Below are 129,101 nucleotides of genomic sequence, written 5' to 3' on the forward strand. Positions count from 1 at the left end.
GACAGGCGGGAGGATCGCTTGAGCCCGGGAGATGGAGGCTGCAATGAGTAGTGATCGCACCACTGCACTCCAGCCTGGGTGGCATGACACTTGGTTCTTGCACAGAGTCGCAGTTCTCTGCTCAGTTTCTTTCTTTCATTCCTCATGTCACGGCAGTGAAATCTCTCCCCGAGGAAGCTGTCCGGCCAAATCCATGAGCACTTCTGTAGGTGACGGGCTGTAGTGGCTGAAAAACGCAGTAGGACAACCATTCTGAGACGATACCACTAAATAGGCCCTGAGTGTACCCCCTCTAATTTTCCACAGTGGGTTAGTTTCTACGCGAGTATTGTAGCTGGGTAGTTCAGAAACCTGAACAGTCGCCACCACCGTGACCTGATTCACTGGGAAGGGGCAGGAGGGTGACTAAGCCCACGTTTACAGACGCCCCCTGGGCCCAATGAATGGAGTTAGTCAAGAATCCGCTTTGAAGTGTTTTTGAATCACAAACTCAAAATAACTGTTTACTTGTCTTCTCCCCATTCCCCATGAGGTAACGATGCCTGAATGAGAGCATGAACCTTGCTGAGTTTATTTTTTAGACGGAGTCTTACTCTGTCGCCAGGACTAGGGTGCAGTGGCGCGATCTTGGCTCACTGCAACCTCCGCCTCCGGGGTTCCAAGCGATTCCCCTGCCTCAGACTCCCGAGTAGCTGGGACTACAGGTCCGTCCGCGCCACCACCCCCGGCTTTGGTATTTTTTTTACTAAGGACGGGGTTTCACCATGTTGGTCAGGATGGTCTCGATCTCCTGACCTCTTGATCCGCCCGCCTCGGCCTCCCAAAGTGCTGGGATTACAGGCGTGAGCCACTGCGCCCGGCCGCTGAGTTTTTGCTTTCTGCATCCATTCGTCCGTCCATCTGTCCATGCATCCATCCATCATGTTCAATTACAAAAGTAACGTGATTAGAACCAAAACAGGGTCTAGGCAGGATATTTCGCGAGCACAGAGCTGCAACTCCTAAAGCAGTGTCGGCCGCGGGCTGATGGGACCAATGGGAAAGTTTCTGCAAAAACTTCCTGACCACCTTATGCTTAAACTAGGTAATGACAATGATTCAATGTGAGCGTGTATTTTAGAAGAGAACTGAACTTTCCTGATTGCGGGAACCCAGATGGTGCAGTGCAAAAACTGGGGTCCAGAGAGTCAGTACAACGGATAAGGTAGGAGACCCCGAGCGAGGAGGCCTCCCTACCTAACCCAAAGAATTCCCAATTGGAAATTAGGATTTTAATTACGAACGCAGAATTCAGAGGAACTGATGCTGTGTAACCCGGCAGAACCCTGGGAAAGGAAGATTTAACTACCTTGCTAGTTAGAAAGTGTTAGTACTTCAGAATCCTTGTTGTACTAAAACGTACCACTGGCAGTGGTGGGATTCGAACCCACGCCCCCGAAGAGACTGGAGCCTAAATCCAGCGCCTTAGACCGCTCGGCCACACTACCACACACGTTACAAGGCTTTGCAATTACCTTTTTCATTCTCTCAGCGTTTTGCCCCGGCGTACAAGTGCAAAATTCTGAATTTTCTTCGCGGAAGCAGAGTTCCGGATAGCATTTTCATTCATCCTTAGGGATCTAAGCAAACCCAAGGAGAGGAGGAATTACTGAATTCTCACTCGCCCTGGGAAGTGGGCTAGCAGGTAATCGAAGATTATTAGCGTCAATGTCTTTGGAAGACCTTTATCTTTTCTTGAACCTAGGCAATAAAACACGGAAACTTTAAAAATCCTACTGGTGATTTGAAAGTTATTCGAGAAGACTGAAGAATAAGAACTCCTTGCTGTTGGATCGTGGTTCTGTGGGTACAAATATTGCTTAGAGTGCCATGGGGTCGAAGTTCAGGTCACTTATTAGGCGCCCTTTCGTTCACAGACCTGTAAGCCTGTCACCGCGTTCAAAGGAAACTCGATGGCCGCTCCCTCCTGCAGTTTGGGCAAGGAGAGGTTGGGTGTAATTGCCGGGTTTCTTGTTGAGGAAGAAGGCCGCTCTGCACGCTCGGGTAGACCGACGCCTACGCCCATGGTAGTAGCACGGCTCCCCAGAGGGAGGTCACATTCCAAGGGCATCCCCAGCGCAGAAAGTGTGGTCCCGGGCTTCCCTGGAGCCCTGGTGCTGCTCATTCTTTTTCTTTTCTTTTCTTTTCTTTTCTTTTTTTCTTTTCTTTTCTTTTCTTTCTTTCCTTTCTCTCTCTCTCTCTCTTTCTTTCTCTCCTTCCTTCCCTCTTTCCTCTCTCCCTCTCTCTCTCTCTCTGTCTCTCTCCCTCCCTTTCGGCAGTATGGCTATTTTCATGATGTTGATTCTTCCTATCCATGAACATGGACTGTTTTCCGTTTGTTTGTGTCCTTTCTGATTTCCTTGAACAGTGGTTTGTAGTTCTCTTCGAAGTGGTCCTTCACTTCCCTTGTTAACTGTATTGCTAGGTATTTTATTCCCTTTGAAGCAATTGTGAATGGGAGTTCATTCCTAATTTGGCTCTCTACTTGCCTGCTGTTGTTTTTTTGTTTGTTTTGTTTTTTGTTTTGTTTTGTTTTTTGACGGCGTCGCTGTCGCCCAGGCTGGATAGGCAACACCCATGGCAGTGGTGCCATCTCGACTCACTGCAACCTCCGCCTCCAGGGTTCAAGCGATTCTCCTGCCTCAGCCTCCTGAATAGCTGGGAATACAGGCGTCCGCCACCACGCCCGCCCGGCTAATTTTTTGTATTTTTAATAGATATGGGTTTTCACCATGTTGGCCAGGCTGGTCTCGAACTGCTGATCTCAGGTGATCCACCCGCCTCAGCCCCACAAAGTGCTGGGATTACAGGCGTGAGCCGCCCCACCCGGCAGCTTGTCAGCTTTCTTAAGCTTTTAGGGTGAGATGAGGCGGTTTTCTCGATACAGGATCATGTCATCTGCAAACAAGAAGAGTTTGACTTCCTCTCTTCCTATTTGAATGCCCTGTATTTCTTTCTCTCGCTTTATTGCCCTGGTCAGAACTTCCAATACTATGTTAATACGTGTGGTGAGAGACGGCATCCGTGTTTCGTGCCTGTTTTCAAGGGGAATGCTTCCAGCTTTTGCCCATTCAGTATGATGTTGGTTGTGGGTTTGTCACACATGGCTTTTATTATTTTGAGGTATGTTCCTTTAAAACTTAGATTATTGAGGGTTTTTAACATGAAGGGATGTTGAATTTTACAGAAAGCCTTTTCTGCATCTATTTCATGTGTCGTAACATTTCTTTCTAAAGGAGCAGAGGGAAAGCTAGAAAACAGTTTCAGAGGTGATACTTGGGGTCTCCCGCACCCAAAGTGGGAATCACTGACCTGCGAACAACCCCACTCGGCGCAAAGCCCTGGATTATGTATTATTTATATTCTTTGCTGCTGTTCCCACTTGGCTGTTTTCTTGGTCTGTGGATCCAGAAATTCTCCTGGGAGTCTAATTAAAGTTGCCTAATTTTAAGTGCTCTCTCTGTCCCCCATCTCAATTACTCAAAAAAACCACAACCCTTTCTCGCCTCTCCTGGCCCTAGGCCTCTGAGGTCTCTCCCCAAGCCCTGGTGGCCCAGCGGGTCAGGTTGAGGGCGAATAGAGAGGAAAAAAGCGTTCTTCCCTGGGCCTCCGCGGGGACGAAGGTCCTGCGAGTTCACGGTCACCGCTGCCAGGAGTTGGGGGAGGCGAGCAGAAAGGAAGTTCTTAAAAAGCAGCTTTAAAATAGGGCTCAGGGAGCACCGCATAAACGTAGAACCCAGGCAGGGAAGCGGGGGCGGCATAGGAAAGGGCAGGGACGTTCGGAGGTCTGAGGCAGGCTCTCCTCCCGCGCACCCCCCCGACTCTAGTCCGGGCTCCCCGAGGTGCCTCCCAAACTCACCCCGTGTTACATCCCCCTCTTCACGCTCGTCACCCTCTGGCGCCAGCACCCTCCTCACCAACCTCCAGCTCACCGGCAATCTAAGCTCACTGGGTACCCACCGTTGGCCCTGACCAGGTCTCTTTCTCCCTAGAAGGAGGAGGTCAGCACCCAAGGCCAGCAGGCAGCATCTCGTAGGTTTTGAATCCAGCAAGGATGGTCAAAGATATGGCCTCCTACGCATCACTTAAGACGGAGAGATTAAAATACCGTCGCCAGCCCCTTTGACTGAATGTATGACTACTAAGAAATTTCACGTTGTGTTTTCAAGCTTTGGAGGAAGCCTTAGGAAAAAAGGAGTGTGAGCTTACTGCCTCCATCAGTACACGCAAGTCTTTGCCAGGGTCAGAAGTGGAAAGACTAATGTTCTTCTTAAGCTGGAGAGAATCCTAGGAATCCTGTGCCACCATCTCAGTGTGCAGGCCGGGGAAGCATCAGCTTGAAAGAAAAAAAGAAAGATCCTGGGGCTCTTTACGACTTGAAAGAGCTGTGCAGGGTGAATGGGAGGGGAGAGAACAAATATTTAAAATATCTGTTGAGCTATTATGCCTAGTATTGAGCCAACAAGAGACTTAGGGCACATGAATGGGTCTCATATTGAAACTTTTGATGAGATCTCCAGATGAGATTTTACAGTCGCATTTATGTCTCTGTGTTTCAGTGCTAGTCTGATAAACATACCTGCTATGGTTTGAATATGGTTAATTTGTCCCCACTAGAACTCTTGTCGAAATTTGATTTCCAATGTGTCAGTGTTGGGAGATGGGGCCTAGTGGGAGGTGTTTGGATCACAGTAGTAAATTCCTTATGAATGTCTTGGTGTCCTTCTCTCTGTAGTGTGTGAGTTCTGGCTCTGGTGAGACTGGATTACTTCTTTTGGGAATGGATTAGTTCCCTGGGATAGTGGGTTGTTATACAGCCAAGAGGCCCCCACTTTTTTTTTTCTTTTTTTCTCTTTGTATGTGTCTGCTTCCCCTTTGACCTTCTCTGCCTTGTTTTGACCTAGTGTAGTGGCCCTCCCCAGAAGCCTGGCTGATGCTGGTAACATGCTTCTCCTACTTCCCAGGCTGCAGAACTGTGAGCTAAATAAACCTCTTTCTTTCTAAATTACTCAGCCTCAGGTATTCTATTACAGCAACACAAAACGAAGACAATACTCATTTGGCCAGGTGTGGTGGCTCACACCTGTAATCTCAGCATTTTGGGAGACTGAAGCAGGCAGACTGCTTGAGGTCAGGAGTTGGAGACCAGCCTGGACAACATGGCAAAACCCCGTCTCTACTAAAAATACAAAAATTAGCCGGGCATGGTGTCATGTGCCTGTAATCCCAGCTACTCAGGAGGCTGAGGCAGGAGAATCGCTTGAACCCAGGAGATGGAGGTTGCAGTGAGCTGAGATCGCACCACCGCACTCCAGCCTGGGCGACAGAGCAAGACTGTCTCAAAAAAAAAAAAAAAAAAAAGTTTTAAAAAGTAAATGCTCAAAGTAAAAAGAGAGAAGGGAAATTTCCTTGTGCTCAGCAGGGAGATTTAAGCCCCTTATTTCTAGTTTGTATTTGTCTTTACACTTTTCACTGAACTTCATTGGAGAGATGGGACCAGAGGGATTTCATGGAGTAATCCAGTGAAATCAATCACCTCTGCAAGCTTCAGGTGAAAAGAAATGCAATCTTTGAACTACGGTATGATCAACAGAAATGGAAAGGGGAAGGATATGAGGCATTTTTTATTCTTTGTTTCTGTTCATCCTTCTGGTATCATTGTCCTCCTTCACCTACTCAGTCCCCATAAATATTGTAATAGTCTTGGTGCTTTGGGTTTAAAAAGATCGTGTCTGATGTACAATTTAATTTCTTCTTTGATTTCCCTCTACTGCTTTTCCTAGTCCCTGACTTTAATTCCATAGTGTACCAAGTACTCAAAACACAGTCAGCTTCTCAGTGAACACACAGGAGTGTTTATAATGGGTTTAAACATTTGAGGCAAGCCGGTGGGGTGCATGTGCCAGGAAGCCTTTTGGGACTTGGAAATAGAATCTTGCCCACTTCACATCCACCACATAAATCTGTGCTTATCATTTGATCAGGTTTGGGGAGGAGCAGAAGACAAACAAGATTATTATCCTTGCTCATTGGGAACTTGAATTTGAATAAAAGAAAATATCTTCTCCACCTTTTACAATATATACAATACAAACCTAGAAGAATGAACAAACACACAGAGACACACACTACAGTTAGATGGCAATACAAGTGGTAACTGATAATCACTAGAGTGAGTGTAGCCTCAGTTTCCAGAAGGTAAGATGTCTGTGGAAATCTGAAGAAAACTTTGAGAAAGTACAAATCGAGGCAAGTACGTGTGTGTGTGTGTGTGGCTAAAGCTTTGCAAACTCACGTTCCTTGATGTCTGAGATAAACAATCTATGTATCTTGGAAACCAGTATGCCTGTCATAGGTGTTCGTGGATGTTGTTACAGTGAATAATTGGTTGAGTCCTGGTAATTGTGCCTACTTTTCTGGGATATAAATTCCTGACCTTTAAAAATATTCTATAGCCAATGAAGCTGAAAATTACAAAGTCTTCCCCAAAGGATGACATAATAGTTTCCTTTTCTGAACAGAAGCTCCTTGAAATAGTGCACTGTCATGTAAATAAGTATCACTCATTAGACTTCATTCTTCCTGCTTGGTTTACTAGAAATTCAGTCCTACCTAGACCCTAGACAATCTATCCTGGAAAATTAGTAGTAGAGTCCTTGACAAAAATATTTAAGCTGAATCTAATCATGAGGAAATAAGTAAATATTGAACTGAATCTTATATGAGGAAATAATCACATTCAGAATGTGAGACTTCCTGTAAGACAACTGCCATGAGAAAAGAAAGTCTAAGAGGAGAGGAATTTTCTAGACTAAAAGAGACCAAAGAGATGTTACAACTAAATGCAGTGAGATATATTGTTAGAATTTACATTACTTTAATAGGGAGTAGGTAAGTGGGGAAATCTGCTTACCCACTAATAGACTGTATGTCTATTACAGCTAATAGACTGTATGTCTATTACAGCTAATAGACTGTATGTCTATTACAGCTAATAGACTGTATGTCTATTAGCATATAAGGAATTATAAATTTTCTTGGCTGTGATATGGTACTAATATTCTGCTCTTGGATAGTACATGTAAACAGGGGGAAGGGGAGGTAAGAAGGATGCAAATGTTCCTAATAATGGGTGTTCTAGTTAAAGGGTATACAGGTTTTACCGTACCGTTTTTTTAACTTTTCCCTAGGGTATTACTATACAAACAGACAGTGGCCAGAACATATATAAAAATAGACCTCTGACCAGCACTAACCTACAACAGCCAGTGCAGGAAGTCAACCCACAGTGACCAGCACAGGAAGCCAGCCCATTATCTCTCTCTCTCTTTTATTTATTTATTTTTTTGAGACGGATTTTCACTCTTGTTGCCCAGGCTGGAGTGCAATGGCGCTATCTTGGCTCACCGCCTATCACTGGCTATCTCTGCCTCCTGGGTTCAAGCAATCCTCTTGCCTCAGCCTCCTGAGTAGCTGCGATTACAGGCATGCACCACCACGCTAGGCTAATTTTGTATTTTTAGTAGAGACGGGGTTTCACCATTTTGGTCACGCTGGTCTCGAACTCCTGACCCTCAGGTGATCCGCCTGCCTCAGCCTCCCAGAGTGCTGGGACTACAGGCGTGAACCACAGCGCCCGGCCAGTCCATTGCCTTTAAGCCAGACTTTTAGGAAGTCAGACCACTATCTCTAAGCAACCAGCCTAGGAAGCCAAACAATAACCTCTGTAAAAACCAGACCCAGTGGTTAGGAATTTATGAATAATTAACACCTTTCCTATTATTTGTTTCTGTTTCCAAGTTAGCATCAACCAGAGAAAGCCAAATATGCATCCCTAACCAATCACATAGGATGCCCCGCTTCTAGTTAGCCTGCCCACCGTGTCCCCATGCCACAGTCTCCAGTCAGGGCACACTTGAAGGCTTCCCTTTGTCCACTATAAAGTTTTCGCACTCCTCTGCTTGCCTTTGAGTCTCTGCCAAATCACAAGTGACGCCCTTTTGGGTCCCCACTTCCAAGATGGCAAAGAAAAGAAATAACAATGGTCATGCCAAAAAGGGCCACAGCCACGTGCAGCCTATTTGCTACGTGAACTATGCCCTATGCCTACCCAAAGGCAAGACTATTAAGAAGTTCATCATTCAAAACGTAGTAGAGACTGCACCTGTCAGGGACATTTCTGAAGCTAGTATCTTTGACGCCTATGGGCTTCCCAAGTTGTTCGTGAAATTCTGTTATGGTGGGAGTTGTGTCATTCACAGCAAGGTAGACAGGAATTAATCTTGTGAAGCTTGCAAGGACCGAACACCCCCACCCTGATTCAGACCTATGGGTGCTGCCACATGACCCCTACCAAAGCCCATATAAGAAGGTGAGTCCTTAAGGACTGAAGAAAAACTCTCTCTAGAGAAAAATAATATGGAAATTATATTTTTAAAAAATCACAAGTGAAGTCTGCTAACTCCTTTGCTATAGAAAGCTCTGAATAGCTTTTGCTTGTTCTCATTAACTTGTGTTCATTTATTTCCACATTAGGATTAAAGTTTTTCCAAATGAAAAGTTGAGGGGAAATGGAAGAAATACAGACAAACAACAAAAAAAGCAATTAAAAATATTGCTAAGATTGCAACTAGGGGTCAAGTTGCTCAGCAGGGGAAGTGCTCAGGATGGGCCAGAACACACTGGAGCACAACCAGGTTTGCTGATTCTAAGTCTAATAAAATAGTAGAAGGGGCTTTTGGAGTTTCGTAGCGTCAGACAGGCCAACTCGAGTGAATTGTGGAGTAAGGGGCTGGAAGAATGAGAATGTAACATAAGGTCCTGGGACAACCTTTGATGGTAGGAGGTGGGCTGAATGTGGATAGGGTCAATTGGTCAAAGGTTTATTTGTACTGATAGAGGAGTGAGAACCCTCTCCGCAAAGCCAGCCTCTGTCTCGCAGAAACCAGAAACATCAGATCCATGGTTGTTGCCCTGGCTTCTCTCCTTGGAATACTTCTTTGAATATTTTAAATTATTATTATTATTATTATTTTTAGACTGAGTCTGGCTCTGTCGCCCAGGCTGGAGTGCAGTGGCGCCATCTCGGCTCACTGCAACCTCCGCCTCCCGGGTTCAAGCAATTCTCCCGCCTCAACCTCCCGAGTAGCTGGGACTACAGACCCGTGCCACCATGCGCTATTTTTTTGTATTTTTAGTACAGATGGGGTTTCACCGTGTTAGCCAGGATGGTCTCAATCTCCTGACCTCGTGATCCGCCCGCCTCAGCCTCCCAAATTTAAATCATTCTTAAATGAATAACAGTCTGTGGTTAGAAGAGAAGAAATCAATTCATGTAGGGAATACAAGTGAGCTTGCCAAATTGTGACAGGGTGAGAATGAGGGGACAGGTTCTAAGAGAAGGTGAGGAGCCATCATGAATACCATCAGAGAAAGACAAGCAAAGAGAGGAGGAGAAACAGCAAAGAGGAAGAAGGCCGTTTGAGAGACAGTTTGCACTGCTTAGTAATTTTGCCTATGGCCAGTCCCTCTGAAAATAATAATAATGAAGATAATACTAACAATGATGATAATAATAAACACCTATTTCGAAAACAGGGACATTGAGACCTGGCAAAGTTAAATAACCGATTTAGGTTTTTTCTAACCACTGCACTGCATACTCTATGTCTATACATGCCAACAGTCACACATCAACTATGACCAAAAGTTTATTTTAATTTGACTTTTCTGCTCTAGAAAAAAGGTAGGCCTACTTGTGTTCCCCTGACGTTAAAAAAAAAAAAAAAAAAAAGGTAGGCAACCTGCCATTTCCTTAAGCTATGAGGTGTGTCTTTAGGCCCAAAGAGAACATGTTAGAGGTTTTCTCCAGTGAAGTGTCTTGTGTAGGCAAATAGAGTATAGAGACTCAATTTTTAATTCAATCAGTTAAAACAAAGCCTTGTAGTTCTCTTGGGAGCAGAAGACTGAGGGTTAAACACCCAGGAGCAGTAGAAGGAACAGCCCTTGTCAGGCTACAAAAGATATGTATTCATCTCACCTTAGGACAACATTGTGAGGCCTCTTCCTGACTCATCCCTAATCCAAGAAAATCTGCCACAAATGCCTTACTTTGCCTATCTAAATAGAGCACTTTTCTTCCTTGAAAATGTGTAAGGTCAACAGCATCATGTTTTACGTTTAAATAATGAAAAATAAAGGAGACAATGAATCATAATAACCTTACAGATTTCTTACAAATTTTGTGATCTTGGACTTGAAAGCACTAAAAAATAGTGAGTATAAGAGCAGAGCTGTGATCAGAAGGTCTAAATCTTACTAAGCAGAGTCGCGTCACTTCTTGGGGTTTCATGAATCAGTGCTTATTTTCCAATGTTCTCACCTACGGCTTATTTGCCTTAAGAAATGGGTACGAGATCTTTGTTAGTTAAATAATTGTTTAGTTTCTGTTCACCAGCTTATATAAACAAGGTTTCTAAAAATTAAAAACAATCTTTTCTAAAAAGTCGTATTATTTTCATACCAACTATGTGTAAATCTGTGTATGTCTTCAGGGAAGGATTAAACTCTTCTTCCTCAACACCCCTTTTCCCTGTTTGCTTCTACCTCTGGACCTTGGAAGAGTGAGGGATTAACTCCAGAAAGTGTTAACTTTCTTTCCTCTGACCACAGAAAACTCCTCCAAGTTTAGAGGTTTAGGGATCTGGATTGAGAAAGGAAAAAGCCATGGAAAATCTCTTCTCACCTCCGTCCCTGGATTTTACCACCATATTAAGCGGAAGGCGAGCACTACAATTTCGTTGTCCATCAGACGCCCTCCATAGACGCCTCATATTTCGGGAGGTGTGTGTGTCGGGGGTCGCCCTTGTACCCAAAGATCTGAAATTCTTACATCTTACCGTTTCCATGCACCACAGAGGCACAGTAAGCAAAGTCTCAGGAGAGTATCACGGTGAGGAACGGGAAGACAGCCTGGTAGTTGCTCTGCTCAAAGCAGAATCTTTTCGAGGGATTTACAGAGCACGAAAATGTTTTCATTTTGTAGGAGAATATCCTGGAATTTTACTCAAGCTAACATCCTATTCAGTAGCCGGAATGCTAGAAGCATAATATCAATCTATAAGATGAAAGGTAGAGAAATTGAAAGCAGGCAAGGGCTCCATAGCTCAGGGGTTAGAGCACTGGTCTTGTAAACCAGGGGTCGCGAGTTCAATTCTCGCTGGGGCCTGCGTGTTTTTTTCCCCCTACCCACAGGGATTTCCACATCAGAAGGTAAGCGGGGTCGGACAACGCGGCAGCAGCGTGGCTGTCGCTTGGCACATCTGCATGTCTTCGGCAGTCATTTAGGCTAGGGGGTTTCACGCCTGCTGCAGAAGCTGCCAGTCTCAATGACTCTTGGGGCGTGTGGTTTACCTCTGCTATGCAAATAAGTACGCATTCTTGCCGATAGAAGGCACCCAAGAACCTAGTTCATCAGAAAATGCCTAATGATTTGAATGAGCCTTAGGGCAAAACTTAAGAGTATTCGTATCGCAGCTCGTTGGTCTAGGAGTATGATTCTCGCTTAGAGTGCGAGAAGTCCCGGGTTCAAATCCCGGATGAGCCCTCCGTCTTTTCAACCCAACATGGTGTGTCTTATTTGAAAACTTCACGACTGCGCTTTCTGTCCCTGTATACCATTCTTCGAAAAATTGCAGCTACTAACTCCCCAGGGATGTGAAGAAGCAAAGCACAGAAAACCCCAGGTTATCCTTTTTATTCTCTCTGACAAACTGTAACACATCTTCCTCTCCCTGCCTATCTCTAGCAATCCTGTCAAGTCAAATAAAACAGTCTATGCAAAGTTGCTCGGAAATCTTAGCCCTTGGTAAACACAAGGAGCTGCTTTCTTTCCTGGGAATGAATTGGGAACTGACACATACTAACATTGTCACCATGTGTAACTGTATGATGTGTTATCTTTTAAAAAGGGGTTTATATGTTATTACATAATATTGCCTTTTCTTCTCCTTTTCTTTCTTTCCTTTTTCCCCACCCTTTCTGGTGTTTTTTTGTTTGTTTGTTTTGTACTGTGAGGTAGGCAATGAATTCTGTTAACTCCAGTGGAGCAATAGAGTGATGAGGGAAAGTGTATCTCCAAAGGCAAATTTTGAAATGTTAACTTTAAAAATAATGTTTTGTGGATCCTTAGCAACTTTCTTTAGTGTGTGAATAACTATTACAGAATAAAACGATTCCATTAGAAGTGAACTGTATCCCTTCCTGGCAACAGATGGACTAACTTACCCACATCGACACTCATCATCTCTGTCTTCTGTCTTGTTTCAAGGCCCATCTTTCACTTCTCATATTTGAGGGCAGCTCCTTCAGTTTCACATCAGATGAATTTCGCATTTCCTCTCCTTCGGGTAAGGACTTGGTTTCTGAAATCAACATTACCTCCGCACCTCCACCCCCAAGCCCCTAACAACACACACAGCAGCTATTTCCCCCAGTGTGCCAATCATTTCCATTAGCATACAAACACTAAACAGCTGCAGTATCACCAATCCTTTAAAAAAATTCCTTCTTAACCACTCTTCCCAATTCTCTTTCTTCTGCATAGATAGAAAAAACTTCTTAAAAGTTATGCATTGTGTATCTCAACTTCCTCTCCTCATGCTCTGTCCTCAACCAATTATGATCAGGCCTTTTTTCTCCACCACGCTACTTGAAATGGCTTTTGTCAAGGTTGCCAATGACTTTGATGCTTCCAGATCTAAAGGTCACTTTTCAGTCTTCGTCCTACTTCATTTCTCATCTCAGAAGGCTACTTTTCAGTCTCTTTTAATGGCTCCTCCTTTCCTGACCTCTCAATATTTGAGTGTTATCTTGCTCTCCCCTTGCCAATTTTTTTGTTTATCTCTCTATACTTATCAAGTCATGAGGCTTACCATAGCATCGTATACTGATGATTCCTATTCATAAGCCTTGATCTAGGTTTGTAGATATAGTCATCTGCTTGCCCCAGCATGTGAACAAGTTATAGGCATCTCAGAATTAACTTGTCTCAAATGATACCCTTGATTTCCTGCCGCTCCTCTTCCAATTGCTCTCCAACCACCACCCATACCTCAGGAAACAGATCCATCATGTATCCAGTTTCTCCAACATCACATCCAATCCACTGTTCTATCTTCGTCTATTTCCCAACACACTCATTATCACCCTGGTCTAAACTCTCCTTGATCTCTTACAAATCCCAATGATAGCCTTCTAACTCATCTTCCTACTTTTTCTCTACTCCCTATTCTAGAGAACAGCCAGAGTTATCCTATTACAATGTAAGCCAAACAATGCTCTCCTCCACTTAAAAGCACCCAATAACTTCTCACATTTAGAACAGAATCTGTGATCGCGCCCTTGTGTGTTCTGATGGTGTCTGTCCCTCTGATCGCAACTGCTTACCCCCTCCTCCTCCTTCTCACTCACTGTCTTCTAGCTATACTGGCCCTCCCACTGTTCCTCAAATCCATGTGCCTTGTTTCTTGTTCCGGACTTTTCATGTACTGTTTCCTTTGCCTAGAACATCTCACTTCCTCAAATATTTGTATCCCTCTCTCTCTCTCACTCCTTCTGTGCTCAAATGTTACCTCTTTAGAGACAACCTCCTTGACCACTCTTTCCAAAATAGCCTCCAATTGCCATTATACCCTACACTAATTTATGGCTGTTCACAGCATTTATCACTACTTAATATTATTATATGCAGTTCTTTCCTTCTTTTTTCTGTTTCCCCTACTAGGATATAAGCTCCAGGAAGGCAGGTCTTTTGTCGTGCTCGATTTTGTACCCTCAGCACTTAGCAATGTGTACTATTTGTAGTTGGCAATTAATAATGAATAGATGAATGGATGGACGAATATTACCACACTTCTGGGCACACCTGCTGGTCTCCAGAGGCCACAATTAAAGGGCAATTTATTTCCAGTTTCTGTAGAGTCAGATTGGAATCTTCCCAGGGATAATAGCCATGGCTATGGAATTATGTTGCAAATGGATACCTAAATTGATCTTTCTTGTTTCTGCAGAATATACGCTAAGCACCTTACACGTATTCACTAATTTTCATAATACAGGTATATATTATCTCCAATGTACAAATGAGGAAATAGAGGCACACAAAAGGTAAGCAGCTTGCCCAAGTCACACAATTAGTAATGTGAGAATTGCCACCCCTTGCATTCTAACAGCCCAGCCCACGGTCCCTTCACCTTCCCACATCACTGCACTACCTTCCTTATGCCGCATTTGTTTTCTACTCGATGATGTTTTACAATGTTTCAAGACCGTTTTTTTTGTAATTGTAGGATTTATTTTTCCAGTGTAGACCGTGAGTTTCTCTTGTGGGCAGGCATTATTTTATTCCTCTTTTTGTACTCCTCAACAACTAGAACAGTGCAAATTACGCTCGTCTACTTAAAGGCAAAGAGCTCAAAATACGCTCGTCCACTTAAAGGCAAAGCAAAGGCTACACATGAATTATATTAATGTCCTGGCACTTTCCCTCCTTTGGGAAACCATGGATTCAAAAGCATCTTTATGATCTTGAGAGGATTTTACTGTCTTTATGAAGTACTTCACATTATGAAAGACTCAGAAATACGAGACTTTCCAAAATAGCGGACAGCTCCATTCTTTACCAACTGGAGATACGAAATTGGGTGCTAGAGAAAGGTGAAGAGACTGTGTTAACGTGGTAGCACCAGTACAGTAATCGGAATACACGGATGGTTTCCCCAACAAAAGTAATGCACCTGGCAGCGGTGGGATTCGAACCCACGCCCCCGAAGAGACTGGAGCCTTAATCCAGCGCCTTAGACCGCTCGGCCACGCTACCTACTGGATAATCGTCGGAAACATAGTCTCTACCCTTTCCTCTTTTACCCTTCCCACCTGCCAACTTCATGATCCTGTATTTGTAGTTTTACCGGATTTTTTCTTTCTTTTCTTTCTGGTTTGTTTAGCTCTCCTTCATCTTTTAAGCCGCACTATTTGAAATTGGTGGAAAGAGTTATAATACATGTTGTGAAAGGCGTCCCGAGAGAGGGAGGGCAACCTTGTCAGGTCTAACGGTTTGGAGCGCCAGCCCCGTGCCAGGCAAGGCGGGTCACCGGGCAGCGTCGGGGCCCTCCTCTGCCTCGGGGTCTCTTCACGGAGGGCGTCCTGTGGCGACAGCTTTCGCCGGCCGCGGGCACGGCGGTCGGTACCTGTTAAGGACGAGATGCCTTCCGACCACCGGATAACTCGGGACGGTCCCTGATTTGCCTGCTCCCTGTCCTACAGCATCTTCGGCTCACTCGGAAGTGAAAACATGCAGCTTAATTATTCCCACTGACGCCTGAACATTTTTCCTAAAAGGGACCTGCAGTCACAAGGCGCCGCCTTTCGGAATTTAGGTGAGAAAACCTGCAGTGGTTTACTTTATCCACTAGGTGTCACCCATGCCCATAGTTATAAAAGAAGACAGTGACCAACTGTAGACGTGGCTGAAAGTTTTATTAAAGTTTAGTAACCCAAACGAACTTTATAGGTGGCTCGTTGGTCTAGGGGTATGATTCTCGCTTAGGGTGCGAGAGGTCCCGGGTTCAAATCCCGGACGAGCCCTGTTCTATTTTCTTTCTCTCCCAGTTAGCTGGCCCCCATAAAGTCACAGATTTTTCTGTCAGTGGACATCCCAATAAAACCACAGGTTTATTCACGTTAAACACCATCGCACAAAGTAAGCACCGTCTGAAGTTAGTATGTGAGTACCATGTAATGCTCCATTATTTCAAATATATGTATTTCATCTTTAGACAAAAATGCTCTTTGTCATGGTATTACATTATGAGGATAAATACCAGGTGCTACCACATATCATGTACATTTCTTTTACATAATCATTATTTTAAATCAACCAGCTTTTCACTTTTGCAGTTCTTTGTTATTATCCAGGAATTGTTCATTCAGGACAGTCATATTTTAATAGTTTCACATAACCCTCACTTTGTAAGCGCAGGGGCCAGCAGATGTGGCGGAGTTCTTGTCACAAATAAAGCCTAGACTCCGTCATTCAAGCCTCAGCTCACTGAACCCTTCTGTGTGTGCATAGGGATGGGGAACTCGTTGGTGTAGCCCCTTGGGAATGAACTTCTCAACAGGGATTTGCAATCGTATCTGCATATTAGAGTCACCTGTGAAGCTTTTTGACCATCCACTGCTGGGTCCAACCCCAGAACAATTACACTGCAATCTCTGAGGATGGGACCCTAGGAATGATTTTCTTTCTTTCTTTCCCTTTTCTTTTCTTCTCTTTTCTTTCTTTCTCTTTCTTTCTTTCTCTCTCTCTCTCTTTCTCTTTCTCTCTTTCTCTTTCTTTGATGGAGTTTCACTCTTGTTGCCCAGGCTGGAGTGCAGTGGTGCAATCTGGGCTCACTGCAACCTCCACCTCCTGGGTTCAAGAGATTCTCCTGCCTCAGCCTCCCAAGTAGTAGGGATTATAGGCCTGCACCACCACACCTGGCTAATATTTTGTATTTTTAGTAAAGACAGGGTTTCACCATTCTGGCCAGGCTGGTCTCGAACTCCTGACCTCAGGTGATCCACCTGCCTTGGTCTCCCAAAGTGCTGGGATTACAGTTGTGAGTCACCATGCCCAGCCTAGGAGTGGTTATTTTTCAGGAAAAAAAGCTCCCAAGATGTCACTGGAATTGCCCTGGGAGCTAATATGCTACTAAGTTCCTCTACAAGACACAGCTGGAGACCATGCAGGGCGGGGTAAGTCTGTAAGAACCCTGTGTCCTACTCTGCGTTCCTCAGAATCACCCCCTTCTAGCTGGTACTTGATCTTCCCTAGTTAAGTTTTCTTTTGGGTACAACCGTGTGCCACATTATTTTGCCTCTGCAATCCTCCTTACTTTCCCAAGCCACAGAAATGGACTGTGCTATGGGATGGTTGCCTACTGAGGTTTGTGCAAACATAACATGTGTTTCCCTCAAAGAGGGAAAAGACAGCCTAGTGGTTCACCCTGCTTATTTGAGAAGGGTATGTGGCTGCGTGTGTGCGGGGAGGGAGGCTTTCACTTTCTACGCAACGGCTAGATCCTCAGAACACCCTCTTCATCTCTATTACCCTGCTACCAGCGGGGTATTCAGTGTTTACATCCTATAGTTCAGCCACATGTGTCCTGACTCATCTGATGAACAAGAACTAGAAATCACAGGTATTTTTCACTTCATTCCTAGCTACACTGTTGAGTACTTAACTTCTGATACTTCTTCAGATATTTAGAAGAACTATGAAACAAATAATCTTGGAATTATCTTTTATTCCTCCCTCTTACAACTCATGTTCAATCCCTTAACAAATGATGTTGGCTCTATCATCAGAATATTTCCAGAATTCAAACATTTCTCACCACCTCCACCACCACTGCTGTAGTCGAAGCCACCACCATTTCTCATCTGCCCTATCGCAGCAGCCCTTTAGCAGGTCTCTCTGTTTTGTCCTTGTGCCCTTAAATCTATTTTCCACAAAGTAGAATGATCCTGTCAAATCCTAAGAGCTTGTCGTTTCTCTGCTTACAACCCTCTGTGCATCTCTGTCACGCTCAGGGTCAGGTTCCAGCCCCAGCTGAGGGCTGAGGGGAGTAGGTGGACATGGGGCAGGGAGCTGGAAGAACCCTCAAGAGACAGCAGGTAAATGAGACATGGCTTTATTCAGCAGCCCCTTCGCAGGGTCAGTGTTACATTTATACACTACACAAACGATAGTGACTGAGAGCCAGGTGGGGAGCTTCTTTATGTTGTGCCTACATGGCTATGATTATATGAGATATGGGACTGTGCACTTGCGCCCCAATCCCACTGAGTCATCTAGGCTGTTTACCTTGGCCTATGCCTGCTTGGCTGCACACAGCCATGTTCCTTACACTCCACCCCCTAGGCCAGGGAATCCTCTTGGTGGGGACCCGTGCACATATGGCAGCACCCTGGACCCATAGGCCACAGCAACGACACAGACAGCAACAACCTACCACTAATATTCCTGCTATGCTACCTATGATTATGAGAGCCCATTGTAGGCCAGATCCCAAAGACGCCCACCATCTCTGCAGGGGGTCATCAGTAAGGTGCTCAATCACCTTAATCTCCTATGACACCCCTTGTGAAGCTGCCATTATATTCCAGTGGTTGTCAGGCATAAATGTACAACACTGTGTCCCTACAAGGGCACAGGTGCCACCTTGGGCAGCTGCGACTATGTCTAAGGCCAGCTGGTTTTGCAGCACCACCTTCCTGATCTGATCAACTTCATCAGTTAACAAAAGGAGGGCAACTCGGGACCGAGCTGTGTGGTCTGCAAAGGCTGCAACCTGTTTTTCTATAGTAATGACGCCTGCTCCAGGGATAGTCATTGCCAAGGGATAGAACCACCAGAGGGCCTGCTGCACTGGGAAAAAGCAGGAACACAGTGGCTCCCAGTTATGCAGCGACTAGGCAATGTGGGAAGCCCAGTGGCAGGCACATAGGGCCAACCCCAGGTACAATGTCCAGTCCAGTTGGCTGGGAGATATGGCCATCCTGTGTCCCCACACACCCATAAACTCCCAGGGGGCACAAAGTCCATGGGGGCCTGGCCTTGGTAAGCCCGCTTGTTCCACTGCACCCTTGGTGTGGTGACACATGTTATGTTTGCACAAACCTCAGTAGGCAACCATCCCACAGTGACTTTACCCCAGTGCTGCTCTATACATTGTGATACCTGCAATGGGGGCACCACGTGTTCTCCCATTAGCCAGCTCCATCCATCATGGACACTACGAGTCAGCCAAGAGCCAGGTTTGCCATGGGTTTTGTGATGCCGCCTATCCAAAGCCCACCCTGTGGCATCCCACCCATTGTCCGTGGGACCCCAAGCTTCTAGCCATGTCCAGTTCTTAACAGAAGCAGGATACGCGTTCCAGGGCAAACTCTCCGCAGCTGCTGCTGGAAGGTGGAGCAGATCCAACAGTTGGAGACATTGGTCACCTCAGCGTAGGTGTGGGCCCAGTCCACAATGCTGTTGGAGCATGTCAACCTACAGCCACAACAACAAAGCAGGCACAGGTATTAACGGGTAAATCACATCCCTCAGGCAAAATACAGGCTAACTTTTCTTTTTTTTTCTTTTTTTTTTTGAGACAGAGTCTCACTCTGTTGCTGAGCCTGGAGTGCACTGGCACGAGCTTGGCTCACTGCAACCTCTGACTCCTGGGTTCAAGCAATTCTCCTTCCTCAGCCTCCCGAGTAGCTGGGATTACAGACATGTGCCACCACGCCTGGCTGATTTTTTGTATTTTTAGTAGAGACAGAGTGTCACCATGTTGGTCAAGCTGGTCTCGAACTCCTAACCTCAGGTGATCCACACGCCTCAGCCTCCCAAAGTGCTGGGATTACAGGCGTGAGCTACCGTGCCCAGCCAATATAGGCTAACTTTTCATCTCTGGATAACAATACAGCTGCCAAGGCTCCTGCCCTCGGTGATGATACCACACCTTCTCAGCTCCCCATGGTCCTTTTCGGTCTTGTACCCAAGCCAAAGTCACAGGGGAGCTCAAAATAGGCCACACAGACAGTACATATATAGGAGGGTCCCTTACCTGGCCATTCCCCTGCAAATGGTCAATCGTGGAGGCCACACATTAAATACCCAAGGAGCCACATGTAAGTCATACTGCAGATGCTCCCTCCAGGGGGCTACAATAGCTAACCATCTGCAATGGGGGGCTTGGAGGGTCCATGGCCAACATCAGGTTTTCTGTTCCCCTGCCTTCAGGGGCGTTGTGGCAGGCAACAATAGATTACCATTTGTCCCCATACCTAGTCAGAGGAGGTCTTCCTTGGTGTGTATCTGTAGCTGGATGGGGATGGTGGCCCACGGTAACAGTGTCTCCACCAGGGCTGGGCCACCTTTCCGTGGTTGCTCATTCAAAATTTTAACACAAAATTTTAAGTGATGGTAGGGCAGGTGCCCTCAGCCAGATGGCAAATGTGTTGCACTGGCCCCTCATCAATTACTTGTAAGTAATTGGTCCAACCTGGACATGGATGTCTGTGCTGCCCTAGTCCGGGGAGTTGTTACCCATGAATGCACCCACCCTGCTATTGGGTAAGTCGTTCCACACAGCAACTGCAGCCCATCCTGTCAAGCTCTTACAGGCCTGAAGAGCAGCATATACAGCAGCTAAATTCTTCTCTATCAGTGAATACCAGAGCTCAGCTCCCTTCCACAGCTGGGACCAAAAACCTGTTGGCGTTCTAAAGGGCTCCATGCGCTGCCATAGGCCCCAGCTGAAACCATTTGTGGTCACGTGTACACCAGGTTCAAATGGGTGCCCCTGATCAATTACTTGTAAGTAATTGGTCCAACCTGGAACTCCAGCCCCGCAAAGATGGGGGAGCAACATGCAACTGTAACCCGTTCTTCAGGAGTCTGTTATATTGCTCAATCATGCCAGGGGCTTGTGGGTTATAAGAAACATGAAACCCCCATTGTATGTCCATCTGCTGTGCCCACTGTTGTCCCTGCTGTCCAGTGAAATGTGTTCTATCACTTTTAACAGCCAGGGGACGGCCGTATAAAGGCACATAAGTGTTGCAGGGCTCGAATGGTGTGTTGCTGGTCAGCCGCCCTGCAAGGGTAGGCAAACAACAAGCCAGTGGCTGTGTCTATAGCCATATGTGTAGCCCTGTGATTTTGGCAGTGGCCCAGTGGAATCTGTTTCCCATCTGGTTAAGGGCATCTGGCTTACAGTCACTTGCTGTGTTATACTGGGCAGCTGCCTCCATTTGGGGTATGCCTGAGCACACGCTGGCACTTCCAGCAGGACTCTAAAATGTCCTGTGAAGGCAAAGACAGACTCCAGTGCCTACTGACCTGTTGCATCAGTTTACTCCCTGCATGTCCCAGTTTCCTATGTAGCCACAAAGCTACATCTTGTGTAGGTGCTGACTCTCACCATCAGACCCTGGCTAAGGCATCTGCCTCATCATTACCGGAGGTGGCCAAAGACACATGACCTGACACATGATAGACAGTTACATCTTTCTGATGACCTGTTTCCCAGAGGTCTTGCCATGTGGTTTGGCCCCAAATGGGCTGATGGCCTACAAGCCAATTCTGTAACTTCCAGGTAGTCAGCCTCAAAGTTAAACCTCGACAGACTGCTCAGCTATTGGTGCAAAGTACTATAGGTGACTCCTTCTTAGTTATCACCGTCCATACCACTCTAAGTTCAGCCCATTGGCTGCTTTGTCCGCACCCGTTATCAAACCATATGGTATCGGTGCTAGGCTGGACTGCTACAGCAGCCCAGGCAGCAGTAGCACCCTGGCTGGACCCATCTGCATACCATGCCCCATCAGGAATGGGAAGGCGCTCTTCTTTAAATGGTGATGGCTCAAGGCGTGGGGTGCCTCAGGTCCCATGGCCTTATCTTGTGTTAGGACTGCAGGCCCTAAGACCTCTTGTAACTCTGTTGCTAATAGACTTGTACTCAGCATACTCTGCTGTTCTAAGTAGGTACCCCACTTTGCTAATGTGGATGCCTGTGCTGCCCCAGTCTGGGGGATTGTTACCCATGAATGCACCCACCCTGCTATTGGGTAAGTCATCTGCACAGCGACTGCAACCCTTCCTGTCAAGCTCTCACAGGCCTGAACAGCAGCATATACAGCAGCTAAATGCTACTCTATCAGTGAATACCGGAGCTCAGCTCCCTTCCACAGCTGGGACCAAAAACCTATTGGTGTTCTAAAGTGCTCCGTGCGCTGCTGTAGGCCCCAGCTGAAACCATCTGTGGTTACAAGTACATCAACTTCAAATGGGTGCCTCTGATCAATTACTTGTAAGTCCGGTGCTTGCTGAATGGCCTGCTTGGCAGCCAGAAAGCCGGTTTCGGCCTCATCATCCCAATCCCAGGTAGTCCCCTTTTTTGTTAACTGGTACAACAGTTTTATCATTTGAGTCAAATGGGGCACGAATACCTGCCAATACCCCAAGAGGCCCACAACGGTCTGCAGTTGCCGCACCGTGGTGGGTCAGGGGCATGCCTGGATTTCGTCAATGATGGCCTCTGGTATGGCATTTGTCTTACCTGATCAAACAACTCCCAAGCATTTGGCAGACAATCCAGGCCCTTGGACCTTGGATGCGTTGACATACCAACCGCACGCTGCCAACTCTTGCCACAAGAGGGGCATTGCTGCTTCTTAATCTGCAAGAGAATCAGAGGTTAACATGATACCATCAATGTAATGAAACAGGCAAACCCCGTTTGGACATTTCCAGGCATCTAAGTCCATGGCAACAAGACCATGACGAATGGTGGGGCTATGCGCATAGCCCTGTGGCAGCACAGTAAACGTCCACTGCCACCCTTCCCATGTGAAGACAAACTATTTTTGGCTCTCTGGAGCAATGTCGATGGAGAAGAATGCATTAGCTAAGTCCACTACAAAGTGGTACTGTCCCAGTTCCGTTGTCAGGTGGTCCCTCAAATCCATGGTACAGCTGCATGCAGAGGGGGTGTCACCTTATTCAGCTCTTGGTAATCCACTCTCATCCTCCAAGTCCCATCAGGCTTTCTGACTGGACATCCCAGGGAACTGTAGGGGATATGGATGTCACGCACTATTTGCACCTCCTCTAACTTCTTAATTGTCTCAGTTATCTCTGTATGCCCCTCTGACAAACGGTATTGACGAATGGAGATAACCTGTCGGGGTTGTGGCAGAACTTGGGGCTGGTGATATGTATATGCCCACGCAGTACCAGCTTTACTACACGAACCTGGAGTCTGAATTCTCTGGCCGTGGTGTGTAAGTCCAGACCATGCAAAATGTCCACCCCCAGAATATATTCAGGTATAGGAGAAACATACATAGCGTACGGGCTGGAAGCCAAGCGGCCAATGCCAAGATGCAGAGACACAGGTTTCACTTTCACTGACTGGCCCGCATAACCATCAATGAATGCAGCTTTTCCCGGAAACTTATCTGGGTTCCCATAAACAAGACTGCAGTCTGCACCAGTATCTACCAGTGCTAGGACCTGCTGTACATTGGTGGGGGACTAGTGGATTCCCAGTTCCACATGAGGACTCAAGTCGTCCGACCCCGCCCCCCTCCACCAAGCTAAGCACCTCGGCCAGCTCCCTAATCAAACAGGAAGGGCCTGGTCTCTTCACCAGTCTGCAAATAGTCCTTGAGCTGCCGTGTCCCCGCGGGGCTGGGTTGAGCAACAGTATTTTGCCCCCTCGGGTATTTTCCGGAATTGCTGCTGGGGGGACAATTGCCTCCACAGAGCCAACAGCATTCCATTGGGTTTCCTCTCAGTTTCCTCCCGAGCAACCCCGGCTGCAAGTAAATCCATCCACACCTGCATGCGGGTCACCCGCTGGGGTCCCTTTTTATTTCGTGGGGTGGTTACCTGTGAAGGGGGCACCTTCCCCTTCATTATGGCGCGGATTCCCCAATCCCGCTGATGGCCTTCTGCCTCCTCAAGGGCTGCCATAGCAGTAGTCACTTCATGTATGTGGCACCCCACATATGGAGTAAGAACAGCAGCTAGAGAGCCAAAAGCACTCGGAGGCTGCCAGTCAGCACAAGATCCCTCATGTGGGAGATAAAATGTTCATCATCTGGCCTCTAGGGATTCAGATCCAACATAGCCTGCCGCATGCCCATCTCCAGGAGTACCTGTACCAAATCAGCTATGATTGCCATTGACTCATAATTTCTGGTATCTCTCCAGCATCCTTCCTAACAGTCCATATGGCTGCCATCAGCCACTCGATTAACGTGTGGTCACCTTGCCCTTGTGCCAACCATCGGCACAGCTGCAGCCACTGATGAAGGGAGGGGTGAGTTATGATAGAAGCCAGCTTCTCCATCTCGGAGGCAGAACAAGAAATGCTGTCAGCCCCCTCATCCCCAAAATGGGGTAGCCAGGCAGGGGGGGCTCCCCTGGGTGCTCCTTGCATTGCTTACCTAACTCCCAAAACTCAGTGGAAAAAGAAGCACTATAGGAGGTGTATTCCACCACTGTGGGGGGCCTCTGGGCTCTCCCCTAGGGTCCCATCAGCTGCTCATGTTCTACCTTCTGATGGATCACAGGACAAGCCCACAGCAGAGGAGCCTCCTCCTCAGGATCAGACCAAGCATGAGTGTCCGGCCTGGAGGATGGGCTCAAGGTCATGCCAACAGTTATTTCCAGCTCCTGCTCCAGGCTGTTTATCTGAGCCTGTAAGCACCCTGCTTGCACCTGGAGGTCCTTTACACCCAGGTTTTGCTCCAAGCTGTGCATTTGGGCCCCCAGCAACCCAACTTAGGCCTGAAGGTCCTTTAGCTGTGCCATGTCCCGCAGGGACTGAGCATATACTTCACGCAGTGCAGTCAGAAATGCCCATCCAACTCTGCTGGCGAAGGTGCACCCCTTCTTAGTGGTGTGAGCTTCCAGTTGCTTCAGTGCCTTCTTCACACTTGTGGGAGACCTGTCCACTGCCTCCCATGTTTCCACTGGGGCCCATCCAAGCAGCACCTCTGCCACCGGGTACCACAGCTCATGCTGCAGCCACATAGTCTGGTTCTCTCACTATGGAGTGTTCCTTACTCCACTCACCTTCCCCATTCTGCCTGGTGAACCTATGCATCCTTCCTTTCCTTAGACAAGCCTTCCCAGAAAACCCAGAATAAGTGAAGTAGTCTGTTTTGCTTGCATAAAACCCTGTAATTTCCCTTGCGGTCCTTATCACTAACATAATAAATTTATTATATTTCTTAGCTTTAAAAAATTGTCTGACTGTTTCTTGAGGGCAGAGACAACATCTGTCTGCTTTCCTGTAGAAATCTCTGTTCTAAGCACAGTGCCTGGAATACAATAAATGTTCAACAACTGTTTGCTCAATAAATATTGAGTAAATGTAATGATGTATTTTCATGGCCTAAAAGAGCTATAGTTTGCTCTCTATAATATCAGAGAGCTTTTCTTTATAAAGCTCATTCATCTTTTTGACAGTTACTTTAGTGGAACCAACAACAACAACAACAACAAACCTTAAGTTGGGCTGGGCCTGGTGGCTCACGCCTGTAATCCCAGCACTTTTGGGAGGCCGAGAGAGGCGGATCACTTGAGGTCAGGAGTTTGAGACTAGCCTGGCCAACATGGTGAAACCTTGTCTCTACTGCAAATACAAAAATTAGCCAGGCACGGTGGTGCATGCTTGAAATCCCAGCTACTTGGGAGGCTGAGGCAGGAAGATCGCTTAATCTGAGAAGACAGAGGTTGCAGTGAGCTGAGATCGCACCACTGCACTCCAGCCTGGGCAATAAAGCAAGACTCCATCTCAAAACAACAACAAACAACAGCAACAAACAAACAAAAACCTTGAGTTGGAAGAAAGCCCAAAGAGTTGAGGGAACTAAAAAAGAGGAGTGCATGACAGGAATATGAAGATGGAGAGAGTGGTTTGAGGAGAGGCCATCTGTGCAAGGCCTGGTAGGCAGAGGTGAGGACTGTGGTCATTATCTTAAGACAAATGAAAAGCCATTGACACATTTTAGATGAAGAAAGTGGATATCACAGGCACATAACTGGATTTGTGTTTTAAAAAGATCACTGTGGTGCAGTAGGGTTGACAAGGTGTGAAATGAAGGATTTGTGCAGTACCCTCATAAGCGCCTAGGCACTGTTCCAAACCCCCTCCTACCACCCACCTGTCCCCTTGTCCAGGTGGAGTAGACAGACTGGGGCCTGTACGTGTCCAGAACAAGCTGCTGGAAACGTGGCTGAGCCCCTGGGAGCCACGTTTCAACTTCCTAATACACAAGCATAGAGCCCTGCTCCAGAGAATGGTATAGTTTGAGGTGCTTTTTCACCTCTAAAACTGTGAGTTGTTTTCACTTCCTCCAACCTGCCAATTCTGCCAACTCCTGGCCACTTTCAAAGGAGGCCAGTGAGACCCATGGAATGAAGCTCAGGGTCACAGAGCTAGTCAGTGGCAGGGCCAGTGTCAAGCCAGGAATCCAGCTTTCATAACTCTCGGCTCACTGCTCATTCTGCTCTAGTTAGGTGGTTATGAAAAGGGAGTTTCTGTGTGGTTTTTTTTTTTTTTTTTCAAGACAGAGTCTTGCTCTGTTGCCCAGGCTGGTGTACAATAGTGCAATCTCGGCTCATTGCAACCTCCATCTCCCGGGTTCAAGTGATTCTCCTGCCTCGGCCTCCTGAGTAGCTGGGACTACAGGCGCGCGGTACCACATCTGGCTGATTTTTTGTATTTTTAGTAGAGGCAGGGTTTCGCCATGGGAGTTTCTGTTTTTACCACATCTGGGTTCTTTAAGGCCTTCGTGATTATTTGGGGCCAGGGGACAATTATGTTATTTCAAGCCTGGGAGTGCTATGAAAGATATGAATGTCCGGGAGGTGCCATAGGGGAAGGCTGGCTAATGGTCCTTCCTCAAGGAGAATTCAAAGGGAAGTTTTGAGGGCTGAGCCTGGGGACACACAGGAGAAGCCAGATAAGCTATGATCAAAGCATTCTCAGAAGTGGAAAACTGAAGGCACCGGCCTACCCAGAAGCTGTTAGAAAGACACACTTACGTAACTTTCCCTTAGCCAGGTCTTCCTTGGGCTATTGCCTGGTGGCAATCATTTCAGAGATACGAGGAAAGTTATAAAGCAAGAAATGACTTGTTTTTCCCCAAGGGAGAACAGGACCTCCCATGCGCATAGCACAGGGCTATACCTGCAGGGCTGAGACTGATGGCTTCGTCAGAACATGTCCTGCCCATGATCAGGAACAGCTTGTTCTGGACACGTACAGGCCCCAGTCTGTCTACTCCACCTGGACAAGGGGACAGGTGAGGTGGTAGGAGGGGGTTTGGAAGAGTGCCCAGGGGCTTATGAGGGTACCGCACAATCCTTCATTTCACACCTTGTCAAGAAAACATCTCTGCAATTGCCAAAAGTAGACAATGAACCCTCCAGAGCAGGGGTGTCTCGTGCCTTTTTTCCCCAGTAGTAAGTGTTCCCGATTTAGGAAGGTGTCCCTTCAACCGAATGCCAATTCCTAGGCAAGTTCACAGAACTGCTCCACCACACTCCTGAGTCAGCTCCCACTTCAGGGTCTGGTACCCAGGCTCCAGCTCCCTGGTTGCTACTGCTCCCCTGCACTCCAGGCTGGGAGGCAGAGACCACCTCCTATTCCCTCAGGGTGGGGGAAAATAAAACTTGTGGCCAGAGCATTGTCATCTTAAGAGAACAGCCATGGAGTTCATTTTAATTTAGCTCAGAACTTTAGTTTGTGAAAGCAGAGCGAGATCTTACAAATAGTCAAATTCTTCCTTTATTCTTTCTTATTACCCCCATTTTAGAGTGGAAGCAATGCAGACCCTGAGCAGTGACATGACTTCACAGCTACTTACTGGCAGAAGAGGGGAAAGATCTGACATCTTTCACCCATTCATCCACTCCACAAACATTTTTTGATCTCTTCAGAAATACCAGGCACTGTGCTAGAGAGAACAAGAACATTCCTCTTGCTCTCCAGAGGCTCACAGCATGCAAGGAGAAGGCCAGATAAATCGCCTGTAGCACCACTTAGGGAGTTATGTGCTGGAACCACACAGAAAAGCTTCTTGTAGACACTCAAGAAAGAGACGGGGGTGGTTAGTTTAAGAAAGGGTTCCTGGAGGGGTTGGTAAAATCCCATGGCCTTTGCATTGCTCTTAGAAATATTTCTTGACATGTGAACTTGCACTGGGTGACTAAGAGCGTGTGTGAACCAGCCTAGATTTCCTCATGAGCAAGGCCTACTTCCACTGTTAGAAAGAAACTCAGGATATCACCTGACTCTTTTCATCACCAGAGTAGGAGGTGAAAATGGTTCGGGGGGCTCCTTAGTGAAAATACACAGAAAAGGAAAGAAATCGGTACCCAGTTCAGAGGCACTTTCAACCTTTTTGTCTTAAGAGAGGTGCTCAAAGTGCTCAAAGGTAGCTTCTGGGTGATAGAGAAGTAGGAAAAGTCTAGAAAATCGTGGAGTTAGGGGAGCACCTTTTGCTTTAAATGACCTTCCTGCATCCAAGGTCTTCCCAGCTCCTTCACTGCCAGTCACACTCCTGGGCCATGCTGCCATTTTGTAGATTTCAAAATTATTCAAAGAGTAGGTTTTAAATGTTCTCGCTATTGAAAAAGGATCTGCACTATTAAAAAAGTAATGGATATGTTAATTTGCTTGATACAATCATCTCACAATGTACTATATATATCAAAACTTCACATTGAACCTCATAAATATATACAATTATTATTTGTCAGTTAAAAATAAAAATCTAAATTAAAAAAAAAGTCTGACTAGATAACCTGGTAGGTATCCACTCCATAATATAGTTGAATTAGTTCTTAATATTTTCTTAAAGTGTTTTATGGTTTTAGAAAAGTATATATGAATAATTCTGAGTTTCTGAATGATAGTGTGAACAGAATCTGAAGTGCTCACCTTGAACTGTTAAGCCAAGAAGAAATCACCTTCTAACTTCTTTAAGTCACTGGATTACTGATGATGTCTTTGTTTTTTGGTTTTGTTTTTGTTCTTGTTTTTTTGAGATGGAGCCCCATTCTGTTGCCCAGGCTAGAGTGCAGTGGCACGATCTCGGCTCACTGCAACCTCCGCCTCCTGGGTTCAAGTGATTCTCCTGCCTTGGCCTCCGGAGTAGCTGGGATTACAGGCACACACCACCATGCCTGGCTAATTTTTGTATTTTTAGTAGAGACAGGGTTTCACTGTGTTAGCCAGGCTGGTCTCCAACTCCTGACCTCAGGTGATCCGCCCACTTCCACCTCCCAAAGTGCTGGGATTACAGGCATAAGCCACTGCGCCTAGCCTGATGATGTCTTTGTTACAGCAGCTTATCCTTACCCTGTGCACTCTTCCCAAAAGCTTCCAGCTGTGCATCCTTTCCTTCTCACTGGCCCCACATGAATGGGATTACCTTGATTGACTCAGGGCCCAGCAGATTCACACCCAGATCCCCAGCAGGTTCCCTTGAAGCTCATGGTTATGTGGAGAACTGGTAGATTCTCAAACAATATTAGTGCTTGGTTAGAAAGGCAGAAAGAGAAAACCTATAATGGCTAGGACTACTCTGATCATCCTATTTAAATTTGCACAACACCAGCTGGGTGCAGTGGCTCACGCCTGAAATCCCAGCACTTTGGGAGGCCAAGATGGGTGACTTGCTTGAGTCCAAGAGTTCCAGACCAGCGTGGGCAACATAGCTAAACCCCATCTCTACAAAACTACAAAAATTAGCCAGGCATAGTTGTGCATACCTGTGATCCCGGCTAGTCGGGAGGCTGAAGCATGAGAATCGCTTGAGCCTGGGAGGCTGAGGTTGCAGTGAGCCGTGATTGTGCCACTGCACTCCAGCCTGGGCAACAAAGTGAGACTCTGTCTCAAAAAAAAAAAAAAAAAAAGTGCACAGCACTTATCCTCTAAAACACTAAAGTATTGATATGCTTATTTTTCATTGTCTATCTCCTTCCACCAGATGTAAATTCCATGAGAGTAGGAATTTAATTTTTAAAAAATACTTATTTGCAAATATACACAAAAGTAGAAAGAATAGAATAATAGATCCTATTACACCTCTCCTCCTAAAAGCAACAATTGTAAAAAATTTGCCAGAGATTTTTTTTCTCTCTTCCCATTTTCCTCCTCCCTTTTTCTTTCTTCCTTTCTTTTTTCTTTATTTCTTGGAAGAAAATACTTGACATCATGATATTTCACACTTAGAACTATTGAATATTATCTCCAAAAAATAAGGACATTTTCTACATAATTATAATTATTGTATCTTATAAAAGTAAAATTATGTTCTTAACATAATCTAATGCCCAGTCCATATGCACATTCAAGTAAGATTCAAAATTTGAATATTCTTTTAATCTGTAACAGTTTATCCCTCTTTGTTTTTGTGTGATAGACTTTGTGAAGAAACTGGTAGAATGTCACATAATCTGGATCCGTCTTATTGCTTCCTTGTAGTATTATATAATTTGCACCTCTTTTCCCTAAATTTCCTATAATCTGGAAGTTAAATCTAAGGCATAATAAACTAATCTGCTCAATTATTTGGCAATACTACTGGGTAAACAGTGCTGTGCACGTGCTACAGTACCTTATTAGGAGGCACATCATAACTCACCTTCTACTTCTGTTTGGGTGGTGGCAGCTAGATGTTCCATTGCAAAGTTCCCCATAGCCTCTCTTTTTTTTGTTTGTTTGGTTTTTTTGTTGTTGTTGTTTGTTTTTTGTTTTGTTTTGTTTTTTGAGACGGAGTCTCACTCTGTCACCCAGGCTGGAGTGCAGTGGTGCGATCTCGGCTCACTGCAAGCTCCGCCTCCCGGGTTCACGCCATTCTCCTGCCTCAGCCTCCCGAGCAGCTGGGACTACAGGCGCCCGCCACCACGCCCAGCTAATTTTTTGTATTTTTAGTAGAGATGAGGTTTCACCATGTTAACCAGCATGGTCTCGATCTGCTGACCTCATGATCCGCCCTCCTCGGCCTCCCAAAGTGCTGGGATTACAGGCGTGAGCCACTGTGCCCGGCCTTATATAGCCTCTCATTTAAAAATTTTACCACCCAGCAAATGCTTTTTGCCTGGCTTAATGATTTCATTAATGATTATAAAATGGCGATTTTCTAATTTTATTATTCTTTTCATATTTATTAGTTGTCATTGTTCTCTAAAGAAGAGCTTTTCCACAGCACATGGAAGCGATTTGGTCGCCCAGGAATATACTTCCTGAAGGAACGGCAGAATAAATGTACTAGTCATATTTTAATTACCAATTTTCATATTGAGGTACTGATTCAGAGTCAGTAGTGGGGAGAGGGACGTTTGTCTTTTCACTGGTATGTCCCAAGGGCCTAGAAGAGTGCCTGGCACAGGTAGCGTTTAATAAATATATGTTGAATTAAATAATATGTGAATGATAAAAGGCCCTTACAATAGGTGACAAAAATCCTTTATATAGTAGGTGTTTGAAAAAAGTCACGCCTTACTACAACAAAGGGTCAAGATTCTGGATCTGAACTCTGTATTCTAGGTGTTTTTACCAGAGAAGTGAATGAGAATGTTTGTCCCTTAGTTAATGCCATTGGCCACTACAGGTGCCACAGAATAAAGAAGGAATAAGAACAATATGCTGTCCAGATTCCACTGGAAATCTGGGGAGGAAAAGGGAACTTTATAATGGCATGAGTTGAAATTCTCCCCAAGGAAAATTAATTCTAAGTCAAAAGACTCAGAATTAGTTTTAATTTTTTTTTTTTTTTTGGTGGGGGATGGAATCTCACTCTGTCACCCAGGCTGGAGTGCAGTGGCACAATCTCTGCTCACTGCAGTCTCTACTTCCTGGGTTCAGGTGATCCTCCCACCTCAGCCTCCCAAGTAGCTGGGACTACAGGCGTGCACCACCACACCCCACTAATTTTTGTGTTTTTACAGAGAAGGGGTTTCACCATGTTGCCCAGGCTGGTCTCAAACTCCTGCCCTTAATTGATCTGCCGGCCTCTGCCTCCCAAAGTACTGGGATTACAGGCATTAGCTACTGCGCCCATTCTGAATTAGTTTTAATTTGATGCAGAAGCAATACTGTGGCATTTTGTTAGATTCTACACCCACGAGTGGGATTAAAAGGTCTCAGGTCAAACCCTTAATCTTACCAAACGTTTCCAGATTCCTTTCTAGTATTGCCACATCTATTTTTATGCCCAGCAATGTTTTTACCAGCAGTTGATATGATCTGTTTTTCTAATTCTTGATAATCATTTTTGATAATCTGATGGTTATAAACTATTTCTTTGTTATTTTAGCTTTCATTTATTTGATTACTAATGAAGTGGACCATTGCTCATTACCCATTTTGGCTTTACCTTCTGAAATTGGCTTTTCCTTGACTATTTTTTTTTTCCCCTGGGGTTTCCTGTCTTTTTAGGGCTGACATGAAGGAGTTTCTTATATGTAGATGCTAATCTACATATAAATCTAAAACCACAAAGGTGGTTTTAGGCATTACAAATATTTTCTTCCAGGCTGCCACACTAGTTAACATTTGGACTCAGTCTCAACTCCTTTTGCAGTGTAATACCCTAGGGATAGGTTTAGTTGCCTCCTTTGGGGAAAATCATTGTAACAGGGATTACTTCTCTGCCTGTACACTTAGTAAATTATCTGTACTTCAGCTACTTGGAAGTTCTGGCAGGAAATAATGAACATGTTACAGTACATAGATATAATTCTCTGTATACATTGGAAATGTTTCTGCAAGATGTACAAAATCAAATTTTGTTAATTGAAAATCGTGTCAAAAATTAAGCATGCACTTATATCTTTGTGGCATTGGGTAACACATATCCAAAACAGGATAGTTTGAATTCTGAAAGGACACCCAGAATGGACATTTCTGGAAGTAAATATATTCTCCTGGTTGCTCATTTTCACAATTTGAAATTTTGCTTTCGTTTTTGTATAGAAAGAAAACCATTCTTTGAAGGCTTCTCCAGGATTCTGTTTTTCCTAGATAATTTTTTACCCTGCGATTATTTTCTTCCTGCCAATTAGAAAGACACAGATATGCACAGAGGAGATTTTGTACCTGTCGCTCCAAAAGAGAAATGACTTCAGGGCATGAAGTAGTAAAACTAAGTCCATTTGCCCATTCCTATATCGACTAACTGGGAGATGATAGCAACAAAAATAATTCTCTGGTCTCAGTACTTTGAACCACTGTGTTTTTACTAAGCCCTTATCCACTAATCTCCCATGTGGGTTTCCCATGTATAACATGGTTCAGTTGTTCCCCTTATAACTTTTGCTATATATTAGAATCACGGGGGGATCCTTTAAGAATCCCCAACCCAGATCGCACACAATATCAATTAAAGCAGAATGTATCAAGGTGGAAGCCAATATTTTTTTAAATCTCCCGTTGATTCCAACGTTCAGCAGTTTGGGAACTGTCTCCATACTCCTCAGAAGCCCAGGGCTTTATCAAGATTAACGTTATTACAAGGGAATTGTTTTTGTCCTGTGCTGGACACCGGGTGGAAATGAAACTTGCTAAAACTGGAATTCGAGTGTTTGGCACTGAAAGGATGGGACTCTTGCTTTCCTTCTCACTTCCCATCTCCACCTTAACCTTTTCTGCAACTCATTTATTTGTCAATGAAATGAAAAATTTCATGTATTTGTCATAAGGACTGATTGAAAATTTAGAAAGGAGACAGTACTGTGGCTGGCACACATTGGCCTTCACTAAATGTTCTGAAAAGTCCTCACTTGTTTAATGAGGACACATTCAGGACCTGCCTTACCCGACTGTCCTGCTGAAGGTAACTTCTCTTCCTCCCCAGCGGTGCCCAAGCACACCCTGTGCAGGTCCCTCCCTTCTGCTCTTTCTACTTTGGCCCTCCCCACATTGAACAGGCTCTCTATCAGTTATTGTCAGGGAACAGCAAGACACAAGCGATTTTCTCAAATTCATGATCAAAAGGCTATGTTACCTGTGACAGCGACCAGAAAAATGACAGGTGAGAGGAGCTAGCACAGAGCCAAGCAGGATTGACAGAGGGAGGGACTTGGAAGGAATTGGGAAGAACAGATGAGTAGAAGGTACTAAAATCATGTGCAATTGGGTGGATTTAAGGTTGAGAAAATTACGGGAAAGAAGGTTATTCAGCAATATGAATAACCTTGACCACCTTCTATATGTCTAGCTCTGTGTTGAGCACTTTGAAGGATTTGAGAAATAGGAGATGTGGTATCTGCTGTCAAAGAACTTGTAGAAACAAAACAAACACAACAGGAATAATTTAGAGAACAGCTCAGTACCAAACTCTGAGAGCTGGCATGTTCAGAAAAGGCTTTCTTGGGGAACTGTGCCTCCAGCTGGATCTTGCAAGGTCAGTGTGATTTTAATTAGTGGAGAGAAGGAAATAAAATATTCCAAGGATAGGGGAGCAGCCAGGGGTTGGAGCAGGAGGAATCTGACTGTCCTTTGCTACTTTCTATCTTCCCTTACTCAACAGCAGTCAAAGCCAAAGATGCGAAGTCACTCTTACCTCTGATGATAATAATGGTGATAATTTTCTTGGTGCTTCTGTTCTGGGAAAATGAGGTGAATGATGAAGCAGTGATGTCAACCTTAGAACACTTGCATGTGGACTACCCTCGGAATGACGTTCCCGTTCCTACAAGGTACTGCAACCACATGATCATACAAAGAGTTATCAGGGAACCTGACCACACTTGTAAAAAGGAGCATGTCTTCATCCATGAGAGGCCTCGAAAAATCAATGGTATTTGCATTTCTCCCAAGAAGGTTGCTTGCCAAAACCTTTCGGCCATTTTCTGCTTTCAGAGTGAGACAAAGTTCAAAATGACAGTCTGTCAGCTCATTGAAGGCACAAGATACCCTGCCTGCAGGTACCACTATTCCCCCACAGAGGGGTTTGTTCTTGTCACTTGTGATGACTTGAGGCCAGATAGTTTCCTTGGCTATGTTAAATAACTCAAGATCAGCTCCCGAGTCTGAGATCTCTTCTCTCAATGGCATTGGAGCTGGCTGTGCCTGAGGCAGACCTGGACCGTGGACGTGGGGCAATGCCTTGAGCGGAAGGGGAAGCCACTGGTAATTAATTTATCCTTCCTGTATTGCTGGGTTGGGATTGTTTTATTCTGCTTCAATAAAATAATCTTTACTGAATTAAACCATACATTCTACATGTGTTTCCATTTTTTGTCCCTTATCTCTGGGTCCTTTGATGAGAAACAGGACTGAGATTAAGACAAAGTGAATGAGCCACTCACTTGAGGTGCAAAACTTAAGAGGGCACCAGAAGACCAAAAACCTAGTAACCTAGATGAATATATTTGATTTCAGTGTTTCCTTTTTCTTTTTTTGAGACGGAGTTTTGCTCTTGTTACCCAGGCTGGAGTGCAGTGGCGCGATCTCGGCTCACTGCAACCTCTGCTTCCCGGATTCAAGTGATTCTCCTGCCTCAGCCTCCCAAGTAGCTGGGATTACAGGCGTGTGCCACCGCGCCCGGCTGATTTTTGTATTTTTAGTAGAGATGAGGTTTCTCCATGTTGGTCAGGCTGGTCTCAAACTCCTGACCTCAGGTGATCCGCCCACCTCAGCCTCTCAAAGTGCTGGGATTACAGGCGTGAGCCACTGTACCTGGCCTTGATTTCAGTATTTTAAAACAATCAAAATTAATGCAAAAATCTTGGATGCTCGCCGGGCGCGGTGGCTCATGCCTGTAATCCCACCACTTTGGGAGGCCGAGGCGGGTGGATCACGAGGCCAGGAGATCGAGACCATCCTGGCTAACACGGTGAAACCCTGTCTCTACTAAAAATACAAAAAATTAGCCGGGCGTGGTGGCGGGCGCCTGTAGTCCCAGCTACTCGGGAGGCTGAGGCAAGAGAATGGCGTGAACCCGGGAGGCGGAGTTGCAGTGAGCCGAGATCGCGCCACTGCACTCCAGCCTGAGCGGCAGAGTGAGACTCCGTCTCAAAAAAAAAAAAAAAAAAAAGAAATCTTGGATGCTCAAAATATCTATCACAAAATTTTGAAGATCCAATCTGACAAGGCTAGGATCAGGGTAAGATGAGTTATGTGAGTAACATGTAGTACAGGGCCAGATCTTGGTATTTAAAATTTTAACATTTGTTCATCAGGGATTATTTTGCATTAAATTTATTTTCTGGCCAGGCGTGGTGGCTCATGCCTGTAATCCCAGCACTTTGGGAGGCTGAGGCAGGTGGATCACTTGAGGTCAGGAGTTTGAGATCAGCCTGGCCAACATGGTGAAACCTCCTCTCCACTAAAAATACAAAAGTTAGTTGGGTGTGGTGGTGCACGCCTGTAATCCCAGCTGCTTGGGAAGCTGACACAGGAGGAGCGCTTGAACCTGGGAGGTGGAGGTTGCAGTGAGCCGAGATCATGCCATTGCACTCCAGCCTGGGCAACAGAGCAAGACTCTGTCTCAAAAATAAATAAATAAATATTTTCTAAAATTGTTGCATTAAAATATTATTTATCTTGATTATTGAGTTTTGTGGCACTCTCTTAAATTTTGGTCTTAGAGTGAGTGTCTCATTAACCTCAGCCTAATCCTAGCTCTGCTTCTAGCAGTAGAAGCAACAGAGGTCACCTCTTAGGGTCTTTTTTAAAGATAGCATATACAACTCAAGCAGCATCTGTTCCTGTTCAGCAGCTCCCTTTGTGTCTTGAAATAAAGAAAAGAGCCTGACTGGCCTGAAACCATTTCCCTTAAAGACTTTAGAGAGACACAGATAAGGATTTCCCAGGGCGGGATTGAGCCTCTCAGAGCTCAGTGACCTCCTCTTTGTGTCTCCAGAAGGAACAGAGAGGACTTTGAGCCGGACTACTAACTCTTTTCTCTTTTTAGTTCTTACAATTGGACTTACTGCTTAGTTTCCCCACATTCAGCTATGGGCGTAGTATCCTTACAGCTAGAAGGAGAAGGAAGAGAAAGAGAGATTTCTAATTCTGGGGATTTCATGAAGTCCTCTTCTTCTCTATTCATTAGTTTCCTTGTCTGTAAAGTGAGGATCTTGAATTAGATAATCTTTCAAGTTCTTTCCAAGTCTATTAGTCTATAGTTCTATTTCTTAAGTAGTACAGAAAATGGCTATATTATAGCCATTGTTGGAAGGGAGAATTTGTATTGTGAGGTAGTAAGAAATAAGGGGCAATTGGCAAATAAAGGCCAGATTATGTTGTCACTAATTCTGAGCTATGGCATTTCAATCCTGTATGTGAGAGCTAGAGACTCATACAGTGACCTAGAGCAGGCATGGGTGGGTCACAGGCTTTGGAGAACACTCTCTGTCCTGATCTTTTCAGTTGAGAGACTTCAGCTGTTCATTGCTCATTTGGACTTGGTTCAAGGTCATGTCAAAGAAGAAGGTGCACTTATGCTAGTTGTTAGCTCTGTCTTTTGTAACCATCAAGTTCCATGCGATTGATCAGATTTAGGAGGGGGCGTTGGGGGATAATCGTAAGTGAAGGACAGTTTGCAACCTTGTGAGTAGGCAACGCTTACTCATCTCATGGCTTCTTCCATCTTAGGTGGCCATTTTTCAGCTGAGTTTCATTTTCTAGTTCTCTGTGGTAATTCTGTTGTCATTGTTGTCTCCATAGAATTTTGGGTGTCACCAAGTAAACAGAGCCCTCAGCATCTGAATAGAAGCTGAACAGGAACAGGTAGGTGGTCCCTAGCACATGATTTGTTGGGCCTTGGTAGCATCATTTTCTGGGCAAAACTTTGAAGTGGATGAAATGCATCCTTTAGGTTCCTACATCTATTTTCTGAATTCTGATTCCTTTTTCTATCCCTCTCCCTAGGTTTTGTTGCCTTTTCTTTCCTTTTCAGTGCTTTTTCTCCCCTTCCTCACCCAAGCTCCTCCTTTCTAATTAAAAATATCTTGCAGATAAAAGTATAACTGAGATGAACCAATAGGATCTATCCTCAGAGTAATTTCATTCAATAGGGATCAACACCAAATTCAAATGAATTGTGACATTTTAGACATTCGTAGTTTGGGTGTGTGTGTATCTATATCTATCTATCTGTATCTAAATATGTATATACATATATATTATACAGATATATAGGATCAGAGTCTCATTCTGTTGCCCAGGATGGAGTGCAGTGGTGTGATCATAGCTCACTGCAGTCTCAGACTTTTGGGCTCAAGAAATCCTCTCCTCTCAGCCTCCCGAGTGGCTGGGACTATAGGCATGTGACACTACAACTGGCTTTTTGTTGCTGTTGTTGTTGTAGAGATGGATTCTCACTATGTTGCCTAGGCTGGTCTTGAACTTCTGGCCACAAGTGATCCTCCCTCACTGGCCTCCCAAAGCAATGAGACCACAGGCATGAGTGACTGTGCCCAGCCAGGTATATTTTTTTAAAGGGCACCTCTTAGCAGTTTCAAATAAAACCTAGGCAGCTGTGAATGCTGCCCACTTGAAATATATGTCTCAGAAAGACTGGAAATTTCTGCCCTGCTCTTCTTCCTGTTTATCCTTCTCCTCCTGGTCTTTCTGTTTCCCTATTGTCACCTCACTACTGATGTCAATGGTATAGGATATAGAAGTTTAGGAAACAAAATAAATTCCCTATAAATCCCTCATCCTTTCTCCCTTCAAAATGCATCAGGTCTTTGGTCAAGGCATCCTTGGACACACACCTGGACACATATACTTAATTCTTAATAATCTATCAATAATCCATCAACCCAATTAAGGCTTATGTATTCTTGGTGCTAGGTTTTTCCTCTAGTTTCTCACACAGACATTTTAAATTCAAATATAATTTTTTTTTTTTTTTTTTTTTTTTTTTTTTGCATTGTATTTTATTTTATTTTTTTTTATTGATCATTCTTGGGTGTTTCTCGCAGAGGGGGATTTGGCAGGGTTACAGGACAATAGTGGAGGGAAGGTCGGCAGATAAGCAAGTGAACAAAGTTCTCTGGTTTTCCTAGGCAGAGGACCCTGCGGCCTTCCGCAGTGTTTGTGTCCCTGGGTACTTGAGATTAGGGAGTGGTGATGGCTCTTAACGAGCATGCTGCCTTCAAGCATCTGTTTAACAAAGCACATCTTGCACCGCCCTTAATCCATTCAACCCTGAGTGGGTACAGCACATGTTTCAGAGAGCACAGGGTTGGGGGTAGGGTCACAGATCAACAGGATCCCAAGGCAGAAGAATTTTTTCTTAGTACAGAACAAAATGAAAAGTCTCCCGTCTACCTCTTTCCACACAGACACGGCAACCATCCAATTTCTCAATCTTTTCCCCACCTTTCCCCCCTTTCCATTCCACAAAACCGCCATTGTCATCATGACCCGTTCTCAATGAGCTGTTGGGTACACCTCCAAGACGGGGTGGTGGCCGGGCAGAGGGGCTCCTCACTTCCCAGTAGGGGCGGCCGGGCAGAGGTGCCCCTCACCTCCCGGACGGGGCGGCTGGCCGGGCAGGGGGCTGACCACCCCCACCTCCCTCCTGGACGGGGCAGCTGGCCGGGCAGAGGGGCTCCTCACTTCCCAGTAGGGGCGGCCGGGCAGAGGCGCCCCTCACCTCCCGGATGGGGCGGCTGGCCAGGCGGGGGGCCGAACCCCCACCTCCCTCCCGGACAGGGCGGCAGGCTGGGCGGTGGGCTGACCCCCCCACCTCCCTCCCGGACGGGGTGGCTGGCCAGGCGGGGGGCTGACCCCCCACCTCCCTCCCGGACAGGGCGGCAAGCTGGGCGGTGGGCTGACCCCCCCACCTCCCTCCCGGACGGGGCGGCTGGCCGGGCTGAGGGGCTCCTCACTTCCCAGTAGGGGCGGCCGGGCAGAGGCGCCCCTCATCTCCCGGACGGGGCGGCTGGCCGGGCGGGGGGCTGACCCCCCCACCTCCCTCCCGGACGGGGCGGCTGGCCGGGCGGGGGGCTGACCCCCCCCCACCTCCCTCCCGGACAGGGCGGCTGGCCGGGCGGGGGGCTGACCCCCCCACCTCCCTCCCGGACGGAGCGGCTGGCCGGGCAGAGGGGCTCCTCACTTCCCAGTAGGGGCGGCCGGGCAGAGGCGCCCCTCACCTCCCGGACGGGGCGGCTGGCCAGGCGGGGGGCTAACCCCCCACCTCCCTCCCGGACGGGGCGGCTGGCCGGGCGGGGGGCTGACCCCCCCACCTCCCTCCCGGACGGGGCGGCTGGCCGGGCGGGGGGCTCCTCACTTCCCAGTAGGGGCGGCCGGGCAGAGGTGCCCCTCACCTCCCGGACGGGGCGGCTGGCCAGGTGGGGGGCTAACCCCCACCTCCCTCCTGGACAGGGCGGCAGGCTGGGCGGTGGGCTAACCCCCCCACCTCCCTCCTGGACGGGGCGGCTGGCCGGACGGGGGGCTGACCCCCCCACCTCCCTCCCGGACGGAGCGGCTGGCCGATCAGAGGGGCTCCTCACTTCCCAGTAGGGGCGGCCGGGCAGAGGCGCCCCTCACCTCTCGGACCGGGTGGCCGGCCAGGCGGGGGTCCGAACCCCCACCTCCCTCCTGGACAGGACGGCAGGCTGGGCCGTGGGCTAACCCCCCCACCTCCCTCCCGGACGGGGCGGCTGGCCGGACGGGGCGGCTTGCCGGGCGGGGGGCTGGCCCCCCCACCTCCCTCCCGGACGGGGCGGCTGGCCGGGCGGCGGGCTGGCCCCCCCACCTCCCTCCCGGACGGGGCGGCTGGCCGGGCGGGGGGCTGACCCCCCCACCTCCCTCCCGGACGAGGTGGCTGCCGGGCGGAGATGCTCCTCACTTCCCAGACGGGGTGGCTGCCGGGCGGAGGGGCTCCTCACTTCTCGGGCGGGGCGGCTGCCGGGCGGAGGGGCTCCTCACTTCTCAGACAGGGCGGTTGCCAGGCAGAGGGTCTCCTCACTTCTCAGACGGGGCGGCCGGGCAGAGACGCTCCTCACATCCTGGACAGGGCGGCAGGGCAGAGGTGCTCCCCACATCTCAGATGATGGGCGGCCGGGCAGAGCCGCTCCTCACTTCCCAGATGTGATGGCGGCCGGGAAGAGGCGCTCCTTGTTTCCTAGATGGGATGGCGGCCGGGCAGAGAGGCTCCTCACTTTCCAGACTGGGCAGCCAGGCAGAGGGGCTCCTCACTTTCCAGACTGGGCAGCCAGGCAGAGGGGCTCCTCACATCCCGGACGATGGGCGGCCAGGCGGAGACGCTCCTCACTTCCCAGACGGGGCGGCAGCCGGGCAGAGGCTGCAATCTCGGCACTTTGGGAGGCCAAGGCAGGCGGCTGGGAGGTGGTTGTAGCGGGCGGAGATCACGCCACTGCACTCCAGCCTGGGCACCATTGAGCACTGAGTTAACCAGACTCTGTCTGCAATCCCGGCACCTCGGGAGGCCGAGGCTGGCAGATCACTCGCGGTTAGGAGCTGGAGACCAGCCCGGCCAACGCAGCGAAACCCCGTCTCCACCAAAAAAATACGAAAACCAGTCAGGCGGGGCGGCGCGCGCCTGCAATCGCAGGCACTCGGCAGGCTGAGGCAGGAGAATCAGGCAGGGAGGTTGCAGTGAGCTGAGATGGCAGCAGTACTGTCCAACTTCGGCTGGGCATCAGAGGGAGACCGTGGAAAGAGGGGAGAGGGGAGAGGGGAGAGGGGAGAGGGGAGAGGGGAGAGGGGAGAGGGGAGAGGGGAGAGGGGAGAGGGGAGAGGGGAGAGGGGAGAGGGGAGAGGGAGAGGGAGAGGGAGAGGGAGAGGGAGAGGGAGAGGGAGAGGCTGTATTTTAAATCTCTCGTATTTTAGGCACTGTCACTCAGGGTGAAGTGCAGTGGCACGATCTCAGCTCACTGCAGCCTTGATCTCACTGGTTCAAGTGATCCTCCCACCACAGCCTCCCAAGTAGCTGGGACGACAGGTGTGTGCCACATGCCTGGCTAATTTTTGTTTTTTTTTTTAGACGGAGTCTCACTCTGTCTGTCACCCAGGCTGGAGTGCAGTGGCGCGATCTCGGCTCACTGCAACCTCTGCTTCCTGGGTTCAAGTGATTCTCCTGCCTCAGCCTCCTGAGTAGCTGGGACTACAGGCGCTTGCCACTATGCCCGGCTAATTTTTGTTGTTGTTGTTGTTGTTGTTTGTTTGTTTGTTTGAGACAAAGTCTTGCACTGTCGCCTGGGCTAGAGTGCAATGGCGAGATCTCGGCTCACTGCAACCTCCACCTCCCAGGTTCAAGTGATTCTCCCCTCAAATATAATTTTTTAAAAGTTCATACATAATAACATCAAATGAGTGGTATAAGAAGGGAATGATAAGAAGTTCAGAGAAGTTGGAAATGGATTTAGTAGACTTAAGCGGTGATGAAATGTGTAAAATAAAGAATGAGATCTGAACTGGGCTTTGAAGGATTTCAAGAGGCAGGAAAGAATAGCCATTCAAGAAAGAAGCTAAGTGGGAGAGATGGCATAGGGTATATTAAAAAAAAAAAAGAGTCACACTGATTGACTAGGGCAGGTTTGTGTAGCAAAATAATGGGAGATAAATCCCGATAGGCAGATTGAGATGAGAGCAAGTGGAGCATTGGCTCCTGGGCTCAGGGGATCAGACTTCCTACTGTGAGCAAAGAGGAATGTTTCAAAAATTCTGAGTGTCGTTGCAAGTTATGTTTTTAGAAAAGTAGTGTATAGAAGAAATTGGAGGGTCAAGAAGGGGTGATTAGGAGGGAATTAAGGGTAATAATGTAGGAGATCAATGTAGAAGGGATGGAGGCTTTAGATGTGGAACATAAAAAAGAGGAAAATAGAATCATTCTAAAGAGAGAGAAATAATTATTAACTTAAATAACCATTCTTTAGGGATTTTCCAGGATTGACCTCAAGTAAAGGATTTTATATACTAGTAAGGTCATGTTATGTTGTTAACAAATAGTGTTGAGAAATTAGTGTGTGTGCAGTAATTACACACACTAAATAAAACTCAGGCAGCTATGAATGCTGCCCACTTGAATTACATGTTTCAGAAAGACTGAGAATTTCTGCTCTGCTCTTCTTCCTGTTTCCTTAACATCTACTCTTTAGCACTATAGTAAACTCTTGATTATTTATACTAACTGGAGGAGTGAAGAATGCAAAATTGTGGATAATTCCATTAAAATTTATAACTGATCCTGGAGTGCAGATTCTTTATTAATCTACAGTTCATTATTTGATTCTGTATGAATAAAAGTATAAATAATCAGAAACTGTGTTTCAGGCTCAAGGAATTTTTAGCCTAACAAGAGGGAGAAAAGATTAACATGAATTGACTAACTGGAAAAATGAAAAAGATCATATAAAATGAAGTGCAACTTAATCTGTGCTGTAGGGTTTCAGAAAACAAAAAAGTCATGCTGGGTTTTGGTATAAATAGACAGAAAAGATTTCACAGAATAAGAAGCAATGGTACTGCCCAGGTCACTGGGATTCCGACTGCCAAATGGGCACTTTGTTCAGTTCTCCCTGAGCTTCCTTGGTTCCACATGGTCTCCTGCGTCAATCTCATACAACCCTATCTACCCCTCTGTTGCCCCTCCTTCCCTCAGTTAGACACAACAGCAGAAACTCCCAGGAAACAAACACGATTTCACTTTTAGCTCTGCAACAAAGTGGAATCTTCCTCTACAGGATCAACTTGCCGAAGGAACTGGTAAAAACAGAAATCTTATGAATGAGAACGGGTGGCAAAAGAAATGAGAGATGGGGAAATGGCAATGTGTGTTTTATTTTGTTTTCAAGTGGCTACCATGTGCCAGGTTCTATATGAGGCTATAGGAGATACAGTAATGGTGAGGGAATGTGTTGAGTGAGAATCGTGACCCACCATGGAGATTATACACCCCACCAATGAGATTATAGACCAAGGGAAAAGGATAAGAAACAAATACTTCGTTGTAGATCTTTAAACATATCACCTTATGTAATTCTCACAATTTTTTTCAGATGGGGAAACTGGGGTTAAATAAGGTTGAATAAATTATAAGCAGAAAAGCAGGAATTTGAGTATGAGTCTTCAGACTCCACAGCTGATTGTGTTTCTATTATATCATAGTTCCATTCACAGATATAAAAATTTTAACCTACATGTAGGGGTCCCTCCCAGGAATAACTGTCAGGAGGAAGAAAGAACTACCTCTTTAATCTTCTTATTTTATCTTTCATTTATTGTCTTTACTGCAGAAGAGATTACACTACATCTGAGATGGAGACCTTTCCTCTGCTGCTGCTCAGCCTGGGCCTGGTTCTTGTAGAAGCATCAGAAAGCACAATGAAGATAATTAAAGAAGAATTTACAGATGAAGAGATGCAATATGACATGGCAAAAAGTGGCCAAGAAAAACAGACCATTGAGATATTAATGAACCCGATCCTGTTAGTTAAAAATACCAGCCTCACCATGTCCAAGGATGATATGTCTTCCTCATTACTGACACTCAGAAGTTTACATTATAATGACCCCAAGGGAAACAGTTCGGGTAATGACAAAGAGTGTTGCAATGACATGACAGTCTGGAGAAAAGGTTCAGAAGCAAGTGGATCGTGCAAGTGGAGCAATAACTTCATCCACGGCTCCACGGAAGTGACGCGCAGGGTCCACAGGGCCCCCAGCTGCAAGTTTGTACAGAATCCTGGCATAAGCTGCTGTGAGAGCCCAGAATTGGAAAATACAGTGTGCCAGCTCACTACAGGCAAACAATTCCCCAGGTGCCAATACCATAGTGTTACCTCATTAGAGAAGATATTGACAGTGCTGACAGGTCATTCTCTGATGAGCTGGTTAGTTTGTGGCTCTAAGTTGTAAATCCCACAGAGCTTTAGGACTAGGGTCTTACTAAAGAAGGACCTCTTCTTGTTCATTCTTGTTTAAACCTTTCCTTAATATCTACTCTTTAGCACTACAGTGAACTCCTGATTATTTATTCTAACTGGAGGAGTGAAAAATCCAAAATTGTGGATAATTCAATTAAAATTTATGACTGATACTGGCGTGCAGATTCTTCTCTCTCTATCTCTCTCTCTGTGTGGGGGGAGGGTGGGGGGGGGGGGTGTAAAACAAACTGAATTTCATCCTAGCTCAGCTATAAAGCCAAGAAACAGAATCCACCTAACTAGGCAGAATTAAGGAAACAAGGACTAAAGCCAATGTGGACAATGAAAAGCTAATTGTACTGCCAATGATACTATTCAGACAAATAGTGAATGAGTGTGACATATATTATTATCACTACTCTCTTCAAAGGGTATGTGCTCACACTTGTGTGAATTGATGTATGCACATAACAAAGAGTCTGCCTGTCCTTCAGGAAATGCCAGAGGAAAAAGATTCTTTGGCTTAGCTGATGCTCTCAGTGTCAATAGCTCCAGCCCTATGCAATCTCCATTCTTCCACCCTCATCTCTATTTCACAGGTTGCTGTAAAGAGAAGAAAATTCTTATTGTAATCTTTACTCAAGCCAAGTCTTGATACCCTGGGGCTGTGGGAGAGGAATGGCAAGCCATGGAAGAATAGAGGAGCCAGAAAGATGGGAATAGAAAGTCTGTGCTAAGTACCAGGCAGGACTGGTCTTCAACCTTGATGTCTTATGATACCGTAGTTAATTTTGTTCACTACAAGCTATTTATTTGCAAGCGTTCGAGGTTCAACATTCTGCTTAAAGTATGGACAGTTATCTTCTTCATCGATGTGTGGCCATATGTTTCTATTCCTCTCCTTAAATCCTCCCTCCATCCTGAGACCACTCTTTCTTAATGTTCTAATTTTAAATAAATGCATGTAAATGTATGTAAATTATGTCATGGTAACATCTTTCTTGTACATAATTCTCTATATGTCATTTTCCCGAAGCTTTATCATATTTGGTGCAGAATTCTCAATATACTGGAACTGTAAAACATTTACAATCAACCAATTTGCAGCATTACAGCAACATTTTTGTACGTTTGAGCTGGCTTTCCCTTGTCAGTGTAGGCGTTGTTTAAATAATCAATGTGGGTTTGGCCAAACAGGTATGTAATTAGGACTCAGTTTGCACTTGGCAGCCAAAGGACAGAGCAATAAAGCAAAATGCTTGGGTCCCAAAGGTCTCTTCTCTGTAGGAGGAGGACTCAGGACCCAGAAAGGAAGATGTGCTTACCGAGTTCCATCCCAGGGATAGCTCCACATAGTGAGTCTGATGCTACCACACACTCATCAAAAAGAAGGGTGGACTCCATCCACAGCAGAGTAGTCTAAGCAGTCTCCTCTTGTTCAAATTTAGTTCACATTTGAATAACTTCTTTCCTACAGTAGATTTCCAGCTCTGGCTGAGAGTCATGTCAGCCTCAGAGCCTAACTATTTAAACTCTGGGAGAGTTTTCTTTAATGTGTAAGAAAAAGTAAATGCTGCCTACTTCAAATTGAGTGCTCATATCATCCCTCACCAGAAGAGAAAACAAAGACCCAGAATAGCTGGCTCTTTTTGGGCCAGGAGCATCCTTTAAAGAGGCTTAGTTAAGACCAAACCCTTCCACTTCTCTGAAGGAAGCGGAAGCTCTGGGTTCCAGATACAGTCCAACAAATGTTTCTTGCACATGTTAGAAAAATAACTGAGAAGTGGGCCGGACGCAGTGGCTCACACCTATCCCAACACGTTGGGAGGTCAAGTCAGGTGGATCATTTGAGGCCAGGAGTTTGAGGCCAGCCTGGTCAACATGGTGAAACCCAGTCTCTACTAAAATAAAATCACAAAACTTAGCCAGATGTGGTGGTGCACACCTGTAATCCCAGCTATTCAGGGTGCTGAGGTGGGAGGATCACCCGAACCTGGGAGGCGGAGGTTACAGTGAGCCAAGATCACACTACTGCACTCCACTCTGGGTGATAGTGTGAGACTCTGTCTCAAAAAAAAAAAAAGAAAAAAGAAAAAAAAGAAAGAAAAGAAAAATAACTGAGAAGTGAATGTGTGTTATATCCCTTAGCTGAAAGAAAACATTAGAGGGCATGAGATGGGATGATAAAGGAGATGGACCCAATTTAAAAAGGGCCAAAGAAGGGAGAGTCAGCTAGGAGAAGGAAGCTGAGGATGGACAGAGGATGGAAGGATACAGAGGTTTGTGAAAGACACCAACAGGGGTTGTTTAGCCTAAAAGGAGTACCCTTCTTGTCTCTAACATTCCCTCTGCTTTCCCAAAATAAAGTGTATTAAATATCTCTTAAGCAACAATTATGAAGAAACAAGTCCCTGGCCTCAAGTACCCAAGATGGTACTGAAGGAAGGAGTGCCTTTGCCACATCACCTATAAGCCTTCACATGTTCTGTGGGCGGGGCTCACCATGCCTTCCAAGAAAGTCATTTCCCCTCACTGAGATTCAATTTTCTTATCTACACAAGAGGAAACTGAATTAGGTCTGGGTTCTCAGGCTTAGATGTGCATGAGGATCACTGTGGCAAAGTTTTCAGGTTACCCACCCAAATCAACCCACCTTGCTCCCAAGGCAAAGGGATGCAGTGAGGCACAGGATGCCCAGCCAGACTCACTTTCCCAGTCTCTGTGAGCAGAAGTAATTCATGCTGCTTCCAAGTCCAGGTCTTACAACATTGGACTGGCCTCCTCTGTGATTTTTTTCTTCTCAACAGCTAGATCGCCAAAATGGACATGTGTGCCCCAACTTTAATCGTGCAGATAATGGCAATGTCCTAGAAATGGCCTGAACAGTAAAATGGAAGGAGGCCACATCCCTGAATAATTGTTAAGCACAGTTATTTTGCTAGCCTGGATTTCTCATTTTGGGACTGTTATATGAGATGAAAATGTTTATATATTTTTACCCACTATACTCTGATATTTCATTCCATGAGCTTAGCCTTACCCTAACAAATTCAACAGCTTTTGGAGCTATTATAAATACAAATCCCTGGGCCCCAATCCCAGAAATTTGGCTTCTATAGATCAAAGATAAGACTGTAGCATGTGGATCTTTTAAAAGTGCATTAGGTTTATTGATGTGCTGCAAAGTTTGAACTCTACTGGATTAGATGAACCAAAGTTTTCTTTTTAATCATAGGACATTCTAGTCCTGATGAAGGAAAAAAGGTTGCTGCCTATATATTCAGAGCTTTTGAAGACAACACTGAGGCAAAATAATTCAATCTAACTCAAAGAACTTCCACCTCCTACACAGTCTCCCAGAACTAGCAAGGCAGTCCTTTTATACTGAAAGTCCTTTACTGTAGGGTACATCTGTGAGCAAACACAAAGTCACTGTAAGAGGAACTCATGTTTCCAAAACAGTGACAAGTTAAAAGAGGTGTCACACACATGAAATGCGTCCGTTTCACTCCAGCAACCAGAGAACTGGCTGGTTTGGGATAACATGGCTGTTTTAAATCCTTAATCCTTCAGGTTTCAAAGCATGCTGAGCTTATTCGAAATCATATACAACAATCATTACGAAGATGTTTAATGGTAATAATCATAATAACAATGCAGCTTTTATGATATGCTAGACACTAGTTTATTTACTTTTTATTCTCAGAGGAATTCCCAGGAGGCAAATACTATTATTCTTCCCCCTTTAGTGATGAAGAAACAGAAGCACAAAGACTTTAGGTAATGTACAAGGTCACGTGTATAATAGATGCCCCCCCCAGGAGCAAACGAGGATAGTCTGATTCTGTAGGACACACTTTTCGCCACTCATCTTTATTTGAAGGAAAACAGCAAACCTGCTTATAACCACACAGAAAGATAAAGGTAGAATGCTCCTGAAAAAATTCTACCTCACAGGATTGTTTTGAGGATTAAATGGCAAACCATTATGATTAATTTCATTATGATTAAATAAGGACACTGTGCTAAGTAGATAATTGAAAAAAATTCAATGTATCCAAAGGATTGATATCTTTAATATATAAAGAGGTCATCAGTTTAATAAGAAAAAGATGTAAATGTAATATAAATTAAATCAAGGGGCTATCATAGTTTGCCTACCCAATCCACACAAATAAGATTAAAAATAGAATGTAGTGGGGGCATAGGTACAGGAAGGGGATGTTCTCATGCAGTCCTCCCAGGAAAGCAAACTGATGCATTTGCTGTCTTTGAGGAGAGCAATGTGAGCTAAGCCCCATTCTAGTTTCCAGGCCCTCTGCACATTTGGCTGCTTTGCCTCCTTGTTGACACTCCCCTCTCCTCTTAAACCTTCTTTAGGTAAGAGACTTGCGTCAGTCAACTCTGGCCGAGGTGGTCTCTGAGGGGGCGTCCTCACTGGAGGCTTGAACAGGCCCTGAGGTTTGTCTCACACAGGGTCACAAGGGCTGGCCAAGCTTCCGGGCTCTGCTGCTATGCATGTGTTCCCCTCGTCCTCCCTAGCTCAGGCTGTTCCAGGAACCCCATGTTCTCTGTGAGAATGTGGGCTGAGCTGTCTGACCGGTCATGTTAAATGTCCCTTCGGAGATCTCTGCTGGGTACAGGAAACAGATGCCTGTTAGAGAAGGAATATGAGGTGGGAGGCAGGTTGGGAAGATAAACCCTTGACCCTGCCCACACAAAGTGTGATCACTTCCCCCTTCTTTATACCTTTCACCTTCTTCTTTCTTTTCTTTTATTTTTTTGAGACAGGGTCTCACTTTGCCACCCAGGTTGGACTGCAGTGGCGTGAACACAGCTCATTGCAGGCTCGACCCCGTGCTCAGGTGATCCTCCCACCTCAGCCCTTCAAGTAGCTGGGACCACACGTGTGCACCACCACATCCAGCTAATGCTACCTTTCCCCTTTTTTCCCTTTACATCCCTTCCTCATCCAACTTCCATGCTCTCTTCTCTTGACTAGATTGTGCCCTCAATACACATCTCCCTTTTGCACACTGCCATGACTTTTGTATTCTATTTTCCTTTTAGGCTTTGCACTGTTCAATTTTATGTGTTCTTTTCTGTGTGTCTTGCATTCACACTCACTGTTTGGGTATACAGTGACAAGTTGGACAGATTTCTGGAGCCAGGCCAATTATAAGACTTTCATTTAAAGGCCGATATTCAATGTGTCTTGGTTTCAGCCCCTGTGGGAGCAGTCCACACATTAATGCAGGGCTTGTGGAACATGGGGGCCTACTTTGTTTTGCTGAGTGACGTCATCCACACAATCGCCCTCTCTGATTCCCCTTTCCCTCTGGTAGTTCTCTAGCCTGATCCCCTTCTGAATGGTGTCCCCACTGTGCCCCAGCTCTGGAAAGTCTCCTGCCGGGAGGAACTTTACTCACATGCAAACCATGTAAATTGTTTACCATTTACAATTCTACCAGCAATCTAGGAGAAATTCAGTTCCTCAACATTCTTACCAATACTTATTAAAGTTAGTCATTTTAATTTTAGCCATTCTGATAGGTGTCCATTGGTATCACATTGTGATTTTAGGTTGCATCTCCCTAAAAACTAATGATATTTGAGCATGTTTTTAAATGTGTTTGCCATTCAAACATCTTCTTTTTTGAAATGTCTGTTAAAATATTTTGCCTATTTTTAAATCGCATTATTTGTATTTTTATTGTTGAGTTTTCTGGATAATAGTCTTTCATCACAGATATACGCTTTGCAGCTAATACGGATGTGCAGTATTTACCAGTTTTCTCTTCAATACTGCTTTAATAGCATCCCAAAAGTTTTGCTATGCTGTTTTTGTTGTCATTCAGATCAAAATATTTTGTAACTTCCCTTTTGGTTTCTTGTTTGACCTATGTTTTGGCAGAAAATATGGTAAATCCTGGTGGATGTTCCATGTGCTCTTGAAAAGAATGTGTACTCTGCTATCATTGTGTGTTCTTTAAGTGTCCGGGGAGGTTGATTGATAATGTTGTTCAAGTCTTCAATACTCTTGCTGATTTTCTGCCTTCCTGATTTACCAGTTATGCATAACAGATATTGAAAACTCAGGCTACAATTATGCATTTGTCCATTTCCCCTTTCAGTTCTTTCCATGTTTGCTTCACGTAATTTGAAGCCATGTTTTCAGTGGCTTGAGCGTTTAGAATTGTTCTGTCCTGTTGATTAATGGATCCCATTATCATTTGAAAATGACTCTATTGAGCCTGGGTAATAGTCTTCCTTCTGAAATCTATATAGTCTAATATTGATATAGCTACTCCAGCTTTCTTTTGACCAGCATCAGCACGGTGTATATTTTCATATCCTTTTATTGTTAATTTCTTTGTGTCTTCAAATAATGTACATTTCTTGTAGATAGTGTATAGTTGAGTCTTCTTTTTTTAAATCCAGTCTATATCTGGCTTTTAATTGGTGTGTTTAGACCATTTACATTTAATGAGATGATTGATATGGTTAGTTTGAGTTTAATGTCTTGCTGTTTTTGTGTTTATTCCATCTATTCTTTGTTCTGCTTTTTGATGTATTTTTGGCCTTCATTTGGACATATCAAGTATTTTTTATGATTTCATTTTATTTCCTTGGTTGGCTTTTTAGCTATACCTCTTTGTTTTGTTACTTCAGGGTTGCATTAGGATTTATAGTACACCTCTGTAACTTACCACAGCCTACTTTCAACCGATATTATTATTTATTTTATTTATTTATTTTTTATGAGATGGAGTTTCGCTCTTGTTGCTCAGGCTGGAGTGCAATGGCGTGCTCTCAGCTCACTGCAACCTCCACCTCCTGGGTTCAAGCAATTCTCCTGTCTCAGGGTCCCAAGTAGCTGGGATTACAGGCACCAGCCATCATGCTCAGGCTAATTTTTGTATTTTTGGTAGAAATGGAGTTTCACCATATTGGCCAGGATGGTCTCAAACTCCTGACCTCAGGTGATCCACCCACCTCAGCCTCCCAAAGTGCTGGGATTACAGGTGTGAGCCACCGTGCCTGGCCAATAACTGCTATTTTTAGGTCAATTATATTTTAAATAAATTTAAATAATGAGAAAAATCATACATAGTTACCATTTATAACATTCTTTATTCCCTTGTATAGATGCAGATTTCCATTTTCTTCCTGCCTGTATAACTTTTTAACACATATCTTGCAGTGTGGATTTGCTGGTGATAAATTCTTTGTTTTGTGTTTATTTTGCCTGAGTTTTTGAAAGATATTTTTGCAAAGTGTAAAATCTGCAGGAATTTCATTTTTCATACTTTCAGAACTTTAATGATGCTTTTGCACTGTATTCTTTCTTATGTTATTTCAGATGAAAAATCTAATGTCAAGTTTATCTTTGTTTCTCTGATCATAACGTATCTTCTTCTTTGTTTTTTCTTTTTTTCTTTAGACAGAGTTTCACTTTTGTCGCCCAGGCTGGAGTGCAATGGTACGATCTCGGCTCACCACAACCTCTGCCTCCTGGATTCAAGCGATTCTCCTGCCTCAGCCTCCCAAGTAGCTGGGACTACAGGCGTGCACCACCACGCCCAGCTAATTTTTGTATTTTTAGTAGAGATGGGGTTTCACCATCTTGGCCAGGCTGGTCTCGAACTCCCGACCTCATGATCTACCCACCTCGGCCTCCCAAAGTGCTGGGATTACAGGCATGAGCCACCGTGCCCAGCCTTCTTTTTTTCTTGAGACAGAGTCTTGCTCTGTTGCCCAGGCTGGAGTGCAGTGGCACGATCTCGGCTCACTACAACCTCCGCCTCCTGGGCTCAAACCATTTGTCCACCTCAGCCTCCAGAGTAGCTGGGACTACAGGCATGCTCCACTATGCCCTGCTAATTTTTATATTTTTAGTATAGATGAGGTTTCACCATGTTGGCCAGGCTGGTCTCAAACTCCTGACCTCAAGTGGTCCACCTGCCTGGGCCTCCCAAAGTGCTGGGGTTACAGGTATGAACCACCATGCCTGGCGCTGACTATAACATGTCTTTTTTTGTAAGGTTGCTTCTAAGGTTTTCCCTATCATTGTTTTCTCCCCCTCTCACTTGGAGCATGATACACCTTGATGTTTTGTTCTTGGGGCTTGCTGAGATTTTTGTATCTGTGAATGTATACTTTTCATCAAGTTTTGAAAGCTTTTGGCCATTATATCTTCAAAAAAATTTAATTTCCCCAGTTCTCCCCTTTAGAGACTCCAGGGCTACTTGCATTTATTGTATACTATTTTTTTCTTATGCAATTTCTAATCTGCCATTAATTGCAACCAGTGTATATTTTTTTAAATTTCACACATTGTAGTTTTTATTTCTAAAAGTTTGATTTTTTTTTATAAGTCATCTAAAACTCAACCCTTTCTTTTGCCTATGTAGAATTCAGTTGTGGTAACTGTTTCTCTGTTAATTCTGAAATTTGTAATTGCTCTGGTTCGGTTTCCATTGACTGATTGTTCTCCTCATAAAGGTTTGTGTTTTCCTGTTCTTTTACATGCTTGGTAATCTTTGATTGGATTTCAGATGTTTTGAATTCTACATTATTGGCTTACCTTGTAGGAATATTTGTATATTCCTATAAATCTTCTTGAGTGTTGTTCAAGGATACGTTTAAGCTACTTGGAACCACTTTGATCCTTTTGGATCTTGACTTTATGATTTGTTAGACAGCTCTGAAGAAGCGCTTAGTCCGGAGTTAATTATCAACCACTACTACCCAGATTAAGGGTGGGTCTGCCTGTCCCAGCCCACTGACTCGAATGTTTATCTCCTTTGGCAACACCCTCACAGACACACCCAGGATCAATCATTTACATCCTTCAATCCAATCAAGTTGACACTGGGTATTGACCATTGCAGGAGCCCTGTGCAGATCTCTAAGGTTATGTCTCCATGCAGCTTTCTCATCTCACATGTTCTATCCTAAAGGCTCAAGCTTCTTTGACCTCTCAGTTTCATGTCCTGAACTCAGGTAGTCTGAAGACTCTAAGTTTACTCTTCCTTTACTTTTGCCTAAAATCTCTATAGACAGCAAGCTGAGTGACTGTAGGGCTCACCTTGTTTGGTTCCTCTCTCTCAATGATGAGTGTGTTTCGTGGCCTCAAGTTCAGTGTCTTGAAAATAAGTTTTAATGCTTTTTGTTAGTTTTTTTATGGTTTTGGATGGGGAAGTAAATCAGGTCCGTGTTATCCATCTTGGCTGGAAGATGTTCCCAGTCTTTTTTTTTCCTTTCTTTTTTAATTAATACATTATAATTGTATCTACTTATGAGATACACTGGATACTTCGATACATGCATACAATGTGTAATATCAAATTAGGGTAACTAGGATATCCACTACCTCAAACATTTATCATTTCTTTGTGTTGGGAACATTCCAAGTCTTTTCTTCTAGCTATTTTGAAATGTACAATAAATTATTGGTAACTATAGTCACCCTACTATGCTATTGAATGCTAGAAATTATTCCTTCTACTTAACTGTATTTTTTCTACCCATTAACTAGCCTTTCTTACCCCTCCTTTTCCACCCTTTCCCAGTCTCTGGTAACCATCATTCTACTTTCTACCTCCATGGGATCAACTTTTTGAGCTCCTGGATATGAATGAAATGTACAATATTTGTCTTTCTGTGACTGACTTATTTCACTTCACATAATGACCTCCAGTTCCATCCATGTTGCTGCAAATGACAGAAGTACATTGTTTTTTTATGGCTGAATAATATTCCATTGTTTATATATATTACATTGTCTTTATTTGTTAATCCATTGATGGGCACTTAGGTTAATTCTATAACTGGGCTATTGTAAATAGTGTTGCAATAAACATAAGCATGCAGATACCACTTTGATATATTGATTTCCTTTCTTTTGGGTATATACCCAGCAGTGGGATTGCTGGATCATTTGTTAGTTTTATTTTTAGTTTTTTAAGGCATCTCCATACTGTTCTCTATAGTGGCTATACTAATTTACATTCCCACCAGTAGTGTATGAACATTCCCTTTTCTCCACATCCTCACCAGAATCTGCTATATATTTTTCTTTTTGATAATAGCTATATTAACTGGGGAGAGGTAGTATCTCATTTGAGGACTAAGCTCTGATTTTTTTTTATCTTACCTAAATTCGTATCTAAGGGGTCTAGGGAGTCATGCCCTACAAACCATAAATTATCATCAGATGAGTTTTGTTTAACCCTATATATCGTGACTTACTTTCCAATCTGACTCATAACATTATGAGACAAGGAAGAAAACAAAAATATTTTACCCCAAAACGTGTGTTAGTCAAGGTTCCCTAGAGGGACATAACTAATAGGATTGATATATATATATATATAAAGGGGAGTTTATTAAGTATTAACTTACATGATCACAAGGTCCCACAATAGGTTGTCTGCAAGCTTGAGCAGCAAGGAGAACCAGTCTGAGTCTCAAAACTGAAGAACTTGGAGTCTGATGTTCAAGGGCAGGAAGCATCCAGCACAGGAGAAAGATGTAGGCTGGGAGCCTAGGCCAGTCTTGTCTTTTCATGTTTTTCTGCCTGCTTTATATTCACTGGCAACTGATTAGATGGTGCCCACCAGATTAAGGGTGGATCTGTCTTCCCCAGCCCACCGACTCAAATGTTGTTGTTGTTTTTTATACTTTAAGTTCTAGGGTACGTGTGCACAACATGCAGGTTTGTTACATATGACTCAAATGTTAATCTTCTTTGGCAACACCCTCACAGACACACCCAACATCAATACTTTGCATCCTTCAATCCAATCATGTTGACACTCAGTATTAACCATCAGAACATGTTTCTCTGCCATATCTTGAAATGGCCCTGCAAAGTGTCCTTTGTGGGGGAAAATCTGCATTTGTAAAGAATCTCTACTAACATAGCTAGATCTTTTTCTTCCAGGCCCTCTCAATCCTGAAGAGATTATCTAAAAGTGTAGCACCTTTTAAAGACCTGAATAGGAAACATTTATCATCTATTGTCTCTAAGGGCAGCCACTATAAGACATCAAAAGAACATCAAAAGATTGTGGTCTTCACAATCTTTTATCTTAACCTGAACATTTCCTTTCTATTGATCCCAGGTCTTAGACAAACTCAACCGATTGTCAACCAGAAAATGTTTAGATTTCTCTAAAGCCTGGAAGCCCCTGCTTTGAGTTGTCCTGCCTTTCTGAACCAAACCGATGCACTTCTTAAATGTATCTGATTGATGTCTCATGCCTCCCTAAAATATATAAAACCAAGCTGTACCCTGACCACCTTGGCCGCATGTTTTCAGGACCTCATGTGGGCTGTGTCATGGACCATGATTACTCATATTTGGCTCAGGATAAACCTCTTCAAGTATTTTACACAGTTTGACTCTTTTTGTTGACACATTATAGTTTTGGTTTACATTTCCTTGATGATTAGTGACTGAGCTTTTTTTACATACCTGTTGTCTATTTGTATGTCTTCTAAATAATTTCTATTCAGATCATTGCCCATTTTAAAATCAAATTTTTTTTTGCTATTGAGTTGTTTGAATTTCTTATGTATTCTGGTTACCCCTTGTTGGAGAGGTAGTTTGCAAATATTTTCTCCTATTTTGTAGGTGGTCTTCACTCTTAATGTTTCCTTTGCTATGCAGAAGCTTTTTAGCTTTAGGTAATCTCATTTGTCTATTTTTGCTTTTGTTGCCTGTGCTTTCGAGGTCTTACCCAAAATGTCTTTGCCCAGATCAATATTCTGAAGCATTTATCCAATGTTTTTTTCAGTAGTTTTATAGTTTCAGGCCTTATATTTAAGTTTTTAATTCATTTGATTTGGTTTTTGTATATGGTGAGAGATAAGGGTCTAGATCTACTCTTCTGCTTATGGATATCTAGTTTCCTCAGCACTATTTATTGAAGAGGATATTCTTTCCTTAGTGTATGTTTTTGCCACATTTGCCAAAAATGAATTGACTGTAAATATGTGGATTTATTTTGGGGTTTTCTATTCTGTTCCACTGGTTTATGTGTCTGCTTTTATGCCAGTATCATGCTATAATGGTTACTATAGTTTTGTAGTATATTTTGAAGTCAGGTAGTATGGTGCCCCCAGCTTTATTCTTTTTGCTCAGCAATGCTTTGACTATTCAGGGTCCTTTGTGGCTTCACACTTATCTTAAGATTATCTTTTCTATTTCTATGTAGAATGTCACTGGTATTTTGATAGGCATTGCATTGAATCTGTAGATCACTTTGGGTAGTATGGACGTGTTATTAATATTAATTCTTCCAAACCATGGAAATGGGATGTCTTTGCATTTTTTGGTGTCCTTTTCAACTTTTTAAATCCATGTTTTATAGTTTTCACTTTAGAGATCTTTTACTTCTTTGGTTAAACTTATTTCAATTATTTTATAATATTTTGCAGCTGTTGTGAATGTGATCGCTTTCTTTCTCAGGTTGTTTGTTGTTGATGTATAAAAGTGCTATTGATTTTTGTATGTTAATTTTGTGTCCTGCAAACTTACTGAATTCATTTATCAGTTTTAACAGTTTTTTGGTGGAATCTTTAGATTTTTCTAGGTATAAGATTATGTCACCTGCAAACTAGGATAACTTGACTTTTTCCTTTCCATTTTGGATGCCCTTTATTTGTTTATCTTTTTCTTGCCTAATTTGTCTGGCTAGGACTTCCAGTACTATGTTGAATAAAAGTGATGAAAGTGGGCATCCTTTCCTTGTTTCAGATATTAAAGGAAAGGCTTTCTGTTTTTTCCCATCAGTATGATATTAGCTGTGGGTTTGTCATATATAACCTTTATTGTTTTGAGGCATATTCCTTCTACACCCAGTTTGTGTACGTTTTCATCATGAAAAGATGTGAATTTTAACAAATGCTTTTTTTGGCATCTATTAACATGATCATAAGGTTTTTGTTCTTGATTATTGATTCACTTTCATGTCTGTACATTTGAGGAGATAGATACATCTTCCAGCTTTTCTAGTTGTTCTTTGGTGATGTTAGGGCTTCGCTTCTTAGTATCAAAACTTAAATATGGCTTGTTGTTGCTTCTGGTTCTGGGGGAGAATTATAGTGAGCACTAGAATTAAAACACTGCGCTAGAACTAACTTTTTTCCCTGGCATTGTTTTCTAGTTAGGGGAAGATTTATAGAGAACATTGGAACTTAAAAGCTGCTCTAGAACTAAATTGTTTCCCAGTCTGAGAAAGACATAAACAAGCACTGCAACTTAATCCTGATCTTTTAGTCGTTTCCAGGCCAGAGGAGGGCTGCATGTGAGCACCTGGGCTTTGTGAAAAACCTGGCTAGGAATTTGGGCCTTCCCACAGATTGTGCCCCCTGTGGCGCTATGATACCAGCCAGTCTCTGCAGTGTGGTACCCTCACTGTTTGGAGCACTGAGTAGACACCATGATTCATGTGCCAGTCACTGCAGTCAGCACCTCAATTCACCCCAGGTGGTCTGGTCCTCCTGGCACTCCCAATAGTTCCTATGGGAAGGGACCAGAATGGGGCTTCCCATGAAAACTCCCAGACTAGTGGTGGGGTCAGATGTTCACCTCCAATTCTCTCCTCTCACCTCAGCAACTATGGGTATAAGGAAATGTTCCCGGAAATAAGCCAGGTTCGGCTGCTTTTTCTTGTGGCCCAATAACAAGAAGCAGACAAACTAGAAAAGAAGGGAATTTATTGCTGTTACAGGATACAGGGAGAAGAATGGAGGTAATTCCATCAGACCAACTCAAAGAGTTACAATTTTCTTATATAGATTGGGGTTATGTGTCTACACGCAGTATAGCACTTGTCTAAGTCTATTGGTAATTAATTTTGTTTCAGCTAGAAGATCAGAGGCAAAAAAAAAAGAATGCTTGCTAAGTCCGATTAAGCTGTGAGGGCCCCAATATCTTCAAGGCCTCTCTACTGTTCTACTGTGGTACCAGAGTGATTATTTCTATCTCATTTCCTTCACAGCTTGGTCTGGAGAGCTGCCTTAGACTCTTCAATAAATCTATTCAAACAGCTGCCTCTGTTACCTTGACTCATCTCAGCATCCAAGACAGGTCCTGGCACTAGGAATGTAAGGCTGTCCCTATTATTGTGACTTGCTCCAGGTTAGAGAAAAGCTCATGCAAGGCTCCTACTGACCATATGTTTCATTTCCTTGATGTCTGGGCACCAATTTCTCTAGGTTTAACTATTTGCTCAATGTTAAGGCAGCTCTGTGGAAATTTGTCTGTGTAAGTGGAGTGCTATGCAGGCCTGTCTGTGTGATTGTCAGGGAGAATTGACCTGCCACAGAAATGCTCCGTGGAAGGGGAAGGGTTGGGGAAGGCTTGGCGGCTTGCAGAAGGGTTGGCACAGTCTAAAATGGCTATTTCTCTTACTGGTGGTGGCTTGTTTTGATTCTGTGGATCAAGGGGGTTTCTCCACTTCTCCCCCAGGTTTTGTTGTATTCAGGGATTCAGGGTGGTATTTTTGTCTTTGAGTAGTTTCTAGTTATGTTTTTTTGGGAGGGAATGATGCCAGAGAATCTTCTATTCTGCCATTTTGCTCTCTTTCTCTCTCTCTATCTTGTTTTTCAAAGCCACATCTAAAGTATTTTAGTTCTCTGAAAGTATAGGGAGCCTCAGGTGTTGCTTGAGGCTATACCAGACTGGGACCTATTAGTTTCTCTTCACAGACATAAGGACCCAGAGGAAGGAAGGAAGAGACTAGAGTGACTGGCTCATGATGAATACAATCTGAATAAAGACTGGCAGTGAACATAATACAAACCATATTATGCAGCCTTCTTAAAGTGACATTTTCTACCTTGTCATATGTTATAGATTGGCATTTAGTTTTTATTGCTGTAGAAGGCTGGAAAAGAAAGGGAGAACTTCTTTGTTTCTATAACACAAGAAGTTGTCATATCTTTGGGTCTTGATGGCCCAAGTGGAAGTTAATAGCATTAGTATTAAATTCTTAGATACCTAAAATGCAGAGGAAAATCTCTGCTCAATATTAAGGCCATTTATAACAGAAAGAGAAACTTTGATAATGCCAATCAACACTCACATATAAAGTACTGAACTTTTTGTGCTAGGATAACTTCAGATTCCTGGGTTTCTCTGATTCTGTAAGAAAGGTGGAAGACACCTAGAATAACAACTGAACTACATTTTGCTGCCACCTTCAATAGTTGGGGTTTTGGTACAGATATGTTGGATTTAGAGAAGAAATTAACATTTTATTTACACCTGAGTTTTAGAGGCTCATTCACACTGCACATGTTTAGAAAGTGTTTTTTAAGCTGTTTATGGTCTTTGAATTTTATATTTGGTGTATTTAGAGATTCTTATTTTGCTTTTTATTTATGGTGAAATTTTCTGTGCACTCATGTATATAGTATGCGATTCAGTTTATGTGTGTGTAATCAAGTCTTTCAGTAATTTTCTTTGTGACTGTGCTTTTGTCTTTTTTTAATAAGAACATCTTTTATTTACTCAAAAACTGTGAAAAATATTCTGCATATTTTAATTCAATATCCTTAATATTGTTTTTAAAATATTACTTTGATTTCTAGTTCATCATAAATTGTAGAGTGTGTGTGTATGTGTGTGCATGACATGAAAACTGGGATGTATGCTATTTTTTTCTTAATATAGAACCTACTGTTTCACCAGGTTTATTTCCTTTTCCAATGTCAAATCTAGGAGAGAGCCAATCCTCATATATTCCATATTTCAATTTTCTTGCTATTTCTGATCCCTGAGAAATACCAACTTAGGAAATCAAACAAAACCAGAGGCCACATCTCAGTCTATACCTTCTGGACTCACACTAGCATTACATGAAAAATAGTAAATATCTACCTAAGTCCTTTTAAAATTTTGCAGAATTGTACAATTAAAAAGCTAAATAAGATATGAGAAAAATAAATTTGCAAAAATCTGCAGTCAGTTCTGAAGAGATTTCTGTGAACCCAGACCTGGTTTGACTTCATTTTTGTAAAATCAGATATGAAAATTACTCTATTTATGCTCCGAAGGTTGATTTTCAATTATTTAGAAACACTTGTTTTCTGTATGTCTAGTCTGTGTGCTGCTTTAAGCTCTGACACTCAAGTTTTTACAGCGGCCCTAAGGGAGGAAACGTCTTGAATTGGGCCAAAGGTGTGATATACCAGTGAACTTGTTGATTCTCTTACTTACTCACAAGGATAACATTTTTCTTCCAGATTTTCCCATCCTGATGCCATTCTCAGTTCAATCATGGGTGTAAAGGTTTGAGACATAAATATTGCCTCAAAATGTTTGTGAAAATTTAATTGAAAGCTGGTTAAAACCTATATTTTTCTACTGGATTTAACTAAGAGATACCGTGGGATTTATTCACAAAGGTTAGTCTAATTCTGAGGATTGAAGATTTATAATCTGTCTTTTCTCAACCACTCAAACTAAGGCACAGATTTTCCTGATGCTGATGAAAAATGAGTTTACTGATATAAACATGTGGGAGTCTGGAAAATTATCACTTAATATTTAAGAACATGGCCAATCCAGATCTTAAAACTTGACTTCTTCAATGACATTTTGTTATTTTTTTGAATTTGTAAAGTTGACAATTTTAAAGATTAGAATAAAAAATTAACCAGAAATATATCATTCAGAAATAACAATTTATTATTATTACATTTTTTCTTTTCTTTCCCTTGTAATCTATATTTCTGTTAATTGGGAACATGCTGTAGATAGATGGAGTGTTTTGATTTTCCCCCAGCTAAACAGCAAAGCACGTTTGTTACTTTTGGATTTGGTCTCCATTCCTTTTTTGTGTAATAGGGAACAGCCCTTCTATCGACAATTGGAATTCTGTTGGGTTTTAATTGTGTAGTTTTGCCTTTACTTCTCAAAGAGGACATGTGTTTCAGGTAGCCAATCAGAGTGCCCCACATCCCTGGATTTATTCATGTGGCAGAAGCACAGCCAGTCAGAAAAGTTATTTTCCATGTTGAGTGAAGGTGGCAGAGAATGGCACTTCCTACCGTGATCCTAAATATAAGGCTACAAAGGGGGCAGTGATTGACTCTGTCATTACATGGAGAGGCCCCTACATGAGAATAAAGTTAGTGTACAAAGGAGATGAGAGTGGGAGAGAGTAAAAACAAGAGTCTAGTCAAGAATTTGATTTCTTTCTCCTGCTCTACCTCTTGGACTTCCAACTTCTGTGAGTCAACATAGTGCCTCTTGCATTTAAGGTAATTTGTTTGGAATTTTTCTCACTGTCAACCAGAGAGTCCTAGTACTATAATATTATATCACAAAATATTTCATATCTCTAAAGTTTTTAATTCTTTTTTTCTATTCTCCTTGTTTCTCAGATGATCTAAAATTTTATTGATTAATATATTTGTAAATTCTGAAAAATAGCCCATTCTAAGAATATACAATTCTATGAATATAAAATACTGTCTCAATAAATATTAGCTCTTATAATAATAATTATTGTTGCAATGTGTATTGTCATTTCTATAAACACATCAGACTCATTTTAACCTTTCCCTTTCCCACATTTTTGGATATTTATGTTTTAAAATTTCAATTTTTTTCCCTTTTAAGTAAAATTTGCTGTTTGTCTTTCAATATAAATTATTGCAACTTAGAATTCTAGCTATTGAAATGCTAGAGGAAAGTATCAGCTATTCTTTTTATTGTATTTCTCAAATTTTTCAAAAAAATTATAACAATTTCTTTCTGCAGAAACATCTCATCACACTCTCATCAGCATTGAGTTTGTAAGTTATTATAATTATTGCCAATTCAAAAGATTTAATTTAGTTTTTCCTTTTGTGATTGAGGCTATATAATTATTATAGGATCATGATTTATTGATGCTTTATTATATAAGGTGTTCAAACAAATCTTTTTAAGAATTAATTTAATTTAAATCAGTTTTAAATTTAAATTTTAATCTTAAACTTAAATTTTAAAATTTAAAATACCACTTAATAATCCTTCTGAAACATATTGGTTCACCTACAAGCCCATAACTCATTCCAATCTTTTCTTTTTACTATAAACTTCTTATGTGTGTGGTTAAATATAGAGTTCTGATCTGGGGCTCAGAACTTGCATTTTAGGAGGAGAGATTAGATAGACAACCCCTCCAAGGCCTTTCTAAATCTGCAATTCTAAGTTGCAATAAACCTTCCAAGCAAGTTTAAAAGCAGGGAAGAAAAGCAGGGACTTGAACAGGTATTTGTGCACCCACGTTCATAGCAACATGATTCACAATAGCCAAAAGGAGGAAGCAATTCATCCCATTCTTCTTCCAAGAACATTTGCTGAAAGGGCCAAACATTTTCCCTACTGTTTTAGGATGTTTTCTTTTTCACAAGTCATTTTAATGCATATTAAGAAATTCCTTGCTCAACTTTAGTGAGCTAAGAATCACCTTTAAATTTGTTTAAAATGCAAATTTCTGGATTCATCCACAGAAATTTCAATTAGTGAGAACTGAGGAAAAACCAAGAAGCCTACATTCCACAGGTAGGCCAGGCGTTTCTGCTGTGTGAGATTACCAGGCAAAAACTTCAGAAACACTGAGGGATCATGTTTCAACACTATTTATTCTGTGTTCTCCCTCCCTCCCTCCCTCACTGCTTCCCTGTCTCTCTCTCTCTGTGTCTCTCTGTCTCTCTCTCCTCTGTCTCTCTTTCTTCCATTTACTGTTAATCCCCATTTCTACCACCTGTCCCAGGCACCCTATAATCTACTTTGTGTTTGTCTCCGCAGTGAACATTTGAATAAGAAGAGGAATGAGTGTAGATTGCTTTATGAGATATCAAAATGTTTTATAAAATGATAATAAGTACAGGTACAGTGGAGTGCACCTGTAGGCCCAGCTACTTGATAGGCCGTGGGAGGATTCCTTGAACCCAGGAGTTCTGACTCAGCCGAGGCAACACTGTGAGACCATGACTCTTAAAAAAAAAAAAACAGTAAAATGATAATAAGTAAAACAGCATATTATTGGCATATCAAAACACAATAAACTGTTCAGAAACAGAATTATTAAATATAGAAAGTAGCTTTTAAAATTAGGGATGAGAGAGTAGATTTTTTCCCAAATAATTGATGATGAGATTATGTATAAACCATGTGAAAAAAGACCACACTAACTTCTTACTCTCTATTAAAATAAATTCCAGATGGTTGAAAGATTTCTAAAAATCTATAAAAGTAACAAAATAGAGTATTTAAAAAATTCACATACTTTGAGATAAGAAAGGATTTTGAGAAGAATGAAACCAAAAGTTGAATTCATAAATCAAGAATTAAGAAGGTTGCAGATTTAAAAAACAAAAGAGTATTCTGGACAGGCCCCGTGCATGTTCTCGGGGAGTAGAAAGGGCAGGGCCACAGCTGCCTGAATTCTGCTTTTCACACGTGTAGTGTCCATGTTCTCTCCAGATCAAGATGTTGCAGAGGCTCCGCGTTCTCGTGAGAATATGTTCTGAGCTCTCTGGCCTGTCACCATGGGATCACTCTTTTGAAGAGACTTCCTGGAGGACACTGATGACAGTGTGAAAGCAGGGATGGGAGGAAAAGCAGGGAGGGGAGGGACAGTGTGGCACATGGCCACCCCAGAGTGCCCATTCTCACATCACCGTTTTAGGCAACTTTTTCTTTTCTTTCCCATTCTCTGCACTCCTATGCTCAACTTTCTTGTCTCTACTTTCTGATGTGTCCCCCAACACCCACCTTTCTTTAATTCCATCATTCTCTAACCTTTCTACACACATATATACAAACTTAGTATCCAGCCTAGAACAGGAGGCTGTCCATCTCCATCACTGATAGATCAAGGTCTCCAGGTAGTGACTGTTAGAGAATCACTCAAGTTGCCACCAAGTAGGACTTCTTTTACAACGAGCCTGGTAAGGTAAGAAAACTCAGGAGATTGCTTCTGCAATTAAACAATTGGTTCTTCATGGAGCGTGGACCAATTTGTCAAAGCACTCTAGGGGCTCAAATTCAGTTTTAGCACTGGCCATTTCAGTAGTCATTGTGTTTGACAGCCTTGAGAGGGAGACACAGTCTAGCCTTAAGAAGGGAAACCAGACTGATAGAGGCCATAGAATAGCAGCTAAGAACAGATGTGTGGAAATTAGACAAAAATAGGCTTGAACCAGGAGTCTGCCAGATCTAATGTGAGATTTTAAGCAACTTCCCTTCACAGAGAGATGTTAATAACTTTACACTTCTTTTTGCAACTTTCATTGTTATAATAACAACAATACTAAAAATAATATATTTATTATAGGGTTGTTTGGGTGATGGTGATAATGTACTTAAAGTGCTTAGTCTAGTGCTTGGCACTTAACTCCTCATTATGCTAGGTATTACTGTGTATCATTGTTTTTACTTTAGGGTGACTTCAAGAATGTATTTATCCCAGCTGCTCAAACTTGAACCTTCCGTGACCCCTTCCCCAAGGGCATCTATGGTCAAATAAGGGCAAGAGGAGAAAGAAAGACATGGTTAAGGAATTTTTCTTATCAAAGTGGAATGTTCGAAAGGGGAGGGTGGCTCTTTTCAGAGCAAGTTCTCAACTCCTGGAAAGGGAAAAGATGCATTTATTTCAGATGAAAGGAGCATGTGAGCCTCCTTTCTGCCACCCTCCCTTTCTCCCCACTGCTGTCTTGATTTCCTTTCTCCTTCCCTCTCTCCTTAATCTCGCTCTTGCTCCATTTCTTCCTTGTTTCCTTTTCTTCCTCCTTACCTTTATTTCTCTCCCTTTCTCATTCTCCTTCCTTTCACCTTTTCTTCTCTTACCACAGCTCTAGACTGACTGTAGGCCTAGTAAGGTCATTTTTGTCAATAATTTAGAAGTATTCAGATCGATTATGAGTTGGCAGTTTAAAAATGGTCCAAAATCTTAGAGCCCAGAACAGCAACATGTGGCATAACTGTGCCCCACACAAGAAATTGAAGCAAGCACATTATCACAATAGAACATTTCCCCTTATCTCTTTTAGTGTCTGCAGGAAAAATGATGAGAACTCTGATCACCATACACCCACTGCCCCTGCTTCTATTGCTGCAGCAGCTGCTGCAGCCAGTGCAGTTTCAAGAGGTGGATACAGATTTTGATTTCCCAGAAGAAGATAAAAAAGAAGAATTTGAGGAGTATTCGGAACAATTTTTTAGTATAGGGCCCACCAGACCACCTACCAAAGAAAAAGTCAAAAGACGTGTCCTTATTGAACCTGGAATGCCACTAAATCATATAGAGTACTGTAATCATGAAATCATGGGAAAAAATGTTTACTACAAACACCGTTGTGTGGCAGAACATTACTTCCTTCTTATGCAATATGACGAGCTCCAAAAAATCTGTTACAACAGATTTGTGCCATGTAAGAATGGAATTAGGAAATGTAACAGGAGCAAAGGTCTTGTAGAAGGAGTGTATTGTAATTTAACAGAAGCATTTGAAATACCAGCGTGTAAATACGAATCACTTTATAGGAAGGGCTATGTCCTTATCACTTGTTCATGGCAAAATGAAATGCAAAAACTTATTCCTCATACTATAAATGATCTCGTGGAGCCACCTGAACACAGAAGTTTCCTCAGTGAGGATGGTGTCTTTGTCATACCGCCCTAGCAGAGCGTTCTCTGAGAGCTTAGGGTGGGAGGAATATTTCTCTCCATACTGATCCTTATAGATCAAAGTTGAGAATGGTAATTTTGCTTCCATTCACTTTAATCACCCACTTTCCTTTCTTCCTTTCCCAACACCTCACGAAAGCACCTTAGGCTAGGTTCACAGACGGTGCTCTGAGATGTGGTCTCATGCGGGTCCCATAAGTTAGCATGCCTTGAATGTGTTATGGATACAGATGCCTGCAGTGGAAGGATGACCAGCACCAAGAGGAAAAGGAAATGGTTGCTTGAAGTGTGCTCCAAAGACACATCCATGTGATTCTCTAGTTCAGCAGAAAGAATAAAAATTGCTTCAATCTAGTGCAGTGGCTCTGGTATGGTGACGTGGGGTTTCTCAGTTTGGAACTTTCTTCCTTGTGACACAATTTGGCACCAAAGGAACTCAAATCCCTTTCAGACATTTATGCAATACATCTACCCAGGGCTATGTGTGTGGCTATTTCACTTGTCTTATTCTTTCTTACAGGGCAATACACAGATCCAGATGTGGGCAGCTCAGGATAACACCTTTCTATATTTAGGAAAGCAAACTCCCCAAAGGACATTTCAGTCGTCCAATGTTATTTGTGTGAATTCCCACATCTTTACTTTAATTTAGCTTAGATGTTTGTGTTTACAAAATTACAAACAATTTCTCACTTTGGGGAATAGTCACAATTATCTACAATTATTTTCCTCACTTTCTAGTAGATGTGGCCGCCTCTGAGAATACATCACCTCAGAGAGAGGCTGGAGGATCAGTCTGATGAAAGAAACCTCTCTGTCCAGTTTAAGTAACAATTATCTCCTTTTCTTCAAACTTCTTTTTTTTTTTTGAGATGGAGTTTCACTCTTGTTGCCCAGGCTGGAGTGCAATGGTGCGATCTTGGCTCACTGCCACTCCGCCTCCCAGGTTCAAGCGATTCTCCTGCCTCAGCCTCCCTAGTAGCTGGGATTACAGGCATGTGCCACCACTCCTGGTTAACTTTGTATTTTTAGCAGACACGGGGTTTCTTCATGTTAGTCAGGCTGGTCTCGAACTCCCGACTTCAGGTGATACGCCCGCCTTGGCCTCCCAAAGTGCTGGGGTTACAGGCGTGAGCCACTGCGCCCGGCCTTCTTCAAACTTCTTAACATCTTGTTATTATTACTGCTTAAAACTTTCTGAAACTGGGGTAAAGAGTAGTGATGGGGGATGGTAGGGAGGCGTCCATTGCTCTTTGCATGCTTTACCCCAGTCCAGTCTGTTAGTCTCCTCCCATTCCTTACCCGTGTCTTTATACTCAGAGCTGAGCTCCTAATTTATCAATAGGTTGATGTAAGTAAGGGCCTAGAACCAAGGACTGCTAGACTCCATTTTAGTGTCTAAGGGAGGAACACAGGAAATCCAGCTTCTAGGCACTTGTGATAGTTGATTTTCTGTGTCAACTTGACTGGGTTAAGGGATGCTCAGATACCTGGTAAAACATTGTTTTCTAAGTGTAAGTGTGAGAGTGTTTCTGGAAAAGGTTAGCATTTAATCCATAGACTGAGTAAAGATCTCCCTCACCCATGCAGGTGGGCATCGTCCAATCTGTTAAGGGCCTAAATGGAACAAAAAGGCAGAGCAAGGGCAAATGGACTCTCTCTGCTTGAACTGAGACGTCCATCTTCTCCTGCCCTTGGACATCAGTGCTTCTGGTTCTTGGACCTTTATATTCAGACTAGAACTTATGACACTGGCTCTCCAGATTCTCGAACCTTTGGGTTTGGACTGGAACTCCATCACCAGCTTCCCCGCTTGCAGATGGCAAATTGTGGGGCTTCTCAGCCTCAATAATTGTGTGGGCCAATTCCACATGACAAATCTCTTTCCATGTATCAATATATGCTCTATTGGTTCTTTTTCTCTGGAGAACCGTGACTAATACAGCACCAGTCTTCATTTGGAGGCACATGGCTTTTCATTGAAATGTCTGAGTGAATAAGGTACCATCCAACTTTTAGAAATCTCCATGACACCTTCTAAAGCCCAACCTTTTGTACACGAGCTGAAGAAATTCCACACATGGGCTAGCCTGGCTATGTTCTACAGACCATCTCTCTGGGTCATGTTCCTCTCATTGATCTTGGAGGTTATACAACATAAAATATAAAATATATTTATAAGAATATGGCCAAGCGCAGTGGTTCACACCCATAATTCCAGCACTTTGGGAGGCTGAGGCAGGCGGATCACCTGAGCTCAGGAGTTCGAGACCAGCCTGGCCAAAATGGCGAAACCCTGTCTCTACTAAAAATACAAAAATTAGCCAGACGTCATGGCCCGTGCCTGTAATCCCAGCTACTCAGGAGGCTGAGACAGGAGAATCACTTGAACCCGGGAGGCGGAGGTTGCAGTGACCCGAGATTGCGCCACTGCACTCCAGTCTGGGTGACAGAGAGAGACTCCATCTCAAAAAAAAAAAAAGAAAAAAAGAAAGAGTACGGTATAGTACAATAACTAAGACATGAAAACAATCACAATGAACTTTTCTCTCTCCAGAATAGAAAATCCGATCCAAATGCCTTTTAGAATTAGAATCATAGAAATAGAATAAGGCTCATTTGCACAGATTTCCCCCGTAGTCTAATATTGCACAAGAAACCAAAATCCTGGCCCCTATCCACCAGATTCCCTATGATAAGTCCAAGCTGTAATTTCAGCTTCACTGATTATAATATTTCAAATAGTTATTGTCCAACATATATTAACACTCTATCCTCAATAATATCGAACTTCATTGTTAAAATGAACATCATATACAACTTTGACTCACATAACAATTTATTATTTATGCTAGCGTTCCTTGAGATGATACCCCATTAATCATTTCAATTGTAATAAAATATACATGACATAAACTGACCATTTGAATCATGTTAAGTGTGCAGCTCAATAGCATTAGGTATATTCACATTGTTGTGCAGCCATCACCGTGATCCATCTCCAGAACTTTTTTCATCTTGCAAAACTAAAACTCTCTACTCACTTAAATAATAACTCCCCTTTCATCCTTTCCACTGGTTTCTGGCAACCACCATTCTCCTTTCTGTCTCTATGAATTTGACTGCTCCGGATACCTCATATAAGTAGACTCATACAGCATTTGTCCTTTTGTGACTTGCTTATTTCACTTGGCCTGATGTCTCCAAGTTTTACTCATGTGTCATAATTTTCTCCTTTTTGAAGGGTCAATAATATTCCATTGTATGTATATAACACATTTTGTTTATCCGTTCATCCATTGAGGAAGCTTTGGTTGTTTTCACCATTTGGCTACTGTAAATGATGTTGCTATGAACATTGACAAACAAATATTTGTTTGAGTCCTTGTTTCCCTTTTTTTTTTTTTTTTTTTTTTTTTTGGTGTATATATGCCTAAGTGGAATTGCTGGATCATATGGTAATTCTTTTTTCTTTTTTTTTTTTTTTTTAAGAAACTACTATACTGTTTTCCACAGTGGCTGAACCATTTTACATTCCAATCAGTAATGCACTAGGGTTCCAGTTTCTCAAAACCCTCATCAATATTTTTTTAATATATAATAGCAATTTCAATGGATATGAAGTGGCAATGCAACACTAATTTTAAATTATTCTTACTCAGTGAAAGAATGTAGGCAAAGCATTCCCAAGAGTAAGAAAAACTATAAACACAGCATTTTGTTTCCTAACCAGAATAAACCCAATTGGTATTCTCTTTGAAAATTTCTGATGTCTATGATGTTATTGAATAAGTAAATAGGAGAAAAGTCTAGTCCAATGAACAGACAGCACAGTTGCTCCCATCCCTTTGTGTTAGTGGAAGTTGCAAGACAAAGTAGTAAATGCCATTTTTGCTCATTTCTGCTTGCCGGCATAATTTCACAAAATCCCTCACTCTATGACAACCTGCAGCTCTTTGAGAAGAATGTTTGAAGATACCACAGAATAGAGTGCACGGTCCCCATGCTCCATATCTGTTTACCTGACTCACTATATTCCTAAAGATAAATTACACCAGTCCTTGCGTTTTCTTACTCATAAAATAAGGTCTGACCAGGTTAGTGATTATACTCCTGTAATCTATAACCAGATGTACTCTTACACCCAAATCTTGATGTGATTCTGCTTTAATGTAACTTCTGAGCAAATTTGATGTGATTTTGCATATACTGAATCTTTACCACCTGTAAATTGTCAACTAAAATACTGCATGGGAGCCATCTAATAGAACCCCTCTAAAGGACTGCTCCTGGGCTATAGGCCTCCCAGCCTGTAGACCTCAGTAAGACTTCTGAATAAAACTAATTTTAATTATTTAAAAGTTGGATCTTTTTTTTCTTTAGTTGACAGGATTCTCCAGGGGAACAGAATCAATAGGATAGGTATATGTAAGGGAATTTTTTAGGGAGAATTGGCTCACATGATTAAAAGCGAAGTCCCACAATAGACCGACAGGCCATATGCAAGCTAGAGAATGATAGAAGCTGGTAGCAAGCAAGGCTGTTACAGAAGCTGGTCTGAGGCTGAAGGCCTCAGAGCTGCCACAGGGTGGGAAGGTTGTGGGGAGCAAGCAGCCAATTGAATGGTGCCTGCCCACATTGAGGGCAGGTCTTCCTCTCTCAGTCTCACCTGCCAGTCTCCTCTGGAAACTGCCTCACCTGCCAATCTCCTCTGGAAACACCCCCACAGACACCCCCAGAAACAGTGCTTCACCAGCCATCTAGGCATCCTTCAACCCAATCAAGCTGACACCTAATTTAACCATTCACACCTTTCTATTCTAGCATGATATTCTTAGATGACATTAGGAAAAGAATAAAACCAAAGCTACTAACTATCCCTGTGCTGGTCCTTGAAAATTGATGATGCTAAATTGAACCCTATTCATTTGCCCTGTAATATTTTGGTACAAAGTTGAATTAATATTCCTGATAAATTCACAGCCAATAACTATTATTCATATATATATATATGTATATATGTAGCAGTCACAATACCTCACACAGTGTCTTCTCTATAATATAAAATTTTTGAAGTGTTTTTATATACCCTTTGACTGTTCATCATGACCTCTTGTGTCACAAGTAAGGGGATCATATTCTCTGTCCACTGTTTCCTATTTTTCCTGTCACACAACAAATAAGGATTAAAAAATGAAATCACATATTTTATCCAAATCTTTCTTCTCTTTCTCTAAGATGGATCTTTCTCACATGTCTCTGACATAAGATCATGACATCTGTGAACTGTCATATTTTTAGAAACACAAGGAAGCAATGGCTCATCCCTTCCTCATCACATTTGATGCATTCATTGCATAATTTGCATTGAATACAAGAAGAAATATTCCACCTAAGTTTCCATAGTTGAAAGATTACAAGAGCTAGTCATCAATATCAAGTTCTTCTCGAAAGATCAAAGGAGATACCTGGAGCCTTTGGAGCATGCTTCGAGTCCTATCAAACTGAAGGTAAATTAGTCTTTAACCAAGTGAGATTTTGAATTCAGGGGCATTTCCCATAAGATAGAATGATGACACTTACATGTTTTCCAGCTACTAGATTATAACTTCAAGTGAACAAGAACATTCACAGTGATGGGTATATATACAAACGTGCTGCCTTACTTAATTCAAAATAATCAAATATTTGACATTATTCCATTGTCAAAGATTTTCTTCCTTCTCTTTTTAAAATATGTTCATTCCAAGTGGGTACAAGCAACTCACCACTTCAATATACACTCTAGTGTAATAATGCCCTAGTATTTCCATAATGAAATGCATAGTATTTCAAGCATTCTCTCATTCTTTTCTATCCTCAATGCCTAATGCCTGCCACTTAATATTCAATAAGTATTTTTAAATGAACAAATACATTACATATAATACAGAATTTTCAATTATATAAACATTTTGATGAACTAATTTTTTACCCATATTCCACAGCATGCACTGTGTTCATTGTTCAGGTGAGAGATCAACAAAGGGAAGAGCAGCACTTTTTTGGATTTTCCATATTGGTCTAGGAACCTGTGCAGCAAACATCAAAATAGAGAGTGGGCTTCTAAGGAGGAGGGAACATTAAGAATATGAAAGGGAGGAATTCCAGGAGAAAATGAAAGTAAGAGAATGAGGGATTTTACCCTGCTTGAGAGGCAGGATGGAAGACGACCAAGGGTTGGACATGAAAAGACCTCTAAGGAGGTGTTTACGACAGGAAGAAGAGTAAGGTCAGTAAAGGCTCACTGCTAGTACCTGGGAACTAAGGCAATAGTGAGTGTTACCCAATGTCTGCGCTTTCATACCTCCTGCCCCTTTCTGTACGGAGAATGTGGAGGTCACAGGGGAGGGCAGAGGGAGAAAGAAAGTCCTAGGCCTGTGTTCCAACAGCACACATGCCCACTTGTTAATTTTTGGTGGGGCATTGAAGACTTAATAGTTGCCATAATCTACTCCAATTTAAGATATAGGTTGCATCTTTAGAAAAATGGACATTGAAAGCTTATTAGTGACTCATTTTTTGAAATTTTGACCCCAGCATTTGGAGAAGGTTCTAGTGAAAGAAGTTCAACAAGTAGGTGAAGATCTGAGACTACTCGTTCTGTAGCTTGTAGTAATTAAGATGTAGAAAAAATTAATGCAACAATGATTCCAAAATACAGTAGTTCAAACAAATAGGAGTTTATTTATCAGCAGGGTCCAGTGTCTCACACCTGTAATCCCAGCACTTTGGGAGGCCGAGGCAGGTGGATCACCTGAGGTCAGGAGTTCGAGACCAGCCTGGCCAACATGGTGAAATCCCATCTCTACTAAAAGTACAAAAAGTAGCTGGGCATGGTGGTATGTGCCTGTAGTCGGGAGGCTGAGGCAGGAGAATCACTTCAAACTGGGCGGCAGAGGTTGTAAGTGAGCCAAGATTGTGCCACTGCACTCCAGCCTGGGCAACTCCGTCTCAAAAAAAAAAAAAAAAAGAAGTTTATTTCTTCCTTACATAACAATCCAGGGAAAGGCAATCTATCATGGTGGGAAGCTGGCTTTTCTCCATGTGATCATTGAGGAACTGGGGGTTTATCAAGGTTGTGATTCTACCATTTCACAGTTCTGAGGTGTGTCTTGGTCTGGTTGGTTGAAGCCAGCTCACCACACATCTATCTGCCTTTCAGTGCACGGGAATAAGAAAAAGTAAAGTAGAGGGAAACCAGATTTCTCTAAAGAAGACATAGCTAAGAATTTGCTCACATTTTTTCAGCTCACATCAACCTGGCCAGAACATAGTGACATAGACATGTTTAAGGCAGGGAGTTTGGGAAATGCAGTCTGGTTCTAGAAGGAAAAATATGTATCCTGGGAAACAATTACCAGTCTGTCAAACATTTCATCTTACCTAATAAAATGATTTTTCTTTCTTTCTTTTTTTTTTTTACATGAAGTTTTGCTCTTGTTGCCCAGGCTGGACTGCAATGATGTAATCTTGGCTCATTTCAACCTCCACCTCCTGGGTTCAAGTGATTCTTCTGCCTCAGCCTTCCAAATAGTTGGGATTACGGGCATGCGCCATCATGCCCGGCTAACTTTTTGTATTTAGTGGAGACGGGGTTTCACCATGTTGGTCAGGCTGGTCTCAAACTCCTGACCTCAGGTGATCCACCCACCTCGGCCTCCCAAAGTGTTGGGATTACAGGCGTGAGCCACCGCACCTGGCCGAAATTTTTTTTCTTATTGTTGTTGTTATCCAGGTTTAAACATCTGCCTAGACCCACTCTAGACCTCTGTAGGAATAATGGGAATGCACTCACTGCTCTACTGCCTTCTAGTCTGCGCAGCTCTATGTAAGGCTGCTAGTAAGAGTCTTGGCTACTTTTGCAAGGTCTTATCTCAATCAACTGCAACAGAAGTACAAATCCATTGCCAACAGTTTCTGCCTAGAGTGACTGCTGAAACCTAACTGCAAAGACTTGGTTCACTGGTTCTCAACTCCGCCTAATTAACCAGAGTCTCCTGTAAAACTTTTAACAAAAACGCTAAAGCTCAGGCCCACTCCTGGAGATTTAATTCACTATGTGTGGGTAAGACCTAGCCATCTGTATTTTTTTTAATGTGTCATAGGCAATTAAAGCTTCAGCCAGAGCTTTGGATCATTGGTTAGTGTCATGCCAGAAGTCTAATACTAAAACAAACCATCAAGAAGATATAATATCCAACGTAAGAACTTTCCTTTACTAAAGATGTATGCATCAGGCTATCACAGATGAATGACAATAGCTATCAACATTCTACATCTAGCTAGCTCTCCTTGCTCTGGTTGAAATTAAGCAACCTATTACAAATAACCAACGAGGCTGGGCGCGGTGTCTCACACCTGTAATCCCAGCACTTTGGGAGTCCGTGGCTGGCAGCTCACCTGAGGTCAGGGGTTCGAGACCAGCCTGGCCAACATGGTGAATTCCTGTCTCTATTAAAAATATAAAAATTAGCTGGACGTGATGGCGGGCACCTGTAGTCCCAGCCACTCAGGAGCCTGAGACAGGAGAATCACTTGAACTCAGAGGTTCAATCACTGCAACTCAGAGGTTGCAGTGAGTCAAGATCATGCCACGGCACTCCAGCCCAGGCATTAAGAGTGAGACTCCATCTCATAACAAAATCAAAACAACAACAACAAAAATAACCGAGGAATGAGAGTCTTTACGGCAGTCTTGTTCTCCTTATAAATTCATAGACCTGCATTATGATTTGATATATGAAAGGTACATAGCAAAATGTCAGAATTTTCTTAACTGTGGGTGTGTTAATAAAAATCAAGTTTCTGAAAAGCAAAGCTAAAAACAGAAACTCAGTTGTGGTGCTCTTACCTTAATAATTCTAGCCAGCGTCTCCTGGGGATATTTTTGTCAAATCTCTAATGTGACTACAATAATCCTCATACAGAAAGATCTCAAAATTTTCCTTCTACTACAAATTGTGGAGGAAAAAAATTGCAATGTCTTTATTTTGTTGATAACTAATCTGACATTCTGTTGAGATACCACTGTTAAGAAGGCTGAAAAACATATGAACTACATATTCAGTACAGCTCCAACTGAAGATCATTCAATACATTAAACAGCCTCTTAGAAAACAGTTTCTCATTGAGATTAATTAATATGTCCAAACTCTCAAAAACTCCTCCCTCCCAAACCTCTCTTCTTATACGGAAAGGAAGTATATGGGGAGGGAAATATGTATGTTTCTACACTGTAGCAGTAGAGATTCATGGCCCTCTGGTGTTCTGCCCCCTCCTTCCCTTTGTTTGCAGAGCTGTAGCCTCTGTCTGCAATGTGACTGGTGTGGTTGATGTAGTATGTTATCTGGACTTTATCAGCTTGTTTGGGGCCCAGTAGCATTCCCTGGCTGACTCAGCCTTACCCTGGCTCCCCTTGACTGCAGATTCATAGGTGACATGACTGCATCTGGAAGTCCAGTTCAGCCTCCGCTGTGCAGGGTTATCTTGGAGAGGTTACCTGCCTCTCCACTCATCATCTAGGCTACATGGAGGCTGAATGCATTTCAAGAAGCCTGAGCATCCCCTCTGACTGTCTGTGATGTGCCTCATCTTTTATTCTGATGAGGGTGTAACCTAAGGACTCTTTCCTCAATGTCATCTCCAGTTTATGTAATGAAACTTTTCATTCTCCAAGACTAAGCCTCACCAGACGAAATTGAGAGATGTATGCCTAATGGTTTTGCTCTCATATTGTCCTTCTGTTCTCATTACTATCATCCCTCTGGTTTTGGCTGGAAATGGGGCAAAGCTTTCTTTTGCTTGTCCTTATCAAATTCTTTTACTTGCAAGTAACAGTAAGCCGCATGGCCTAGCTATCCTAAGCTTTTCTACAAACTTCATTGAGAAATTAGATTTTTTTTTTTCTGTTTCTTTAGAGTTGAGGGTCTCACCATGTTGCCCAAACTAGTCTCAAACTCCTGGGCTCAAGTGATCTGCTCTCCTTGTAATCCCTCTCAAAATGCTGGGATTACAGGTATGAACCACTGTGCCTGGCCCGATTTTTTCCTGACGGAAACTAATCTCAGGACTAGGGAAGGAAAAATGTGAGATGAGCCTGTAGTATCTTGTAATTCTGGAAAATACAGAAATATTCTAAAAAGGATAAGGACCTGAAGGAGCACTTAATGACCAAAGCTGGAACAATGTTAGCACCAAAATAAATTTTAAAATACCATCACATTGGAGATTAAGTGTAAATAAATACATTTAAAAAACACTGTCGAATGTAAACTCAGAATAGAATAAACATTCATGAAGTCTACACTGCTATGAGTTTTAACTCAGAATAAAATAAAGATCCAAGCTGGACATGACAGTGTGTCCCTGAAGTCCCTGCTACTCAGGAGGCTGAGGTAGGAGGATCCTTGAGCCCAGGAGCCTAGAAATCTAAAAAGTTGAACTTATGGAAGTACAGAGTAGACTTCAACAAACTAGGCATAGAAGGAACACACCTCAAAATAATAAAAGCCATAAATGATAGCCAACATCATACTGAACAGGGAAAAGCTGAAAGCATTTCACCTAAGAACTGGAACAAGACAAGGATATTCACTTTCACCATTTCTATTCAGCATAGTACTGGAAGTCTTAGCCAGAGTAAGCAGGCAAGAGAAAGATAAAGGAAATTCAACCTGGAAAAGAGGAGGTTGAACTATCTCTATTTCCAATAATATGATCTTATACCTTGATATGATCTTATACCTAGAAAACCCTAAAGACTCTTCCAAAAGACTCCTAGATCTGATGAATGAATTCAGTAACTTCTCAGGTAACAAAATCAATACACACAAATTAGTTGCACTGTTATACCAACAATGACCAAGATGAGAATCAAATCAAGAATTCAATCCGTTTTACAATAGCTACAAAAAATAAAATGCCTAGGGATATACTTAACCAAGGATGTACAAGGAGAACTACAAAACACTGCTGAAAGAAATTGTAGATGTCACAAACAAATGGAAATACATCCCATGCTCATGGATTGGATGAATCAATATTGTAAAATGACCATACTGCCCAAAGCAATCTATAGATTCAATGCAATTCCTATCAAAATATCAACCTCATTTTTCACAGAATTAGAAAAACAATCCTAAAACTCACATGGAACAAAAAAAGACCCTGAATAGCTAAAGCAATCCTAAGCAAAAAGAACAAATCTGGAGTAATCACACGACCTGACTTCAAATTACACTACAAAACAACATGGTACCGGTATAAAAGTAGATACGTAGACTAATGAAACACACTAGAGAACACAGAAATAAAGCCAAATACTTACAAACAACTGATCTTTGACAAAGCAAACCAAAACATAAATTAGGGAAAGGACACTCTATTCAATAAATGGTGCTGGGAAAATTGGATTGCTACATGTAAAAGAATGAAACTGGATCCTTTTCTCTCATCTTATACAAATATCAACTCAAGATGGATCGAAGACAAATCTAAGACCTGAAATCACAAAAATTCAAGGAGATAATCTAGGAAAAACTCTTCTAGACATTGCCTTAGGCAAAGAATTCATGACTAAGACCCCAAAAGCAAATGCAACCAAAATAAAAATAAATAACTGGGACCTAATTACAACTAAAAATCTTCTGCATAGCAAAAGAAATAATCATCAGAGTATAACAGACAGAGTAAACAAAAAAACCTACAGAATGGGAGAAAATATTTGCAAATAATACATCTAATAAAGGACTTATATCCAGAATCTACAAGGAACTCAAACAAATCAGCAAGAAAAAGTCTTAATAAAAAGCGGGCAAAGGACATGAATAGACATTCCTGAAAAGAAGATATACAAATGGACAACAAACATATTTAAAAATGCTCAATGCCACTAATCATTAGGGAAATGCAAGTTAACACAACAGTGAGATACTACCTTACCTCATCTAGACTGGCCATTATCAAAAAGTCAAAAAACAATAGATGTTGGCATGGATATGGGAAAAGGAATGCTCATACTCAGCTGGTGGGAATGTAAATTAGTACAACCTCTATGGAAAATAGTATGGAGGTTTCTCAAGAACTAAAGGTAGATCTACCATTTGATTCAGAAATCCCACTACTGGGTGACCCAAAGGAAAAGAAGTTACTATATCAAAAAAGCATCTGCGCATGTATGTTTATCACAGCACAATTCACAATTGCAAAGATATAGAATCAGCCTAAGTGCCCATCACCCGATGCGTGGATAAAGAAAATGTGGTATATATATATATCATAGGACACCACTCAGTCATAAAAAAAAACGAAATAATGTCTTCTGCAGCAACATGGAAGGAACTGGAGGCCATTATTTCAAGTGAAGTAACTCAAGAATCAAAAACCAGATACCGCCCGTTCTCACTTATGAATGGGAACTATGCTGTGGGTACACAAACGCATATAGAGTGGCTTAATGGACACTGCAGACTCAGAGGAGGGGAGAGCGGGGAGGGTGAGGGATGGAGAGTATGAGGGACGCAAAACTACCTGTTGGATACAACGTACACTACTTACGTGATGGTTGCACTAAAATTCTAGACTTCATCACTATACAGTTTGTTTCTGTAACCAAAACCACTTGTACCCCTAAAGCTATTAAAAAAAAAAGGAAAGAGTAGAAAATGGTCACCAGAGGCTGGGAAAGTGAGGAGATGTTGGTCACAGGGTACAAAATTTTAGTTAGACAGGAGCAATTAGTTCAAGAGATCTATTGTACAACATGGTGACTATAGTTTATAACAATGTGTCGGCCGGTGCGTTGGCTCATGCCTGTAATCCCAGCACTTTGGGAGGCTGAGGTGGGCAGATCACCTGAGGTCAGGAGTTCAAGACCAGCCTGGCCAACATGGCGAAACCCCATCTCTACTAAAAAATACAAAAATTAGCGGATGTGGTGGCGGGTGCCTGTAATCCCAGCTACTCGGGAGGCTGAAGCAGGGAGAATTGCTTGAACCCAGGAGGCAGAGGTTGCAGTGAGCCGAGATCATGCCACTGCACTCCAGCCTGGGTGACAGAGCGAGACTCTGCCTCAAAAATAATAATAATAATAATAACAATGTATTTTATTCTTGAAGATCACTAAAAGTGGATTTTGTATGTTCTTATCACAAAAACCATGTTAATTATCTCAATTTAGCCACTCCACAATACATACATATTTCAAAACATACTGTATGTGATAAACATGTATAATTTTTGTCAATTTAAAATAATTAATTTTTAAAAAAGAATTTGAGAATGGCTATATACATTTTAGATATAAGCAGACTTCAAAGCAAGGAAAGTTATCAGGAATGAAGAGGGTTGTTACATGTTAAAGACATCAGAATTCTCCAAGAAGTCATAATTGTAATTACAGAATATCAAAATGTGTAAGGTAAAAAATGATAGATCTGCAAGGAGAAATAGATGAATCCACTATTATAGTTAGAGACTTCAGCACTGCTCTATCATAAATGAACAGCAGGTAGAAAATCAGTAAGACATAGTTAAACTGAACAATACCATCTCTGTCACTACTTAAACACGTGTTCATTCATTTATTTAACAACTATGTATTTTGTATCTATGCATGCCAGTTGCTTTGCCAGCATTGGGCACACAAAGTAAAATGTGAGTACTTGGCTCAAGGTTAAGTTGTTCCTAAAACCAGAGTTCAAAAAGATTAAGGTATACATGGTTAACTGGTGAGGCAGTGTTTGGAAGGGTTCCAGTTACATGGGAAGAATTGATGAAGAGGAAGGACTCTGCATGATAGAAAAGATGAATAGTGGGGCAGAGAAGCAAGAATGGTGTTTCACATCCATCCACCTCCTTACCCCACACACCACATACACACTAACAACATGCACCTTGCCTTTTTGACCAGTGTTGAATACTATGGAGGGAGGAGCTTTAAGTAGAATGTGGTGGAGTTATTTTTATGAAAGATGCTGAGAGACAGAGAAACAAACAATACTATTTTGGTGCTCAGGGGATAAAAGGCAGTACTGAGTGATAAAGGCATAGTCTATCCACTTAACTCCCACCCCCAAAACCCACCCAATTCTAAGACTTCATCTAAACAGTTTCAGCACTGTTGGATGAAAGTACATCTTGGCACAGGTGCTATTGCTTTCATGGAGCCATGATGTCCATCAGGCTCCCACAGGTATCTTCGTTACTAAAAGGCACCATCAAGACTGAAGTAGAAGAGAAAGAGATCAAAGACACCATCTGATACACCTGACCTACTTGTCTGGGAACATTTTGAGGGCTCCCCTGGAGAATCCTAGATATGGCAGAGATGAGACAGGTGAGATTTTCAGGAGAACTGTAAGGGATGGAGTAGACATTACCCACTGTCTCTCAGTGTCTGCAACTCTTTTCTTCTTCTGTGGGTTGTAACAGAAACCTCCAATTTTACCTGAGCACATAGCGATCCAAAATAAAAAGAGAGTCTGGGACACATCCGTGAAGGGAAAGAGTTGAGTGAAAGCTCTGGGAAGTGTCCTTGAAGGGAAGGAGAATGCCATATTTGCTTTTTCTTTCCTTTTTTCCTTGGAATGGACATGTTGTCTGAAGCTAGAGTAGCCATCTTGGATCCTGATGGGGAAGCCACATGCTGAGTTTAGCAGAGCAGCAAGATAGAGCCTGAATGTCTGACACCACGGAACGCCATAACAGACCTAAATTGACTATCCCTGGACTTCAGAAAACAAAGTGTAAAGGCTGGCCATGGTGGCTCACTCATGTAATCCCAGCATTTGGGGCAGCTGAGGCAGAATTGCTTGAGGCCTGGAGTTTGAGACTAGCCTGGGCATGAGACCTCATCTCTACAAAAAATTTTTTAAATTAGCCAGGTGTGGTGGCACACACTTGTAGTCCCAGCTGTCCAGGAGGTTGAGGCAGGAGGATCCCTTATGCCCAGGAGTTCGAGGCTGAAGTGAGCTATGATCTCATACTACTGCACTTCAGCCTGGGTGACAGAGTGAGACTCCATCTCTAAAAAATAAAATAAAAAGAAATGAGAGAAATAAACACTTTTTTTGTTAAGCCACTGCTACCTGAAGTTTCTGTCACTGCCAAACCAATTCTAATTAATACACACAGGAATTAGAGAGATGGTAATAAACTCGTGAGATATACGTTGTTACTATTAAAGTGGTCCCATCAGTAACTCCAGACTGGTGAGGCCTGAAAAGATTTGGCTATCCAAGTTTAGGCCTGGTGTGAATTTCTAGCACTACATATAACGAGATAATCATAAAAACAGAGGTGTAACAGCTGAGGCTACATTAGAGAAATTGTGAACCTCTTCTTCTAACTATTGTCCAATCCACATTCTTTACCTCAAATGTTCTGGCATGGGAGGAGAACAACAACAAAAAAAATTAAATTTTATGGATTAAAGAAACAACTTTTTTTTTTTTTTTTTTTTTTGAGATGGAGCCTCACTGTGTCGTCCAGGCTGGAGTGCAGTGGCACGATCTCGGCTCACCGCAAACTCCGCCTCCCAGGTTCACGCCATTCTCCTGCCTCAGCCTCCCGAGTAGCAGGGACTACAAGCGCCCGTCACCACGCCCAGCTAATTTTTTGTAGTTTTAGTAGAGAACGGGGTTTCATCGTGATAACCAGGATGGTCTTGATCTCCTGACCCCGTGATCCGCCCACCTTGGCCTCCCGAAGTGCTGGGATTACAGGCGTGAGCCACCATGCCTGGCCTAAGGAAACAGCTCTTAAGTTGAGAATTACAGTTTGGGATGCCCTTATTTATGACTTATTTATGAGCCGGGAGGACTGCAGAAATAATTTATGCTTCATTAGCCACAGATTATTCTTCTTAGTCCTGAAACTCTTGCAAGCGTAAGTGAGGCCCTTTAATCAGCCCTCTGCCTCTCTAAGCCCCAAGCTAAGACCCAAACCGAGATTCCTAGTGCTTGGTGTCCTCAGTATCCATCATGATTTATGAACACAGGTCACAAGAAAGCTTTGTGAGATACACAAAATGCAGTCAGATATCTACTGAATTTGTGAATTGAACAATAAAATTTGCAAATTTATTTAAAAGCCTAAGGAAGAACTATGTGTCTTGTGTTTTTAAATTTTAACCAATGTGAATTCCAATTGCTAAAACCAAAATAAACTTCTGAATAGGCTTTCCAAAAAAACTGTTTTGAGTGCTCCAGAAAACTCACATCAGCCCTTCTGTTTTGCGTCTTCTGTTCTGCAATAGCCTGATAACATCAGCATGCCCTCAATCGCTGCTCAGTGCTTAGTTTAGAGAAAAATCCCCGTGATCCTAGGCCTGGAGCCTGCCCTGGGCCTTCTGTTTTAGGCTCAGGGCCAAGAAGCATACAATGATGGCTATGGACCTTACTGACGGACTCAAGGGAACCCCTTGGGCACAGCTTGGGCATGATCAAAGGACAGAGTTGATCAGTTAAAAAAATTATGTAAGAGATATGGAACATTCTGATATGTGCAGTCCATCACACATTGACCTCATTCTCCTCACAGTAAGAACACAAATTATGAAAGTAACATGTCCAGGCTTCAACAGCTTGTAAGTATAAAATAAGGCTACACCTTCATTTAAAAAACACTTAAAGACTTCAAATGTCCATATCCCCAGATAGGAATGTACTTTTCCTTTAACGTCCTTGGGTAACTTATGAATTTCCTGGGGATGCTGCCTCCATGCATCCTCACAGGTCCTTTGAGTTCTTCCTGCTGCGTTCCTTGTCCAGGGGTCATGTCCATAACTGTTCTGTCAGAGGATATCTTGAGCCTGTTCCCACAGGAGCTGCTGCTTCCGGCATCACCCATCGCCTCTGTTTCAGGTGATAGGTCCCTGTTGCTTCCCCTGGACTTTTATATCTCAAGAAAATTACAGCTAGAGAAGAGGAATAAGCTCTAGTGTTCTATATGATGGTAGGATGGCTATAGTTAATACACTATACAGTTTCAAATAGCTATTAAAAAGCCAAAAAATAACAGATACTGAGGAGGTTGCAGAGAAAAGGAGAACACTTATACACTGTTGATGGAAGTGTAAATTAGTTCAACCATTGTGAAAAGCAGCGTGGTGATTTCTCAAAGAGTTAAAAACAGAACTGCCATTCAACCCAGCAATCCCCTTAATGAGTGTTTACCCAGATGAATATAAATCATTCTACCATAAAAACACATGCAGCTAGGCACAGTGGTTCATGTCTGTAATCCCAGCACTTTGGAAGGTCAAGGCGGGCAGATCACTTGAGGTCTGGAGTTCAAGACTAGCCTTGCCAACATGGTCAAACCCCATCTCTACTAAAATTACGAAGATTAGCTGGGCATGGTGGCACTCACCTGTAGTCCCAGCTACTTGGAAGGATGAGGTGGGAGAATCACTTGAACCCGGGAGGCAGAGGTTGCAGCAAGCCGAGATCACACCACTGCATTCCAGCCCAGGCGACAGAGCAAAGATGCCGTCTAAAAAAAAAAAACAAAAAATATACGTGCACACGAAATGTTCATTGCAGCATTATTCACAATAGCAAAGACATGGAATCAGCCTAAATGCCCATCAATAACAGATTGGATAAAGAAAATGTGGTACATATACCCCATGGAATACTAAGCTGTCATAAAAAAGAATGAGATAGGCCCGGCACGGTGGCTCATGCCTGTAATCCCAGCACTTTGGGAGGCCGAGGCGGGCGGATCACGAGGTCAGGAGATCGAGACCATCCTGGCTAACCCCATCTCTACTAAAAATACAAAAAATTAGCCGGGCGTGGTGGCAGGCCCCTGTAGTCCCAGCTACTCAGGAGGCTGAGCCAGGAGAATGGCGTGAACCCAAGAGGCGGAGCTTGCAGTGAGCCGAGATAGCACTACTGCACTCCAGCCTGGGCGACAGAGCAAGACTCCGTCTCAAAAAAAAAAAAAAAAAAGAATGAGATCATGTCTTTTGTGGGTACATGGATGGAGCTGGAGGCCATTATCCTTAGCAAATTAACACAGCAACAGAAAGCCAAATACTGCATGTTCTCACTTATAAGTGGGAAGTAAGTGATGATAACTCATGGACACAAGGAAGGGAACAACAGACACTGGGGCCTACTTGAGGGTGGAGGGTAGGAGAAGGGAGAGGAGCAGAAAAAAAATAACTATTGGGTACTAGGCTTAGTAGCTGGATGACAAAATAATCTATACAACAACCCCCGATGACATAAGTTTACCTATATAACAAACCTGCGCATGTAACCTGAACCTAAAATAAGTTAAAAATAAATAAATAAATGAATAAATTCTAACAAGAATAGACAATGTCTTTCCCTTAATTATTCAGAACAGAGCTGGGATCAAATAGAAAAGTCTTTGAAATTAAATTTCAATAAAATTGGGATTTAAAAACATTCAAACTGTACTTAAATATGCTGAAGGTGACATCTTTTTATAAGCCTGTTTGTTTGCCTTTGGAAATATTTCCTAAGGATGGAGCCCTAGAAACAAACTTCACGGGTTACGTGAGTATTTGATTAGTGATAGTCACCAAAATGTACATGTATGTTCTGTGTACTTTTCTATAACTGCATTATACTTCAGTTTCAATATGTTTAAAATTGCTCTGGAATCAGCCGGGCATGGTGGCTTATGCCTCTAATCCCAGAACTTTGGGAGGCCAAGGCAGGCGGAACACAAGGTCAGGAGTTTGAGACCAATCTGACCAAGATGGTGAAACCCCGTCTCTACTAAAAATACAAAAATTAACCGGGCTTGATGGTGCACGCCTGTAATCCCAGCTACTCAGAAGGCTGAGTCAGGAGAATTGCTTGAACCCGGGAGGCGGAGGTTGCAGTGGGCCGAGATCGTGCCACTGCACTCCAGCCTGGGCGACAGAGCAAGATTCCATCAAAAAAAAAAAAAAATTGTTCTGGAATCAGCAAATCTGCATTTTAAAACTTGATGCACATTGACAACTTTTTTCCAAAAACCTGTATCAAAACACAGTCTACTAGAATCTCTAAATCCTTCTAACATTATCAGATATATCATATTCCATTCTAGTAGATATAAAATTATATTTGTCTGGTTATTAATGAGGTGAAACATCTCATATGTTTACTAGCAATTTATTTTCTTTTGTGATTTTCCTATTCACGTCTTTTGAATGTCTTTATATATTTATTGACTTCAGGAGCACTTATACAACAAAAATTAATTCTTCTAGTAGATGCTGCAAATATTTATCTTATTCAGATGCTTCTTTTACAAATTTGTGATATTTTTGTCACCTAGAAGTCTTAAAATTTATATAATAAATTATGAACAATGGTTTGCAATATCCCTTAACATTACATTTTCCAACCTTTTCTGCATCTACTTTTATAATGTTTTTTAAATTCTTTATGTTTGGAATATTTAATTCAGATGAGATATTTTTTAGTACGTGATGTGAGGTAAAACTCCAACATTACTGATTTTTAAAGTATAGCCCAATAGGTCACCATTAGTTTGAAATTCTACTATTGCAGCTTCTGGCATGGCGGAATAAGTTGTTTCATATCGACTTCTTGTTAAAATAATGAAGAGCTGAACACAAATATTTTTTAATCTTTCTTAAGGCATGAGAGAGTACCAAGGTGTTGATGAATTGTGTAACCACCATTCAGGAGTGGACAGGCTGAGCCCGGTATTTGGGGTCACTTTCCCCCACTTCAAGTCAATGTCAATTTCAAAAGTGGCAAATGAGAAGCTGACAAGAGCTTTAATAAGAACCATAGGGCTGAGGAAACAAAAATTAAAGTTTAAGACACAAGAATGAGGAGACATCTGATAGTGTCCTAGGCTTTTAATTAGAATGCTGAGAGCTATATCTTAGGAGTGAGAAGGAGCCAGAAAAAGACCTACCATCACCGAGAATAAATCCCAGCCCTGTCACATGTAGAATTCTGATGAATAAATTCAATTAGGATTGCTAATGGTCCAAGCTCTCCTTCCTGAAAAAAGCAAAAGAAAAATATCACAGAGAGGCCAGGAGCAGTGGCACACACCTGTAATCCCAGTACTTTGGGAGGCCAAGGCAGGTGGATCACCTGAGGTCAGTAATTCGAGATCAGCCTGGCCACATGGTGAAACCCCGTCTCTACAAAAAATACAAAAATTAGCTGGGCGTGGTAGCACGTGCCTGTAATCCCAGCTACTCAGGAAGAGAATCGCTTGAACCCGCGAGGTGAAGGTTGCAGTGAGCTGAGATCGCGCCACTGTACTCCAGCCTGGACAACAGTGGGTGGTAATGGTGATGGGGCGGGGGCGGGGGCGGGGGTAGAAACTTCATGGAGGAGAATAACATCTTTCAGGGCCTCAAATATCTTTACAATTTTATATATGCCACACTCAATATACAATGAAAAATAATCAAAGATACAAGAAGATAAGTCATGATGAAAGCCAAGAACAAGAGACAGTGAAAACAAATGATGTTCACGTAATCCAGAAAACAATTATTAGACAAGAATTTTTAAATGACTATGTTGAAATACATGAAAGACCAATGCGGTAGTCTAGTCCTGCTCCTACAAGATGACCTACAAAATGCCCACTCCTGTTATATGTGCCCACATCATCTCCTCCCCTTGAGTGCGGCAAGACTTGTGAATATGATGGGATAGTTACTTCGTGATTACATTATGGTTTATGGAACAGTTGAATTTAAGAAAGGGATATTATCCTTGGTGGGCCTGACCTAATTAGGTGGACTGGCTGCTGAAAATAAATAATTTGAAGTATGGGAGGGATTTGATGTGAGGAGATCCTCCATTGCTGGCTTTAAAGATGGAGGGGACAACATGGCAGGGAACAGCTGATGGCCTCAGGTTGCTGAGAGTGACCCCTGGCCAACAGCCAACTTAAAGACAAGGACCTCAGCCTTATAACCAAAAAGGCTGGATTGTACCAACAACCTGCATGAGCGTGGAAGCAAATTCTTCCCCACAGCCTCCAGATAAGAATGCAACTCAGCTGTTAGATACTGGGCAGACAACCCAGTTGAGCTGCACCCAAAATTCAGACCCACAGAACTGTGGGATAATAAATATGTGTTGTTTTAAGCCAATAAGTTTGTGGTAATTTGTTATGCAGTAACAAAATAGCTAATGTAACAAGATTGAGAACTTTGGCAGGCAATAAGAAACAATGCCAAAGAAACAGATGGAATGCCAGAACTAAAAACTACAACTGAAATAAAAAGCTCAATGCATGGGTTTAAAAACAGATAGACACAACCTTAAGAAAGAGAGAGAAATCTGGAAAATTGATTAGAATAAAACAACCAGTAATTAAAAAAGAAAAAAAGCATGAAAAATACTGAGAAAAAAACTGTAAGTGACATATGGGGCATATCCAACATACATGGACTTGAGGTCTTGGAGAAAAGAGAAGAGTGAATAGGAGAGAAGCAGTCTATGAAAAGTTAGCTGAAAAAAGGCTGAAGTATTTCTAAACTGTAGAAATATATTAAGCCATAGTTTCAAAAAAGGCTAAAAACCACACAGAAAGGAAACCACATTTAACAACATCATAGGAAAACTAATAAAAACCAAAGAGATAAATCTTTAAAACAGCCAGAGGGAAAACAGTATGGAGGGGAAGGTGTATTACTTTTCAAGGAACAGCATTTGCACAACTTCTTCAATAAGTGTAAGAAATAAGAAGAAATATGCAAATGTTGTAAAAGATATCAATTACTAAAATAGACACAGGCAGAAACAGAAAATCTGAATAGGTGTATATCTACTACATAAATTCATAATTTAAAACTTACCAACAAGAAAAAGTTAGATCTAGATAGCACTACTGGTGAATTTTTTCAAACATTTAAGAGATAAATAAAACCAACTCAACACAAAATCTTTCATAAAATAGAAATGGGAATACTTCCCAACTCATTTTACAAAGCCAGGAGGATATCCAGATACCAAAACCTGACAAACACGTTTTTAAAAAAGAAAATTATATGCAAGTAGCCCTCATGAACACAGATGCAAAACTCCTTAATAAAATATTGACAAATAAAATCTAGCAATATATTATTGGAATAATACAGCATAACCAAATATAGTTCACCCAGGGGGCCAGACAGGTGGCTCATGCCTATAATTCCAAAACTTTGGGGAGCCTATGTGGGAGGATCACTTGAGCTTGGGAGTTTGAGATCAGCCTATAGGCCACATAGCAAGGCTCCATCTCTACAGCAAATTAAAAAAAACAAATTAGCCAGGCCTAGTGGTGCACACCTATAGTCCTAGCTACTTGGGAGGCTGAGGTAGGAGGATCACTTGAGCCCAGGAGTTCGAGGTTACAGTCAGCTATGATCATGCCACTGCACTCCAGCCTAGGCAATAGAGTGAGACCCTGCCTTTTAAAAGAAAAAAGAGAATTTGTTCAAGAATGCAAGGTTGGTTTAACATATAAAAACCAATCAATATAGTTCACTTTACTAACAGAATAAAAGTGACAAGCCATATGACCTTTTCAAACGATACAGAAAAAGACCTTTGTTAAAGAAAGTAGAATAGTGATTGCCAGGGGCTGGGGAAAGGGGGAAATGGGGAGTTATTATTTAATGGGTATGGAGTTTTAGTTTTATAAGATGACAAGAGTTATGGAGATAGATGGTGGTGATAGTTACACATGATAAATGTATCTAATACTGGCTGGGTGTGGTGGCTCACACCTGTAATTCCAGCACTTTGAAAGGCCAAGGCAGGTGGCTCACCTGAGGTCAGGAGTTTGAGACCAGCCTGGCCAACATGGTGAAACCCCATCTCTACTAAAAATACAAAAAAAAATTAGCCAGTTGTGGTGGAGGGCTCCTGTAATCCCAGCTACGTGGGAGGCTGAGGCAGGAAAATTGCTTGAACCAGGGAGGTGGAGATTGCAGTGAGCCAAGATCGTGCTGTTGCACTCCAGCCTGGGCAACAAGAGCGAAACACAATCTCAAAAAAAAAAAATTGTTAAGATGGTAAATGTTATGTGTATATGACCACAATTTTTAAAAATTGAAAAAAGAACTCATTTGTCAAAATGAACACCCATTTATTCTACAAACGATTATCAAGCTGGGAATGACATCTGATAAAGGACATCTCAATCTGATAAAGGACATCTACAAAAAACCTACAACATCTGATAAAGGACATCTACAAAAAACCTACAACTAATGCTCTTTTAAGATTGAAATCAAGGTAAAGACATTCATTTTCATCACCTCTATTCAACATTGTATTATAGATCTAGCCAGTACATTATAGCATTAAAAAAACATATAATTTAGAAAATAATTATTTTACAGATGATGTAATTATTTATGTAGAAAATCCTCAGAAATCCATCCAAAGTGGAATATAAGTAATAAGCGAATTACCTTAATAGTCATGAAATGGCTGTTAGCTGTAACCAAGACAGCATGAGTCTTTGCGTCTAGCTACATAAAAATAATCTTTTGATCACCCTATCCCTTAGTTAGAAGGGAACTTTTTGTGCAAAAGTTCTTTTTAAGTGTTTTCTACATTTCATTGCCCCAAATTGGCTCATGAATTCTTATCCCTAAACCAATTACTGACTATTGTGAGGGATTGTCATGATTGGTTTAGATCAATAAGCAGAGAATGAAAACTGAGAAGTCAGTCAGCAGGTTTTCTACTTCTTTTTATTTTATATCTCTTCCTCATCAAGAATTCAAAGATCTTAGGGCTAAAAAGGAGTCAAAGAATCTCATTCTAGGAATAATTATCATCTATTGAATACTTTATAGCCATTGTTTAGTAGTGCTGAGGTCTGAATGTTGGTGTTGCCCCAAAATTTATATGTCGGAACCTAATACCCAATGTAATAGTATTAAGAGGTGGGGCCTTTAGGAGATAAGTAGTTCATGAGGGCTTTCCCTCATGAATGCATCAGTGCCCTTATAAAAGAATCTTGAAGGAAACTGTTTGCCCCTTCCCCATGTGAGGATACAGCTAGATGGCACCATCTTTGAGGCAGAGAGTGAGCATTCAACAGACACCAAATCTGCTGGCGCCTTGATATTGAACTTCCCAGCCTCCAGAAATGTGAGCAATGAATTTCTGTTGTTTATAAATTACACAGTCTATTTTGTTATAGCAGCCAGAATAGACTAAGACAGATAGTTTTCTTTCACTATATCATCTAATTTTTAAAGACATTATTACTCCCATTTTATAATAAACTACTGTCAGAGGAGTGAAGTAACTTACTAAAGGTTACACCATAATAATGGCAGAGTTGGAACGAAATATATATGTCTAATTCTACAGCACACTCTTTTCAGTCCATGATCCAAAATCCAAACCATAGAAATTGGTACCATTTAATCACTTCAGAATTCTCACTAACAAATTTTAGAGGCATTTTGAGAAATAATAAAATAAAAGTAATCCAGAAATTGACCATACTTACATATTTCCCTTACTTATTTTTTCTTTTTCACACATTATAGCTTCTTCTTAGTCCAAGCTCAGTCATCACCTCTCTTGCCCTCCCTATATCTCCGCACACTTAAGTTAGTTCTCTTTTCTTGATTTCAGATATTTTCCTTTTTTCCCTCAGATTTGTAGAAACCTGAATGATGAGGTAAAAATATTACTATCCTAAATAACTGACAATAGCTTTTCTTAGGAAGTAAAGTAACTCTTTTTGGGAAAATAACATCATACGCTGCTCACCTAGCAGGTAAGATGTTAAGGCCATACATGTCACAGGAAGTTACATAATAAATATGTGCCTTAAATATAGCAGAAATCAAGGAAAATAATTTGTTTTGTTCTAAGGAAGAGGGGACGAAACAGAGGGACTGTGTGTGTGGATATAAAAAAATCACAAGCCAGCAAGAAAGTGTAAGGTTGAGAACTGTACAAGATGAAGGGCCAGTGAACTGAAGATGGTGTGGCCAATTACATTTTAAGAAAAGAGATGTAATCTGGGTAAAATAAAAAGTTTTCTCAACCAAAAACATAAACCCTCATTTACTCTTTAACTTCCAAATCTACTCCTGAAGACTTTACCTGAGTTGGGGTGTGTATAGCAGAAGGGGACAGGTATAAATAAGAGTTAAGAAAGGAGCTGGGTTTCAGGAATGGGGTCAACATGGGACCTCACATGCAAAAAAAGTATCCAAAAAGCAGAGCGGATCATAAGGATAAAAGCCTCACCAGAAATCTGCAGAAATATTAAAGAAGGGAGTTGGAGTTCTTCCATGTTACAGTTCCAATCATGGCGCCATCTGGTGGCACATCTCACACACATTGTAGATACTGGAGGTTTTATCATGATCATCATTTAAGACAGGGTCTCGCTCTGCCATCCAGGCTGGAGTGCAGTGGCACAATCATAGTTCACTGCAGCCTCAACTTCCTGAGCTCAAGTGATCCTCCCGCGTCAGCCTCCCAAGTAGCTGGTACCACAGGCATGAACTACCACACCGACTCATTTCTTTCTTTCCCCTTCCTTCCTTCCTTCCTTCCTTCCTTCCTTCCTTTTCTTTCTTTCTCTTTCTTTCTTTTTCTTTCTTCCTTTCTTTCTTTCTCTTTCTCTCTTTCCCTCCCTCCTTTTCTTTCTTTTCTTTCTTCTTCCTTTCTTCCTTTCTCTCTCTCTTTCCCTCTACTTTCTCTTTCTTTCTTTCCTCTTTTTTTTTTTCTCGTAGAGACAGAATCTCCCTATATTGTCCAGGTTGGTCTCAAACTCCTGGGCTCAAGTGATCCGCTCGTTCTCACCTCCCAAAGTGCTGGGATTACAGGTGTGAGTCACTGCACTGGCCACTTTAAATATTTTTGAGAAATCGATTCATAAAAGAGAAAAGACTGGAGCTACCATAAATTCAGCACCTACCATGTGCTTAGAATTGTATGTGTGTATATAATTTTAACAACATTGAGCTATCTGTATTTTAAAGAGAAGTTTATTCGTCAAAGTCTACAAAATTGGTTTTATTTGTTTGCAAGATCCATTCTCCACACATACTCGACTGTCTCCATAATTCTGTGAAGACTGTAATTTAAAAACATAAAGTGAAAGAAACATCACAAAGCAGAGAATAGAGGATAAAGCCTTAATAACCTCTAGTTAGTATATTCCGAGTTATTTGGGGAACTATTGTTTTCAAAACAAGCAAACAAAAACTTGTAAAAGGAAAGCAAAAAAGAACAAACACTTGGAAAATAAATACATAAAACAGCAGGAGTGGAAGAATTAGTATTAGGTTCAAAAGATGAAGTCAAAGAAATGACTTCCAAAAGAGAAAAACAGAAGAAAAGATAATACAGTAGAGCAATCCAAGAGATTCAATATTTGACTAATAGAGTTCCAGGAAGAGAGGAGAGAGGGAAACAGAAATTGGAAATTTACTGAAGTAAATTTTCCATACCCGAAAAGTTGAGTTTCCAAATTAACCCCACCCCCATCCCCAGTGCAGGATACAATGACTCGTACCTAAGCATGTCACTGTGAAGATTGAGATGGGAGGCATAAAAAGATCCTGTAAGCTTTCTAGGAAAACGAAAGCATCAATTTCAAAGTTTCAAAATGGCATCAGGCTTCTCAACAATAGAACTGGATGATAGATGACTCTGAAGCAATGCATTTTCACAATTCTATGGAGGAATCGTAACTCTATAATTCCATACTCTGGCAAATTATTAATCAAATCAGAGAATAGAATAAATACATTTTCAGATATGGAAGAACACACAAAATGTACCTCCCAAGCACACTTTCTTATGAATGTACTTCGGGATATGCTCCAAAAAAAATCAGGAATAAACAGAGAAGAGTAGACCAAGGAAAAGGAAACATGAGATCTGGGTAACACTGATTACAGGATTATAGCTGCAGAGCAGATTTATTGACACAGAGGCTCAAGGACAAAAATCTCTAGGAGAAAGGCAAGTAGCTAATAGGAAACACAACTTGACTGAGAAGATGGATGAGTTTGAGGATATACAGCTTGCACAAAGTGTAAGAAAATTAAAAGGTAACAATAGGCCAGGCACGGTGGCTCATGCCTGTAATCCCAGCACTTTGGGATGCTGAGGTGGGCAAATCACGAGGTCAAGAGATTGAGCCCAAACTGGCCAACATGGTGACACCCCGTCTCTACTAAAAATACAAAAATTAGCTGGACATGGTGGCATGCGCCTGTAGTCCCAGCTACTTGTGGGGCCGAGCAGGAGAATTGCTTGAACCTGGGAAGCAGAGATTGCAGTGAGCCAAGATCGCGCCACTGCCCTCCAGCCTGGCAGCAGAGCAAGACTCTGTCTCAAAAAAAAAAAAAAAAAAAAGTTAGCAATAAACTCCAGGAAACACATAATGCTATTTTAGGCTGTATGGTGTTATTGGACTTCCAGAAGACATTGTTTGGATATTTCGAATAATATAGGCAGTTTTCTGCCTGCTTCCTCACAAGTGAGGAGACTTGTGGCCTGGTTCTTGGACTTCCCTAGCAGCATGGCCCCCAAATGCCCGTCTCCACTCCCACCTCAAAAGAAGAAATCAAGACTACCTCCTGCTCTGAGACTGGAGGAGACATCAGTCTCTGTAGGCTTGACGAAGAAGGGAGAAAAAGAACAGCAAGAAGCAATTGAACATATTGATGAAGTACAAAAAGAAATAGACTTAATGAACAAGCCAGTGAGGAGATTTTGAAAGCAGAACAGAAATAATACAAACTCCTGCAACCATTTTTTCGGAAGACATCAGAATTGATTGCCAAGATCCCAAATTTTGGGGCAACATTTGTCAACCATCTCCACGTGTCTGCACTGCTTGGGGAGGAGGAGGAAGAGGCACTGCATTATTTGATCAGAGTTGAAATGACAGAATTTGAAAATATTAAATCAGGTTATAGAATAGATTTTTATTTTGATGAAAATCCTTACTTTGAAAACAAAGTTCTCTCCAAAGAATTTCATCTGAATGAGAGTGGTGATCCATCTGCAAATTCCACTGAAATCAAATGGAAATTTAGAAAAAATTTGACAAAACATTAAAGTCAGATGCAGAGTAAAGCCAGCAGGAAGAGGCAGCATGAGGCACCAGAGAGCTTCTCTACCTGGTTTACCCACCATTCTGATGAAGGTGCTGATGAGTTAGGAGAGGTCATCAAAGGTGATATTTGGCCAAACCCATTATAGTACTACTTGGTTCCCAATACGGATGATGGAGGAGAAGAAGATGAGGAGGAGGAAGAATTAGAAAATATTGATGAAGAAGATGAGGGTGAAGGTGAAGAAGATGACAATGGTGATGAAGGGCAGGAAGGAGAGGAGGATGAAGAAGATGACTAATAGAACACTGATGGATTCCAACCTTCCTTTTAAAGAAATTTTCTCCAGTTCCTGGGAGCAAGTTGCAGTCTTTCCCCCACCCCACCCCACTTCTTGTGCTCAGTAACCCTGTTCTCGTGGTCCCTTTTCTCTACACCATGGTTTTCAACTTATTTGGGGGGAAATACCTTGAGCAGAATACAATGGGAAAAGAGCCTCTATCCTCTTTCTATTCTTAATTCATTTTTATCCCTTCCTGTCTGAGCAAAAACTGTATGGAATCAACACCACTGAGCTCTGTGGGGGAAAAAAAAAACCTGCTCCCTTTGCTCTGCTGGAAGCTGGAGGGTGTGAGGGCCCTGTGTGGCAGTGTGGAGAATTCTAGCTTCTTTTCTACTTTCTCTATATATTGAGCTCAGAGAGTACACTGTGCCTGTATGTGAATATAGACAGTTAGCATTTACCAACATGTATCTGTCTACTGTCTTTTGTTTAAAAAAAGGAAAAAAACAGTTCTAAAAAATGGGGTTTTAGAAGGTCAGCAAAGGATGGCTTTGACATGTTTGGCCGGGTTAAGTGGGCATTTCGGCAACATGGCTTCTCCTTGGGATGTTTGTGATGTTTGACAGATATCCTTGCAGTTTAAGATGACACTTTAAAAATAAATTGTCTCCTAATGATGACCTGAGTCCTGCCACTCAATGGGAGAATCAGCAGAACCTGTAGGATCTTATTTGGAATTGACATTCTCGATTGTAATTTTGTTCCTGTTTATTTTTAAATTTTCTTTTCATTTCACTGGAAAGAAAAGATGATGCTCAGTTTTAAATGTTAAAAGTGTACAAGTTGCTTTGTTACAATAAGACTAAATATGTACACAAAAAAATTAAAAACTAAAAATAAAATAATATAGGCTGGGCACAGTGGCTCACATCTGTAATCCCAGCACTTTGGGAGGCTGAGCGGGGAGGATCGCTTGAGCGCAGGAGTTTGACCAGTGTGGGCAACATGGCGAAACCATGTCTCTACAGAAAAATACAAAATATAGCCTGGAGTGGTGGCACATGACTATAGTCCCAGCTACTTGGGAGGATGAGGTGAGAGGATCACTTGAGCTGGGGAAGTAGAGGTTGCAGTGAGCTGAGATCTCACTACTGTACTCCAGCCTGGATGACAGAGTGAAACCCTGTCTCAAAAATAAATAAAGAAATAAAGAATATAAATATTTTGTATCAATTTTCAGCTTTTACAGTCAATGAACTTAAGTCTTAATTTTTGTTACAGAATTAAATATTAATATTAACAATCAAGACAATGTAAAAGTAAAGTACAGTTGACTGAAGCTGGGACACAGACGAAAAGAGAGTGAAGGAAAAGAAGGATGCTAATATTCTTATTTTACAAAATAGGAACTCAAAATACCCAGTGCCTATCTGAAAAAGATACTAAAATGATTAGCATAGTATTAAGTTAGGAAGGTAAACAAGAGAACTGAAATATAGCTATATTAGGAAGAGGGGAGGGAGGTGGAGTTGAGCTAAACCTTAATATGTTGTAAAGTCAACAGACCTTTGATGGATTAGTGAGTACAGGACACCTTTCCTAGTAGAGGACACCATTAGAGGGAATTTGTTTGAGGGAAAACAGCCTGTAAATTATTTATTTATTTATTTAAGATGGAGTCTTCCTCTGTCACCCAAGCTGGAGTGCAGTGGCACGATCTCAGCTCACTGCAACCTCTGCCTCCCAGGTTCAAGGAATTCTCCTGCCTCAGCTCCCGAGTAGCTGGGATTACAGGCGCCCACCACCACGCCCAGGTAATTTTTGTATTTTTAGTATAGACGGGGTGTCACCATGTTGGCCAGGCTGGTCTTGAACTCCTGACCTCGTGATACACCTGCCTCAGCCTCCCAAAGTGCTGGATTATAGGCATGAGCTACCATGCCCAGCTCAAATTACTTACGACTGGAAATCACCTTAATGTGACAAAAGAGGGAATACTTAAATAAATCACATTACATTAATAGAATGAAATATATCTAGTAAAAGTTTTTAATGACTACTCAACAATATGGAAAATTCTATTACATAATAGAATTTTCAAAAGATATAAGTCCTCTTTCCCTAACCTTCCCTTTCTAAACCATTTAGTCCTAAAGCCACCAGGTGGGGCAGAACAAGGTCATAGACATTGATGAGGAGGGGCCATCTGGCACAGGAATAAGAAGTCAGAACCCAAGAGAGATGAAGAGGTGTCCCTGGTGGGGGATGTCTGAGGGGGCTGAGAGGGGAACCCAGCCTGCAGAGTCACAGCCTGAGCAAGTGGAGGAGGTGTCTACTCAGAGGGGTTGCCTAGTGTGAGATATCCACTCACACATGGTGGACACCCATGTAGAGGGGCAGCCCTGGCACAGAGTGTCAGAGCCAGAGTGGGCAAAGGGCATCCATATGGGAGGGGGAATGGTGGCAGCAAGGTGAGATTGGTTACATGCGTGAAGATGCATGCAATAAGCAACTATATTAAAGAATATGGGAGAAGAAATTTATAAGTCAAAAAGTTACAAATAAGAAAATTAAGATATAAATATGGGAAGAGAAAACCTAATATGAGCTTGTGGGGTTGGATTTGAATTGAGGTATTGGTATAAATGTATGGTTTTCAATATAGTTACATAAAGAAAATACATGTGAGAACTTACATGTTACATAAAGAAAATACATGTGCTGCACTTAGGCCCTTGAATCGAGTTCTCCTGCAGGTTGCTGCAGATTTCGGTGTATCCTGGGGTGGGAGGCTCCAGCTCTGCCTGTGGCTGCTGTCCTTTCAGGGCTAACAGATACCTACTTACAGATAGTATTGTGAAATTAAAAGAATTTCAGCACAAGAAGGTGGCTGTTGCATGTAATCTTTCCTAAAGAAACCTATTTTAGGAATTTGGAAGAGAAACTGACAAGCTCATCTTGAAGGGGGAGTTGATAACCTTACTTTATTTTTGTGGGTCCCAGGACCATGCGGAGCTGGCTAAAAATGTCATTTACAGGTACCATGCAGGGAACAGAAATATCACTTTGGGGGAGTATAGGTTTGGACCACTTTTCATGAGTCTGTTATGGGTTGGATCTTGAGGGGCTCATGAAAGACCAGCATTTATGAGATTCCTTCTCAGATTTCACATCATTCAATATTTTGATGGATATGTTATTTATCAAAGGCAAATATAAAAGTGCTTTGGAAGTATTGATAGAGATGAAAAATCAAGGTGTGAAATTCACCAAAGATCCTATGTTCTTAGTTTTGCAGTTTGCAACAAACTGAATAGCCCTGAGTCTTTCAAAATCTGTTCTACATTAAGAGAAGAAGCCCCACTCAAAGGAGAGGTTCTCTCCAGCAGAGTATCCCGTTTCTTTGTGGCGTTAGCTCTGAATCAGAACCAAGTGGCAAAAGCTATGTCCATTTTTTTCTCAAACCATGAATCCAGAAAGCATAGCCTGCACTTACTTAACTATTATAATCCATATCCAGTCAAATATGTTGGAAACCCTGATAGAGACACTAAAAAAATGCTGCAGAAGGAAATTTATTAAAATTTGTGAAAAGACATGCATTCTCAGAGGAAGTGCTGGAAAAAGTGAAGGAAAAGTGAGGGATATGCCTGCCCCTGTGGCCAGATTTAATGAGATCTATGGAAAACTGCACATCAGTGGCCAGGTCACCGCTTGTACTTTGGGTACTCTGCTCTGCCACACCCCCAGGGACAGGAAATCCCATATGTTGCTATTAAACAAGAGGATGATGAGCCATTGGACCTTCCAGTCACTCAACCGGTCCTTTTTGGCTGAGTAATAATCCTCATTTCATCCACCTGTGGATCTGAAGGGCCTGCTTCTAGTGAGTTGTTTCCTTCCCTAAGAAGCAGGCATTGCACTTCAGTAGACGCTGTGCTGACACTTAGCCTCCTCTTGAAATTCCCAAGTTCACTGGATGGTGGCATGTTGATCTCTGAGAAGTTATGTTGCACTACTGTGAAGGTCTACGTGCAAGCATGGTTCCCTCAGAAAGGAGCTTCCCTCGTACACTGCTGAGGATACCTGAAGGAACATGGTCAGTCTCCAGTCCAGCTTCCAGCACCAGAATGGAACCCAGCTAGCACTACAGGAATGAATTTCACTACAAGTGTGGTCACTCTGATTTTCAAGGGAGTAGTTACTTGTAAATTACATCCTCGCTGAATTCAAGAGGTCTGAAACCCTATTTTATCATGTTAGAAAATAGCCCAGGATTTCCTCACTGCTCTGCCATCATATATTTCTATGACTTGAGCCCTCATTTTTCCATATGCAAAACAATAATGCCTATGCGTATTTGCATATAGGTTTGAAATCTTCATGCAAAGTTCAGTAGGATCAGATTTTCTCAAAAATAAGAGAAATAAAAAAGGTTTGTAAGCAAAACTTTAAAAAACGAAAGAAAGAAAAAAGAGAAAATACATGCAAATACATGTGAGTGTGAGTGTGATTGGCTATTTGCCATATTCCCAACTATGTCCACTGAGACAGCCTTAGAGCTCTCTCACCCCAACAGCAATGAGCACCTACCTAGCACCCAGATCCAGGTTTCAAAATACTGTTCGTCACTAAACACAACCAGGTCATCTTAGAAAAATGACTGGTTCCAGGGGAAGGAAAATATAAAATGAGCTTGGACCATCTTGTAGTTTCTAAAAGCAAGGAACTGCCTAAATAATGATGGGGAGGCTGGGCATGGTGGCTCACGCCTGTAATCTCAGAACTTTGGGAGGCCGAGGCAGGAGGACCCCTTGAGCCCAGGAGTTCAGAGACCAGCCTGTGCAACATAGTGGGACACTATCTTTACAAAAAATGAAAAAGAAAGAAAGAAAGGAAGGAAGGAAGAAAAGAAAGAAAGGAAGAAAGAAAGAAAAGAAAGAAAGAAAGAAAGAAAGAAAGAAAGAAAGAAAGAAAGAAAGAGAGAAAGAAAGAAAGAAAAACATTAGCTGGGCATGGTCATGCGCACCTGTAGTCTCAGCTACTCAGGAGGATGAGGTAGGAGCATTGCTTGAACCTAGGAGTTTGAAAGCAGTGAGCCATGATCACACCCCTGCACTCCAGCTTGGACAACAGAGCAAAGAAAAGAAGAAGAAGAGAGAAAGAAGAAGAAAAAGAGGAGGAAGAGGAAGAAGAAGAGGAGGAGGAGGAAGAAGAAGAAGAAGAGGAGGAGGAGGAGGAGGAGGAGAAAGAATAGGGATACATCAAAAACACACAGAAGCCCTATTAAAATAGCTTCCACTGGCTAATCTGGGACAAATTATAACTCATTGAATAAAACAAGAAACCATGAATCCATACTGATATAAATAAATGAATGCATTTAAAATACGATAAGGATTTAAATACCTACACAGTTTTCTTCTTCTTCTTCTTCTCCTTCTTCTTCTTCTTCTTCTCCTTCCTCTTCCTCTTCCTCTTCCCCTTCCACTTCGCCTTCTCCTCCATCCTCCCTCCTCCCTCCTCCTCCTTCTCCTTCTTCTTCTTTTTGAGATGGAGTCTTGCTCTGTCAACCAGATTGGAATGCAGTGAGGCAATCTCACCTTACAGCAACCTCAGCCTCCCAAGTTCAAGTGATTCTCCTGCCTTAGCACCTTGAGTAGCTGCAACTACAGGCAACTGCCATCACACCCAGCTAATATTTATAATTTTATTAGAGACAAGGTTTTGCCATGTTGGCCAGGCTGGTCTCGAACTCCTGATCTCAGGTGATCTTCACCCTCCACCAACCCCCCAGCCTCCCAAAGTGCTGGGATTACAGGCCTGAGCCAACCGGACCCAGCTGAAATACTTACATAGTTCAAAAATGCATCCACTACAAAATACTTAGTAGTTACAAAGAAAAAAATAATAACTTCAGTAGAGAAGGCTGGCAGATTTCATTTTAATCAGGTGAACAAAGTAAACATCATCAATAATGGCTTAAATTGAAATTGAATTGAAACTTAGAGGATGCAGTGGGAAGAACATGCACCATTTTTGTGACATCTCTGCCAAAGATGGAGAACCTAAATCTAATCAGGACAAACCCACATGGAGAAACATTCTACAAAATAACTGGACTGGAATCTTCAAAAGAGTCAAAGTCTAAGAAAGCCTGCGGAATTGTATTACAACCAATGAGAATAAAGAGACATGACTACTAAATGAAACACATGATTCTGATTGGATCTTTTTGCTCTAAAGAACATTATTGAGACAAATGGTAAAATTTGAGCAGAGTCTGAGTTAGATGGTAGCATAATGTGAATGTTAATGTTAATGTCCTGATTTTGATAGCTGTATATGAGAATATCCTTGTTACAAGAAAGGCACACCAAAGTATTCAGGAATGGAGGCGCATTCATTAACTTACTCTCAAATGGTTCCGGAAAAAAAAAAAAAAGAGTTATTTGTGTTGTACTTGCAATTTTTCTGTGAGATTGATGTTATTTCAAACATTTAAAATTACAGTTCAAAATTATAAGGCAACCTTGTAAATAATATTTGATTCCAATTTTTTTAACATATACATGTTCGTATGTATATTTGCACATAAAAAGCTAAAAGTATATGCACCTAAATATTAAGGGTGATTAATCTTAAATAGTGTGACTACATTTGACCATGATTTTCTCCTTTTTCGTCTGTATTTTCCTAATTTTTTACAATGAATGGTATTGCTATTTTTATTCATTAAATCACTAGGAAAAATATTAGAAAATACAAATAAATTTGAAAATAATGAATCAATTAAAATTGCCCTAAATCTCATCACTGAAAGTTAACCACTGATGACATTTTGATATCTATCCTTCCAGGATTTTTTATATGCATATATATATATATGCATGTATAAGAAAGTTAAATATATATTAGAAAAATATATATATATAAAATGTTATTTACAAAGGTAGGCATGTGTTTTCACAAAATGAAATAATAATAAACACACCATAAATTTTTTTCACTGAATTCATCTACATTCTTTCATGTCAATAAATTTAGGCCTTTATTATCCCTTTAGGGACTGAATACTATTTCATTGTTAAACTACTATTTATTTAAATAATCCCTGATGTTGGACACTTAGAATTTTTTACTTTTACCATTATAAATCAAGCTATGATGAACATTTTTATTCATACAACTTTATGCATTTGCCAAATTGATTCCTTAGGATAAATTATGAAAAGTAAAATCCTGGGGTCAAAGATTAAAAAAAGAATATTAGGCACTTTTGCTGCATATTATCAAATTGCCCTCTAGAAAGTGTGTGTATCGGCATATATTCTTACCTGCCTGGTACCCTAACCCATGACAATGTTAAATAGTATCTTTTTTCTATGTGAGGAACTTAAAATAATCAGAATAAACAGTAATCTTTAATATTTCTGGAGATAACTGGATAAGAAAATACATTTCATAAGCTTATAAATGTACTAAAAATGATAAACATTCTATGTTTTTTAACTAAGTTGGTAGGTCAATTATTAGCCTGGGAGTGGGGAAGGGGAGAGGAAGTAAAATAATTCTTTAGTTACTAGATAAAGAAAAAATGATATGAGTGGAGAGATGGAAAAAACACTACAATGAGCCATTCCAGACCAGAAAATCTTGCATTTCATAACTATATTATCTATTGCTGTGAAACAAATTACTCTAAAACTTAGCAGTTAAAGCAACAAATATGTACCATGTTGCAGTTTCTAAAGGTCAAGAATTTAGAAGAAGGTTAACTGATAGGTTCTGGTTCAGGGTCTCTCATAAGCTTGCAGTAAAAATGTCAGCTAGGGCTGCAGTCATCTGAACGTTTGACTGGGGTTGGAGGAGCTGCTTGCAAGATGGCTCACCCACACGGCCTTTGGGAGGAGGTCTTAATTCCTTCCTGGTGTTGGCAGGAGACCTCAATTCCCACATGGGTCTCTCCATTGTGCTGCTTGAGTGTTCGTATGATATGGCACCTAGCTTACCCCCAGAGCGAGTGATGCGAGCTCAAGAGCAAGGAGGAAGCCAAATCCTTTTTTGGACCTATTTCAGAAGAGGCATGCCATCACTTTGATCACATTCTGTTCGCTGGAAGTGAATCCATTTCTAGCAGGCAATATAGAAAGCCCCCCATCTCTAAAAATATTTTTGTTTTCTTGAGACTGAGTTTTGCTATTGTCACCTAGGCTGGAATGCAGTGGTGCGATCTCGGCTCACTGCAGCCTCCGCCTCCGGGGTTCAAGCAATTCTCCTGCCTTAGCCTCCCAAGTAGCTGGGATTACAGGCATGTGCCACCACGCCTGGTTAATTTTCTTGTATTTTTTGTAGAGACGAGGTTTCACCATGTTGGCCAGGCTGGTCTTGAACTCCTGACCTCAGGTGATCCTCCTGCCTTGGCCTTCCAAAGTGCTGGGATTACAGGCATGAGCCACCATGCCCAGCCTAAAACATTTTTTACATTTAAATTTAGAAAAATAAAGTTGGAAACCTAGTGTAATGGAAACATCACTGATTCAGGGGCCAGAATATTGGACCAGGGAAGATCAAGTCATGGCAGGGCACAGTGACACTGTAATCCCAGCATTTTGGGAGGCCAAGGGAGGCAGATCACCTGAGGTCAGGAGTTCGAGGACAGTTTGGCCAACATGGTGAAACCCTGTCTCAATTGAAAATGCAAAAATTGGCCTGACGTGGTGGCAGGTGCCTGTAATCCCAGCTACTCAGGAGGCTGAGGCATGAGAATCACTTGAACCTGGGAGGCAGAGGTTGCAATGAGCCGAGATCGCGCCACTGCACTCCAGCCTGGGCAACAAAGCGAGACTATCTCAAAAAAAAAAAAAAAAGGCATATTAGTCAATGTATGAGAATAGGCTATGCAAAAAATAAATAAATAAAAAAATAAATGAGTTCAACTAGATACATACACATTGAACACCTACAATGCACAAGGCATTGTGTTAGTTCTACTGGGTATAACCAGAGAGACTACTTACCTAAGATAAGCTAGTAAATGTTAGAACTACAATTTTAATGCAGTTCTGGAACTTTCAATCGAAGTTACTTACCTAAGATAAGCTAGTAAATGTTAGAAGTACAATTTCAATGAAAGTTCTGGAATTTTCAATTGAAGTTCCAGATTCCATGTGCTTAACCATTATGCTTCACTGACATTCTAGAGTCTACCCTGCCCACCTGCCTGAAGTGATCTCCAGCTTGGGCCCCTAAACTTCAGCTCTTGGAGGGCTTCAAGAAAAATGAATTCCATATTCCTTCCTTAGAATATGTTCTTGAGGGGACGGGCACGGTGGCTCACGCCTGTAATCCCAGCACTTTGGGAGGCCGAGGCAGGCGGATGGCAAGGTCAGGAGATCGAGACCATCCTGGTTAACACAGTGAAACCCCGTCTCTACTAAAAATACAAAAAATTAGCCGTGCGTCGTGGCGGGTGCCTGTAGTCCCAGCTGCTCGGGAGGCTGAGGCAGGAGAATGGTGTGCACCCGGGAGGCGGAGCTTGCAGTGAGCCGAGATCGTGCCACTGCACTCCAGCCTGGGCAACAGAGCAAGACTCCATCTCACAAAAAAAAAAAAAAAAAGAACATGTTCTTGAGTTAGTGATTTATGGAGGGAGTGCTCTTAGGAGAAACCTGTATGTAAGAAGCTAAAAAAAGAAGTGATTTTAGCTAAAGGCTAGTCTCAAACCTGACCCCACGGGGAGCTCTAAAACGTGACTGATGCCATAAGATTGAGGCAAGAGGTCTAAGTTCTTACACATCCATATCAGCCAGTCATTGGCTATGGGCTACCCCTGGGGAAGGACATAACCTCTTAGACATTGTCACAAGCGGCCCCCATAGGCTGGAGGCTATGCTCTGGAGAAGAGTGCACCTGTGAATTCTTGACAGAGAACACTTAGCAGCTGCGGGATGGCTGCACCTCCCTGGTAAGGGAGGTCTATATGTATCAACTGTTCTCAACCTTACAAATATATTATTTTAACCCCAGTCTTCTAATACAGTTGCTTGCTGTATGTTTGGTCCTTAGCAAGAGCAGCTTTCCAGAGCAGTGCCCAGGGCTGGCTCTAATCACATCACCTTCCTTCCTCCTATCACAATTATCCCCTCTGGATCTCATTTGTGGATATGTTGCAAAGCCTGTTTCTTTTGTTTTGTTTTGTTTTGTTTTAATGACTGTATACCCAGTAAGTAGGTAGCACAGTGCCAAACGCATGCAAAAGCATTCATAGAATAAGGCCTATTTTGCTTTTTTCTTTTCTTGTTGTCACCTTATAAATGTGCCGAAGATCCCATTTTTTGAAGTTAATAATTTTATATTCTTGTGTATAGGGATATGCAATAAGTTTATAAGGATATAATTCCAAACACTAACCTCATGCTAGTGCTGGAGAGCTGACATGTTCAAACACTGGGGCATCCCAGTACCTCCTGAAATCCTATTTCCATAGGTAATGGACTATTATGTCTCAACATGAGACTCACATTTCCCTCATTGCCTCTGTTGCTTAGCTTTAATATTACCATTTTCCTCTTCCCCTTACCTTTCCCCTAAATCCAAACTTCACTGGGTTTCTGAATCATAATTCTTATAAAGAATCAGCCCAGCTGCTCCTGGAAGTGACGTCTCTGGGATGTGAATCACTTTCTGAAAACAAACTGGAGCCCAGTGCAAAAATGTGAAGAGGAGAGAAAGGCAGGCCTCTGCATAGGATACAGGAAATGGAGGCAGGAACATCAACAAATTCCACGCTAAATCAAAGCATTGCTGAAAATGACAGCAACTCTGTGCCCTGGAGTTCCTTTTGACCCCACCAGCAATGAATCTCTGCTGGATAACGTAACTTCATTTCATGGGAAAGAGAGGCTTGAAAGAACCAACTGAGGCTACCCTGCTTGGTAGACTGAGCACTTGAGGGAGGCAAGGAGATGACTTCTTGTCGAGAGCCTAATAAGGACATAACACATGAGACATTACCTTGGATACAGCCACAACCAGAGCTGCCTCTACTGTGTGTGGCCCTGGCTAATTTTTTGGGGGGGTAAGGGTGAGGAAGAGGGCCCTAACTATATAAACAGTTTCATGTTTAAATATATTACAAAATTTATGAGCCCAAGTGAAGTATCATGATTTGTCAATGAAGTTTTAGAATAATGAGAAAAGAAGAGATACTATATATTTCTTTATTGTCCCATCAATGTATATGGAGATTCTTTGGGGTGTCCAGATATCATCTCTTCCTGTTAGATCTAGGAATCATTTCTTCACGCTCCTTACTGTCAAATGCACCATTCTTGAATATTTCACGTCTCCAACCACAAGAAAAAAGGGTATCACACCGCTACAGCTCTTCGAAACCTATTTAAATTGAAACAATTTGTATCTTCTTGCCTCTGTAGTTTCCTAATGCCATTTAATGTCAGTTATAATGTTACTCATGACAGGGAATTATCCAGTTTATGGTCTAAATACCAACTTCCAATGAATCTCTCAAAGGTTACTTTATTACTTTACATTGTTGGTGATGATCACAAATGCAAGTCTTATCCAGAATATGCAAGAAAATGAGAATGATAATTAATTTTCAGGCCATGTAGAATTTGCCATTTGGAGTTTTGTAGTATAAACATAAAACATATCTTCCAATCATATTTTCTCTTGAACTCTTTAAGCCGTAATTACTGCATTCCTAGAACGTGACCTCTTTTACAACTAACCACATTCCTACCTTCCACACATTGCTACTAGCAAGAGACCCATGGGCAGAGTGAAAAAAGCATCCTGTTCATGCAAGGAGTGATTATCCTTCATCTTGCACAGATTAAGACCAACCCAAGAGAGCATGTTATCACCCACCAGTTGGAGGCAAGAGAGAACATTGACAGGAAATGCCCCATTGGGGCTAGGAGCTGTGGCTCATGCCTGTAATCTCTGCTCACTGTAACCTCCCTCTCCCAGGTCCAAGCAAATCTCCTGCCTCAGCCTCCCAAGTAGCTGGGATTACATGTGCCTGCCACCACGCCCAGCTTTTTTTTTTTTTTTTTTTTTTTGTATTTTTAGTAGAGATGGGGTTTCACCATGTTAGCCAGCCTGGTCTCGAACTTCTGACCTCAGGTGATCCACCCGCCTCGGCCTCTCACAGTGTTGGGATTACAGGCATAAGCCACCACGCCTGACCAAGTCCCAGAACTCTTTTGCGGCACCTAGTTGACCCCACACATGGCAGTGGGGAGACAGTGCTCCAAAGGGGGGAAATGGGACCCGGGCCCACACCAGTCCTAGTCTAAGCTCAGAGCACCCTACCCACATGGCACTGCTGGCCTCAGCCAGTCCCAGATACTGTAGTGGGGTAACTTCTTGTATGGAAGGCACTCCAAAGTGTAGGGGACCCTTGAGGGCAGTGGCCCTGCTCGCTCAAGTCTAAGGACTCTACTGGCCCTAGAATATAAATTTTGTGGCCATCCAAGGAATGAAATTTTAAAAATCCTATAAGATCCCTCATGTCCACATACTGCCAACACACCTGAAACTCAAACCTGTGCTGATGGTATTGCACTTCGTGTCATAGTGCTACTTCCAGAAGGACTCCGTCAAAATACTATGTGCTCTCTGTGGGCAGTGATCCCTGCAGCATCACCACCAAATGCAGCTGCCATTCATTGAACCCTACCATGAGCTGTTGTATCTCATCTAATCCTCACTGCCACCCTATAAAGTAGGTATGATCATTTTCTCATTTTACTGATAAGAAACCTCAGATTCTGAGAGCTGAGGGCAATTCCCATAGTCACAGCTGCTTTTTTTTTGAATGGCAGAGCTGAGATATTCTCACGTTTATCCCAAGAATTGGTTCTTTTCTCCTACATCACACCACATCATATTAGTTAATAACCTGAGCAGTTCAACATCTTTATTAACAGTTTTGAAACATTAATTCACAGGAAAACTGGTAGGCTCCAAGATGCTGGACCCCACCTGATGTCTAGGCTCCAACTCAGACTAATTAAACCAATATTGCTAGAAGAGGGCCCTGTAATTTTTTTTTAATTAAAAAAATTTTAAACTCCCCAAGGTAATGTTTTGTTGTTGTTGTTTGTTTGTTTGCTTGTTTTGAGACAGAGTCTTGCTCTGTCGCCCAGGCTGGAGTGTAATGGCATGATCTTGGCTCACTGCAACCTCCACCTCCCAGGTTCAAGTGATTCTCCTTTCTCAGTTTCCCAAGTAGCTGGGACTATAGGCTTGCACCACCATGCCGGGCTAATTTTTGTATTTTTAGTAGAGGTGGGGTTTTGCCATGTTGGCCAGGCTCGTCTTGAACTCTTGACCTCAGGTGATCCACCTGCCTCAGCCTCCCAAAGTACTGGGATTACAGGCATGAGCCACCATGCCTGGACAGTAACGTTAATAAGCAGCAAAGCTCAGAACAACTTAAAAAAAATTTTTTTTTGAGACAGGGTCTCACTCTGTCACCTAGGCTGGAGTGCAGTGGTGCAATCATAGCTCACTACATCCTTAATCTCTGGGGCTCATGCAATCCTCACACCTTAGCCTAACCCAAATAGCTAGGATTACAGGCATGTGCCACCACGCCTGGCTAATTTTTCTACTTTTTGTAGAGATGAGGTCTCCCTGTGTTGCCCAGGCTGGTCTTGAACTCCTGGGCTCAAGTGTTCTTCCCACCTCAGCCTCCCAAAGTGTTAGGATTACAGGCATAAGCCACCACACCTGGCCAAAAACTTGTACAGAGTGTTTTGAAGACAATATTTGAGTGTCTTCCAAACAGTACAGGAGACATCCCTTGGCCAATAGGTAGACAGTCATTGATTAATAAATGTGTCAATGAAGAATATAGAAGAAACTTATAATACAGATCCTTCCACAAAGGTGCTAGTGGCCTAACTAGGATCATATCCAGTATACTCAAATTAATTAAGGCTAATTAAATAGTATATATAGACCCCACAATTTCTTACTTGAAACTTTTGGGGCCAATGCATTTTGGCCAACATTTTCAGATTTTAAAAAGCACTATTGTATGTTAATGTGTGTATGTTTATATCATATATGACTAACATGCTCTTAGAAGGACCTACTCATAACAAAACACAGTGATATTTCCACAGTGAAATATGTAATGGTCACATAGCATAAATAAACAAGATAAATAGCCTCACATTGTCAGTCTAGTCAGGTGTCATATCTAAATGAGTTTGGGGGCCACTTTGAAAAAAACTTTCCATTTTCAGAGCTTCAGAGATTTGGGTACTGTAGATAAGGGACTGGGATCTGTCATATGGGCTCAACATAGATCCTGGAAATGTAGAGAGGAAGCTACGTTGGAATTAGAAGACTCTGTGAAAGTCTTGTGAATGAGGCAGAATTTGAGCTACAGCGAGTTAATTTTCTGCCCCTGGGAGGTGAGGTCCCCACAATGCCTTGTCACCCTGTTATCAGCCATGGAAGCTATATTTTCCTGCTTGAGCCACTAGACGCCTGTAGAGTATTTTGTAAATTGCTTTCCTGAGATAGTCTACGTGGTCAGATTAGACAAAAAAACAAAAACAAAACAAAACAAAAAAAAAATGTCCACTGAGATTTGCCCAAAATGAAGACCCGGAGGAGATGAGTATGCTCATCAAACAGTGCCGGAACCCTTAGGGAGAGAAGCTGGATGGAAGCTGAAGAGGATGGAGCCACATCTGAATACCAGAGAATATAGGCTTTAATCCCTGGCTAATTCCATTCTCTTAATAATTCACTCCATACAATGGAGATCTTTCACATTTCATTCCTAAATCCTTGGTTTACCTACCAGACAGATTGCTAACATGGCCGATCTTCTCTGACACCTATTCTTCTTTCCCCTCTTCCCATCCCATTTCTCATTTTTTCCCCCTTGCCTTAGATAATCTTTTGCCTCTTTCCCCAGAGAGGGATTCGCCCTCAGGAAGCATAGGAATCTGCCTTGGCTGGGTCATCACCTTTCACCACTTCATTACCACCTCTAAAACATCAGGGCAGCCCACAGATGGAGACATACCTCCTGTCCACTATTATTAGAATTACCTGGGAGACAACACTGTTCCTAAGAGGTTATTGCTGGAAGTGAGTCAGAGGTATAAGGGATATATTGAATCAGGGACGTCTAGGAGGATACTAAAGTGGTTGCCTGTCTGTGAAAACAGGAAGGATAAAGTAAACTGGAGAATAAAGAAAGAAAGAACAGGAAAATGCAAGCCAGGTCAGAGTAAAGCAAACCGTTCTTCCCTTCAGTCTCCCATTTATGTATGTCCCTGACTTGGGTCTATAATAGTCTAGGAATGTGAAGCAGAGAAAAACTCTAGGGGAAGGAAATCTCAAAATTCAGTCACACGGTGAATCCTTACAGCTATGTTCTCAGATTCCTCTTCTCCCTATGCATGACTAACTACACTATTTCTCATTTGAATTTAGAGGAAATAGGCTGAGGGCAGCCACTGGCATCTTCTGTGTATCCAGCCACACAGCTTCTCTTCTCCTTGATTAAGTTTGATACCTTCTCTGCTGAAATTATTCTTTCACTAACTTTCTTGTTCTTTAGAGCAAGAAAGTGGAAACGATGCTAAATGAGAAAAAGACTGTCTCCCATCCTATTCATCCCACATCTACTGGGCACCTAATATGAGCACTATTCTGCTTCTGGACATAATTCAAAAAAGATTTCTCACTCTCTCTTTCTCTTTCTCTCTTTTCCTCTCTCTTTTTCTCATTCTCTTGACCCACCCCCCTCTAACTCCCTGTGCCAGACTCTGACTATAGGACGAACATCTGCTTGCATGACTGACTATAGGACCAACATAGCATAAGTGATCAGTATCAGCTGACTGAATCTCTAAAAGGATCCAGATAAAGAGAAGAGCGGGCCCAAAAAGAAAAAGAAGAGGAAAAGGAGAACAGAGAAAGTAAGCAGAAAAAGAAGCAAAGGACAAAAGCAAAGGTAAGAGATGAAAACAAGAAGCAAAGCAAGGAGGCTGATAGTAAAAGATGGGAAGAAAGAGAAAAGGGCAGCGAAGGGTCAAGAAAAAAGAGTTCTATTCTTGCTCCAGCCCATCTTCTATCTTGCGCTACAGCACCACACCACCTCCCCAGCAGACCCCCATGCCTAGGCCCTAAATTTTTCCAAGCTCGGAAAAGGAAGCCTGTTCCACATGGTCCTCCAGAAGCCGTTACAGATAGAATCGCTTTAACTTCATCCACAATAGAGAAGTGCAGTTGTGCAAAACCCAAGAGTCTTATGTGATTGTTGTAGAGGCTCACGGTGGGTAGCAGGGAAGAACATGGGTAAAGGATACACTAAACTCTTCCAGTCCACATCCAGAGACAAACTCAGAGCAGAGCAGGAAACAAATGGATGGCCAGGACTACAGTACGGACTACAGCAGCTCTTCACTTACTCCTTTCCAGGGTAAGGGAAAGGAGAGGCAGAGAGCTTAGAGAAACTAGGCATCATCACCTTATTCTACCATCTCTAATCCTAGGAACAAAATGCAAGTTGGGTGACCCATAGGGCAAGGAAGAATTACATCTGCATAATACCTAAGATCAGGAGAACTATATGAGAAAGAAGAAGTAAAAAAGGAAGAGGAACAGGAGAAGGTGAAGAGAAAAAAGATGATGAGTTGCTTCATTGTCCAGTTGGTAACTGACGCTTCATGTCATTACAGGTTATAATAATGTGCTTTTTTATAACAGAAGTTAGGTAATTGCAGTTAGGAGTGACCTGGTCTGGTTTGGACAGCTCGCACAATGTCAAATCAAAAGGTCGGGAGCTTTTGTGACATTTTCCCCCCTTGAGCTCACAGGCAATGACAGGACTGTTACAGACAGCTTTGACTGTGTTTAGATCCTCATGGATGAATGCATACTGGGCTATGCAACTCTGATTGGGCTCCTTCATCTTGTGTGCCATCATATCATTGCATTCTCTATCTGTCTGGTCAAGCCTAAGATAGTCTTTGTCGCTCTGAAAGAGAGCTGAGGCTCTGAGCATCTTGTTACCCCCAACCTCATCTTCACCGAGGATGGGATCTTCTGGCCAGCCAGGTTGCACCACTTCTTTGTTGGTAAGCACCAGCGTTTCTGTGGTTTGGGTGCCGTCTCCCTCCCCAGTGGCCTCAGCTTTGTCCTGTGAGTCACTGGACCAAAATTCATTGAGCGGTTGATCACTCTCCTCCGAGACTGCTGCAGCCATATGAAGTCCCAACCCCAGGCCCATCCCCAGGCCCAGCAGCAGCATCAGCAACATGAAAAAGATCTGCACCAGATTCAGTTTCATTTTGCCTGGAGAGGAAGCGGGAAATGGAAGAACGTGACTTTGAGATCAAAATTGGCTCTAGTAGAGACTGTATTCTCCCTAAGCCCTACAGCATTGTATTTGGGGTCTCCTCTCTCTTCTCCACATTACTCTACCCTCTTCAAGGCAGCGATTTCTCTTTCCATTCCCATTTCTCTTGTTCCTCCCCACCACATTCCCTGTTGCTGTGTAATAAAATGTGGAAGTTTCCTCATGTTTCTTCTCTTGAAGAGTAGGAAGATGACCAAGGGAAGCAGTTCTGAGGTAATTTACATATGGGAAATCAGTGAGGAAAGTTGACATCAATTGATTCTTTTTTTTTTTTTTTTCTTTTGAGACAGGATCTTGCTCTGTCACCCAGATTGGAGTACAGTGGCACCATCATAGCTCACTGAAGCCTCAATCTCCCAGGGTCAAGTGATCCTTCTGCTTCAGCCTCCCAAGTAGCTGGGATCACAGGCACACACTACCATGCCCAGCTCTTTTTTCTTTTTTTTTTTGAGACGAGTCTTGCTATGTTGCCCAGGCTGGTCTCAAACTCCTGCGGTCAATTAATCATCCCACTTTGGCCAAAGTGCTGGGATTACAAGTGTGAGCCACCATGCCCCTGACATCAATTGATTCTTAAACAGAAATTTGTTCCAAATAACCAGAGAATGATTGAGAAGACAAGCGTGTACAGTGTCACACTCTCCTTTAGGGAAATTCTTGTAGAAAGCCTTATTGTCAATATAGGACTAGATTTACCACAGAAGACCATCTCTTTATTTTTAACCCAAATTTGCTTTTGCTCATTCAAATATCTATTACTCTTCTTGCTACCCACCTTCCCCACAAAAGATAAAAAGGAATAGAAAAAGTACCACAGTCCATTCTTACTCCTAAGCTGAGGCTGGAGGGAAGATGTCCAACTTTACATCTCAGGCCCCTGCTAAAGCTACATCTTGTTAAGCCGGATTCCTTCTACTATTAAAGATCTCATAACATCTGAGTAGTCTTGCTGATTAGGTTTATACTCTCACGGAAGAAATGGAATAAGAATAAAACCAAAGAAAATCAAACAATTGACCTGCTGGGGGTTCCCCTACTCATAAAGATTCTAAGGAGGCCAGCCTTGGTGGCTTCTGCCTATAATCCCAGCACTTTGGGAGGCCAAGGCAGGTGAATCACCTGAGGTAGGAGTTCAAGACCAGCCTGGCCAACATGGTGAAACCCCATCTCTACTAAAAATACAAAAATTAGCCGGCATGGTGCCACGCACCAGTAGTCCCAGCCACTGGGGAGGCTGAGACACGAGAATTGCTTGAACCCGGGAGAAGGCCAAGATGGTGCCACTGCACTACAGCCTGTGTGACGGAGTGAGATTCTGTCTCAAAAAAAGAAGATCCTAAGGAGAGCTGAGCGTGCATGTTTGTCTTGCTAGGCCAGTCTCATCCCCTTAACAAGGAGACACATTCCCTGCCAGAAAAAAGAATTGCTATGAAGAACATTATTGAGGCAATTGATAAAATTATGATCTCTGTAGTAGATAAGAGTATTATGGCAGTCCCCCTTATCCACAGGGAATATGTTGCAAGACCCGAGTGAATGTCTAAAGCCCTATATGTACTGTTCTCTTCCTATACATACGTATCTACATAAGTTTAATTTATAAATTAGTAATTTATATTAACAACAACTAATAAAATAGAATAATTATAACAATATACTGTTCAAAATTTGCAGATAAAAGATTCTTTCTTACTGTAGATTTTACCAATTGCAGCATATTTTTCCCCCCTTTCCTTATTAAGTTGAGACACTTTCACCTTTTCACTCAAACAGAGCACTTTACGGGTTCTTTTTGACATGTCTGAATTGCCAGCATCATCATTCTTGCACTTTGGGGCTATTACTAGGTAAAATAAGGGTTATGTGAACACAAGTGCTGAGATACTGTGACGGTGCATCTGATAATGGCTACTAAGTAGCTAATGGGTGGGTGGTGTCTACAACATGGACACGCTGGACAAAGGGATGATTCACATCCCAGGCAGGATGGAGTGAGACGGTGAGAGATTTCATCACATTACTCAGAACAGCATGCAACATTAAATTATGAATTGTTTATTTCTAGAATTTGCCCTTTAATATTTTCAGACCGTCGTTGACCATGGGTAACTGAAACTTTGGGTAGGGAGAATCACTGTATATATGTGTTTGATATACTGAATGTAAAACTGTACCCTGATTATTTAAGAAAATATCCTTCTTCTTAGGAGATGCACACTGAAATATTAAGCAGGAAAAGAGCACAACATATGCAATATACTCTCAAATGCTTCGGAATATAGATATATGGATATGTATACATGTGTGTGTTTACAGAGAGAGAAAGAAAATGATAAAAAATAAATAGGGGAGCCTGGGAGCAGTGGCTCATGCCTGCAATTCCAGTGCTTTGGGAGACCGAGGCAGGCGGATCACTTGAGTCCCGGAGTTTGAGACCTGCCTGGGCAACATGGTGAAACCCCATCTCTACAAAAAATACGAAAAAATTAGCCTGGCATGGTGGCGTGTGTCTTCAGTCCCAGCGTACCAGGCAGGCTGAGGTGGGAGGATGGTTGGAGCCCAGGAAGTTGAGCCATGATCCAACTGCTACACCCCAGCCTGGGCAACCGGAGTGAGAATCTATCTCTAAATAAATAAATAAGGGAAGTTTAAAACAATAATGTACCTGGATAAAGAATATTCATGAGTTCCCTGAATTATTATCACATTTGTTTGTAAAGTTGAAAATTTATTAAAAAATTATTTATTTTAAAAAAGAGAGAGGACTTCCATGTTGTTCCTTGAGGCACCCAACACCTCTGTGACTTACCTACATACATAAGCAGCTGCAGAGATTCTTGTGTCCTCTTGTTCCCCAAGTTCTTTCCTCCCAGGGTTTCCTTCTTAGTGAGCAGTGCCCTGGCTGCCAGTCTGAAGAAAAATGGTTATCTTCTGGTGGTCCACGTGCTCTTAAACACATACTTACTTCCTAAACCCACTCCCCCTTTCACTTCCTCCACCTAGCACTGAACAAACACACTCAGCCAATTCTTTCTGTTCCCACAAACACTTTGAAGTGAGGCTATTTGGGCACTGAGACAGATCCAGACATCCAAGACAGGAAATATCTCCAGCCTGGGAAACTGCAGACAGTTTTGTTTCATGGATCAATTGTTCCGCTCCTGAGTTACACCCACTATCCTGTGGTTTATGCAGCCTGACCTTGTGCGTGAATCTCAAGTTTAGTCTTTTCTTATATTTGCCACATGTACTTCCTTTAATCCTCTCCTATAATTTCTGCAGTGTCAAGATCTTTGGCCTTTATTTGGCCATCTCTCCAACATGATTATTACTTTACAAGTGTATTATGACAAGATTTAGAGTATTTGAGACAATCATGAGTTTTCACATATCTTTACCTATAACTTTATTCAGTTTTCCACTCTCTACTCCCTCTTTCCATTCCCCTAGCCAATAACCACATTCCCATAAGAATATCTGGATTTTGCAAATCTGATCATTTAGCCCTAGATAGAAGACTATCCAAAGCAGCACTATCATTATCAGTCCCTACAGTCTGGGTGAATAAAACCAGGACGGTTACAATGTTGATCCTAAGGCTCACTTCTTTAGCTGAAATTGACATTCTGAGATAATATTTTTAAAATCACTCTGGAGACTGTTAAGGCACTATAAAAATCATCTGTAGACATAAACACGATCTTTTAAGAAGATGTTTTCCTAAACTGTGGTATAAAAAAATAAAATAAAAATAAAAGAAGACGTTTTCCTTAGTCCTTCAGGCAGAAGTTTTCAAATGGTGGTCTAGGAGCCACTTCTGTGATTTACAAAGTCTACTGGGCTGACTTTTTGCAGTGCTGGTGTTTATAATTTGCAATAAGAGCAATGACACCGACTGCCAGTATTGAGCACTTCCTTTTGCAAGGCACTGACTGCATTTCACCCTCACATTTGCTTGTGCTATCCCTCTTTGGTGTCTATTCTGCCCATTTATTCTAGTGAGGTCTATCTGCAATGTGAAGAGAAAATCAAGAATTATCTGCTGAGCCCAGTAGCAGTCTAAGGTCAGCAGGGGTAATGTATTCAACAACCATGCATCACCTGCTTCTTTATAACTAAAGAGTTTTGTTACTACTAGAGATCATTTGAAATTAACCTTTAATTAAATATAAAGAAAGAACCTAAGTCTGTGTAAGTATAACCTTTAGACTGGACAGGTTTTTAATTTTCATTTTTATTTCTTTTTCTAGGCTACAGTTTTCTCGTCCTCTAGATTTGAATCGTTCTTGGACATAAAATGGTTTATAATACTAAAAAATTTTTTTAAATAAAAAATGAATAAATGTGGATAATAGTAGCACTTACTTCACAGGGCTGTTGTAAATATTATATAAGACCCTGCATGTAAAAGGCTAAATGTATTAGTTGTTGTTGTTATTGCTCTTACATGGCAATTACCAACACATTCTCATTACCCACCTAATCAATATCATTTTCCTGTTTAGAAATAGCACATACTAAGGACCGTAGCTACCAACACTGCTCACTGTATCTTCTAGAAGAGTCAACCAGTATCCTGGAATCTCACAGAAGGAATTATGAGAAGGCTGATATAAGATGACCCTCATTTCACCAACAAAGAAGTGGCTCAAGTAAGTTAATGTCCCAAATGCTACAGATAACTAATAGCAGTTCTGATACTAAAACTCTTGGCTTGTAGTTAAGAAAAATTTATGATAAATAAATAGATGGTGGATAAATGATAGGTAGATAGATAGACAGACAGATAGATAGGTGTAAAGAGACAGAGGTAGAAAAGATTGATGTTAAAACTGAACCCTACAATTCTCCCAGCTTATTTCCTAGAAAGAGTTTTCAGGCTGTGGCACAGAGAGGGAGACCCAGGCAGAGTCCGCCAGTCTTCCTGAGCTGAGGAGATAAAACTGGGGGTCCAAAGAAGCCAAGGCAACTGGAGTTCACAGAGCACAGTACCAGAGAGGACAGAATTGCAGACAGAACTTCAGAGATCTGGAGTGACGAGATGTCACTGCACATCCATCAGAATGGCTAAAAGAATAAATAGCGCAAATACCAACTGCCGGCAAGGAGGCAGAGAAACTGGGTACACGCATACATTAATGGTGAAAATATAAATGTTATGGCCACTCTTTAAAACAGTTTGTCAGATTCCTTTTTTTACTGATACATAATAGTTGTACATATTTGTGGGGTTTTGATACATTCATACAATGTTCGATAATCAAATCAGAGTAATTGGGATATCCATTACCTCAAGCATTTATCATGTCTTTGTGTTGAGAACATTCCAAATCTTCTAATCATTTTGAAATATACAATAAATTATTGATAACTATGGTCATCCTGCTGTGCTATTGAACACTGTAACTTATTCCTTCTGTCTAACTGTGTATGCTTACCATACAACCCAGCAATTGCACTCCTTGGCATTTAACCCAGAGAAATGAAAACATATGTTCACATAAAAACCTGTACAGAAATAAAATAGCAGTTTTCTTCATAATATTCAAATCCTGGAAACCATCCAAATGTTCTTCAATGGGTGATGCATTAAGCAAACCATGGTACATGTACCATGGAATACGACTCAGCAGTAAAAAGGAATGAACTATTGATACACACAATAAATTAGATACATCTCAAGGGCATTATGCTAAATGAAAAAATGTATCATCAAGCAGCCCTGTACTGTATGATTCCATTTACATAACATGGAGAAGAGATTCATAGTTGCAGGGTCAAGGATCATGGGGATAGGGATATATGTGTGACTACAAAGAGGTATCACCAGGGAGATCCCTGTGGTGATGGAATAGTTCTGTATCTTGATTGCAGTGGTGGTTACAGGAATAAACACATAATAAAATGACCTGTAACTACACACACACACACACACACACACACACACACACCACACTAATGTTTATTTCCTGGTTTTGATATTGTACTCTTTAAGTGAGATATAACCACTGGGGAAAACTGTTGACAGGTACATGGGGACTCTCTGTACCATCTTTGCAACTTTCTGTGAATCTATAATTATTTCAAAATAAAAAGTTTTTCAAAATGTTAATGCTCATCATAGAAGTTTTATGTAATAGTATATAAGAAACACACAAATACACACACAAGACCCTCATCCTACTGTTATTTACACGTTGGTGTGTATCTTTGCAATCTTCCTCCACCCAACTCAACCCCATGTTGACGTTAAGTTTAACATGTCTATAGAAACTACAAGTTGGCCGGGCACGGTGGCTCAGGCCTGTAATCCCAACATTTTGGGAGGCCAAGGCAGGCAGATCACCTGAGGTCAGGAGTTCAAGACCTGCCTGGCCAACATGGTGAAACCCTGTCTCTACTAAAAATACAAAAATTAGCTGGCTTGGTGGAGGGCATCTGTAATCCCAGCTACTTGGAGGCTGAGACAGAAGAATCGCTTGAACCCGGGAGATGGAGGTTGCAGTGAGCCGAGACCGTACCATTGCACTCCAGCCTGGGCAAGAAAAGCAAAACTCCACTCCATCTCAAAAAAAAAAAAAGAAAAGAAAAGAAAAGAAAAAAACCTGCAAGTTGAAATGTCAAGTGGTACTTGGACATAGTGGATACAGCAATCCGGAGTTCTGAAGAGTCTAGTCTGGAAATAAAAATTTGAGACATAAAGAGACATAAAGGAATATGGTTATGTATCTAAAGACATGAGACTGGATGACAGTGTCCAGAGATTTTTTTTTAACTTTGTTTTGTTTGTTTTTAAGATGGGGGAAATAATAGCTTGTTTGTTGATAGTAAAGACACAGTAGAGAGGAAAAGCATAATGCAGGAGTGAAAGAAAATATTTGTTAGAGCAATAGTTTGAGTGGTAAGACTGAGAATAGATCACCTAGGTTTATGTGTGTAAATGTGTTATGTTATCTATGAATTACACTTCAGGATAGTAAAAGGGAAACAACATGTTTGCTATGGAAGGTTGGATCTGGTGACGTGGTTGAGAACCAGCGGTTTGAAAGAATCAGTAATGGTTAGTGTCTCGCTACACTGTGCACACATGAGTTTTTCCTTAATTCTGCAATTGCAGCTGCTCCAGTTGACTGGATATAAGAATCCAGCTCAGCTGTGGGATGGAGGCTTTCCAGGTATGAGGTCTCTCTTGGGATGCGAGACATGGGAACAGCAGAAGGGAAGGAATACTGAACAATGCTTTTCTTGTGGGTCCCAAAGAAGCCATTATCTTTTTTCCTGCGGATTTTGTCGTTCACATGCCCACCAGATAAACAAAGTCTGTGGTGGGAGAGGGGGCACTTTTTCAGAAACTGCCATGTTATTTGAGATGACCCAATATCTAAGCACGGTCTTCCATCAGGATCCCAGAGTGCTCAATTGTGTGCAGATCATAGCGTCAGTCTACCCACCAAACATGGAGGGACCTAGCCTATTAAACATCTTCCTAGAAAAGGCTTTCTTATGATATTATGTAGTATAATTCTTCTTACAGAAACATTTCTGAAGATTATGCTTTGCTTAAGGGTAGCCAGCAAAGGGGGTAAATAGAAATGAAAACCTAACCTATACTCTGTAAACAAACTGTACAAACTAGCGCTGAGTTGACTTCACCAGGAGGAAGAGCCTTTCTTCTCGTTCATGTAAAAGTGCTGTTTGGGCTTTCTGGGGACCTAAACAGATGGTGCTACATTTTAGTTCATTTTCACATAAGTAACCTCATGTGATCCTCACAACTTCCCCACCAAGTAAGAAGGTCTCAAATTACTTCTTTGGTTTTACAATAAAACTGAGGCCTCAAGCTGTTAAGTGACTCGCCTGAAGCCACATAGGTGGCGGGTGGCAGAACAGGAATGAGGCCCTGATCTGCTGACTTCCACCCATTATTTTTTCTTTTTTAGCATCTGCCTAGACCCTGATAATGTGTTCCAGGTGAAATCGTTTCCTCATGGACCTAGAGAACAATTGGTTACCAGTGATTCCAAAAACAATCTTGAATATATAAGATAGGTATTTTTAGTTATTATTAAGAATCACAATTCACATTTGTAAAATGAACTACACAAACCTGCTCACAGTCTATAGAACCCAACCCTTCTTAAGTCTGCCTGCTACTTTATTCTTATGATCCTTGTTCCCCCTCTCTAATCATTGTAGTTCTCTGATCTAGATTTCTACCTATTCAGGCCCTGCATAGCCATGGGTTCAGTCCATGGATTGATCTCTGGGGGAGTTACCACATTATGTCTTGTTCTTTCTAACTGAGTGATTTGGGCTGCTTCTGCAATCTTGGAAGAGTTTTGCTAATAACATATGAACCGTTAAACAAACCACAACCACTCTGGTGCAACAGAAACTTCCAGAACCAACAGTCTACAAAAGGAGCTCCCCAAAGTCACATCTAACCTATGAATCACTCTTGCCGAGAAGTTCTTTGTTTTTTCACAGCCTATACCTCTGTTAGAAAAGATGCCAGCTCTCTGATATTCTGGGTGTCATCCTCGATAAAAATCATGCTCAGGCCGGGTGCAGTGGCTCACTCAGCCTGTAATCCCAGCACTTTGGGAGGCTGAGGCAGGTGGATCACTTGAGCACAGGAGTTTGAGACCAGCCTAGGCAACATGGAAAGGCCCTGTTTCTACTAAAAATACAAAAACTAGCTGGGTGTGGTGGTGCGTGCCTGTAGTCCCAGCTACTTTGGAGGCTGAGGTGGGAAGATCACCTGAGCCCAGAGTGTTGAGGCTGCAGTGAGCCGATATCACGCCGCTGTACTCCGGCCTGGGCAACAGAATGTCTCAAAAAAAAAAAAAAAAAAAAAAAAAATTCAAACATTTTTATCAGTGTAAGTAATATTCACTGTCTTCTTTGAAATAGGCTTAATCATTATCTTTAGAGATATTTCATCTAAAAATTATTGGAGATGACTTTATTATGTGGTTGTATATGTTGAAGAAATAACCAAATTTCTTTGTAAGTTGCATTTATTTATTTATTTTTTTTTTTGAGACGTAGTCTCGCTGTCGCCCAGGCTGGAGTGCAGTGGCGCGATCTCGGCTCACTGCAGGCTCCGCCCCCTGGGTTCACGCCATTCTCCTGCCTCAGCCTCCCGAGTAACTGGGACTACAGGCACCCGCTACCATGCCCGGCTAATTTTTTTTGTATTTTTAGTAGAGACGGGGTTTCACCATGTTAGCCAGGATGGTCTTGATCTCCTGACCTCGTGATCCGCCCGCCTCGGCTTCCCAAAGTGCTGGGATTACAGGCGTGAGCCACCGCGCCCGGCCTGTAAGTTGCATTATTCTTATCATGGGCCTGCATAACCTTTCACATTTGAAAATTATTGGTAATAAACAAACCACAGTCATTTTAAAGCTCTGTCACCTACAGATAGTTTTTGCTCTACTCTAATGTTTGCCTAAAGGTTCTGCTATAAATTACAGGCCACAATTTGTGTCTTCAATAAAGAAGGACAGTCTCAAAGCCTCATGAAAAAGGATTGTACCAGATATTTCAAACTATTAATACTTCAGAGCATATACTTGGATATAGGCTTTTGACGTAACATCATTTAGACAATTTTTAGATCAGGCTGGGTGCAGTGGCTCACGCCTGTAATCCCAACACTCTGGGAGGCCAAGGCGGGTGGATCACCTGAGATCAGGAGTTTGAGATCAGCCTGGCCAACATGACAAAGCCCTGTCTATACTAAAAATACAAAAAAAATTAGCCAGGAGTGGTGGCGGGGGGCCTGTAATCCCAGCTACTTGGGAGGCTGAGGCAGGAGAATCACTTGAACCTGGGAGGTGGAGGTTGCAGAGAATAGAGATTGCACCACTGCACTCGAGCCTAGGTGACAAAGCCAGTCTCCATCTCAAAAAAAAAAAAATTTTTTTTTAGATCAAACCTGTAGACTGACTCCAGATTTCCAAAACTCATTTTAGTTTTTTTATTTAAAAAAAAACCTCTTCATGACAGCTAACTCAAGTTTCAACAGAATAAGAATTAATTATGTAAAACTGAATGAACTTATAAAGAAACGTTGTAGTTATTTGTTTGGAATATTGTTTTAAAGTTCTGCTTTAATGTTGATGTTGTTTTAATGTTCTATTCTGAACATATAAACAAGGTTTTTTTCCTTTCTTCTTAAAATCTCTCTAATTCATAAGTTAGTAGCTTTTGAAAATTAAAATATTTCTCAAAAATAAACATTTTTAAATGATATCTGATTCTTACTGACCCACATACTCCAACTAAGAATTCAGAAACTCTTACCTCCTTTCTTACTTTTTATAACAGTATAGTTATCTGAATAGGTTCAGCAAGAATCTTTTCTCTTTTTTGCCAGGATATAACAGAAAAACAGTTACACAACCAAGGTGTGGGCCAGAATGTCACTTTTGAGAATGGTGCTCATTTAAATCAGCTTTGATGAGCCAATGCCTACAAAATCCTCTCAGAAAAACCCACCTGGGATCTGGCTTACAGAGTCCCAGTCTTGCAGGTGGTGAGGAAGGTCACTTCCTAGTTCTTGGTTCCTTACCTTCTTGGCAGGTAAGAAACTTCAAGAAAATATGAGAACCTTGAGAAGAAAGAAATTCATCCAAATGTATAGGTACCGTGGGTAAAAATCTGGTGGAAAGAGATTCTTGAGCTTGGTTTTTCTAACCTCACAACAGTAAATAATAGAGGCTTTTAAAAGTCAGTCTGAGATTTCTTAAGGAAACTTCTAGAAAGAAGTTCATTCTGTGGCCTTGTGAATAGTATATGGCTCTAGATTTACGAAGCAAATTTAAGAAGGCCTGTATGGTAAATAAAACTCTTCCGCCTGTGGAAATAATCAGGCCAAACCGTCAGGATTGCCCTTTTACTTATCTTCCATCACACTGAGCTGAGAGCTTCCTATGCCATCTCTCTTCTTGTCCTCAGTGCCAAGCACAGTGTGTGGAACAATGAAGGTAGTCAACAACATTTATGAGAAGAATAAATATCAGGTTGTGAAATAGCTTTCGCACCTGATTCCAACTGTGAGGCAGCAATGGAGAGCCAGGGAGGCAGGCAGAGGCACTGGACTCATCCAGCTTGGTTTCCTCTGCCCAGCCTCAAGTTGTACCACGGGGAGACAGAGACTCCATTAAAAATAAACTCACAATTAACTTTAAAATACTGCAGCAATAAACAAATAAGTAAAAATAACAAAATAAGGAGAAGAGATGAAACAAGATGGGCAAAATGTTGATTACTGTTGAAGTTGCATGTAATGGGCACTTGGGGATTAATCATACACTTCTTTCTAATTTCAGTGCATGTTTAAAGATTTCCATAATGGAAAGGAAAAGAAAGGAAAGGAAAAGGAAGGGAAAGGAAGGGAGGGGAGAGCAGGGGAGAGGAAGGAAGAGGAGGGGAGGAAAGGGAAAGGGAAAGGGAGGGGAAGGGAGGGAAAAGGGAGAAGCGGGGAGGGGAGTGGAGGGGAAGGAAGGGAAGGGAGAAAGGAAAGAAAAAAGAAGAAAAGAAAAGGAATGGAAAGGGGAAAGGACAGGAAAGAGGAAAGGAAAAAGGAATGGAAAAAAAAGAAAGAATGGGAAAGGAAAGGAAACTTGAAGGGGAAGGAAATTACAAAAAGGAAGTCTGCTGGCTTTGTAAGGAAGGGGGTAATGAGTAAGTTCAGGCAGTTTTGTTTCATTTTGGGTATTTGCACCAGTATTCGAGGTGTCCTAATCAGAGTGACTCATCTTGAATAAAGGCCAGATGAAGCCAAACCTGCTGGGTTACTTTCCCAGGAAATTGGGCACTGTTAATCACAAAATGTTTATGGTTGAGGAAATGAGTTGATGGAAAAAGGTATTCTTAGTTTAAAAATGGGTTTCTTGGATGGCATGGTGGCTCACACCTGTAATCCCAGCACTTCAGGAGGCCAAGGCAGGTAGATTGCTTGATCTCAGGAGTTCAAACCAGCCATGGGCAATGTCAGGCCTCTGAGCCCAAGCTTGCACGTGTAAGTATCCGGATGGCCTGAAGCAACTGAAGAATCACAAAAGAAGTGAAAACAGTCGGTTCCTTCCTTAACTGATGACATTACCTTGTGAAATTCCTTCTCCTGGCTCAGAAGCTCCCCTACTGAGCACCTTGTGACCCCCACCCCTGCCCGCCAGAGAACAATCCCCTTTGACTGTAATTTTCCACTACCTACCCAAATCCTATAAAACAGCCCCACCCCATCTCCCTTTGCTGACTCCTTTTTTGGACTCAGTCCGCCTGCACCCAGGTGATTAAAAAGCTTTATTGCTCACACAAAGCCTGTTGGCGGTCTCTTCACACGGACACACGTGACAGGCAACATGGTAGAACCCTATCTCTATAAAAAAATAAAAATAAAAATTAGCTGGGCATGGAGACTGAGGTGAGAGAATCCAGAGGATCAAAGAGGATCGAGTCAAGGAGGTGGAGGCTACAGTGAGCCAAGATCGCACCACTGCACTCCAGCCTGGGAGACAAGAGTGAAATTCTGTCTTAAAAAAAAAAGTGGGTGGGAGGGTTTCTTGTGGTGGTGAAGGTGTAAGCAAATAAATACATAAAAATAAAAATGGGTTTCACTTTAAAGATAATACTACACTCATAAATTATTGCTGAAATCAATAGTTACACCAGAGAATAACAACACTAATAGCCTGTCACAACTTCATCACAAGCCTTTATAGTAAACTATTCTTTTTTTTTTTTTTTTTGAGACGGAGTCTGGCTCTGTTGCCCAGACTGAAGTGCAGTGGCGCAATCTCGGTTCACTGCAAGCTCCGCCACCCGGATTCATGCCATTCTCCTGCCTCAGCCTCCCGAGTAGCTGGGACTACAGGTGCCCACCACCAAGCCCGGCTAATTTTTTGTATTTTTAGTGGAGACGGGGTTTCACCGTGTTAGCCAGGATGGTCTCGATCTCCTGACCTCGTGATCCGCCCACCTCGGCCTCCCAAAGTAAACTATTCTTACCCTTAATATCCTGTATAAGCAAGCATTACATTTAAAGTAGGGGCATTCCTCCTCTTGCTCTCTGAGGATGCCCTACTCTGTAATAGAGTAGTTTCTAATGAACTGTTTTAACTATACTGTACTCTGCGCCCTGTCCTTAATTCTTTCCTGCTCAAGATCGAAGAACTTGCTCTTGAGGTTTGGAACAGGAATCCTTTTCCAGTAAAACCAGTAGTTTAAACCACTCCCTGCTCCACCTCTGACTTCCTCTTTTGTTTTGAGAGAGGATCTGCAAGACACTAGCAGTTTTGAGGAAGAGTGAGCCCTAGGGAGGGAAATGCTCAGTGGCTCTGTGCTAGCTCAACTGTTGGAAGTCAGCCTCACCCCACACTCTGGCCTTTTCCTGATCCCTTTCTGGTCTGAGAATGGGCAGTGGCCAGATACTGCCATAAGTAGATGGGAGTGAAAATACTCAGAGATGAAGAGGAGGCAGGAGAAGGGGAGCTGAAATTTTCAAACAATTGTCACTGTGTGATATTTCAACTTCAGATAGTGGCCAAATACGTTTCAGTGGGAACTGTGTTCAATCCAAATGACAAAACCACTAAAGTCTGAAGAAGGTGTACCAGCTAAACTGATAGCTTCTAATCTTTTGATCATCATGGGTTCTTTTTTCTTTCCTTTTTTTAAATAAAATTTTAAAAATTCCTTCCCAGGTAGCTGGGAGTACAGGTGAGCACCACCATATCCAGCTAATTTTTAAATTTTTTGTAGAGATGTAGAGATGGGGTTGCCCAACCTATTAGACCCTTTTTATTATTCCCAGCCCCCATAGGTCCCTATAAATATTTGTTAAGATGTAGTTGTAACTTAGCAAATGTATCTGGGGGACCATGTCGAAAAAAGCCAGATGGACACCCAGAAAGGGTTTCAGGAGGTGGAGGCCGCACAGTTATCCAAGATACATTGGATCCTCTCCTCAACTTACAGGTGCAAACTTGATCTTATCTGAGTTTTTCAGTTTCTTTTTTTTTTGAGATGGAGTCTCACTCTTGTCACCCAGGCTGGAGTGCAGTGGCGTGATCTCGGCTCACTGCAACCACCACCTCCCGAGTTCAAGCTTCTCCTGCCTCAGCCTCCCAAGTAGCTGGGATTACAGGCACCCGCCACCACACCTGGCTAATTTTTGTATTTTTAGTAGACATGGGGTTTCACCATTTTGGCCAGGGTGATCTTGAACTCCTGACCTCAGGTGATCTGCCTGCCTCAGCCTCCCAAAGTGCTGGGATTACAGGCATGAGCCACTGTGTCCAGCACGTTTTTCAGTTTCATGCGAGTGATTCACACCAACCAATCCCCAGTTAAAACTATGAACAAGATCTACATTGAAAAATATGTGCAGTGAAAATAAACCTGCCCCATGCATTCTCTCCCTGACTCAAGTGGGAGACCAAACCTCAAAGAGATGATTGCTTGGTGAGCATCAGTGGTCAGCAGCGTCACAGTTCCTTCGGGCCAGGATAAGCTTGGGAAAACGTTTCTGACTTGAAATTAAGAAGTGAGCTAGTGTCTTACTCCTGGACAATGATGGTTTAGTAGAAAGCAATTCTCAAAATTTAGAATTTCCCTTTCCAATTTCCAAACTCTCCTATCTCCTTCTTAAAATACATTAGCATGTTTGTTGATTTGTATTCTTTTATACTCCACCTCGTTCCAAGATAGGATTAAAGTCAGCTTGCAAAACTGTCTGCAATAAATAATAACACAAATCAAATTTAGGTGAGAGAAAAGAGGCAGGATACAACTTGATTGATTATGCCATCATTGTATCGAGGCTAAAATCATTATGTTTCCTGAAGCCGGCATTTTGGTCCCCAGAGCTGAAGTGTGTGAGTCCTTAACCTTAGGTGATAGATTAGAAGTTTGGATGGTTTAATTCTACAAATGGTGACTACTATTTACCAAATGCTGATTTGACCTGATGTAATTCTCAGGTGGTACTAATAATTTCAAGTGTTGAAGAAATTTTGCCATATAATATTTATACCTATGAATCACCACTTTATTTTCCCATTTGTACTAATAAAAATAAATAAATAAATGAAACTTACCAGAAAAGGTTTTTAGTAAGAATGAGATGACCACAATGGTTTGAATAGTTCAAACAAACTTAGTTTTAGTTAGCATGTTGTAGCCTTATTCAGAGTAAATGTGTGGTTTCCAGTAAGATGCCTGACATGTTAAAATTAGCTCACAGACTTTTTGACGCGTAGAAACAATCTTGAAAGGACAGCCAACAACCATAACGAGAAACAAAACAGAAACCACCTAAGTCAAGAAGGTAGACACAAATGCCCCTCAATTTGCAAATAGATATCTCCCCTGCACCAAGAATCACCCCATGGGAGGAGCAACTGAGTTAAAATTTCAGGATGAAAGGGTTTGCTTTCTCTTCATGAAACTGTGTCTAGTACTCTGGTCAGGTAATGATGATGATCAAGGTAATATTAATGATCCAAGGAGCAGAGGCTTTTTCCATGCCAAGCCCATATACCCTGGTAGGGCCACCAGGTGGACAAGCCAGTCCATCTGCACGATGCTCCTAAAGGGCGGGTCACAGAGCCAAAGAAAGGAATGACTTGCCAGAATAAACTCTGCCTTTTCTGAACTTTTTTTTTTTTTTTTTTAGACAGAGTCTCACTCTGTTGCCAGGATGGAGGGCAGTGGCGCGATCTCGGCTCACTGCAACCTCTGCCTCTTGGGTTCAAGCCATTCTTCCATTCTTCTGCCTCAACCTCCTTAGTAGCTGGGACTACAGGCATATGCCACCACGCCCTGCTAATTTTTTTGTATTTTAGTGGAGGCAGGGTTTCACCATGTCAGCCAGGATGGTCTCGATCTCCTGACCTCATGATCCCCCCGCCTTGGCCGCCCAAAGCGCTGGGATTACAGACGTGAGCCACCATGCCTGGCCAGAACTATTTTGAGTTCACAGACTAAGTTCACTTGGGATGGCAGATACTGGCTGATATGGTTTGCTCGTGGTAGTGAATAAGTCTCACGAGATCTGATGGTTTTATCAGGGGTTTCCACTTTTGCATCTTCCTCATTCCCTCTTGCGTCCGCCAAGTAAGAAGTGCCTTTCACCCTCTGCCATGATTGTGAGACCTCCCCAGCCACGTGGAACTGTAAGTCAAATTAAACCGCCTTTTCTTCCCAGTCTCTGATATGTCTTTATCAGCAACATGAAAACGGACTAATACACTGGCACAGAAGTTAGCACAGAAGAGTTGTCCGTTACGGTTTGGTGAAAAAGAGAGGAAAAGAGAGGAAAAGGAAGGAAGGAAATAGGGAAGAAGGGAGGGAGGGAGCCCTGAGCAATGCATGGAGGTCAGCAGTTAAGATTAGCTCAGCAGGAAGGAAGCGTCCTGAGCTTCCGTGAGAGGTGACCTCTGACAGGCTTCCAGGTTCTTGTGCTCTTTGAGAGAGTCTTTCTTATCCCCTCAACCAGTATACAGGTACTTTGGCCTGGCCTGACTGGCCAGATATGCAGTCGAGGTTTTACCTTCAAAGATGACCGCTAGAGAAATAAGAAAAGGGAAAGCATTTAGAACCCATAATAAGACGTACTGATAAGTAACACACATGCAGATCTTATGAATTAATGTGGATCTTCATAGGTAAGATCTTCATAATGGCAATGCTATTATGTAAGAGAATGTCCTTATTCTTAGAGATGCATGCCAATATATTCAAAAGTGGACTAATAGGCAAATTGTCTGCAGCAATTTACTTTCAAATGGCTCAGGAGAAAACAAATGTATGTAGCAGATTATTGACTATTGATGGTTTAGGTGAGAGGTACACTAGTGTTCATTACATGATCCTTTCTACTTTTCTGTAAACTTAACGATATTCCAAGTAAAAAGTTCAGGACAAATGGGCATTAGAAATTTTCTCTAAAATGTATAAAATCCATAGAAAACACACCTAGCTGGTAACAGTGCTTGCTTATCTTGGCTGAGAGGATAAGGGGTTCTTCCTTGCTTTTTGGTGTGTGTGTGTGTGTGTGTGTATGTG

At 42.2% G+C, this 129,101-nt stretch overlaps 4 protein-coding genes, 4 non-coding genes and 2 pseudogenes across 9 annotated transcripts; 7 read left to right on the forward strand and 3 right to left on the reverse strand.

Annotated features, from left to right (window-relative positions):
• Window positions 1-1,405: 1,405 nt before the first annotated feature.
• Window positions 1,406-1,487, reverse strand: TRNAL-UAG (transfer RNA leucine (anticodon UAG)). Its single transcript has one exon. It is a non-coding gene; the product is annotated as a tRNA-Leu (tRNA).
• Window positions 1,488-11,193: 9,706 nt separating this feature from the next.
• Window positions 11,194-11,266, forward strand: TRNAT-UGU (transfer RNA threonine (anticodon UGU)). The gene has a single exon. It is a non-coding gene; the product is annotated as a tRNA-Thr (tRNA).
• Window positions 11,267-14,835: 3,569 nt separating this feature from the next.
• On the reverse strand, window positions 14,836-14,917 carry TRNAL-AAG (transfer RNA leucine (anticodon AAG)). Its single transcript has one exon. It is a non-coding gene; the product is annotated as a tRNA-Leu (tRNA).
• Window positions 14,918-15,183: 266 nt separating this feature from the next.
• Window positions 15,184-45,491, forward strand: RNASE11 (ribonuclease A family member 11 (inactive)). 2 transcript variants are annotated; one of them, XM_004054837.5, is made up of 3 exons: window positions 37,031-37,103; window positions 37,338-37,400; window positions 43,883-45,491. In XM_004054837.5, exon 3 carries the CDS (start codon window positions 43,905-43,907, stop codon window positions 44,502-44,504), a length of 600 nt encoding a protein of 199 aa, XP_004054885.4. In that variant the 5' UTR covers window positions 37,031-37,103; window positions 37,338-37,400; window positions 43,883-43,904; the 3' UTR covers window positions 44,505-45,491. The 2 variants fall into 2 exon arrangements, with proteins under 2 accessions (XP_018895558.3, XP_004054885.4); XM_019040013.4 differs by lacking the exons at window positions 37,031-37,103; window positions 37,338-37,400 and adding an exon at window positions 15,184-15,476.
• TRNAP-AGG (transfer RNA proline (anticodon AGG)) lies at window positions 15,613-15,684 on the forward strand. Its single transcript has one exon. It is a non-coding gene; the product is annotated as a tRNA-Pro (tRNA).
• On the forward strand, window positions 33,582-34,796 carry RNASE12 (ribonuclease A family member 12 (inactive)). The gene is made up of 2 exons (XM_055361957.1): window positions 33,582-33,696; window positions 34,195-34,796. The coding sequence occupies exons 1-2, from the start codon at window positions 33,663-33,665 to the stop codon at window positions 34,674-34,676; spliced, it is 516 nt and encodes a 171-aa protein (XP_055217932.1). The 5' UTR covers window positions 33,582-33,662; the 3' UTR covers window positions 34,677-34,796.
• Window positions 45,492-65,575: 20,084 nt separating the features above from the next.
• On the forward strand, window positions 65,576-66,566 carry RNASE9 (ribonuclease A family member 9 (inactive)). Its single transcript, XM_004054829.5, has one exon. The coding sequence runs from the start codon at window positions 65,590-65,592 to the stop codon at window positions 66,205-66,207; it is 618 nt and encodes a 205-aa protein (XP_004054877.1). The 5' UTR covers window positions 65,576-65,589; the 3' UTR covers window positions 66,208-66,566.
• A 27,213-nt stretch (window positions 66,567-93,779) lies between these two features.
• On the forward strand, window positions 93,780-94,618 carry LOC101133956 (protein SET-like; annotated as a pseudogene).
• A 2,989-nt stretch (window positions 94,619-97,607) lies between these two features.
• On the forward strand, window positions 97,608-98,441 carry LOC101134295 (pentatricopeptide repeat-containing protein 2, mitochondrial-like; annotated as a pseudogene).
• A 10,100-nt stretch (window positions 98,442-108,541) lies between these two features.
• Window positions 108,542-114,948, reverse strand: RNASE10 (ribonuclease A family member 10 (inactive)). The gene is made up of 2 exons (XM_063698344.1): window positions 114,836-114,948; window positions 108,542-111,958 (listed from the first exon to the last, which is right to left on the reverse strand). The coding sequence occupies exon 2, from the start codon at window positions 111,951-111,953 to the stop codon at window positions 111,303-111,305; it is 651 nt and encodes a 216-aa protein (XP_063554414.1). The 5' UTR covers window positions 111,954-111,958; window positions 114,836-114,948; the 3' UTR covers window positions 108,542-111,302.
• Window positions 114,949-129,101: the final 14,153 nt, after the last annotated feature.

This window comes from Gorilla gorilla, chromosome 15 (genome assembly GCF_029281585.2).
Source record: "Gorilla gorilla gorilla isolate KB3781 chromosome 15, NHGRI_mGorGor1-v2.1_pri, whole genome shotgun sequence".
NCBI lineage: Eukaryota > Metazoa > Chordata > Mammalia > Primates > Hominidae > Gorilla > Gorilla gorilla.

Bases quoted from the DNA above. Each gene is read 5' to 3' on its own strand.
- RNASE12 (XM_055361957.1), top strand. From the start codon at position 33,663: ATGTTACCTGTGACAGCGACCAGAAAAATGACAG. The intron at 33,697-34,194 runs GTGAGAGGAGCT...CTTACTCAACAG, and splicing joins AGCGACCAGAAAAATGACAG to CAGTCAAAGCCAAAGATGCG.
- RNASE11 (XM_019040013.4), top strand. From the start codon at position 43,905: ATGGAGACCTTTCCTCTGCTGCTGCTCAGCCTGGGCCTGGTTCTTGTA.
- RNASE9 (XM_004054829.5), top strand. From the start codon at position 65,590: ATGATGAGAACTCTGATCACCATACACCCACTGCCCCTGCTTCTATTG.
- RNASE10 (XM_063698344.1), bottom strand. From the start codon at position 111,953: ATGAAACTGAATCTGGTGCAGATCTTTTTCATGTTGCTGATGCTGCTG.